Here is a 106,305-nt window from a genome sequence, read left to right as displayed (position 1 = left end):
CTGTCAACAAGTTTATTCAAAGACTATATGTGTGTTTTATATGTATAACTTTTAAAACATTATTACTCGTTTCTAAAGTTTACAAAAATTTACATTGAACAAATCTTGAAACTTAGCACTGAACTATTCTTCAGATAAACAATATATCAATTTTGACTTCCAAACATGAATTTGTTTAAAAAAAAATCTTAAGAAAAAATTCTTTCATTTTTAGAAAATATGTAATAAAATCATTCACAATAGGAACCTGTCCATACAATACTATTATAAAAACATCCAATATTCAAAAGATACAAAAAAAAGCCATATATTGTACACCATACTGGGTATCAATAATAAAAGAGTCCCAGAGGGCCTGTATTGCTCACATGGATATAGCAGTGATTATGGCAAACACTCTTTAGTTTTACAGAAGAACAATTTCAAAGAAGTTGTTGTATTTCCCATCTTGGAACCCCCCCCCCCCATGTAGTGTGACATGTAGGGTGCCACACTAACCTTATATACAAAATTGGTTCCCCTTAATCCAAGGATACTTTTGACGAACTTTAAATCAAATTCTTTCATTCCCACAGAAAGAAGGATTTTAAAGAATCTGCTTTATTTCCCTATATTGGGACCGTCCTTCAAGTCCTAAGGGGGTCAAAATGGTTAAAATCCATTTATTTAAAGAAAATGTTGACAGACGAACATAGGACAACAGACCCTACGCCATGACATAAGTTCACTGGTTTTTGGACCAGGTGAGCTAATGATATTGCACTTATTTACAATTGTGTCTTTTTACCTTCATGGCACTGACTTCCTCCCACCCCCTCCAAACTCTATCCTGGAGTTTCACTATTCAATAATGCTGCATTGTGACCCTGCATATAAGTCAAGGTCATTCATTTGAACAAATCTGGTAGGTCTTCATCCCTGCAAAGTACATGCTCAAATTAAGGTCTCTGGTAGCTATTGGAGAAGACATTTGAAGATTTTAGCACATTTGGCCTCTGTGGCCTTGAATGTAGGTCAAGGTCATTTGATCAAACTAGGTCATCCTTCATCCCAGCATGTTATGGGTCTAATATATGTTCTCTGGGCCTCATGGTTACTGAGAAGATGTTTAGCAAATTTGACCCAAGTGACTTTGAATGCAAGTCAAGGTCATTCATTTGAACAAACTTGGCAGGTATCCCTTTACTTCAGTATACATGTACTACATGCCTAATACCAGGTTTCAGGGCCTATCGGTTCTTGAGAAGAAGTTGTTTGAATAGAAAGTTGATTAATGACGAAGGACAGACAACAGTTGTCACACCATTGAGGGCACAAAAACATATACACTGTATTTTTGCCAAAAATATAAAAAATGCAGCTATAAATGAACAGTTTAAGTCTGAAAATAGTAGTGTAGCATGATCAAAGAGGACAGGGCAGTAACTCAATACGAGATTCTTGTAGTTTCAGAAATTAAGGCGATCCTTACTTATGCTACTGAAAACTCTGATAGCAGCCACTAGGTCAACCGTGTTCCATTTAACACATATACCTTAACATGTCAGAGCACACATCTCTTATCTCAAATCTACAATATCATTAATAAGACTTTTAATCAAATGATTAATCTGATAAGGTTTGAATTATTGATTTTTAAATGAAATTAGGATGAGATATAGTTTGTGGGGATGACAATTGGATTAACACGACAAGGTGACAGGGGTCCCTATTACTTATTTAAGATTTCTATTGTCTTTGAAGGACATGGCAAACATAGAATTTTATAATTGTTTTGTTTCTCTCAAGACCATGACCGGAGATAACACTTACACTGGTCAGTAGTAAACAGTATCATGTCCGTGCCCTAACATTGTTTAATAAACACAGGATACATATATGGCCTTACCGACAATGTTCATAGCAATTTGTTTGTTTGTTTTTGTTTAATGTCCTATTAACAGCCAGGGTCATTTAAGGACGTGCCAGGTTTGGAGGTGGAGGAAAGCCGGAGTACCCGGAGAAAAATCACCCGCCTACGGTCAGTACCTGGCAACTGCCCCACGTAGGTTTCGAACTTGCAACCCAGTGGTGGAGGGCTAGTGATAAAGTGTTGGTACACCTTAACCACTCGGCCACCGCGGCCCCATAGCAACACAACCATGTACTTATACAGATCTCATATTGTTCAATGGAAGCTTTTTATGGAAAACAACCAGATCTGTGTTCATAAAATCATAGTTCCATGGCAACTATCTACAGCACCCATCACCAACCAACCAAGGTAACTGCCCAAAGAACTACAACCATGATATCACCACTGAATGATGGGTTTCTATGGCAACCATCCCCAAACATATATTTGGTAACTTTCAACAGAACTACAACCTTAAACTCACTGTTGAATGACAGGTTTCTATGGCAACCATCACCAAAAACACAAATGTATATTTGGTAACTTTCAACAGAACTACAACCTTAAACTCACCGCTGAATGATGGGTTTCTATGGCAACCATCACCAAACATATATTTGGTAACTTTCAACAGAACTACAACCTTAAACTCGCTGCTGAATGGTGGGTTTCTATGGCAACGATCACCAAACATATATTTGGTAACTTTTAACAGATCTACAAACTTAAACTCACTGCTGAATGGTGGGTTTCTATGGCAACCATCACCAAACATATATTTGGTAACTTTCAACAGAACTACAACCTTAAACTCACCACTGAATGATGGGTTTCTATGGCAACCATCACCAAACATATATTTGGTAACTTTAAACAGATCTACAACCTTAAACTCACTGCTGAATGATGGGTATCTATGGCGACTATCGCCAACTATACATGTATTCCCTTAATGAAAAACTTCAGAAAAACCCTCTGTACACTATTTACATATTACCTCAGCCCCAAAGGATGATAACCATACCAATATCTAGACAAAATGTCAGTAAGATATTCATACTGACTCACTCTGTCCTTGACTGCCTTGAAATGATGACATCTGTGATGACCAAATTGAGCACTATTTAATGTGAACTCACTTTCAGTGATATTATGGTTACTTTAAAATGTGTTACAGATCCTCACAAACATGATGACCATAATTCTAGAAATTCCAGCAGTCGTGGTCATTTACAGCCTACTTAATTAAACAAGTCATTGATAAGCTGGCTATGATATTAATTAATGACTAATGCACACATGTTGACCACTACACAACAGATTCTCGAGAAGTGACCACAGCTTCTGGGTTGATAGGTCCATTCAGATTCTCCAGTTCCTCCTGATCGATCTCGTCCAGCTGTTCATCAGGCTGAGGCTGTCTGATGAAGGTGAGGTCACGACCTCGACAAAGCTTCGGGAGGAACAATGACCAGATGTAGACCACCACACACACCCAACTTGATGTCATCTTCACCCACACGGCAGCCCAGTTCAGGCCAAACATGTCCACGTTTGACTCCGCTGGTCTGGAAATCAACAACATTAGTACATGTGAAACTTATATGGATGTTTAATATTCAGACAAGAACCTTTATATTTCATACTTAATGGAATGTTTGACTTTCTCTCTCATACTCAATGGAATGTAGAACTAACTCTCTCATACTTAATGGAATGTTTGACTTTCTCTCTCATACTTAATGGAATGTTGGACTAACTCTCATACTCAATGGAATGTTGGACTAACTCTCTCATACTCAATGGAATGTTGGACTAACTCTCTCATACTCAAAGGAATGTTGGACTAACTCTCATACTCAATGGAATGTTTGACTTTCTCTCTCATACTTAATGGAATGTAGGACTAACTCTCTCATACTTAATGGAATGTTAGACTAACTCTCATACTCTCTCATACTCAATGGAATGTTGGACTAACTCTCTCATACTTAATGGAATGTTGGACTAACTCTCATACTCAATGGAATGTTGGACTAACTCTCATACTCAATGGAATGTTGGACTAACTCTCTCATACTCAAAGGAATGTTGGACTAACTCTCATACTCAATGGAATGTTTGACTTTCTCTCTCATACTTAATGGAATGTAGGACTAACTCTCTCATACTTAATGGAATGTTAGACTAACTCTCATACTCTCTCATACTCAATGGAATGTTGGACTAACTCTCTCATACTTAATGGAATGTTGGACTAACTCTCATACTCAATGGAATGTTGGACTAACTCTCATACTCAATGGAATGTTGGACTAACTCTCATACTCAATGGAATGTTGGGACTAACTCTCATACTCAATGGAATGTAGGACTAACTCTCTCATACTCAATGGAATGTTGGACTAACTCTCTCATACTCAATGGAATGTTTGACTATCTCTCTCATACTTAATGGAATGTTGGACTAACTCTCTCATACTCAATGGAATGTTGGACCAACTCTCTCATACTCAATGGAATGTTGGACTAACTCTCTCATACTCAATGGAATGTTGGACTAACTCTCTCATACTCAATGGAATGTTGGACTAACTCTCTCATACTCAATGGAATGTTGGACTAACTCTCATACTCAATGGAATGTAGAACTAACTCTCTCATACTCAATGGAATGTAGAACTAACTCTCATACTCAATGGAATGTAGAACTAACTCTCTCATACTCAATGGAATGTTGGACTAAATCTCATACTCAATGGAATGTAGAACTAACTCTCTCTCATACTCAATGGAATGTAGAACTAACTCTCTCATACTCAATGGAATGTAGAACTAACTCTCTCATACTCAATGGAATGTTGGACTAACTCTCTCATACTCGATGGAATGTAGAACTAACTCTCTCATACTCATTGGAATGTTGGACCAACTCTCTCATACTCAATGGAATGTAGAACTAACTCTCTCATACTCAATGGAATGTTGGACTAACTCTCTCATACTCAATGGAATGTTGGACCAACTCTCATACTCAATGGAATGTTGGACTAACTCTCATACTCAATGGAATGTTGGACTAACTCTCATACTCAATGGAATGTTGGACTAACTCTCATACTCAATGGAATGTAGGACTAACTCTCTCATACTCAATGGAATGTTGGACTAACTCTCTCATACTCAATGGAATGTTGGACTAACTCTCTCATACTCAATGGAATGTTGGACTAACTCTCTCATACTCAATGGAATGTTGGACTAACTCTCTCTCATACTCAATGGAATGTTGGACTAACTCTCTCATACTCAATGGAATGTTGGACTAACTCTCTCATACTCAATGGAATGTTGGACTAACTCTCTCATACTCAATGGAATGTTGGACTAACTCTCTCATACTCAATGGAATGTTGGACTAACTCTCTCATACTCAATGGAATGTTGGACTAACTCTCTCTCATACTCAATGGAATGTTGGACTAACTCTCTCATACTCAATGGAATGTTGGACTAACTCTCTCATACTCAATGGAATGTTGGACTAACTCTCATACTCAATGGAATGTAGAACTAACTCTCTCATACTCAATGGAATGTAGAACTAACTCTCATACTCAATGGAATGTAGAACTAACTCTCTCATACTCAATGGAATGTTGGACTAAATCTCATACTCAATGGAATGTAGAACTAACTCTCTCTCATACTCAATGGAATGTAGAACTAACTCTCTCATACTCAATGGAATGTAGAACTAACTCTCTCATACTCAATGGAATGTTGGACTAACTCTCTCATACTCGATGGAATGTAGAACTAACTCTCTCATACTCATTGGAATGTTGGACCAACTCTCTCATACTCAATGGAATGTAGAACTAACTCTCTCATACTCAATGGAATGTTGGACTAACTCTCATACTCAATGGAATGTTGGACTAACTCTCTCATACTCAATGGAATGTTGGACTATCTCTCTCATACTCATTGGAATGTTGGACTAACTCTCTCATACTCAATGGAATGTTGGACCAACTCTCTCATACTCAATGGAATGTTGGACTAACTCTCTCATACTCAATGGAATGTTGGACTAACTCTCATACTCAATGGAATGTTGGACTAACTCTCTCATACTCAATGGAATGTTGGACTAAATCTCTCCTACTCAATGGAATGTTGGACTAACTCTCTCATACTCAATGGAATGTAGGACTTACTCTCTCATACTCAATGGAATGTAGGACTAACTCTCATACTCAATGGAATGTTGGACTAACTCTAAGAAGTGTATGTGCCTTATCAGGAGTATACAGATATGTTAAAACAATAAACAAGACCATTCCATGGCCTTTTGAAGCACATTTTGAAATTTTTCCTTGTTTTTTATCAATAAACAGTTTACATTAATGTCATAAATCATGTTTGCAATCTTGATTTTTAACACTTTTCATACATAAGTTAACACTTTTCATACATAAGTTAAGTGCTAAATTTTGCATTTTAGCTGCATACTTGGCTCTCTGTGTAATTGCTCAAGGAATATCAAAGGCCCCAGACTAAGATTCAAGACTTTCCAAGATTGAACACACCCTGAGAATAATATTCCCAGTCCATCCAAACTGAAATATATGTCCGGATATCTAATATACTGGTGTAATTTTTCAGATCATCAGTACAATTTTGTCCTGATCTGTTAATTGTCTTACCTGTACCAGTTAGTGAGCTGCATCATGATATACAGACTGGCCAGACAGAAAATAAAATGGAAAAAGGCATAGTTGTACTTCGTGCCATCAGACTCATTGTATTTGACCTTTTGACCTCCACGTTCTGTTGGGTTTCTTCCTGAAATATACCAATAATGTATTTTATATGTTTAATCTTATATAAGTCATTGTTTGTTAACTGACACTAAGTATGGACACTGAGTATGGACACTATGTATGGACACTAAGTATGGACACTGAGTATGGACACTAAGTATGGACACTGAGTACGGACACTGAGTATGGACACTAAGTATGGACACTATGTATGGACACTAAGTATGGACACTAAGTATGGACACTGAGTATGGACACTATGTATGGACACTGAGTATGGACACTATGTATGGACACTAAGTATGGACACTTACTTGGCTTGACAGGACAGCAGCAACAACATTCATAGTGCTTTACATCCTGTTGAAAAAAAAAAATCAAATGTGGAATAAACAAATGTTTCTAGCTATCATATTGTAAAATTGTACATATCAAAAGAACCATTAATATTTTTTGATGATTAAATCTAATTTTTATAAATAAAGAAACTCGAGCTGAATTTAATACTGATTTTCTTTCTTCATTTTGAAGCATGTCACACAAATAATCTAATAGTGTCAACATTCTCGTCACACAGTTTACACGGAATTAAATATGTATGGATATTTACCAATTGTATTGTACATAACATTTCTTGTAGCAATAAGCATCGGTGCTCCAATTCAGTAATACATTACAAATGTATATAAAACAGAGTAGATACCAGAGAGACTCTGGAATTAAAACTTTTATCACCCTCACATCTTGCTGACTATAATATGCAAACTTAAGACTTAGAATTTGAAACTTAAATCTAGGGAAATTTTCCATAGATAATCATTACTGTTATTTAGGGAAATTTTTCACAGTAATTTTCCATAGAAAATCGTTACTGTTATTCAGGGAAATTTTCCATAGATAATCATTACTGTTATTTAGGGAAATTTTTCACAGTAATTTTCCATAGAAAATCATTACTGTTATTTAGGGTAATTTTCCATAGATAATCATTACTGTTATTTAGGGAAATTTTCCATAGATAATCATTACTGTTATTTAGAGTAATTTTCCATAGACAATCATTACTGTTATTTAGGGTAATTTTCCATAGATAATCATTACTGTTATTTAGGGTAATTTTCCATAGATAATCATTACTGTTATTTAGGGTAATTTTCCATACATAAAAACTACTTTTTTTAGATTAAAGGTGTTGTTAAACTGACCTGGTCTGCGTGACGAGGCACTCCCAACTTGTGAGAATCTGCTGAGGTGGCAAGGCTGCAAATATGACCATCACACAATCACTAAATCCATACTAACTTCCAATTAATATGAATGTACAATTGAATAGATTTTAGATACGTAACTAGATCAAAGGACATTACTGTATCTAATATATGGCAAAAAAGATTTTACCCAACACAGACAGATGCATGTGAACAATGTTGTGTATTTCCTTAAAAGTGTATGTCAGGATAAAAAAGAACGTCATGTCAAAACATTCATTGCCCAGAGTAAATGGCCATAGAAAATGTTGATAACAGTCCAATACAGACGATTTTTGTAAAAAAAAAACAACACTCAACCCAGAGTATATTGCCCTGACAATCATCTGATATAAAACAAAAAACAAAACAAAAACATTTTACCTGGAGTATATTGCTATGACAAAAGACACTTTACCTGGAGTATATTGCCATTACAAAAGACACTTTACCTGGAGTATATTGCCATTACAAAAGACACTTTACCTGGAGTATATTGCCATGACAATAGACATTTTACCTGGAGTATATTGCCGTGACAATAGACACTTTACCTGGTGAATATCGCCATTACAAAAGACATTTTACCCGGAGTATATTGCCATGACAATAGACATTTTACCTGGAGTATATTGCCATGACAATAGATATTTTACCTGGAGTATATTGCCATGACAATAGACATTTTACCTGGAGTATATTGCCAGGACAATAGACATTTTACCTGGAGTATATTGCCATGATAATAGACATTTTACCTGGAGTATATTGCCAGGACAAAAGACATTTTACCTGGAGTATATTGCCGTGAAAAAGGACATTTTACCTGGAGCATATTGCCATGACAAAAGACATTTTACCTGGAGTATATTGCCATGACAAAAGACATTTTACCTGGAGTATATTGCCATGACAAAAGACACTTTACCTGGAGTATATTGCCGTGACAATAGACATTTTACCTGGAGTATATTGCCGTGACAAAAGACACTTTACCTGGTGTATATTGCCATTACAAAAGACACTTTACCTGGAGTATATTGCCATGACAATAGACATTTTACCTGGAGTATATTGCCATGACAATAGACATTTTACCTGGAGTATATTGCCGTGACAAAAGACACTTTACCTGGAGTACATCGCCATGACAAACATCAGAAATAGTCCAGCATAGGCTGATATCATGTCCATATCCTGGAAGGCTGGTTTAGGTCGACACATCTGTGTGGTGGTGTTCGCCATCACATGGAAACTCTCACTGGGGTCAGCCACATACTCCATCCTCAAGTGAGGTGTAGCTGTTGTCTGAAGACTGGTCTCATCTGATGATGTCATACTGGCAAGAATCAGAGTTCTTACCGTCTCCAGGATATGGACTGAAACATCATAAAATTGAAATTTAGCAAGAAATAATAAGAGATGAAATAATGAAATAATTAGAGGAGATTAAATAATTAGAGGAGATGAAATAATGCTGGGTATAAACAAACTGTACATTTTAACTGTGATATAAACCTTTAACAGGGACATGACTGAATGACGACATGACACTTACTCTCCTCAGGTGGTTCACTAGACAGGGCTGACCAGGTGAGATACTTACTCTCCTCAGGTGGTTCACTAGACAGGGCTGACCAGGTGAGATACTTACTCAGGTGGTTCACTAGACAGGGCTGACCAGGTGAGATACTTACTCTCCTCAGGTGGTTCACTAGACAGGGCTGACCAGGTGATATACTTACTCAGGTGGTTCACTAGACAGGGCTGACCAGGTGAGATACTTACTCTCCTCAGGTGGTTCACTAGACAGGGCTGACCAGGTGAGATACTTACTCTCCTCAGGTGGTTCACTAGACAGGGCTGACCAGGTAAGATACTTACTCTCCTCAGGTGGTTCACTAGACATGGCTGACCAGGTGATATACTTACTCTCCTCAGGTGGTTCACTAGACAGGGCTGACCAGGTGACATACTTACTCAGGTGGTTCACTAGACAGGGCTGACCAGGTGAGATACTTACTCTCCTCAGGTGGTTCACTAGACAGGGCTGACCAGGTGATATACTTACTCTCCTCAGGTGGTTCACTAGACAGGGCTGACCAGGTGACATACTTACTCAGATGGTTCACTAGACAGGGCTGACCAGGTGACATACTTACTCAGGTGGTTCACTAGACAGGGCTGACCAGGTGAGATACTTACTCTCCTCAGGTGGTTCACTAGACAGGGCTGACCAGGTGAGATACTTACTCTCCTCAGGTGGTTCTCTAGACAGGGCTGACCAGGTGAGATACTTACTCTCCTCAGGTGGTTCACTAGACAGGGCTGACCAGGTGAGATACTTACTCTCCTCAGGTGGTTCACTAGACATGGCTGACCAGGTGATATACTTACTCAGGTGGTTCTCTAGACAGGGCTGACCAGGTGAGATACTTACTCTCCTCAGGTGGTTCACTAGACAGGGCTGACCAGGTAAGTTACTTACTCAGGTGGTTCACTAGACAGGGCTGACCAGGTGACATACTTACTCAGGTGGTTCACTAGACAGGGCTGACCAGGTGACATACTTACTCAGGTGGTTCACTAGACAGGGCTGACCAGGTGATATACTTACTCTCCTCAGGTGGTTCACTAGACAGGGCTGACCAGGTGACATACTTACTCAGGTGGTTCACTAGACAAGGCTGACCAGGTGAGATACTTACTCTCCTCAGGTGGTTCACTAGACAGGGCTGACCAGGTGACATACTTACTCAGGTGGTTCACTAGACAGGGCTGACCAGGTGAGATACTTACTCTCCTCAGGTGGTTCACTAGACAGGGCTGACCAGGTGAGATACTTACTCTCCTCAGGTGGTTCACTAGACAGGGCTGACCAGGTGACATACTTACTCAGGTGGTTCACTAGACAGGGCTGACCAGGTGAGATACTTACTCTCCTCAGGTGGTTCACTAGACAGGGCTGATCAGGTGAGATACTTACTCTCCTCAGGTGGTTCACTAGACAGGGCTGACCAGGTGAGATACTTACTCAGGTGGTTCACTAGACAGGGCTGACCAGGTGAGATACTTACTCTCCTCAGGTGGTTCACTAGACAGGGCTGACCAGGTGAGATACTTACTCAGGTGGTTCACTAGACAGGGCTGACCAGGTGATATACTTACTCAGGTGGTTCACTACACAGGGCTGACCAGGTGAGATACTTACTCTCCTCAGGTGGTTCACTAGACAGGGCTGACCAGGTGAGATACTTACTCAGGTGGTTCACTAGACAGGGCTGACCAGGTGAGATACTTACTCTCCTCAGGTGGTTCACTAGACAGGGCTGACCAGGTGAGATACTTACTCAGGTGGTTCACTAGACAGGGCTGACCAGGTGAGATACTTACTCAGGTGGTTCACTAGACAGGGCTGACCAGGTGACATACTTACTCTCCTCAGGTGGTTCACTAGACAGGGCTGACCAGGTGATATACTTACTCAGGTGGTTCACTAGACAGGGCTGACCAGGTGACATACTTACTCTCCTCAGGTGGTTCACTAGACAGGGCTGACCAGGTGAGATACTTACTCTCCTCAGGTGGTTCACTAGACAGGGCTGACCAGGTGATATACTTACTCAGGTGGTTCACTAGACAGGGCTGACCAGGTGACATACTTACTCTCCTCAGGTGGTTCACTAGACAGGGCTGACCAGGTGACATACTTACTCAGGTGGTTCACTAGACAGGGCGGACCAGGTGAGATACTTACTCTCCTCAGGTGGTTCACTAGACAGGGCTGACCAGCTGACATACTTACTCAGGTGGTTCACTAGACAGGGCGGACCAGGTGAGATACTTACTCTCCTCAGGTGGTTCACTAGACAGGGCGGACCAGGTGAGATACTTACTCTCCTCAGGTGGTTCACTAGACAGGGCGGACCAGGTGAGATACTTACTCTCCTCAGGTGGTTCACTAGACAGGGCTGACCAGGTGAGATACTTACTCTCCTCAGGTGGTTCACTAGACAGGGCTGACCAGGTGATATACTTACTCTCCTCAGGTGGTTCACTAGACAGGGCGGACCAGGTGAGATACTTACTCTCCTCAGGTGGTTCACTAGACAGGGCTGACCAGGTGAGATACTTACTCAGGTGGTTCACTAGACAGGGCTGACCAGGTGACATACTTACTCTCCTCAGGTGGTTCACTAGACAGGGCGGACCAGGTGAGATACTTACTCTCCTCAGGTGGTTCACTAGACAGGGCGGACCAGGTGAGATACTTACTCTCCTCAGGTGGTTCACTAGACAGGGCTGACCAGGTGAGATACTTACTCTCCTCAGGTGGTTCACTAGACAGGGCTGACCAGGTGATATACTTACTCTCCTCAGGTGGTTCACTAGACAGGGCGGACCAGGTGAGATACTTACTCTCCTCAGGTGGTTCACTAGACAGGGCTGACCAGGTGATATACTTACTCTCCTCAGGTGGTTCACTAGACAGGGCTGACCAGGTGATATACTTACTCAGGTGGTTCACTAGACAGGGCTGACCAGGTGACATACTTACTCTCCTCAGGTGGTTCACTAGACAGGGCTGACCAGGTGAGATACTTACTCTCCTCAGGTGGTTCACTAGACAGGGCTGACCAGGTGATATACTTACTCAGGTGGTTCACTAGACAGGGCTGACCAGGTGACATACTTACTCTCCTCAGGTGGTTCACTAGACAGGGCTGACCAGGTGACATACTTACTCAGGTGGTTCACTAGACAGGGCGGACCAGGTGAGATACTTACTCTCCTCAGGTGGTTCACTAGACAGGGCTGACCAGCTGACATACTTACTCAGGTGGTTCACTAGACAGGGCGGACCAGGTGAGATACTTACTCTCCTCAGGTGGTTCACTAGACAGGGCGGACCAGGTGAGATACTTACTCTCCTCAGGTGGTTCACTAGACAGGGCGGACCAGGTGAGATACTTACTCTCCTCAGGTGGTTCACTAGACAGGGCTGACCAGGTGAGATACTTACTCTCCTCAGGTGGTTCACTAGACAGGGCTGACCAGGTGATATACTTACTCTCCTCAGGTGGTTCACTAGACAGGGCGGACCAGGTGAGATACTTACTCTCCTCAGGTGGTTCACTAGACAGGGCTGACCAGGTGAGATACTTACTCAGGTGGTTCACTAGACAGGGCTGACCAGGTGACATACTTACTCTCCTCAGGTGGTTCACTAGACAGGGCGGACCAGGTGAGATACTTACTCTCCTCAGGTGGTTCACTAGACAGGGCGGACCAGGTGAGATACTTACTCTCCTCAGGTGGTTCACTAGACAGGGCTGACCAGGTGAGATACTTACTCTCCTCAGGTGGTTCACTAGACAGGGCTGACCAGGTGATATACTTACTCTCCTCAGGTGGTTCACTAGACAGGGCGGACCAGGTGAGATACTTACTCTCCTCAGGTGGTTCACTAGACAGGGCTGACCAGGTGATATACTTACTCTCCTCAGGTGGTTCACTAGACAGGGCGGACCAGGTGAGATACTTACTCTCCTCAGGTGGTTCACTAGACAGGGCTGACCAGGTGAGATACTTACTCTCCTCAGGTGGTTCACTAGACAGGGCTGACCAGGTGAGATAAACTACATAGAGACTGATCACAGAGGACTGCAGTGTTCCCGAGTTAGGGTTGACTGTAAAAACACAAATCGCTCACATGTATACACAAAAGTTGAGTATTCTATTTCTCTGGTCATGATTAAGACAGATATTTTAATCAGGGTAATACAATATACATAAATAATCCTTGCCTTTGATAACACTTAAAGATGATTTGTCATTTAATATGACACAATTTTATAATGAAAATTATACTGACAAAATATTTTTTGATATCAGTAAATGTTTAAATATATAAAATGATATTGTTATAAGCAACATACACTTGGATACGACCGGGAGAAGGGTGATGATGGAGAGGATGATACAGAGGCCGGCGTTGACTCCGATGAAAACCTTGTTGTGTAAACAGCCTTTGAGACTTGTGTAATTAAAATACAGCATGAACAGGCCCACCACTGTCACCATGTAGAAGATGGTCGCACACATCAGGGTCCCTACAGACAGGAATTGATACTGACGTTCAAAATCAGCACAGGAAGGTTTTACAGCAGAATTACTTCAAAGTTACTTTTGATTCAAAACATAAAAGGAACTAGATAGAACAAGTTTCGTTTCTAAAATAGATTATTACACTAATGACTTTGGCCTTACTTTCGAGAATTCAGTGAAATCATTTAGGCCAAGAACAAATAGTAATCAAAGTTTACAGATAAAAGCAGCACTCAAGATGTATCCACATGTAATATTCGATGTCTGGTGAACATTTAGTAAGTATTTCAGATTGTTATAATCAAGTTGTATCAGAGCATTTCAGAATAGGAAGATTATTATAAGCCAGTAGTATTTGAACATTTAATGTATGAATGAAAAAGGTATACACAATTATCCCCCCCCCCCCCCTCCCCCCCCAAAAAAAAATAAAAAGATAATGTGCGATATATCACATTAAATGGCAATCTTATCTAGAGTTAGTTCCCTTGGTTCACAAAGTTTATTACACAACTTCCATTGTTAAAGTCATGTTATGATATCTTAGACGTAAAACTTACCAACATAACCACAGGTGCTTCTCTTCCCTGCCTTAACATTCAACCTGTAAAAATAACCATTATCGACATCAGACAAACATCACGGTACCATTAACATCACAGCTATGTCACTAGTTTAAAATCATGGATATCTCCTGTTGAATACCATATTTCAAGAGTAAGAAAGAATACCAGTATACTTTCATACTCCTGAAATAGATATTTGAATATTGATATTCTACCAGAAACCACAATTGTTTTTATTTTGTAATTTTTTTAGAATTCATTTCATTTCTTGTTTATTTATTTCATCAATACAAACTATGCTGATATAAATTTTTTATCAATTCTTGTAAAAAGAGGGATTAATGGCAAGGGTTGAAATTCAAAATTAGCTTTTTAGAAGTAGGTCAAAGGTCACCAAGGTCAATGTAACAAGGTGTGCACATGAAGTACCAATGTAAAGGCCTGGTCACAAGGTACACACAAATAGCCAAGCCGTATCCTCGTTAGTACTGAAATAACACTGTTTTATAAAATCTTTAACCCAGCTGTCCATGGATGTCGTGCTGGTACTGTGATGTCGATGCCGAGGATACAGCAATAGTTCCCGTGTTGTACACCACCATGACAATTAATATATTTTCAGATAAAGACAAATGAGCATCATCATTTTTTTCCTCAGTTGGATTTTTTTTCAAAGAAATATTTCATATTTATGTAAACATGACAATTCAGTGTATCACATTCACACAACCATTGTAAAATTATAACCCAAGAATTCAATTATGATAAGATAAAAAGTATAGGTTACAGTGACCTACATTTGCTACAATGTACTAACCACCTCAATCATCATCACTACGGTGAACCCATGCAGGCCCTTAGTATTGAGTTCAAGTGACCAGTAGTGTAGGAGAGAGAGCCAGCCAAACCTTTTCCTTGATGTAGGTCAAAGTTCAAAATGCTAGTCAGAGTGAACTACTTTTGATAAATGACACACTGCCTCACCCAGATTAACCCAAATATGAAGTTCTAGTGACATGCTGTATAGGAGACAGAACCCAGGCAAAATAGTCTGAAAGGACAGACAGATGGACACAATGCAAAATTAAATAAGAGGCCAATGGGTCTGAACTGTCCCCTGAGTTTTGATATATTTTGGCAGATTTGGTTCTTGTGACCTTGAATTTGAGGTCAATGTCATTCACCCCAGCATGCTAAAGGCCTATTAGCAGATCTCTGGGACTCTTGCCAGGTGAGAAAAAATCATTTAAAGATTTTAGCATACTTGACCCCTGTGACCTTGAATGAAAGTCAAGGTCATTCATTTCAACCATCATTATAGCACTTCACCCCAGCATGCTATAGCTCCAATATCAGGTCTCGGGGTCTCTAGCTAAATAATTTTTTTTTTTAAGAAGTCTTTAAAAGAATTTAGTTTATCTGACACCTGTGACTTAAATGAAGGTTAAGGTCATTTTCACTTCAATAATCTTGATAGCTCTTAACTCCAGGATGCTACAGGCCCAATATCAGGTCTCTGGACATCTTGCTTAATGAGAAGAAGTCATTTAAAAATTCAAGGATATTGGTCTCCTGTGACCTTGAATGAAGGTCAAGGTCATTTATTTAAATAACCTTGATAGGCCTACACCCTAGCATGATATAGACCCAATATCAGGTCTCTGGGTTTCTTGCGTAAAGAGAAGAAGTTGTTAAAAGATTTTAGCATATTTGACCCAGTGACCTTGAATGAAGATCAACGACATTCATTTAACAATCTTTGATAGCCCTTCAGCCCAGCATGCAATAGGCCCAATATCAGGTATCTATGCCTCTTGGTTATTGAGAAGAAATTGAAAACACAAACTATTAACAAAGGTATGATACACAAAGGAAGTCGATGGACAAAAGGCAATTAGAATATAATTGACAGATACTATATTTTAATTCTTAAAATTATTTGTTTTATCTCAACCTTAAATACCTCTCCAACTAACATGTATTTCAGACAAGTCCTAACTAGGTTAGCATTCTGTCACTTGGTATCTCACACAAGGCATAACTAGGTTAGTATTCTGTCACTTGGTATCTCAGTCAAGGCCTAACTAGGTTAGCGTTCTGTCACTTGGTATCTCAGACAAGGCCTAACTAGGTTAGCGTTCTGTCACTTGGTATCTCAGACAAGGCCTAACTAGGTTAGCATTCTGTCACTTGGTATCTCACACAAGGCCTAACTAGGTTAGCGTTCTGTCACTTGGTATCTCAGACAAGGCCTAACTAGGTTAGCATTCTGTCACTTGGTATCTCAGACAAGGCCTAACTAGGTTAGCATTCTGTCACTTGGTATCTCAGACAAGGCCTAACTAGGTTAGCATTCTGTCACTTGGTATCTCACACAAGGCCTAACTAGGTTAGCGTTCTGTCACTTGGTATCTCAGACAAGGCCTAACTAGGTTAGCATTCTGTCACTTGGTATCTCACACAAGGCCTAACTAGGTTAGCGTTCTGTCACTTGGTATCTCAGACAAGGCCTAACTAGGTTAGCGTTCTGTCACTTGGTATCTCAGACAAGGCCTAACTAGGTTAGCATTCTGTCACTTGGTATCTCACACAAGGCCTAACTAGGTTAGCGTTCTGTCACTTGGTATCTCAGACAAGGCCTAACTAGGTTAGCATTCTGTCACTTGGTATCTCACACAAGGCCTAACTAGGTTAGCATTCTGTCACTTGGTATCTCAGACAAGGCCTAACTAGGTTAGCATTCTGTCACTTGGTATCTCAGACAAGGCCTAACTAGGTTAGCATTCTGTCACTTGGTATCTCAGACAAGGCCTAACTAGGTTAGCATTCTGTCACTTGGTATCTCAGACAAGGCTTACAATTGTCTTCTCACAAAGCAGCTTACCACTTAGCATTCCAGGAATGTGTTAAATCAACCAAAAGGATCAGTTGAAACAAAATGAAAATGAAGCCGCCCACCATTCCTACATACAGCCAGTCTGAAAGAAGAGGAAACATATTTTGTTAATTGATTTGAAAGCTACAAAAGAATTGTTGACACAATTGAGGCAGCATCTATTCTCTACCCTTTCAATATTCAACACATTGTCACAGCAGAATTCAAACAGTGCCTTCAACTAGAATAAACAAGTGCAATCAATGATTGCGAAGCTCAACTGGCAGCAGCAATCACAGAACTATGCACTAATGTTTTAATGTATTTATAAGCATGTCATTTTGAAGTTGTACATCACATAATATCACTCCTAGACCTCCAATGGATGTATAAACCAAATTAGAAGGGTGTGAGGTGTATACTATTACCCCAAAAACTTTTAAGTCTTTGGGTGGGACACGGATGCCGGGGATACAGCATTAACCCACCGTTACTCATAACTGGTGAGCTAAAAACGTTTGTGAATTAAATTAGTTAAAGCTAGCCCAAAGCATGTAAAACACTGTACCCCAAAAAATTCAAAGTAAAAAAGACTTGATGAACTTCCATGTAAAATATATCAGCATGTTCTCACTATCAATGTGTTTATGACAAACTCTACACAGGTTTTCGAGACAGTGACTGACGAAAGATAGTCTTCAACTTGTACATGGCAGGAAAAATGATATAAAATGTTATGATTATACCGAATACTCACATCTACTGTATTGGTATGGAACGAAGAACGAGCCAACACAGCAGCCAATTAACAGTATCAGTTTCAGCAGCCAAAACCTGTGTGAGGAAGCAGATTCCTGGAGTTAGTATCCCCAGTAGTGTGGACAAAACACTTTATCAGGATGGTATATGAATGTTAGGATTACTCAGGCATTAGACGTGTGGTGAAGTCAAATATCTGCTTTGGATGGCAGAAAGAATGTTGACTATGAAATCTATCTTTTTTTTTTTTTACTTATAATGACCCTAGCCTATAACTTTTTACCTTTATGACTCTAACCTTTCCTTTTGTCTTAATTAAGCCTGAACTTTTATGTAAACACTCAAAATAATTCAAACTTTTTATTCTCTATACCAAATTTACAATCAAAATAATTTAAACTTTTTATTCTCTACATCAAATTTACACTCAAAATAATTTAAACTTTTTATTTTCTACACCAAATTTACACTCAAAATAATTTAAACTTTTTATTCTCTACACCAAATTTACACTCAAAATAATTTAAACTTTTTATTCTCTACACCAAATTTACACTCAAAATAATTTAAACTTTTTATTCTCTACACCAAATTTACACTCAAAATTATTTAAACTTTTTATTCTAGATCTCTACACCAAATTAATCAGTTGTGGGTTTAACTAATGATAGTATTTCAGTTTTACAGAATTTCTGAGATGGCCTTAGACTTAGGTGCTGTGGTGGTCATGCATGATCAGTTCCAATTGTGGATATTAGGCTACCTTATAAACAGTTCAGAGATTCTAGTACAATCACTTGCCCATTGTGGATGTTGCCTGCCCACTGGTCACTGCTGCGAGTACACAGGGTAAGGATCATGAGGATGAAGCTGAATGCCACCATACCCATACACAGTCTGTATACGGCCTTGTACCCTGTCAGCATTCCACAGTTCTCTCCCAGACTCAGGTCTAAACAGGTCTCATTGAACTGGGGTATCTGGAAGTATATGTATACAAAATGACAGGTAAGTTACAGGTAAATTCACAAGTGATGTAAGTACAGGTAAAATCACAGGTAAGTTATAGGTAAATTTACAGAGATGTAAGTACAGGTAAAATTACAGGTTGTTACAGGTAAATCTCCAGTGATGTAAGAACAGGTAAAATGACAGGTAAGTTACAGGTTAATCTCCAGTGATGTAAGTACAGGTAAAATGACAGGTAAATTAAAGGTAAATTTACGGTGATGTAAGTATAAGTAAAATGACAGGTAAGCTACAGGTAAATCTCCAGTGATGTAAGTACATTTACAGGTAAAATGACAGTTATGTAAGTACAGGTAAAATGACAGGTAAGTTACAGGTAAATTCAAAGTCATGTAAGCACAGGTAAGTTACAGGTGAATTTACAGTGATGTAAGTACAGGTAAAATTACAGGTAAGTCACAGGTAAATTTAAAGTGATGTAAGTACAGGTAAAATGAGAGGCAGGTTACAGATAAATATACAGTGAAGTAATTATAAGTACGGGTAAAATGACAGGCAAGTTACAGGTTAATATACAGTGATGTAAGTACAAGTAAAATGACAGGCAAGCTACAGGTAAATTTAAAGTTATGTAAGCACAGGTAAAACTAGATTACTGACATGTCAGTGAGGGCCTGTGATGTGTCTGCCTCTATACCTGAACATAACTTGAGTGATACACTGACATATCAAATCACTAATTATGTGGTGCAAATGTACAAATTACACTTTAACCTTAACCTCAACAAAATCAACTCTTTAAATTCCTATTGTACATCTGTATTTCACAGAGTATCATCATGCATGTGATCTGTCTGAACATTTTGCCTTCTGTAAGGGCCTTATATTACTTGATGTACTTTAAGGTATATTCCTAGTTATATTTTTAGTAACAGTGACCTTGACCTTGATCTTGACATTAAGGAGGTTTTTAAACCTATAATGTACATCAGCATTTCCTAGTGCATTATCAAGTGAAATTTCAGAAAGTTTGAACTTTTGAACAGTGCCTTAGATAATTATATTTTTAGTTGTATTTTTAGTAACCTTGACATTTGGTTCTTTTAAACCCTATTGCACATCTGCACATCAGTGTAAAACAAGGTTTTAGAGCTCGAGGTTTCAATGAAAAGCAGCATGCATGTAAAACATTTAAGTCGAAAGTCGGTCGGTCAGACTGACAGATTACTGGAAAATGTCAAGTACACTCTGCCATAAAAGCCACAACAACACATAATAACTAATACACTTTTGACAGTAGAATATGAAGCTCATACACTTGATTTCTATCTAAAGTAAGTATGACCTTGACCTTTCTATCTAAAGTAAGTGTGACCTTGACCTCTAACCTTCAAAGCTGAAGAGCATTCGCAAGCAAGCACTTTAAGAAAGGAGCCTTGCATGAAGTATTAGTGTGATTAGCAAAAGCAACTCAAGTTATTGCTTGGAAACTTCTTTCTATATCTAGCAACAATGACCTTGACCTTGACACTGAAAAGCAATCCAAAGCAGGCACTTTCAATAACAAGAGATCCCAGAGGGATCTTGGCGCCCACCATTGAATGATCTTTATAGGTTCCATGTCAGATTGATCTTTTCCCTACTTTTCCCTTCCTCTAAGTCTTACTGATCTGTGTAAATTCAGAAACAGCCCTCTAGTACTTTTCAAACAAGGGGAACCTATATACAGAATTTAAGATTTAGCTATAATGGCTGTCTGTCGGCCATGTTGTTTTCGTATTGGTCCCAATATTCAAAACTAGGCACTGAGGGGAACCTACATATGAAATTTGAGAAAGATCCCTTCTGTTCTTTCACAGAAAAAGCGATAACAAATTTCAATTGTCAAAATCCAAGATGGCTGCCTGTCAGCCATGTTGTTTTCCGATTGGTCTCAAAATGCAATATGCATAACTAGGCACTGAGGGGAACCTGCATATGAAATTTCAGAAAGATCCCTTCATTACTTTCACAGAAATAGCGATAACAAACTTTAATTGTCAGAATCCAAGATGGCTGCCTGTCGGCCATTTTGTTTTCCGATTGGTCCCAAAATGCAATATGAATAACTAGGCACCAAAGGGAACCTACATATAAAATTTGAGAAAGATCCCTTCAGTACTTCCTCAGAAATAGCGTTAACAAACTCCAATTGTCAAAATCCAAGAGGGCTGCCTGTCGGCCATGTTGTTTTCCGATTGGTCCCAAAATGAAATATGCATAACTAGGCACTGAGGGGAACCTGCATATGAAATTTCAGAAAGATCCCTTCATTACTTTCACAGAAATAGCGATAACAAACTTTAATTGTCAGAATCCAAGATGGCTGCCTGTCGGCCATTTTGTTTTCCGATTGGTCCCAAAATGCAATATGAATAACTAGGCACCAAAGGGAACCTACATATAAATTTGAGAAAGATCCCTTCAGTACTTCCTCAGAAATAGCGTTAACAAACTCCAATTGTCAAAATCCAAGAGGGCTGCCTGTCGGCCATGTTGTTTTCCGATTGGTCCCAAAATGAAATATGCATAACTAGGCATCAAAGGGAACCTACATACGAAATTTGAGAAAGATCCCTTCAGTACTTCCTCAGAAATAGCGATAACAAACTCCAATTGTCAAAATCCAAGATGACTGCCTGTCGGCCATGTTGTTTTCTGATCGGTCCCAAAATGCAATATGCATATCTAGGCACCAAGAGGAACCTACATATGAAATTTGAGAAAGATCCCTTCAATACTTTCTCAGAAATAGAGATAACAAACTTCAATTGTCAAAATCCAAGATGGCTGCCTGTCGGCCATGTTGTTTTCTGATTGGTCCCAAAATGAAATATGCATAACTAGGCACCAAAGGGAACCTACATATGAAATCTGAGAAAGATCCCTTCAGTACTTCCTCAGAAATAGCGATAACAAACTCCAATTGTCAAAATCCAAGATGGCTGCCTGTCGGCCATGTTGTTTTCTGATCGGTCCCAAAATGCAATATGCATATCTAGGCACCAAGAGGAACCTACATATGAAATTTGAGAAAGATCCCTTCAACACTTTCTGAGAAATAGAGATAACAAACTTCAATTGACAAAATCCAAGATGGCTACCTTTCGGCCATGTTGTTTTCCGATTGGTCCCAAAATGCAATATGCACAACTAGGCACCAAGGGGAACCTACATATGAAATTTGAGAAAGATCCCTTCAATACTTTCTGAGAAATAGAGATAACAAACTTCAATTGTCAAAATCCAAGATGGCTGCCTGTCGGCCATGTTGTTTTCCGATCGGTCCCAAAATGCAATATGCACAACTAGGCACCAAGGGGAACCTACATATGAAATTTGAGAAAGATCCCATCAGCACTTTCTCAGAAATAGCGATAACAAGAATTGTTTACGGACGGAGGGACGGACGGACGGACGGACGGACGGACGGACGGACGGACGGAGGGACGGACGGACGGACGACGGACCACGGACGCAGGGCGATTTGAATAGCCCACCATCTGATGATGGTGGGCTAAAAAAGCACTGTATGAGTTTGAGTTTGATAAGCCCAAGGAAACTCAAGCTATTGCATGGAAATAAAAGTGTTGACAGATTGACTAACAGACAGATATATGGACACCATGATTTCTATATGGCAGCCGCACTTCGTGAGGGCCCAAATGACAGATAAGTTACAGGTAGTTCTACAATGTAGTAAGAAAAACAAGTCAAGCATGATACAGGTGCTGTAAAACAGGTCAAGTCAAATTTACAGGTATATTTTAAACACAAGTTATCACTTTTAAGCTACCCCCATTCCCAGACAAAAGGGAGAGAACTCCTTAATCTCAAATGTAAAACTACCTGATGTACCAAACAAGTTTCATAATAGATAAACCAAAGTTGTAAGCCCAGACAAATTCTGGTGGTTGAACAGGATGGACTATCAGACAGAGTACAGCGGTCCCCCTATTTACGACAAAACTCCGTGGTTGAACAGGATGAACTATCAGACAGAGTACAGCAGTCCCCCTATTTACGACAACTCTCAAGAACGACCACTCCTTGCAAGCAACCAAGTTTCTTGTTCACCGAAGTTTTCCAAGCTGCCAAACTGATCAACGACCGCTTAATCAGGTCCCAAAAATAATGAAATGTAGGGTGAGGGGTCAGAAAGAGCCCCAGTCTGTGTTTGTCTGTCCCATATAACAGTATACCATCAGAACAGTGAGAGGGTCAGAAAGAGTCCCAAGTCTGTGTTTGTCTGTCCCATATAACAGTACACCAACACAGAACAGTGAGGGGTCAGAAAGAGCCCCAGTCTGTGTTTGTCTGTCCCATATAACAGTATACCATCAGAACAGTGAGGGGTCAGAAAGAGCCCCAGTCTGTGTTTGTCTGTCCCATATAACAGTATACCATCAGATCAGTGAGGGGTGATCAGAAAGAGCCCCAGTCTGTGTTTGTCTGTCCCATATAACAGTATACCATCAGAACAATGAGGAGTCAGAAAGAGCCCCAGTCTGTGTTTGTCTGTCCCATATAACAGTATACCATCAGAACAGTGAGGGGTCAGAAAGAGCCCCAGTCTGTGTTTGTCTGTCCCATATAACAGTATACCATCAGAACAGTGAGGGGTCAGAAAGAGCCCCAGTCTGTGTTTGTCTGTCCCATATAACAGTATATACCATCAGAACAGTGAGGGGTCAGAAAGAGCCCCAGTCTGTGTTTGTCTGTCCCATATAACAGTATACCATCAGAACAGTGAGGGGTCAGAAAGAGCCCCAGTCTGTGTTTGTCTGTCCCATATAACAGTATACCATCAGAACAGTGAGGGGTCAGAAAGAGCCCCAGTCTGTGTTTGTCTGTCCCATATAACAGTACACCAACATAGAACAGTGAGGGGTCAGAAAGAGCCCCAGTCTGTGTTTGTCTGTCCCATATAACAGTACACCATCAGAACAGTGAGGGGTCAGAAAGAGCCCCAGTCTGTGTTTGTCTGTCCCATATAACAGTATATACCATCAGAACAGTGAGGGGTCAGAAAGAGCCCCAGTCTGTGTTTGTCTGTCCCATATAACAGTATACCATCAGAAGAGTGAGGGGTCAGAAAGAGCCCCAGTCTGTGTTTGTCTGTCCCATATAACAGTATACCATCAGAACAGTGAGGGGTCAGAAAGAGCCCCAGTCTGTGTTTGTCTGTCCCATATAACAGTATACCATCAGAAGAGTGAGGGGTCAGAAAGAGTCCCAATCTGTGTTTGTCTGTCCCATATAACAGTATACCATGTTCATAAAATCTTTTACCTTTAAAGAACATAAACAACAAACTGTATTTGCTGAAAATTGACCTCAGAATAGATACTGAAATTACAAGCATTAAATAGATTTTCACATCAAATAACTTCAAAGAAAACACGGAGAGACAGACGACCAGGCCATTCTCAGAGGGCCCCAGTATATACAGGTACATTACAGGTTTAAGGCAGGGCTCAGTATTCTTTGACCACTTTTTTAAACAGCTATAGGTGTATGTAGGTGACTGTATGTACAGATTACAGGTAGTTAAACACATATGTATTCTGATCACCAACAGATTGTTGATGGATGGAGTAGAACAAGTGTTATCCATCAAAAGCACAGGTTTCTATAGAGATAAATTTTCTCTCATCTTTATAATTTCTACAAGCTGTATAATATACACCAGCTAGTATATATGTTTTGATCATTTTCGGAAGAAGTTATAAAATTACTACTGAAAATTTTTTGCATGTTTTATCAATTGAATATTTGGAAACTTTTAAAGAGTACAGTGTATATGTATTTAGAGGTAGCATAGTATCCTTGGAATACTGTAAACGTCGAAATTTACACAAGGGGAAATTTACGCTTATTACGCGGATCCCTTTTGATTGAGAAAATTTCCCCCACGTGTACGTATCATTTTGATATTAATTCGAGTATACTCAAACTACAAACGAAGGTGGTCGATCACGAAAATTAACCCCACACGTATAGTTTACGTATCAAAATCGCAAATTAACCAAGCGAGAAAATAACCACGTTTACAGTAAATCAATTTGATAGTACTGATACTTAATGATCTTTGTTGTAATATAATATCATTAGTCTGCCCCCATTGGATGATCGTAAGAGGCGACTGAATTTGGGATCTTATCTTTTCTTTTCTTTCTTACAAACTGTCTTCTTCCTAATGTCTCCCTTGACAATGCCTCACTTTTGGCAGTGACAGTGGTAGTAAAACCACTCAAATTATAGTAAACTATAATGTCAGGAAAATATAGGTCACAGTGACCCACCTTTCACACAGTGGTGTATCACACCTGAAGACGAGTTTACATATAACATTTGATGACTGTAGGCTATATAACAATGTACAGTTTTCAGACTGATAATTCACATGCCCTAGCCCGTGTAACCATGGTGTGCCAGTGGGCAAGTGTGCCAATCTTTTACACAATTACATGTACATATGTACATATAACACATCCTACCTTTCATTGAAATATTTATAGACAATGAATGCCCTCTGACTCCCACACAAATAATTATCATTGTTTGACCATTTTCTGCTAGAGGCCCAGAGGGCCTGCATCACTCACCTTGATATTTCAGTTAATGGCAAAATATTTTCCATTGTTTTTAGCTACCACTCCAAACAATTAGTTCAAACCAAATCTAGACTGAATTGGGCCTTGAAGAAGTATTTTAAGGAATTTGCTATTCCCCTAAATGCCCCCAACTCTCTGGCCCCAGCATATATATATATATATATCACACTCCTCATTTATCAAAACACTCCTTTGCCCAATAATGCTTCAGAACAAATTTCATCAATATCCATTCAGTCGGTCAAGACTTAAATTTGCTACAAGAATTTTACCTTTTATATCCCTTCTTGGGCCCCATCCCTTCAGCCCCAGGGGAGCTATATCCTCACAGACCCTAGTACAACGTAAGATATCCTTTGTCAAATTATGCTTCAGACCAAACATCAAATTCCATTTAGTCTCTCAGGACTAGTAGCGTTTTTAAGGACTTGACTGTATTTCCCTTATTGGGGCCCTGCCCCTCCAGTCCCTGGGGTGTCACACCTTCCATTAATGAAACATTGGCTTTCTAATACCCAAAAATGCTCCAGACTAAATGTCATCAAAATCCATTCAAGCAGCGATTTGTGGTTTGGTTTTGTACTGTTTTTAAACATCCTATCAACAGCTGTATGCTAATTTAAGGATGGCAGCCCCTGTCTGCGAGATTCATGGGTGTGGTGAATGTGTGTTTTGGGAGGCTGTATGGTATGTTTTGTTTTGTCTCCTTGTGATAAAGCAGAACTAATGTTGACTTTATAGTGCTATCTCACTGAAGCATACTGCTGTAGATACCCCATCCCTCACATTATACTGACGATGGGCAAACCAGTCATTCCACTCCCAAAAATGCTGAGCACTCATCAGGAGTACTAGTAGCAAATAGAACTGTCGCCAGGATGGCTGACTAATACCCCCGCAATCTGCACGAGTCAATGGTGAATTGAACTGTTAATTAGAGGCTAACTAAGATAACCCGTGCATACCGATATTTCTGAAATTCAGAATGTCTGAAATATGTGTTGTTCACAATAAAGAGAATTCAGTGTTCAGTTGCCATAGCAACCATAATTTTGAGAAAAAGAAAGTGGCATGCACATCTACACATGGTCCTCTATATTTGTGTGAAGTTTCATTGAAATTGGCCCCAAAATGTGTCTAAGAGACAGACGGACGGACGGACAGACAACCTGATTCCAGTATACCCCACTTACTTCATTGCGGGGGTATAGTTATATAATTACCAGTTTTATAGACTCTTGTATAGCTTGACCAGAGCACCCAAAGCCTTCCTCACAGGGGTGAATGCTCAACTAAAGGCCAAAAGTGAGGCAGTGTCAAGGGAGACATAAGGATTGGTTTATTGCATTAGATTATTTTGTTTAACGTCCTATTAACAGCCAGGGTCATTTATATGGACTTGCCAAGTTTTGGAGGTGGAGGAAAGCCGGAGTACCTGGAGAAAAACCACCGGCCTACGGTCACCAGTACCTAGCAACTGCCCCACGTAGGTTTCGAACTCACAACCCAGAGGTGGAGGGCTAGTGATAAAGTGTCGAGATACCTTAACTTCTCTGCGACCGCACCCCCTAGACATTAGGAAGAATGAAGTTGCTAGAATTGAAAGAAGAGAGAAAAGATAGATCCCAACTTTAGTTTGCTTCTTAATCTTATTATCATGCAATGGGGCAGCAGTTACACTTCTTACGCCTTACCTGTAGGGTTCAGATGGACAACGGATGATGCACCATGGCATATAAGCTGACAAGACAAAGGCACAATACTCTACTGATATTTATACATATTAGCCCTTTGGGCCAGCTGAGGTAAAAAAATTATTGATTTTTGTCTTGTTGTTTAAGGCATGGTAGCTGTTCTGACCTTTCCACTCACCAACGATTAGGGAAACAGACTTCTAATGTTCACAGTTTTGCTGTGTGGTGTTTTATGATGATTGGGCAGGGGAAATACAATCAAGTTATAAATCCATTTACAATCACAACAACCTTGATCGCTTGGCACAGAGTAATTACAGGAGGAAACGGCCACTCTGAGCCTTAGACAGAGATGTTCTCAAAATCTAATGATTTGTGAATGATGCCAAATATGTGAGAGTTTGGTCAATATCAACACAACTGATGATGACCATAATACAGAATAATACGATTGTTTAGAGGAACAAGGACGTATCTCCAACATGGCGTGCTTAGAAGTAAAGGGCCGTATCTCAAATTTATCCATTTTTAGATTTTGATCAATTATAATTCCGACTGAGCTTTTATTATAGAATATGTACTTGATATCAATGAAATTGTCGAATTCTTTTAAATCACACAGTATTTTAACAGAATTAGACCATTTCAATTGATATAATGTACAGATTCTATAAGAAAATCTCACTCGTAGTTGTAATTTATCAAAATCTAAAAATAGATAAATTTGAGATATGGCCCTTTACTTCCAAGCACTCAATGTTAGAGATATAGCCTTGTTCCTCTAAACAATTGAATAGTACTGGGGACTAGGCCTCTACATTTGTCATTGACATCTAGTATATCAAGAACAGGAACACTTTCCATTTCAATGGGCCTGTATCACTCACCTGCTTCTAAAGCAAGTCAATTTGGTTATTTACATGTATACAGATACTTAGCTGATTAATTTTTTATTTGATTTAAAGAGGCTTGCACGCAGAGAGATCAGAAAAATTGGCTAATAGAAAAAGATTTTTTACACATGACAGATTGTTGGAATTGTTGAGTTTTTCATTTTATTTTCCTTATAAAACGCTGAAAAGTGATATTAAAACCTCATTTTTAAATATTATTTATTTAATCGCAACCCACAATAAGTCCCCGCTATAAAGTGGAGTCTAATTTGATTGACACATCAAAGAAACAAGCACGTGCACAGTGCCGCACAGTGATAACTTCAAAGGCAGTGGCGATTTACAAAGAAGATTTGCCGTTATATTCCATACATTTCCCTCTCAGGTTGAGTTTTAAAACGTCTTTTAAATACATATTCTGTAATTGTTTTCAAGAAATAAAGTCGGAAAGCCTCTAATTTTGTCACATAGAAACGTGTACTGAAGTTTATTTAGTGATCGGAGATTTGCCGTTTACCGGTCCATCTGCGGGTAAGCCTCGATCTTTAAACAATTTTGAAGCTAATTATGACTGGCCCAATATCAGGTCCCTGCATGATGGGACTCTTGGTTATTGATAAGAAGTTGATCAGAGATTTTAGCTTATTTGACTTCTGTAACTTTGAATGTAAATCAAGGTCATTCATTTGAACAAACTTAGTAACCCTTCATCCAAGCATACTACAGGTCTAATGTCAGGTATCTGGGCCTCTTGTTTATTGAAAAGAAGTTGTTTAAAAGATTTTTTGCATAGTTAACCCAAGGTATGACCTTGAATGTATGTTAAGGTCATTGATTTGAACAAACTCTGTAGCCCTTCATCCTAGCATGATAAGGTCCAAAATCATGACCCCGAAAGACGATCCAAATAGGTCACTTCACTTTGTCCCAGATCAGATGACCTAAAATGACTAAAACCTCACAAATTCTGTGTCTGAAAATCACCAGCTTGAATTTGAAGTCCAATTAAAAGATAATTACTGATTCCTTGTGTGTGTAGAATAAACAAACAAGTATAACCTAGGAAGCCTTCATTGATGTATCAAGTACGATGGCCAATAGTTATGACGATCAAGTCTCTGCAAATTTCTACTTTCACTTTAATATCTTTACAAATTTATGTCAAGTTGAAACTATTGTAATAAAACATTCAGTTGAACTTTATTAATGGTCATCTGACTCTAAAGTCGTCAACTGGTGGAAGTTGACAAGAAGTTTGAAATAGGTGTTGTTCAGGAAAACCATGATTTTGCAATCATGTTACAATGTAAAAAATGACTGCTATAGCTGCCATGTCAAAGTTTTTACCAGGCTGAAAAAACAACACTTGTTGGCTTCCCTTCCTTAACTTCCTGACGGATTTCCAGTTCAATGGCACCAATGGAACTGGAGAAGAAGTTTAAGATGTGTTTTTTCAGGATGGCTGACATGGGGGGTGGGGACCATATAATTCACAATTTAAGTTTACCTCTTTGGCCATGGAAGGTTTCTGCAAAACTTTGAAATTGGTTCAGGGGTTTCTGAGAAGTCCAAAATGTAAATTGTTTAGAGACGGACAATGCACGATGCACAATGGACAATGGATGACGATGGACAAAACTCTATTAGAATAGATCACTTAGTATCAGATGACCTAAGAAAAATGCATAAATTACCTGGGTTTTTACTGTTTTTGATTTCTTATTTCAGATGGAAGCATGCAGTGGTCTTAAATTAACTGTGGGAGGAAACCAGATCTAGAGAGTACTGACAGAGAAAACCCATGAGGTCGGGCAAGTGACCCCATAAATTTTCACATACAAACAGGGAATCGAACACCAGCCAGCTAGGTGAAAGACAACATAACTGGTGATCACTGAGTCATGCATGTGACAACCCAGTTATGTAGTATGTATATGTACTCAATACTAACAATGCTAAATATATAGTCGATGATACCAAGCATTGAATGCAACTCACTGGAGGAATATACAACTTTATTACATTTTTACCAGTGAAATATCAAAAATTATTCATTCTATAAAAGTGATATTTTTCACTAGTGAAGAATATCATATTTTTCACTAGTGAAAATATCACTTTTGCTGATTTGACCAATCAAATTAATTATAAGAAAATAACAAAATAATTGACCAATCAGAAAGCCCGACATCTAGCACCTGGACAGGGGAAACTACTTTTTTTGTTTACAAATTGTCGCTGTAGTCCTAGTTAGCATACTGGGTAGGGTTTTCGTTAATAAAAAATGTAATAAACAGAATATCTAACAGTGTCTTCAGTAAAACCAAATATATTTCACTCGTGCGGCTAATATTTTGATATTTTTCACTCGTGCTGCGCACTCGTGAAAAATATCAAAGTATTAGCCCCACTCGTGAAATATATTTGGTATTACTGAAGACACTGTTAGATATCCTCTATACATTGCATGTGTGTGGGAGTTGTAGCATGCATGTCTGCCGCAGACAGACATTACACGATTACCTGGTATATTATCTTAATAACCTGAAAGCACCAGAGTTATTGTATTAGAAATCCATAATACAGACAAAAGAACACACATCTGTACAATTAGGTATACAGGTAATCGGGTGTTACATTACATAGACAGGCCTATATTCTCAGCTTCTGCAAATTAAGTGGCCTCAAAACTGCAGTCATTAATTAACTATCAATTAATATCAATTCATCTGCTCCAACATTGAGCTGAACTTGAGTGGCAATTCAAAGTAAAAAAATTGTTTTAACATGCAGTATATGTAATTGTCGCAAGTGTATTGTACAATGCATGGTGCGGCTACAAAATCAGGCAGCTGCAATATATAAACAGTGAGGAAGATTGGAAATATGATAATTCATAAAATATTGCCAGCATTTTCTTCATTATCCTGGTTCTTTGATGTAAATTATATTTACAGGAAAACAAAAATGGATCTAAAATCAAATTACAGACAGAGCAGCCAAGTTGTGTGAGGGGTAAATGTTGTATAGGGCTCATCACATCTCAATGGTTTGAGTCCTCTAGATCCGTTCACTGGATGTTTCCATTACAAAACAAACTTGTACTTCACTTAAAGTTCTGTACTGAGTTTTATTAAGCATCTAAGTTAAGATTTGTATTGTAACCTTAAGTTGCGTTAAATCTCCGTTCTACTAAACCTCGTATCTTAAGTTACGCATAAAATAACGTCGTAACTTACGACAGCTTAGGGTTTCCCTTAAGTTACGACGTTTTCTTTATTTATCCATCTTAACCTACACAAAACAGGAAAATACTCACGTGTACATGTTTTTTTATGTATTAGTAAGAGAAAGAAAACTTACGAAGGCTTTAGTAAAACGGGCCAATTGTAACTTAAGATTGTACTTAAGAAAATCGTAAGTTGGATTTTTTTTGCGTAACTTAAGATGTTTAGTAAAACTCAGCCCAGATGTATTTTGGCTGAGACAACCAGTCATTGACTTGTAATGAGACTAAGAAGAGTTAGAAAACTAGTTATCAACTATTTCTTATAAATGGCACTATCTGCAGTTGTACAGGAAGATTGAGCCTTATCTTTTGTTGGTATACGTACATGGTTCCCTATTTTTATCACTAATTCTTGCCAAATGAGGCCTGAAGATTGTAATAGTTGACATTAAATCTGTTGATAATGATTTAATAAGTATACTGTCATTAAAAGTATTTTAACATTAACTTGAGTCTATACAATAGGTCAAAAACTAATGAAATCAATAAATACATGCCTCATTGATTTGTATAATCATGTTGAGTCATAATTTTTTTTCTGAAAATAAACACTAACCCGATTGTACAATTCAGCAAGGCTTTTTACTCAGTGATCTACTTGAAAACAGCATCGAGACATGTTCATTTGTTCATTTTGGTTTGTTTATTAGGGTTTTTGTTTTGTTTTTATTTTTTGTTGGGAGGACAGAGTTCAGGAGGGTATTACACTCTTGATACTCTGTCAGACATCAGAATTGGAATCCTACAACAGTTACCTGTCGGACATCAGAATTAGAATCCTACAACAGTTACCTGTCGGACATCAGAATTAGAATCCTACAACAGTTACCTGTCAGACATCAGAATTAGAATCCTACAACAGTTACCTGTCGGACATCAGAATTAGAATCCTACAACAGTTACCTGTCAGACATCAGAATTAGAAGCCTACAACAGTTACCTGTTGGACATCAGAATTAGAATCCTACAACAGTTACCTGTCGGACATCAGAATTAGAATCCTACAACAGTTACCTGTCAGACATCAGAATTAGAAGTCTACAACAGTTACCTGTCCGACATCAGAATTAGAATCCTACAACAGTTACCTGTCAGACATCAGAATTAGAAGCCTACAATAGTTACCTGTCGACATCAGAATTAGAAGCCTACAACAGTTACCTGTCAGACATCATAATTATAATCCTACAACAGTTACCTGTCGGACATCACAATTAGAAGTCTACAACAGTTACCTGTCGGACATCAGAATTAGAAGCCTACAACAGTTACCTGTCGGACATCAGAATTAGAAGCCTACAACAGTTACCTGTTGGACATCAGAATTAGAAGCCTACAACAGTTACCTGTCGGACATCAGAATTAGAAGTCTACAACAGTTACCTGTCAGACATCATAATTATAATCCTACAACAGTTACCTGTCGGACATCAGAATTAGAAGCCTACAACAGTTACCTGTTGGACATCAGAATTATAATCCTACAACAGTTACCAGTGTCAGACATCAGAATTAGAAGTCTACAACAGTTACATGTCAGACATCAGAATTAGAATCCTACAACAGTTACCTGTCGGACATCAGAATTAGAAGTCTACAACAGTTACCTGTTGGACATCAGAATTATAATCCTACAACAGTTACCTGTCAGACATCAGAATTAGAAGTCTACAACAGTTACCTGTTAGACATCAGAATTAGAAGTCTACAACAGTTACCTGTCAGACATCAGAATTAGAAGCCTACAACAGTTACCTGTTAGTCATCAGAATTAGAATCCTACAACAGTTACCTGTCGGACATCAGAATTTAGAAGTCTACAACAGTTACCTGTCGGACATCACAATTAGAAGTCTACAACAGTTACCTGTCCGACATCAGAATTAGAATCCTACAACAGTTACCTGTCAGACATCAGAATTAGAAGTCTACAACAGTTACCTGTTAGACATCACAATTAGAAGTCTACAACAGTTACCTGTCAGACATCAGAATTAGAATCCTACAACAGTTACCTGTCAGACATCAGAATTAGAATCCTACAACAGTTACCTGTCGGACATCAGAATTAGAAGTCTACAACAGTTACCTGTTGGACATCAGAATTAGAAGTCTACAACAGTTACCTGTCGGACATCAGAATTAGAAGTCTACAACAGTTACCTGTCGGACATCAGAATTAGAATCCTACAACAGTTACCTGTCAGACATCAGAATTAGAATCCTACAACAGTTACCTGTCTGACATCAGAATTAGAATCCTACAACAGTTACCTACAATTTGCCCAGCATCCAGAATTCCTGTGTTGTTTTGATTTATTCAATTTTCAAATTTTCCCAATGGACTATTAAAAGTGAAAATACTATTGTTGTTTCCCCAATTTTCAGTAATTCCTGATTTAATTTTAGCACAGCTAGCTTATAATGGTCCCATTCCTTGTAACCTATTAAAATCCCCACCACCTTGAATCTTCAATCTAAGCTTGGGCTATTTAATGTTTACCAAGGTTTATGCTATAAGAGGCCCAAAGGGCCTGACATATCGCTCACCTGGATATTTCGGTGTTGATGGCAATGCATAGCTCATTTAAATTTATATAAAAAAAGGACTTTTCTTGGTTTGGGATCTGCTACTCAGTACTGATATTATAATAACAATGTGTATTATGAGTAGATTAATCACTAGTACGTATACTTAACTTAAGATATATGTATACATACCATATATGGCATCATAGGATACTTATTCCTAAATGGTTTTAATTGTTGATGGGGCAACAAAAAAAACAAACACAAATATATGACATATCTATATTTCATAAAGATACAAAACTAGCATGCTTGGTATTGCTAAAGCAATACTCGCCCCCTACTGGCTCCCGCTAAAAATAGTAACAGTGACCTTGACCTTGACCCAAAAACCCTGAAACCTGATCTGTAGCTATACGCATACTGAAGTTACATTCCGACTTTCACCAATTGCAACATAACTTGCAGCATGATGGAGATAAGTGAGAAAAACTGAGAGGGCGGACGGACAGACAGGCGGACAGTTGTACAGAAAGAAAACCTATATTTCCATCAGATTCATGGATAGGGGATTAATAATGACTATGTATATTGCTTGCATATTAGGGGATTAATAATGACAATGTATATTGCTTGCATATTGATCACTAGTACTCTATATATTTACAACATACCATATATGGTATTGTATGATACTTAATCCTATTTTAATTGTTGATGGGACAATCCACAAATATATGACATACCTTGGTATTCATACATCATAAAAATACATAATAACTGTATCCTAAGTCTATATATTTTGTACAATATAAAATAACAATTCTTTTCAAAAGAATCTCAACTCAAGTTCATGATTAATGGATTAAAATTAAATCCCAAATCCTTACATGTACAGAGTCACAAGCAATGTTATCAGTGTTGATACCAACTGTATAAATATAGTTTAAAAATTAAACATGTTTGTATTAAAAACAATTAGAGAGATAAGCTGATAGCAGTTACCCATCAGAGGCAGCCTAATCGGGCCTGATGTGTATGGGTCTGGTTGTATATAATACTAGTACATGGCCCCATACCTCGGATATCTTACATCAATAATATAAAACAGATGGTTCTTCGTTAATCAACCTCAATATTGACACAGACAATTCTTTTTCATACAAACACACATCAGTGAGAAGCAGACAGGATTTGTAGTCTGTAGAGTATAACATATTATCCCACTCAAATTACATTGTCTGATGTCGGTGATCCAGTGACATATGTCCCACATATGTACATATCCAGACCATGGCAGTGTGAGATATAATGTCATCATGTCTCTGTTAACTGCTGTCCACTTATCATAATCCACCATCCTGTTCAAATCACCACTAGACTGCAATATCTAGATCTCCTTCAAATCACCTGTAGACTGCAAAATCTCCTTCAAATCACCTGTAGACTGCAATATCTCCTTCAAATCACCTGTAGACTGTAAGATCTCCTTCAAATTATCTGTAGACTGCAATATCTCCTTCAAATTATCTGTAGACTGTAAGATCTCCTTCAAATTATCTGTAGACTGCAAGATCTCCTTCAAATCACCTGTACACTGCAAGATCTTCAAATCACCTGTAGACTGTAAGATCTCCTTCAAATTATCTGTAGACTGCAATATCTCCTTCAAATCACCTGTAGACTGCAAGATCTCCTTCAAATCACCTGTAGACTGTAAGATCTCCTTCAAATTATCTATAGACAGCAATATCTCCTTCAAATCCCCTGTAGACTGCAATATTTAGATCTCCTTCAAATCATGATCACCTGTACACTTCAAGATCAAGATCTCCTTCAAATCACCTGTACACTGCAAGATCTTCAAATCACCTGTAGACTGTAAGATCTCCTTCAAATCACCTGTAGACTGCAAGATCTCCTTCAAATCACCTGTAGACTGTAAGATCTCCTTCAAATCACCTGTAGACTGTAAGATCTCCTTCAAATTATCTGTAGACTGCAATATCTCCTTCAAATCACCTGTAGACTGCAAGATCTTCAAATCACCTGTAGACTGCAATATCTCCTTGAAATCACCTGTACACTGCAAGATCTCCTTCAAATCCCCTGTAGACTGCAATATTTAGATCTCCTTCAAATCATGATCACCTGTACACTTCAAGATCAAGATCTCCTTCAAATCACCTGTACTCTGCAAGATCTTCAAATCGCATGTAGACTGTAAGATCTTCTTTAAATCACTTGTAGATTGCAAAATCTCCTTCAAATCACAAGATATAGAAGATTGCAAGATATACATCAAATCATCTGTAGACTGCAAGATCTCCTTCAAATCACCTGTACACTATGTGTTAAGATCTCCTTCAAATCACCTGTAAACTGCAAGATGTTCTTCAAATCACATGTACACTGCAAGATGTTCTTCAAATCACCTGTACACTGCAAGATCTCCTTCATTCATGAGGCCGTGCAACTTTGCTTAAATGTGTTTTAGTCCTGTGTGTTAGTCTGGGAACTAAAACACACCTGAGTGTTTCTGCGGAGCCAACCAGGCTTCACCTTGGGAAATAGACCTGGTCTCCGGAAACTGAAATCTTCCTATAAAAAATATACCTCAAGGTGATAGTCTTTAATTGTATTGCTATAACTATTACTTCAAAGTTATGAAAGGATCATGTAATCAAACATATCATACCTGGGTAGAAATGTGTATGATACCTGGGTAGCGATATGTGTATGATACCTGGGTAGCGATGTGTATGATATCTGGGTAGCGATGTGGATGATACCTTGGTAGCGATGTGTATGATACCTGGGTAGCAATGTGTATGATATCTGGGTAGCGATGTGTATGATACCTGGGTAGCGATATGTGTATGATACCTGGGTAGCGATATGTGTATGATACCTGGGTAGCGATGTGGATGATACCTTGGTAGCGATGTGTATGATACCTGGGTAGAAATGTGTATGATATCTGGGTAGTGATGTGTATGATACCTGGGTAGCGATGTGTATGATACCTGGGTGGCAATGTGGATGATACCTGGGTGGCGATGTGTATGATACCTGGGTAGAAATGTGTATGATACCTGGGTGGCGATGTGTATGATACCTGGGTAGAAATGTGTATGATACCTGGGTAGCAATGTGTATGATACCTGGGTAGAAATGTGTATGATACCTGGGTAGCGATGTGTATGATACCTGGGTAGAAATGTGTATGATACCTGGGTAGAAATGTGTATGATACCTGGGTATAGCAATGTGTATGATACCTGGGTAGCGATGTGTATGATACCTGGGTAGCGATGTGTATGATACCTGGGTAGCGATGTGTATGATACCTGGGTAGAAATGTGTATGATACCTGGGTAACGATGTGTATATGATACCTGGGTAGCGATGTGTATGATACCTGGGTAGCGATGTGTATGATACCTGGGTAGCGATGTGTATGATACCTGGGTAGAAATGTGTATGATACCTGGGTAGCGATGTGTATGATACCTGGGTAGCGATGTGTATGATACCTGGGTAGCGATGTGTATGATACCTGGGTAGCGATGTGTATGATACCTGGGTAGAAATGTGTATGATACCTGGGTAGAAATGTGTATGATACCTGGGTAGAAATGTGTATGATACCTGGGTAGAAATGTGTATGATACCTGGGTAGCGATGTGTATGATACCTGGGTAGAAATGTGTATGATACTTGGGTAGCAATGTGTATGATACCTGGGTAGAAATGTGTATGATACCTGGGTAGCGATGTGTATGATTCCCTTGGATGTTTAATTTATATCCTTATAAGTTAGAATTCGTAAAAACGCTAGTATTTCCTTTAATATCCATCAGAAAACGAACACCTTGTTGTCAAACATTACAAAATTGACAACACTTAGCCTGGTAATCACTTTGCATGTGTTTACCTTATAATTAACAGACACTTATGTGAGACACTAGAGGGGTTAGCCTTAGCATTAGATTCTCAAAACTTTTAACATTTTTACCTCTGTGACTTTGAAAATAGGTCAAGGTCATTTATATGAGCAAACTTTAATATACTTTTTCTCATTACTATAGCTTCTGACCAAATCTCAGTTCTCAGTTGCTTATAGTTTTCTTGAAGAAGACAGAAGTTGACGGACGGATGGACGGATAGACGGACGGACAGACGCATGCATGGGCAAACGACCAACGGACGATGGACCATACCACAATAATCTTCCTGGCACTTCTTACCATGTGAGCTAAAAACACTGCTAAGAACACTTGACTGATGGGTGTAGAAAATTTTGTAAAGCTATCTTGAAAGGTTTTGGAGTTTATATGCTTCAGAAACGCCACTGGACTGACGAACGAATGAGGGATTAATTATATACCTGCCTGACCTTTCGTTGTCTGGGAAATAATTAATTTGAAATATGTACAAGTAAGCTTGTTATTCTTAATCGTTAAATCGTGAAAAACCTTTATTCGATTTTATTGCCTGGTGTTACAAAATTTAATACATAAGATCACGCCAAGTTCGTATTATCCTTGAGTCAATTTACTACTATTTCCTGTTACACAAACTTCAATCGAACCAATTTCTTGGTGTACGTACGTATATATATATGTAGCGTCTATACACCTACAGTTAATATACACTATATACAAGCGTGAAATGGAAATGTAGGTTCATTTTACACTGCTGACATTAAACAAACATAATGCATCAGATTATAACACATAAGGTCAGACAGAAAATGAGGAAGCTGTGGAAGTGTTAAAGTCAGAGTGTATCACTTTCCAGAACTCAGTTGGCAGTTACTCTAATATAGGAACAGGCTATGATTGACAAGGGGATATATTACTTACAGTATTAACATAGGTAATATAGTTATGGATGTAGCTACTAAATACCAAAGGTCTGTGGCGCTGAGGATCTACATGTATCAGAAAAAAGTACAATCATGAAATTAAGAGAGTTTCAAAGAGTATCCCAGTGCTAATTGAAGAACTATAAGTATCTCGTATTAACATAGATGATATAGTTATTGATGTAGTTACTTATTATATATATATAAATACCAAAGGTCTGTGGCGCTCAAGATCTATCAGAAAAAAGTACAATCATGAAATTTAGAAAGAGAGTTTCAACGAGTATCCCAGTACTAATTGAAGAACTAAAAGTATCTCGTATTATCATAGATGATATAGTTATTGATGTAGTTACTAATTATATATATATATAAATACCAAAGGTCTGTGGCGCTCAAGATCTATCAGAAAAAAGTACAATCATGAAATTTAGAAAGAGAGTTCCAATGAGTATACCAGTACTAATTGAAGAACTAAGTGATTTATAATCAGGTTGAAAGTATCTCCTCAGTTATTAGTTGGTGATTACTCTAGAGATCTAGTTGGCTGGCCTCAGGATGGTTCTCATTACTACAAAGTTCAATCGAACAGCTGAGGGTCTCAGACCAGCCTTAAATTGGTTCTACAGTGGTATTAGCACAGCAGGGGTCTTTATTTAAGTAGATAGCAATGCCAGTGTATGTCTAAGCAAGGAATATCATATCATTCTCAGATGTCTGTACATTTTGATATCAACTATGTTTCTCCACTTCAAGCAAAACATTTATGAATGATTTAGAAGTAACACAGGTAAACTGTTTTATATCTATGTCATATTAATTTATGTTTTATATATATCCATATCATATAAATATATGTTTTTTATATCCAATGTCACATAAATATATGTTTATATACATCCAATGTCATTTAAATATGTTTTATATATATCCATATCATATAAATATAAGTTTTATATATATCCATATCATATAAATATATGTTTTATATATATATCCAATGTCATATAAATATATGTCTTATATATATCCATATCATTAAATATATGTTTTATATATATATCCATATCATATAAATATGTTTTATATATATATCCATATCATATAAATATAAGTTTTATATATATCCATATCATATAAATATATGTTTTATATACATATCCATATCATATAAATATAAGTTTTATATATATCCATATCATATAAATATATGTTTTATATATATATCCCATGTCATATAAATATATGTTTTATATATATATCCATATCATATAAATATAAGTTTTATATATATCCATATCATATAAATATATGTTTTATATATATATCCATATCATATAAATATAAGTTTTATATATATCCATATCATATAAATATATGTTTTATATATATATCCAATGTCATACAAAGATATATTTTATATATATCTATATCATATAAATATATGTTTTATATATATCCATATCATATAAATATGTTTTATATATATCTATATCATATAAATAAAATTTTCAAATTAAACCGGGTTCCAACCTATATAGTTAAGGCCGACATATTTCAGTACCACATTACGTCAAAGAACACAACATTGTTAATCCACATTTCATTTAGACAGTATTTACAATTGGTTCAACATGATTATAATTTCATGATCACAGTTTCTTAGAAATAAAGGTAAACTGTATTGTAGAGGTCTTCAACTGTAAGTTTGCAAACACAATATGTGAAAACAGTTTCCAGACTGCAAGGAACTTAACACTGTCTGTAATCAGTCCTGTGTGTCAGCATTTTCACAAATCGTTTGAGGCTTGTCATCAATATCACTGTCCCGGTTACATTGTTATTGTCAAATCCCTAAGGATTTCTCCCTATTTGTTATTGTCTCTTGTGTAGTCAAAGAAAGTCAATTTCGATGTACATACATGTACATTTTTTCAGAAGAATAATTTCAAAGAATTATCTACAATGTATTTTTTCACAATTGGGACCTCAATGAAACTGGGAAAGATTCATTGGGACCAAGGGGAACTATTGGGACCAAGGGGAACTATTGGGACCAAGGGGAACTATTGGGACCAAGGGGAACTATTGGGACCAAGGGGAATTTACAAATAAAACTGGGAAAGATCGATTGGGACCATGACAGATCCATCAGGTCCTACTTGAGAAAAGAGATCAACAGAGTATAAGGACATCAGAGAGGTTGACCATGGATGAAGCCTATTTGACCCATTTGACCTTGAATGAAGGTCAAGGTCATTTATTTGAACATACTTGGTAGCCCTTCACCCCAGCATGCTACAGGCCCAATATATAGTTCCTGTGCCTGTTTGTTATTGAGGAGAAGTCTTTTGAAAATTATAGCCTATTTGACCCATGTGACCTTGAATGAAGGGCGAGGTCATTTATTTGAATAAACTTGGTAGCCCTTCACCCCAGCATGCTACAGGCCCAATATCTAGTCCTTGGGCCTCTTGGTTATTCAGATTTAGAAGTCGTTTGAAGATTATAGCCTATTTGACCTATGAGACCTTGAATGAAGGTCAAGGTCATTTATTTGAACAAACTTGGTAGCCCTTCACCCCAGCATGCAACAGGCCCAATATCAAGTCCCTGGGCCTCTTGGTTATTCAGAAGAAGTCGTTTGAAGATTATAACCTATTTGACCCATGTGACCTTGAATGAAGGTCAAGGTCATTTATTTGAACAAACTTGGTAGCATTTCACCCCAGCATGCTACAGGCCCAATATATAGTCCCTGGGCCTCTTGGTTATTCAGAAGAAGTCGTTTGAAGATTATAACCTATTTGACCCATGTGACCTTGAATGAAGGTCAAGGCCATTTATTTGAACAAACTTGGTAGCCCTTCACCCCAGCATGCTACAGGCCCAATATCAAGTCCCTGGGCCTCTTGGTTATTGAGAAGAAGTCGTTTGAAAATTATAGTCTATTTGACCCATGTGACCTTGAATAAAGGTCAAGGCCATTTATTTGAACAAACTTGGTAGCCCTTCACCCCAGCATGCTACAGGCCCAATATCAAGTCCCTGGGCCTCTTGGTTATTGAGAAGAAGTCGTTTGAAAATTATAGTCTATTTGACCCATGTGACCTTGAATAAAGGTCAAGGTCATTTATTTGAACAAACTTGGTAGCCCTTCACCCCAGCATGCTACAGGCCCAATATCAAGTCCCTGGGCCTCTTGGTTATTCAGAAGAAGTCGTTTGAAGATTATAGCCTATTTGACCCATGTGACCTTGAATGAAGGTCAAGGTCATTTATTTGAACAAACTTGGTAGCTCTTCATCCCAGCATGCTACAGGCCCAATATCAAGTCCCTGTGCCTCTTGGTTATTCATTAGAAGTCGTTTGAAGATTATAGCCTATTTGACCTATGTGACCTTGAATGAAGGTCAAGGTCATTTATTTGAACAAACTTGGTAGCTCTTCACCCCAGCATGCTACAGGCACTTCGGGCAGGTGAGCTTATAAATAAGGGAATCAGGATTACATAATAACACTGTCAGATTTATACATCCATATCCTTTAATGGTTCCGTGTTTACTGAAATAGACCAGAACATTTTAAAACAGATGTTTTCAGTCATGCATAAAATTTATTAAAAACTTTCTGGTCAAATCTGAAACATGATACTAATCTGAATTCCACAGCTCACGAGATAAGTGATTCACTTTTTGAGACGTACAGGCAAAGTCTTCATTCAATGGCATTGATTTCTCCGAGAGATGGACAGTAAAATGGGTCTTCTGGGAAATACTATGAAGGAATGTTTAATGATTTTTATTGGTCACCACATTATATTCCTTACAAGTTGTCTGTATCTGTTACGGGCCCACTGTTCAAAATGAGTTTCATCATTATCAATATGGATCATAATAACACAATCTTAAAATACCTAGGTTTAGCCTGCAACACAAGTACTGTTATGACTGGGGTTTTGCTGATATTCAAAGATTATAATAGCATGATATAGCTTAAAAGGTTTATAATGATGGCCAAGGAGGAGAATGTGTTGTAGGCATGCAATATACTACAGGCAAATCATCCCATCTATATATATATGTACAGTATTGCTCACAGTGACCATGGTCAAGCAATCAAATGATACAAGTATTTGAACTTATAGGGTCAGTTAATGTATATATGGATGGAAAAATGTTGTCTTCATATACTTTTTTATTTTGTTCATGATAAACTTCTTGAAATACCATTGTCACAGTAACATATTTGACATATCGTCTGTCACAGATTTTTTATTCTTTTCAAGAACAGACTTTTTCATTAGTGATAACAAACTTCAATTCTCAAAATCCAAGATGGCTGTCCGTCGGCCATTTTATTTTTCTGACTAAAAATCTAAATTAAATTGGCACAACTAAGGACCAAGTGGAACATACACCTGAAGTTTGAGGAAGAAGTAGTGAAAACAAACTTCAATTCTCAAAATCCAAGGTGGCTGTCTGTTGGCCATTTTGTTTTTCTGAACAAAACTCTAAATTGAATTGGCACAACTTTGATGAAGTGGAACTCTCCAGTACATTCTCAAAATCAAACAAAAAAATAACATTGATACTTTTTGAGAAATATGAGCAAAACACAATTAGCCCAGATTCCCAGCATGCCTAATTTCCAGAGTCACTGGACCATGATTTCTGGACGATATTCTGTAAATGAAGAGTGTGTTGAGATGTCTAATATATGATCGAACTTTACATCAATTTGGTTCAAGTTAGGATCACACTTTTTGAGCAACATATCTAAACGCAAAACTTTAAAAGTGGAATATGAAGATGATGCGATCACCGTTAGGAAAGTGTTGTAGGCAACACAAAATGGATACCAAAACTGACATCATGGCATACCTGGGCATATACCTCAGCATTATAAATTACGACTGAAACAAGAGGCCCATGGGCCTTAACAGTCATCTGACTTGAACCAGACCTTTTATTTTGGTATACATATACTCAGTAGCACTATAATGGTATCAACAACAACTGGGATTGTATAAAACTGCATGTCGGCCATTTTGAATTACCAAGCAACCCGAAAAGTAACAACCATCTCTCAGAATAATTTCAGGCAAGTTTGAATTGAGACCAACTGGCATGGTGGAACTTGAGAAGAAGTTTAATTGAAATGTGTTTTTCAAAATTACGGCCATTTCAGCCATCTTGTATATCAGATTGAACAACAATATAACAACACTTAAAGCTTGGTCACAATCATCTCAGAATCATTTCAAGCAAGTTTGAGTTGAAACCAACTGGTAGAACTTGAGATGAATTTTCATATGTGAAAAGTCTATGGATGGAAGGATGGACTGGACGGATGGACAAAACAATGATGACTTTAGGTCATCCTGACCCTTCAAGTCAGGTGATGACCTATATAGCTAACAAGAGATCCCAGAGGGATCTTGGCGCCCACCATTGAATGATCTTTATAGGTTCTATGTCAGATTGATCTTTTCTCTACTTTTCCCTTCCTCTAAGTCTTACTAATCTGTGTAAATTCAGAAACAGCCCTCTGGTACTTTTCAAACAAGGGGAACCTATATATAAAATTTAAGATTTAGCGATAATGGCTGTCTGTTGTTTACGGATTGGTCCCAAAATGCAACACCAGGGACCAAGGGGAACCTACATATGAAATTTCAGAAAGATCCCTTCAGTACCTTCTGTAAAATAGCGATAACAAACTTCAATTGTCAAAATAAAAGATGGCTGCCTGTCGGGCAGGTTGTTTTCTGACTGGTCTCAAAATCCAATATGCAAAACTAGGCACAGAGGGCAACCTACAAATGAAATTTCAGAAAGATCCCTTCAGTACCTTCTGTAAAATAGCGATAACAAACTTCAATTGTCAAAAAAAAAGATGGCTGCCTGTCGGGCAGGTTGTTTTCTGACTGGTCTCAAAATCCAATATGCATAACTAGGCACAGAGGGCAACCTACAAATGAAATTTCAGAAATATCCCTTCAGCAATTTCTGATAAATAGCGATAACTTCAATTGTCAAAATCCAAGATGGCTGCCTGTCGGCCATGTTGTTTTCCTATTGGTCCCAAGATGCAATATGCAGAACTACAGACCAAGGGGAACTTACAAAAATGTTCGAGAAAGATCCCTTCAGTACTTTCTGAAAAATAGCGATAACAAACTTCAATTGTCAAAATCGAAGATGGCTGCCTGTCGGCCATGTTATTTTCCGATTGGTCTCAAAATGCAATATGCATAACTAGGCACCGAGGGGAACCTACATATGAAATTTGAGAAAGATCCCTTCAGCACTTTCTTAGAAATAGCAATAACAAGTTTCAACTGTCAAAATCTTAGATGGCTGCCTGTCGGCCATGTTGTTTTACGATTAGTCTCAAAATGCAATATGCATAACTAGGCACCGAGGGGAACCTACATATGAAAATTTGAGAAAGATCCCTTCATTACTTTCTCAGAAATAGCGATAACAAACTTCAATTATCAAAATCTAAGATGGCTGCCTGTCGGCCATGTTGTTTTCCGATAGGTCTCAAAATGTAATATGCATAACTAGGCACCAAGGGGAACCTATATATGAAATTTGAGAAAGATCCCTTCAGTACTTTCTGAGAAATAGCGATAACAAACTTCAATTGTCAAAATCCAAGATGGCTGCCTGTCGGCCATGTTGTTTTCCGATAGGTCTCAAAATGCAATATGCATAACTAGGCACCAAGGGGAGCCTACATATAAAATTTGAGAAAGATCCCTTCAATACTTTCTCAGAAATAGCGATAACAAACTTCAATTGTCAAAATCCAAGATGGCTGCCTGTCGGCCATGTTGTTTTCCGATTGGTCTCAAAATACAATATGCATAACTAGGCACCAAGGGGAACCTACATATAAAATTTGAGAAAGATCTCTTCAGTACTTTCTCAGAAATAGCGATAACAAACTTCAATTATCAAAATCCAAGATGGCTGCCTGTCGGCCATGTTGTTTTCCGATTGGTCTCAAAATGCAATATGCATAACTAGGCACCAAGGGGAGCCTATATATGAAATTTGAGAAAGATCCCTTCAGTACTTTCTCAGAAATAGCGATAACAAACTTCAATTATCAAAATTCAAGATGGCTGCCTGTCGGCCATGTTGTTTTCCGATTGGTCTCAAAATGCAATATGCATAACTAAGCACCAAGGGAAGCCAACATATGAAATTTGAGAAAGATCCCTTCAGTACTTTCTCAGAAATAGCGATAACAAACTTCAATTGTCAAAATCTAAGATGGCTGCCTGTCGGCCATGTTGTTTTCCGATAGGTCTCAAAATGTAATATGCATAACTAGGCACCAAGGGGAACCTATATATGAAATTTGAGAAAGATCCCTTCAGTACTTTCTGAGAAATAGCGATAACAAACTTAAATTGTCAAAATCCAAGATGGCTGCCTGTCGGCCATGTTGTTTTCCGATAGGTCTCAAAATGCAATATGCATAACTAGGCACCAAGGGGAGCCTACATATAAAATTTGAGAAAGATCCCTTCAAGACTTTCTCAGATATAGCGATAACAAACTTCAATTGTCAAAATCCAAGATGGCTGCCTGTCGCCATGTTGTTTTCCGATTGGTCTCAAAATGCAATCTGCATAACTAGGCACCAAGGGGAACCTACATATAAAATTTGAGAAAGATCTCTTCAGTACTATCTCAGAAATAGCGATAACAAACTTCAATTATCAAAATCCAAGATGGCTGCCTGTCGGCCATGTTGTTTTCCGATTGGTCTCAAAATGCAATATGCATAACTAGGCACCAAGGGGAGCCTACATATGAAATATGAGAAAGATCCCTTCAGTACTTTCTCAGAAATAGCGATAACAAACTTCAATTATCAAAATTCAAGATGGCTGCCTGTCGGCCATGTTGTTTTCCGATTGGTCTCAAAATGCAATATGCATAACTAGGCACCAAGGGGAGCCTACATATGAAATTTGAGAAAGATCCCTTCAGTACTTTCTCAGAAATAGCGATAACAAACTTCAATTGTCAAAATCCAAGATGGCTGCCTGTCGGCCATGTTGTTTTCCGATTGGTCTCAAAATGCAATATGCATAACTAGGCACCAAGGGGAGCCTACATATGAAATTTGAGAAAGATCCCTTCAGTACTTTCTCAGAAATAGCGATAACAAACTTCAATTGTCAAAATCCAAGATGGCTGCCTGTCAGCCATGTTGTTTTCCAATTGGTCTCAAAATGCAATATGCATAACTAGGCACCAAGGGGAACTCACATATGAAATTTGAGAACGATCCCTTCAGTACTTTCTGAGGATTAGCGATAACAAGAATTGTTTACGGACGGACGGAGGGACGGAGGGACGGACGGACGGACGGACGGACGGACCACGGACCACGGACGCAGGGCGATTTGAATAGCCCACCATCTGATGATGGTGGGCTAATAAAATGTACATGAGTGTGATGATATATGTTTGATATACACATGTATTTAAAGTATGCAGCATTATTTTGTCTGTGAAGATGTGTCATTTATCTTCATGCCATGCCATATCATGGCAGTTAAAAAGATTATATTTAAATGCATATGTCTAACAATGACTGCTGTCTTCTGTTGATATATAACATACATCATACTACTGCTGTACGTGTAGTACTTGTACCTTGTAAAGATCGGTATGATGAATATCTAACTGGATCGAACCTTATTAAACATTTATATTAGGGAACAGCCATGCACATGTAAATTTATATCATTCACAACATTTATAACATTAACCTAAATAACCATGTGTTCTCTTAATCATGATACAACAATAAACTTATATTTATCATCAAAGACGATCTATGGAGTATAATAATTTATCACCCATTTAGAGGTGACCTTTCTACCACAATACGCCGCGGTATTCCACTCTCAAGCCATTTTATAAATGTGCCAACTGTTGGATAAATATATGTTATACTCCACTAGTGGTATATGACCTTCCGGTCTTTTGATTGGTAAATAATTCAAACTTTGACCCAAGATGCAATTGTTATTGATGTCATCAATAATCGAATGACGTCACATCACCGCATCCCGGACGGCACCGGTACACTTTATTTGCATACGCAAAATTATACTTGGCTACGTTTCCCTTTGATTCAAACCGATATTATTGTGGTAGAAACATGTCACACGACGCATGATTGTTGGATATGGAATTCGTCGAAGCTTGTGTCTTTTGTAACTTTTGAAAAATAACTTACTCGTGTGAAATAATCTGACTGAAAATCTAAATTAAATTGGCACAACTAAGGACCAAGTGGGTCATGCACCTGAAGTTTGAGGAAGAAATAGCGAAAACAAACTTCAATTCTCAAAATCCAAGATGGCTGTAAGTCGGCCATTTTGTTTTTCTGATCAAAACTCTAAATTGAATTGGCACAACTTTGATGAAGTGGAACCCTTCAGTACTTTCTTGAAATCTAACAAAAAAAAAAACCATTAATACTTTTTGAGAAATAAGAGCTCAACGCAATAGTCCAGATTCCGAGCATGACTAATTTTCAGAGTCACTGGACCATGATTTCTGGATGATATTCTGTAAATGAAGAATGTGTTGAGATGTCCAATATGTGATCGAACTTTACACCAATTTGGTTCAAGTTGGGCTGACACTTTTTGAGCAACATATCTAAACACAAAACTTTAAAGTGGAATATGAAGATGATGTGATTACCGTAACATCATTGTCCCCAAACTTTGTTGTAGGCAACACAAAATGGACACTTAAACTGATATCATGCATGTACATTGTGTATAAAAACCATAACATAACATTTCATTTCTTCCCTGGTAATTATAAGTTTGTATCTTCAATTGATCATGGCACACCTGGGTATTATACCTCTGCAATATATATACAGTGTATATTAAAACTGAAACAAGAGGCCCATGGGCCTTAACAGTCATATGACTTGAACCAGACCTTTTATTATAGTATATACTTATAATTATTATATAATTATGATCAGTAGCAGTATAGTGGTATCAAAAACTGGGATTGTATAAAACTGCATGTTGGCCATTTTGAATTACCAAGCAACCCAAAAAATAACAACACTCAGTCAAAACCATCTCTAAGAATATAAATTTCAAGCAAGTTTGAATTGAGACCAACAGGTGGAACTTCAGTAGAATTTTGAAATGTGTTTTTCAAAATGGTGGCCATTTCAGCCATCTTGTATATCAGATCGAACTAAAATATAACAACACGTCAAAGACCATCTCAGGATCATTTGCATTAACTTTGACTTGAATCCCAGAGGTGGAGCTTGAGAAAAAAGTTCAAAATGTGTTTTTCAAGATGGCAGCAATTTTGAATTTTGGACTGACCCAAAAAATAACAACACTTAAAGCTTGATCACAACCACTCAGAATCATTTCAAGCAAATTTGAGTTGAGACCAACAGGTAGATGAAAAGTCTATGGATGGAAGCATGGACAAAACAATGATGACTTTAGGTCATCCTGACCCTTCAAGTCAGGTGACCTATATATATATATATAGCTAATAAAATGTACATGTGTGATGATATGTGTTTGATATACACATGTATAAATTTAAGTATGCAGCATTATTTTGTCTGTGAAGATGTGTCATTTATCTTCTTGCCATGCCATATCATCGCAATTAAAAAGATCATATTTAAATGCATATGTCTAACAATGACTGCTGTCTTCTGTTGATATATAACATACATCATACTACTGCTGTACGTGTAGTACTTGTACCTTGTAAAGATCGGTATGATGAATATCTAACTGGATCGAACCTTATTAAACATTTATATTAGGGAACTGCCATGCACATGTAAATTTATATCATTCACAACATTTATAACATTAACCTAAATAACCATGTGTTCTCTTAATCTTGATACAACAATAAACTTATATTTATCATCAAAAACGATCTATGGAGTATAATATTATCACCCATTTAGAGGTGACCTTTCTACCACAATATGCCGCGGTATTCCACTCTCAAGCCATTTTATAAATGTGCCAACTGTTGGATATATATATGTTATATTCCACTAGTGGTATATGACCTTCCGGTCTTTTGATTGGTCAATAATTCAAACTTTGACCCAAGATGCAATTGTTATTGATGTCATCAATAATCGAATGACGTTACATCACCACGTCCCTGGACGGCACCGGTACACTTTATTTGCATACGCAAAATTATACTTGGCTACGTTTCCCTTTGATTCAAACCGATATTATTGTGGTAGAAACATGTCACACGACGCATGATTGTTGGATATGGAATTCGTCGAAGCTTGTGTCTTTTGTAACTTTTGAAAAATAACTTACTCGTGTGAAATAAATTCCATAACCAACAACACTCGTTGTGTAACCTCTATTTATATATTTTACAGAGTGTATGTACTGTACCTACAGTGGAGGACCAGATAAGTGAGAGTTTATATCCTGGAGGGTCACACCAGGGCACATTATCCTAACAATATGACACTGGGTCATTCATCACACCTGTCTCACAATACACCAGCTGTCTTCTTACCTGGCCGTGTTCATTTCTATAATCTGTATCAAGAAAACATTGATGCAAAGCATCAAATTGCTGGCCAGATTTCCTCATATAGTTATACATATATATGTAAACCATGAAGTTATTTATCAAAAGGATTGAACAATACATGTACCTATAGTAGTATTCTGTAAAATATGGACATGGTCGATTAAGTGTTAATTTAATGTAAACCAATGCAAGCAAGTCCTTATTCCACCCTAGAATATATTACCCCTAACTGAATCTCTCTTACCTCCATCATTAATGGGTGGAAGTCTTAATTTATTCCACCCTAGAATTTTACCACTGACTGAATCTCTCTTAGTGCTCTCATTAATGGGTGCAAGTCTTTATTCCACCCCTGACTGAATCTCCCTTACCTCTCTCATTAATGGGTCCAAGTCCTTATATATTCTGCCCTAGAACTTTCTTCTGACTATATATATCTCTCACCTTTCTCATTAATAGGTGCATAGTCCTTTTAAAATCTTTTTAAAAAAGGTGTTTTGTAATAACAAAAGAAATCAAACAATTATGAAGTGGTCATAACTCCACCTCATCCTATCTACAGCATTCGACAGTCTAAGTTTTGTAGCTACAGTGTATATATACAATCTTTTACAGCTATGTATATAGGTAACAATGGGAAAAAGACGTATATTATTCTGGCATTGTTGCAATATTTAACAAACGATTACACCTTACAATGTACTATTTTAGATAAATCAATTAACAGTGTTGGTTTACACCCTAATTTCATCCTAATGATAACAAACATTCCTGTTGCTCTATCAAACCTGACTTTACCGACACACTGTGGGACAAGGTCAATGTGTCAGATACAGTGAAACCTGACTTTACGACACGCTGTAGGACAGAGTCAATGTGTCAGATACAGTGAAACCTGACTTTACCGACACACTGTGGGACAAGGTCAATGTGTCAGATACAGTGAAACCTGACTTTACCGACACACTGAGGGACAGAGTCAATGTGTAGGATACAGTAAAACCTGACTTTACCGACACACTGTGGGACAGAGTCAATGTGTCAGATACGGTAAAACCTGACTTTACCGACACACTGTGGGACCAGGTCAATGTGTCAGATACAGTGAAACCTGACTTTACCGACACACTGTGGGACTGGGTCAATGTGTCGGAGAGGACACTGTCAATCAAGTCAGTGTCGGCAAGACTGAAGAAAATCAAAATTATTTCATAAAGAACACGTAAATATAGACAGAACTGTCTGTCAACAGGTCAAAAAGTTCACAAACAACCTTGTCAAGGGAAACACTGACTTTGGTTTCAGAATCATTTGTAAACTGGCACACATATATATAAGATTCCAATATTTGTCATTTCATTCAGTTTTAGCTAAAATGGAGCATAGTCATAACTAGATCCTGGTCATTGAAAAGTTAGGTTTCACTGTACTGAGTTCTGATCACTATCCTAAGTATATATATATATATATAGTTAATAAATTGTTTTTATCCTTACGGACGAATTATAAAAGTAAAATAAAGAAAAACAACTCTCTGTTAGCGCTTTCGTCGCGTCATGGCGACTCTTCATGGATTCTGAAGAGTCGCCATGACGCGACGGAAAGCGCTAACGGAGAGATGGTTTTTTTTATTTTACTTATATATATATATATTATATGGGACAAAGAAGCTATTCCAACAGTGTGGACAATGAAAGATGCCAAATGTTTGAGATGATCCGCCTCTTCATCAACGCACTAAGAACACAAACACAATCAAATGATATACAAACAGTACTAGAAATATAATAAATTGCAGCAAGAGTAATCAATATAGCAGTTGAAAACAAAAACAAAAACAACCATGCATGAACCCTTCAGCTTTCGTTATATATACCAAACATTTTAGGAGCAAAAAATTACTTTTATTTGGTCCTACTTAGTGTAAAAAGGGATACATTTCTATAGTCATACAATTCCAAGGATGACGTCTAGTTCACAGGTCAGTAAATATTTGATTGATATCATTACTGACCAGTCTTATTACACTAACAAAGTTCTACAAAATTTACATATCAAAATACACTGACCATTATCTATTGAATGGTCAGTTAATTTTATATCAGATAGCAATGAGAGGCTTTATCACATACAAATTTAGTCTATAATGGCTGTTCTAGCTTAATTTGTACTAACTTAAAGTCACAAAGTTACGTATGGCAAAACAGTTAATAATTGGGCATTTATTTCTATATTCAAATGGAAAAGTAGACATCAAGAAATCTCATTATAATTAGGTATCAGCAGACTTGTCAAACAGAGACAATTGGCCAAGCAGAGCAACAAGTTCATATCCTTACAAAACTATTAGGGGAATTGAACATACTAGTATATATTCTAATTAACAATTTTCATACAATATGACCCTGGCTATTAATAGGATGTTAAACAAAACAAACCAAACCAAACCAATTTCATACGATATATGTTTATATATTATTTTGATCTTATAATAATTAAATGGTTTCTTTTTTAAATGATATAAGTGAGCTATAAATTAAAGGCAAATCAGCTGGTCCATCAGCAGAACAAAAGGTTTTGTTCAGAGAAAGTGTGTGGGAGAGTATAGGTCATGTTGTACTTCTGGTAAACACTTAACCCATAAAGGATTCCTAATACTTGTGGGCGCAGACTGTTACACAAATTAACACAATGGCAGCAATTATTTCTCCTTGATTGTGAGGAGTTTGTGTTATAATTAGCTCACATTTCCTGTTCAAGGAGCTTTTTAGTTCAGTGTTTGCTTCATGTCTGAGGATAAACTGTTACTTATACTCATAATGTATACCTGATATATATATATATACACAATTAAACATGTACGTTCAACTGTACACTATTAATATACATGTTTTATAAATATGAAAATGACTCACATTATCAGTGATAAATGTCTGGATTTTAGGGGAGAGCATGAGGCAGGCGATGATAAATCCGGTCACTAGATATATGGAGTACATGATGCGGGTTCCTGTTGACTCGGTGACAGGGGGACATTTTCGACAACACAGCCCACAAGAAGCTGGTCCACACCAACATTTTAGCTGCAATTAATTTAAACAATCAAAGTCAAAAGGTTACAAAATTCAACACGAAATGTTTGATCAGCATATTAAAAGTATATCTTATGAATTACAGACAGTTTATGAGAGCTACCCTGACAGATTAAAGTGTCAGGAAATACTATGGTTAATTTTTAAATTGATGCCAACCCTATAATTGCTTGATTGTAATGAAAGTTAAAACTTCAACATCAGTACTCTAGACTGAAACCATTCTGTCTGCTATATATATATATATATATGGTAGCTCATATAACTATGATTAATCCCTTCTTCTAAGACAACAGTAAAATGTTTAACATGATGAACACTTTGAAAATTAAAGCCATACTCATTAATAGGTTACATAAATTTAACTTAATTTAGTCTGAACACTGACATTCCTTAAGATGTTATAAGAGATATATTAAAGTAATTCAGTGTTTTCATGCCCATATACAAATGTATACAGGTTACATAAGTTAACTAACTTAGTCTAAACACTGACATTCTTTTAAGATGTTATAAGAGATATATTAAAGTAATTCACAGTTTTTCATATCATTTTACAAAATCTTCCATAAACCTACCATCTAGTAGTCCTTTTAAACAATTCATATTGATGTATACTGACAATACACAGAATCACAGGTCTTACTTCTGGACACTCATCCTCACAAAATATTTTAGAAAATGCCTCAATCATATTAGCATTAATTACTTAACGAGTGATTGATTTCCCTTTAAACCTACATGTACTGATATCATAATTTATGCACATGTAGAGAACTGAATTGAACTCAATTGCAAGTGGCCAGGTAGCTTGTATGTTTAGAGTGTCTGTATATAGAGTTTGGGGGTCCTGGGTTACATATGTTTAGAGTGTCTGTATACATAGTTTGGGGGTCCTGGGTTACATATGTTTAGAGTGTCTGTATATAGAGTTTGGGGGTCCTGGGTTACATATGTTTAGAGTGTCTGTATACATAGTTTGGGGGTCCTGGGTTACATATGTTTAGAGTGTCTATATATAGAGTTTGGGGGTCCTGGGTTACATATGTTTAGAGTGTCTGTATACATAGTTTGGGGGTCCTGGGTTACATATGTTTAGAGTGTCTATATATAGAGTTTGGGGGTCCTGGCATGGGTTATATATGTTTAGAGTGTTTGTATATAGAGTTTGGGGGTCCTGGGTTACATATGTTTAGAGTGTCTGTATATAGAGTTTGGGGGTCCTGAGTTACATATGTTTAGAGTGTCTATATATAGAGTTTGGGGGTCCTGAGTTACATATGTATAGAGTGTCTGTATAGAGTTTGGGGGTCCTGGGTTACATATGTTTAGAGTGTCTGTATATAGAGTTTGGGGTCCTGGGTTATATATGTTTAGACTGTCTGTATATAGAGTTGTGGGGTCCTGGGTTATATATGTTTAGAGTGTCTATATATAGAGTTTGGGGGTCCTGGGTTACATATGTTTAGAGTGTCTATATATAGAGTTTGGGGGTCCTGGCATGGGTTATATATGTTTAGAGTGTTTGTATATAGAGTTTGGGGGTCCTGGGTTACATATGTTTAGAGTGTCTGTATATAGAGTTTGGGGGTCCTGAGTTACATATGTTTAGAGTGTCTATATATAGAGTTTGGGGGTCCTGAGTTACATATGTATAGAGTGTCTGTATAGAGTTTGGGGGTCCTGGGTTACATATGTTTAGAGTGTCTGTATATAGAGTTTGGGGTCCTGGGTTATATATGTTTAGACTGTCTGTATATAGAGTTGTGGGGTCCTGGGTTATATATGTTTAGAGTGTCTATATATAGAGTTTGGGGGTCCTGGGTTACATATGTTTAGAGTGTCTATATATAGAGTTTGGGGGTCCTGAGTTACATATGTTTAGAGTGTCTATATATAGAGTTTGGGGGTCCTGGGTTACATATGTTTAGAGTGTCTGTATATAGAGTTTTGGGGTCCTGAGTTACATATGTTTAGAGTGTCTGTATAAAGAGTTTGGGGTCCTGAGTTACATATGTTTAGAGTGTCTGTATATAGAGTTTGGGGGTCCTGGGTTACATATGTTTAGAGTGTCTGTATATAGAGTTTGGGGGTCCTGGGTTACATATGTTTAGAGTGTCTGTATATAGAGTTTGGGGGTCCTGAGTTACATATGTTTAGAGTGTCTGTATATAGAGTTTGGGGGTCCTGAGTTACATATGTTTAGAGTGTCTGTATAGAGTTTGGGGGTCCTGGGTTACATATGTTTAGAGTGTCTGTATATAGAGTTTGGGGGTCCTGGGTTACATATGTTTAGAGTGTCTGTATATAGAGTTTGGGGTCCTGAGTTACATATGTTTAGAGTGTCTGTATATAGAGTTTGGGGTCCTGAGTTACATATGTTTAGAGTGTCTGTATATAGAGTTTGGGGTCCTGAGTTACATATGTTTAGAGTGTCTGTATAAAGAGTTTGGGGTCCTGAGTTACATATGTTTAGAGTGTCTGTATATAGAGTTTGGGGGTCCTGGGTTACATATGTTTAGAGTGTCTGTATATAGAGTTTGGGGGTCCAGAGTTACATATGTTTAGAGTGTCTGTATATAGAGTTTGGGGGTCCTGGGTTACATATGTTTAGAGTGTCTGTATATATAGTTTGGGGGTCCTGGGTTACATATGTTTAGAGTGTCTGTATATAGAGTTTGGGGGTCCAGAGTTACATATGTTTAGAGTGTCTGTATATAGAGTTTGGGGGTCCTGGGTTACATATGTTTAGAGTGTCTATATATATAGTTTGGGGGTCCTGGGTTATATATGTTTAGAGTGTCTGTATATATAGTTTGGGGGTCCTGGGTTACATATGTTTAGAGTGTCTGTATATAGAGTTTGGGGGTCCAGAGTTACATATGTTTAGAGTGTCTGTATATAGAGTTTGGGGGTCCTGGGTTACATATGTTTAGAGTGTCTGTATATAGAGTTTGGGGGTCCTGGGTTACATATGTATAGAGTGTCTGTATATATAGTTTGGGGGTCCTGGGTTACATATGTTTAGAGTGTCTTTATAGAGTTTGGGGGTCCTGGGTTACATATGTTTATAATTAGAGTGTCTGTATATAGAGTTTGGGGGTCCTGGGTTACATATGTTTAGAGTGTCTGTATATATAGTTTGGGGGTCCTGAGTTACATATGTTTAGAGTGTCTGTATATAGAGTTTGGGGGTCCTGGGTTACATATGTTTAGAGTATCTATATATAGAGTTTGGGGGTCCTGGGTTACATATGTTTAGAGTGTCTGTATATAGAGTTTGGGGGTCCTGGGTTACATATGTTTAGAATGTCTATATATAGAGTTTGGGGGTCCTGGGTTACATATGTTTAGAGTGTCTGTATATAGAGTTTGGGGGTCCTGGGTTACATATGTATAGAGTGTCTGTATATATAGTTTGGGGGTCCTGGGTTACATATGTTTAGAGTGTCTGTATATATAGTTTGGGGGTCCTGGCCATGGGTTACATATATATGTTTAGAGTGTCTGTATATAGAGTTTGGGGGTCCTGGGTTACAAAATGTCTTTTTTGTCGGGATGTTGCATTTTCCCCTCCTGATAGAATTATATTTTGCACCCAACTATGTAGATTTACACACAGGTTCTCATGCATCATATATAAAGTTATATGTGTGTGTCTAAATTATACAATTTTCTAGCTGTAGATTCAAATAATTTGTAGGAAGGTCTGTAGAACAGTCCAAACTAGTGATCATGATGCAGCCTACCAGTAGCAGGTACCAGTAGCTCATGTCATGATCGAAGGGTTTATAGCATTATATACACATCAACCTATAGAGTTTGAGGTCCAGGCAGGTTTGAGTTTTTGTCAAATTGTTATTTTCCTCTCCTATATAAACTCTATCACAACCTTTGTGTTCACTGATTTATTCACCTGTATAGTGATGTATTCACATAAAAACCTTACTTAATTTTCTCACTTAAAATTAAATCACTAATTAAACATTTTCTCACACAAGATTTTGATTGTGTTCGAAACAATTATTATAATCCTTCATACTTCACAAACATACTGTAGTTTTGTATCAGTAAAACCAAACCTGTTCAATGTAATATCATATACATGCACTGGGACACTTTTGGACCTGAATGCTTATATAATTTTTATATATTCAAGATGTAGTTGATGCTCACTGGCAATCACCATGTACATGTGTACATGTTTATGGCTACAAGATATTTTATTATAATATTATCAACTGAAGTAATTTATTTAGAAATTGAAACCAATACCAGTTGGCTGAATTGTCTGCTCCCTTCACTGTAAAATCTGGGTAGCGAATCTTTCAGTAAACTGTTTGGATGTGGTGAACTCTACTTCATATTGGCCAATTTATCTATGTACATGTACAACTTCTATAAGTTACAGTTATTTAGATTAATGAAACAAAAAGTAAAAGATTTTTTTTTCAAATTCATGTCAAAATGTCACAAAAAATGAAGTAAAACCAAACAATATCCCTAGAATGGGAATTTAAGTTAAAGATTGTTAATTACACTAAGACAAACAACATATGAACCAATAACTGATAATCAAGTAGATCTAGACTGATTTAAATGTACTTTCAGTTATGCCATCAGTTATGTTCATCAAAATACGTAATTACATTTGACTAAGCTGTTATAGAGAAGATAGTGAAGTATCACTTAACAGCAAGAACATATAGGCATACAAGGCTGTATGTTTGTGTAGTCTACATGTGTGTAACAGCATTAAAGCATGATGCCAAATTTGATGGAATCGGCCACACCTTGGAACAACTTTTCAAATGGCGCGGCAATCGAACATAAACATAAACAAACGACGACTATCCAAATAAAAGAAAGGAGTTTACCTGAGCAGAACAACAACCTCCCATTTTGCTTAAGTCCGTCTACTATTCTAAGTAATTCATCCGACATACATCGTGAGACCGACTCGTCGAAGGCGAACGCATCAGCTGTCAAACGATCATAACAAGAGATGTGTGTGTGACCTTTCACCCGGCCTGTTTTTTTTTCAAAAAGGGTTTCAAATAGTCAAATAGGGAATCATGGATTTCAATAGCATCATTTTGTGAAATATTCGAATGTATTGTAAGAAAGAGTACTTATAGATGAAAATAAAAAATTAGAACAACAAAATGTATAAAGATTTATCGTGTAGTTTTGCCTTTTTTACGAAACGGTGGACGAAGCGGAAATCCGTGCGAGTCACATATCTTTTTTAACAACAGACGAGAGTTTCCGAATAAAAATCCCACGTGAAGTTGGAAGTTAGGCCTAGTCTACACCACAAAATGGGGAAACTAAACGTTTCTATTTTGAGATATTTAACGAAAGAAGACTTCAGAGTTTTAACTTCTGTAAGTATTAACAGTTAATTTTGATACTATTGTAACAGTCTTTCACAACCTTATTCGACTGAACCTGTAATAGACTTCCGACGAACAGATCTATCCGGATATAAACTGGAGTTATGTCAGCTGTATAGATATTTGCAAATGATAATATAGATCGTTTTAGGGTTTTAAATCTTGATCAAGACTTTATTAAATTCCACACACCTTGATTGTCTGTGGTAATTATTGAGATCGGATTTTTTTTTATAGAGGGTCTATAAACGGGAAAAAGTTATTTCATAATGTTATGACATGTACATGGATGTCCATGTACTCTGTCACACTGATTATAATACATACTCTGTCACACTGATTATAATACAGTATTGAAAAGATTGGCAACTTGCAAGAAAGTACCCCGTTGACTGAAAAACAATTTTGTAAATTTAATGCAGTGCCTAGCCGGAGCCTGACACCATATCTTGTGTAGGGCCAGACCACACTACTATATGAAATGTGACATTCTCCGACACCATTTTGTGTTGATAAGATTTTGATGTAGATAAAATAATATCGGATATGACATAACACCTACCTTATATAAATCTATAACAAGATATTTATATTTACTCCATATCACCCATTTAGTCCCAGATGGGTGTACTATTCGTCAGTATAGACGCTCTCTTTACACTAATCAATATTTCACACTTGACTCAATGCCAAATTGCGAACTATGAAGGTCGTGGTCAGACTATATAATCGCCCTATAAGAGCAAGATGGAGCGAAAAGAAAAAAAATACAACATCTAAGAATAGTCTACTGATTATAATTTGTAAATAATGTATTCTTGAATTAATATTAAAAAGAACAGGTTTTGGAAGATAATAAAGCTTTGTTTTCTAGATTTAAACAATGAAAGAAGAAAAACACAAGAATGATATTTGGTCTCTTCAGTCCATTGCATTCAAATTCAATTGGTTAATAATTGCACTGTCACTCACAAAATGCTGGATCAACAGTGTGAAATATTGACCAGCGCAAAGCGAGCGTCTATATGGTTGGAAAAGAACACCAAAATAATATGGGACTAAATGAGTGTTTTGGGGTAAACACATATCTCGTTTTATCCATACAGTGTATATATATATATGTAAGGTAGGCCATAATCAATCCTTATGCACAGCACCTATGAGTGGCCTTGGCACTTTAATTTATTAAATATAGGTAGTAATGATTGAATGCATTGTTTTATAATATCAAATGCTAAATTTCAAAAGGTTGTAAAAATAACAATTTATGGAGATGTGGGAGGGGTCTAGATCTCATTATAGGAGGAAACATAGAAAATCCACATGGATTGTCTGCTAGCTAAAGGTGACAGGTGCATAAAGACTGACTCATCTGACCAGTGACCACCCTGTGCATGATACAATATATGGCATGGTAACAAGCAAACAATACATCAGACGTAATATTACACATTAATTATAATATAAGAGTATTAGGGATACTTCAACACTTCCGAAAAGGAAGACAAAACTAAAATGGAAGTATCAATTTAAGTTTCATATACAAATGTTGAGCTATCAGTAATGCTGTCACCTTTTACCAGAAGGTAATTATTATATAAACAATCTCATAAGCTACTTAAGTGGACTTTAATGAATTTTTGTTTACAACATTTCAGGTTGAAATGGGTATGAAAAATCACGAGATTGTCCCTTCTCCTCTTGTGGCGTCCATTGCACATTTACATGCTGGTGGGTGTCACAAAGTGCTGAAGGAGCTGGCCAAACACAAGTTGGTGTGCTACGAACATGCAGGCAAAAAAGGTTTGTATTCAAAAGTAGACAGAAATATATAAAGGCATTTCCATCAATACCTGTGTAGCGGAACTGGACTGGGTCGATCATCGGTGACCTGGTAGCTCAGTGGTAGAGTGTCCATCTAGAGTTCGGAGGGATCCCGGGTTCGAACCCCGGTCTGGCTTCTACATTTTCTCCTCTCCTGTTACATAGTTAACATAGTTGGCGAGCTTGCCTACCCTTGTTTAAAGCTTTAGGAGTATGCTTAGCAAGGGGATATCCGAACTTGTGGTCTTCGGGGGCGAAGACTTGAAAAAAAGGAGGGAGGAATGTAGCGGAACTGGACTGGGTCGATCATCGGCGACCAGGTAGCTCAGTGGTAGAGTGTCCGTCTAGAGTTCGGAGGGTCCCAGGTTCAAACCCAGGTCTGGCTGCTACATTCTCTCCTCTCCTGTTACACCTGTCCTTATATTTAATTGCACAATGCAATTTATGATAATCTATATAAAAGTTTGATTTCCAAAATGATTATATAACATTTAAATATTACCTACAGATATACATGAATATTAGTGTTAACTGTTTAAATGTTCTGTCATAAAAATCCAAATTGTCACATTTTATGTCTTGACCAAGATAATTTACTTAAAATGCACAGTTTACAGGTTAAAATGACACGTCATCAAAGTGCCAGTAGGTTTTTAGATCACATGTCCGAAGGACCACTGACCTTATGCCATAGCATGTCATCCATCTTACGTCAACTTTGCCTTTAAAATCACTAAATCTTTTTAAAGCTTCTTCTGAAGAACCATGAAGCTTTATTGCAATAAGCTTTTTAGGGCGAATAGTCAACCTACTGTACGATCGTCAAATTATCTGTCATCCATCTTCTGTTTGTCTTTGTCTTCTTAGTGTCCCTAAATAATTCCTGTTATTGTTATTTTAAAGGAAGTTCTGACGGACAATTTGGATCTTTCCTAAATTTATTTCTAATTTGAGATTCTTTCTTGTCTCTGGTTGTGTTTGTTCAATTTTGAGAATGATCAGAATAACTTAAAAAAATAAGGCAATATTTTGTGATTACCTGTATTTTATGTCTTATGTAGAGAAAAGATCAAACTTGGTTGGTGCCAAGATACCACTGAAATCTCTTGTTCAAACCATAGATAATGTATAAACAATTAAAGTCTGAACTTTTCTATTTGCAGAGAATGGCTACAGATTAACAAATAGTGGCTATGACTATCTGGCTCTGAAGGCTTTGACCAGTCGGGGCGTCATCCATTCTGTTGGAAACCAGATAGGTGTTGGCAAGGAGTCTGGTAATTGAATTTTTGTTGTATTTCATTCTTTGTTAGCAGGTTGACCTACATAGATCTGTTCATCTGAAATCCGTAGAAATAATTTAGTCAGAATTTGTCACCTTTGAATATTTTGTGTCGGTTTTGTTTTGGAATGCTTTTCATGGCTATTGAATTACTAGGTACACAGAAATACCATATAATATAATACTACATGCATGTGTGTGTGTATATATATATATATCATCTTATATATAGACGACTTCCACTATGATCATGTCAGGGTATCGGGCCGACCATCACTGCACCATTGAAACGTTCTTTTTAAGAACGTCGATGTGGCGCAGCGGTATAAGCTGCGGGTATTTCTGGCAAGGCGTAGATCGTGAGTTCGAGGCCCGGTCAGGGCACGAGTCAAAAAGTTGTCTTCCTTAGAAAAATTCCATAAATAGTTAAGAATGTAATGGTATTAGGTCACTTGTAACTAAGAGCACAAACATCAGCTTTCTGGTGGTGAATTTTACTGAATTTGAATGATATGAAATCTACACATCGTATAATTGTACTTGACACATATTCAGTATAAGTTGTCTTTATGTTTCAGATCTTTACATTGTAGCTGATGAAGAGGATCACCAATATGCTATGAAGTTACATAGGTAATTTTATATAGACTTATACATGATTGCAGAATTTCTTAGGCTTACTCATAGAACAACCACAAGCTATACAAATGTGAACCTCAGAGTCCAGGTCGCTGTATATCACTGTGTTCTTCCATTTCCACCTTTATCAGCATATCTTATGATGATGAATTCATGATGTGAAGAATTTAGCATACACTTTACCAAACATAGTGCTCAATTTCTTGTACATGTGAAAAATAAAAACTGTGCAGGAATTTTTCTGATGGCTCTAGGGATCGACAATGACCACCATTCCCAGTTGAAATTATTAAATTCAATTTACGTAAGTTTTCTGATTTGCTTTTAAAGGTTTCCTTTCCAATCCTTTCCAATTCACCAGTTTTCTTCCCAAAAGGGCACATTTTCAGGAACACAGTGCTTTAACAACCAGTTCTCATAGAGGCTGTAGAAAGATGGTAAGAGCAGAAAAACCTGTTTTGTAGTATCTAATTCTTGTTTACTTTAATAAGGTAGATAATTATATGATGATAATTTACTGATATTAACTCTGTTGTTAGGTTGGGTCGCACATCATTCCGACAGTTGAAAAACAAGAGAGATTATCACAAACACAGGAAGAATGCGTCCTGGCTGTATCTGTCCAGGTTGGCCGCTATGAAGGAGTTTGCCTACATGAAGGTATTTAATAATTTGATTTGTATTCTTATATTAAATATTGGCCTGGGAAGTGGGTCTTATTGTGTGAGAAAAAGATTTGTAGGTTGAGCAAGTTACATTTTCTTTTCAAATCAGAAAGATTCAATTGGACCCTTGAAGAAAATCTAGCACTATGTTCAGTTTACCCCCCTACATTATATAAATGTCAACAAACATTTGTCTCCCCTTCAATTAAAGGGAGACATCTTGTATTAGAATTGGTTCTACTAATAATGTCTTGTCGGCACCGTAACTTCTAAACTGGTACTATATCTAGCTGACGTACAGTGCACTGCCATTAAGTCACTGTGACCTTGACCCCAAGGTTAAAGGTCAAGTAAGTTCAAAGGTTTCCAGTAGTTCTTGTCCGGGCAATAACTTTAAACCATTAAAGATATCTGAACGAAAGTTAAAGTATATCTTTATCTTTATTTGACAAAGTGCAGATGTCTGTCATTGAATAATTGTGACCTTGACCTCAAGGGCAAAGGTCAAATAAGAGTAAATATTTCCTGTAATTTGCTGTAAGAGTGATAATTTTTAATACATTGTGGCAGTAAAGATACCTCAAGGAAAATTGTTCTATACCTTTGTCATACACTTACAAAGCGCAGTTTATTAATCAAACAATCAAAATGTTTTTATTAATTTTACAAGAGTGCGACAGTTATTTTACCATAAAATTCTTATTTTTTTCATCGTCATCCTTTTCAGGCTCTGTATGATAGAAAGTTTCCTGTTCCTAAGCCAGAAGACTTTAACCGCCACACTGTCATCATGGAGCTGCTGAGTGGACACCCATTGTAAGATTTGTAATGATAGTACTTGTTTATATTTTAAGTTTCCTTCATAACTGAAGTGTATTTGTACTAAATTCTTTCAAGCATCTTTCTTAGCTCACCTGGTCAGAAGGACTGTTGAGTGAGCTTATACAATGGTCCGTTGTCATGGGTCATCTTTTCTTTTGAATTGCTATGAGTCATGAATGAGTGAATGGATTTTGACCAGATTTGAGCAGCAGCATTCTTTGGGGAAGGGGAACAAAATTTTGCATTACTACCAACTCGGACCCCCCCCCCCCCCCCCCCCTGGGTCTGGAGGGACAGGGCCCAATAGGGGAGACAGGTCAACAGGTCACTTCTTTAAATCACTTCACTGACAGTAAGGAAAGACAACATATTTTGGTCTATTTTAGGTTCAACATCCTCGTAGAAAGTGGAACAAATTTTGTTAAATGATGATGTGAGTTGTCTGACTTGTGTATACTGTCTGCAGCCGCGGTGGCCAAGTGGTTCAGGTGTCCTGACACTTTATCACTAGCCCTCCACCTCTGGGTTTCAAGTTCGAAACCTACATGGAGCAGTTGCCAGGTACTGACTGTAGGCCGGTGTTTTTTCTCTGGGTACTCCGGCTTCCTTCCACCTCCAAAACCTGGCACGTCCTTAAATGATCCTGGCTGTTAATAGGACGTTAAACAAAAACAAACCAAACCAAATATATTGTCTCTTTAGGTGTCAGGTATGTGAGTTGTCTGACCTATATATACTGTGTCTCCAGGTGTCAGGTATGTGAGTTGTCTGACCTATATATACTGTGTCTCCAGGTGTCGGGTATGTGAGTTGTCTGACCTATATATACTGTGTCTCCAGGTGTCAGGTATGTGGGTTGTCTGACCTATATATACTGTGTCTTTAGGTGTCAGGTATGTGAGTTGTCTGACCTATATATACTCTATCTTTAGGTGTCAGGTATGTGAGTTGTCTGACCTATATATACTGTGTCTTAGGTGTCAGGTACGTGAGTTGTCTGACCTATATATACTCTATCTTTAGGTGTCAGGTATGTGAGTTGTCTGACCTATATATACTCTATCTTTAGGTGTCAGGTATGTGAGTTGTCTGACCTATATATACTGTGTCTCCAGGTGTCAGGTATGTGAGTTGTCTGACCTATATATACTGTGTCTTAGGTGTCAGGTACGCGAGTTGTCCGACCCTGCCCAGGTGTACAATGACTGTATGGAGCTGATAGTCAGACTGGGAAACTGTGGCGTTATCCATGGTGACTTCAATGAGTTCAATCTGATGGTGGACAACGATGGAACCGTGACCATGTACGACTTTCCTCAGATGATCTCCACATCACACTACAACGCAGAATGGTGAGTACTGTTATATGATTTAAACTACAGAATAACAAAGGATGTGGATCCCTTCTGACCAGGGCTTAATAGGGGAGCAATAGCTCAAAAAGTAGGGAAATATTTGTAATAATTTTAAACATAATCCCCTTCATTATCTATACGCTTTTGCAAGCAGTGTTTAAATGAGAGTATTTTGAAATGATTACTGATATATCAAGGTGAGCAATGCAGGCCCTCTGGCCTTTTGTTCACTGTCAGATGAACAGTATGTGGTGATGTGATGAAGCGAAGTTGGTCAGAATTATACAATAAGTCATCTGAACAATGAGCCAAAAGTCAAGTTCAAATTTTTATCTTTTTACTGATGAACATTTTGTTATGACATTATGAAACAAAGTTGGTTAGAATTAAACATAGTGTCAACTGAACGCAGTTCAAGGTCACTGTGTCAAAGGTCAAAGTCAAATAAAGATTATTTTCACTGATCATTTTGTCAGTCTGATTAAAATCAGCTGTTATATGGCTTAGATTACTATGTACTCAATGCCTTACAGGCTTATAGTCGTGATAAGATCTAAGAGTAATCCAACAGAGATCAGCAGATCTCCACTTTGAGCCCTGTGATTCATCTATGTAACTAAAAATGTTGATCTTTAAGCATTTATGATTACACACCATCAACAAGGGAAATAACTCCAAACCTGCAAGTTGAAACTCTATATCTGCTCAAAATTTAAACTGTTCCTGGTTTAGTGTTATTTTGATGTCAACACTAGTGCTTTTGTTCTTGATGAAATTCTTTCCTGAGATGATCTAAATGTGTGGATAGGACAGTAAATAGTCCTACCAACCAACGATCCTGAGAAAGTTAAATACAAGATGACAGTATTGGGAAGTACATAATGGTAACAAAAATGTAAGAATATCTGTTTTTTGTCTTTTTTCATAGGTACTTCGACAGAGATGTACGTTGCATACGTGAATTCTTTGCCAGGCGGTTTCATTATGAAAGTGAACTTTTCCCCAAGTTTTCAGATATAAGGTATGCATAAAATTACTGCTTTTTACTGTATGTACAACCACCTATCTGTATGTATAACCACCCATCTGTATGTCAAACCACCTATCTGTATGTACAACCACCTATCTGTATGTACAACCACCTATCTGTATGTACAACCACCTATCTGTATGTCCAACCACCTATCTGTATGTACAACCACCTATCTGTATGTACAACCATCTATCTATATGTACAACCACCTATCTGTATGTACAACCACCTATCTGTATGTACAACCACCTATCTGTATGTACAACCATCTACCTGTATATACAACCACCCATCTGTATGTACAACCACCTATCTGTATGTACAACCACCTATCTGTATATACAACCACCCATCTGTATGTACAACCACCTATCTGTATGTACAACCACCTATCTGTATGTACAACCACCTATCTGTATGTACAACCACCTATCTGTATGTACAACCACCTATCTGTATATACAACCACCCATCTGTATGTACAACCACCTATCTGTATGTACAACCACCCATCTGTATGTACAACCACCTATCTGTATGTACAACCACCTATCTGTATGTACAACCACATATCTGTATGTACAACCACGCATCTGTATGTACAACCACGCATCTGTATGTACAACCACCTATCTGTATGTACAACCACCTATCTGTATGTACAACCACCCATCTGTATGTACAACCACCTATCTGTACATGTATGTACAACCACCTATCTGTATGTACAACCATCAATCTGTATGTACAACCACCTATCTGTATGTACAACCACCAATCTGTATGTACAACCACCAATCTGTATGTACAACCACCAATCTGTATGTACAACCACCTATCTGTATGTACAACCACCTATCTGTATGTACAACCATCTACCTGTATGTACAACCACCAATCTGTATGTACAACCACCAATCTGTATGTACAACCACCTATCTGTATGTACAACCATCTACCTGTATGTACAACCACCAATCTGTATGTACTACCACCCTATCTGTATGTACAACCACCTATCTGTATGTACAACCACATGTCTGTATGTACAACCACGCATCTGTATGTACAACCACCTATCTGTATGTACAACCACCTATCTGTATGTACAACCACGCATCTGTATGTACAACCACGCATCTGTATGTACAACCACGCATCTGTATGTACAACCACCTATCTGTATGTACAACCACCTATCTGTATGTACAACCACGCATCTGTATGTACAACCATCTATCTGTATGTACAACCACCTGTCTGTATGTACAACCACCTATCTGTATGTACAACCACCTGTCTGTATGTACTACCACCCTATCTGTATGTACAACTGTCTATCTATTTAAAAATTACAGCTAAATTCTTTTTGATTTTCCATTTATCCTTCACACAACCTGCCACTAAGAACCAGGGGCCACAGCATAAGCTTGTTGGCCTTACCCATCGACCTAAAAACTCAGTGTTACAAATATGAATAGGTACGCACTAATGGTAATGTTTTAATCACTCGTGTCATTTTTGTGTTGTAGACGAGATGATAACCTAGATGTTGAGGTGTCGGCTAGCGGATTTACAAAGGAAATGGCCAGTACATTTGACGAGGTAAATATTACTCATCCTACAATGTAGAACCATATGAGAGCAGTGTAAAATATGAACAGGACAACAGGGTGTGAAGTCGCTATGTGGCTTCGTAAAGCCTCGAATGGTGGCCATTGGTGTTAAATTACTCAGATATGGATATGGAGAAATGTACTTTAAATCCATTTGATGAGTGACATTTTGTTTAAATCTAATGGTTTTTTTTTCATTTTTCTGATTAGCTTTCATGTCAAGGAAAATATAACTATCAGTATAACTGAGGTAATTTGATACTCATTAAGTTTTGTTTATATTTTATAAATAAGATATGCTCATCACACTCTGATCAGTAACTGCTCCGCTGTGCCATATGTTTGGGAGATATTTATCTGTTTCACCATAAGTAATGTACAGTTTCTAATTTCTAACATTTCTATTTAGGCTGCTGACGAACTGAACATCCTTAAAGGACCCGAGTCTTCAGAGATTGCAGCAGATGAAGATGACGATGATGAAAATGAAATCGATGATGAAGATGAAGATGTGGATGAAGATGAAGATATGGAAACGGAAGCTGTACAAGCTAACACAACAACATGTAGTGACAATGTAACAGACTCCTCATGTGTGAAGTGTGAGGAAGAATGTCCAACAGATAATGTGTCGGAAACAAACGAGGCATCAGCTGACCGTGAGGTAGACGACAGACTCGAGAATTCAGCTGACCGTGAGGTAGACGACAGACTTGAGAATTCAGCTGACTGCGAGGTAGACGACAGACTCGAGAATTCAGCTGACCGTGAGGTAGACGACAGACTCGAGAATTCAGCTGACCGTGAGGTAGACGACAGACTTGAGAATTCAGCTGACCGTGAGGTAAACAATAGGCTTTCTGATGAGGAGTTAAGTGAGGATGAACTGTTAGAGGATTTAAGTGGTTTTAACAGAGCATACAAACCTTTCAGAAATGAGGAAAGTATGGAGAAAACCAACACTCACTTGACACGACAGCACAGCTCTCTCAGTATGTCCAGCAGTGCCTCCTCCCTGGATCCTCAATTGGTCAAAGAGAAGATGAAGAGACAACTCAAACAGAAGCATGAGAAATTACACGCCCGCCGTATCAGGAAGAAAGGGGAGGCCTCCATTGTCACGCGATCAAAGCGAGACACAAAACATGACATCAAAGACAGTCTCTCTGCTCAGTGGTATTAAATATCGTGTAAGAAAAGCTAAATATCATGTTAGAAAATTATAATACATCTATATTGAAATTATTGTACAACATGTTTGTAAATTGATTGAAAATGTTTTAAAATAAACCCAATTATTACCAGATTTTGACTTCATGTTATAACAAGAGGCCCAATGGGCCTGCATTGCTGTTGATTCACTACCTTTCAGTTCAATCAAAAGATTCAATCATTCCAGGTTTTTTAGCCCACCATCATCAGATGGTAGGCTATTCAAATCGCCCTGTATCTGTGGTCTGTCCTCCTTCCGTCCGTCTGTCCTGCCATCTGTAAACAATTTTTGTTAGTGCTATTTCTCAGTACTAAAGGGATCTTTCTCAAATTTCATATGTAGGTTCCCCTTGGTCCCTTGTTATGCATATTGCATTTTGAGACCAACTGGAAAACAACATGGCCGACAGGCAGCCATCCTGGATTTTGACAATTGAAGTTTGTTATCGCTATTTCTCGGAAAGTACCAAAGGGATCTTTCTCAAATTTCAGATGTAGGTTGCCCTTGGTCCCTAGTTATGCATATTGCATTTTGAGACCAATCGGAAAACAACATGGCCGACAGGCAGCCATCTTAGATTTTGACAAATGAAGTTTGTTATCGCTATTTCTCAGAAAGTGCTGAAGGGATCTTTCTCAAATTGCATATGTAGGTTGCCCTTGGCCTCTCGTATTGCATTTTGGAACCAATCGTAAAACAACATGGCCAACAGACAGTCATTATCGATAAATTTCAAATTTCATATACATGTATAGGTTCCCCTTGTTTGAAAAGTACTGCAGGGATGTTTTTCAAATATACAGATTAGTAAGAGGAAGGGACAAATAGAGAGAAGATCAATCCGACATGGAACCTATAGAGATCATTCAATGGTGGGCGCCAAGATCCCTCTGGGATCTCTTGTCATGTAATCTGAAGAAGTTCTTCATATGTTTAAACAATTTGACTTCTGTGACCTTGAATATAGTTTAAGGTTATTTGGTTATGTAATCTTTGTGGGGCTTCATCATAGAACCTACCAACTAAATATTGTGATTGCTTGGCTTTTTGTTCTTAACCAGAAGAAGTCATTTGAATGTCATTTATCGGTTATATAGTTGTATGTCGGCTTTATGCAATGTCAATGTCATCTCTTTTCGCAGTCTTTGTGTCGCTCCATTCCAGGATCCTACCAGCCAATTATGATTCGAGGAATTTTCGTTTTGTGAAAAGAAGTGGTTTGAAAACCCCTTTGACCTTGAAGATAGGCCAATGTCATTTCTTTTCTCAAACTCTGTGCGGCTCCATCACAGGAACTTGTCAGCAAAATATGATTCTTAAGAATTATTCATATTGTTAGAACTCATTTAAAAAATTTATCCTTATGACCTGAATATGGGTCAAGGTCATTTCTGTTCAGAAACTTTCTGAATCTATAAATATCATGTTCTGGGAGTCTTTATAAGTGAAAAGAAGTCATTTGAAGTTTTTTTTACCATAATGCATTTTTCAAAATTTCTGATTGGTTGAGGCTTGTCCGGATTTTAACGAAACTTGGTATTAATGATAGGTATTGCCATGTAGTTATGCATAAGAAAAAAAATTACCATGATGTATAATCCAAAATGGTCGCCGGCTTTGTGATAGATACAATCCACAATTCCTATTAAAGTACTTTCCCAATTTTAACGGAAATTGTAATTGGTACCTTTTTGTTTACAATGTAACAACTGACTTGCATAGACATGGTTACACTCACCTATAGCCAGCTACGCAGCTTTATTTTGCGCTGGGGGTAATAGTTATCCCTCGGGATACAAATCTAGTTTTTTATGCCCCCTCGATGAAATGGGGGTAGCATATAGTGTTACCCATGTTCGTCCCGTCCCGATACAAAGTACATGTAACTAGTTATTCTCAGGATCCTCACCAAACTGTTTTGGGGTGTCAAGTGGCAGCGGGACATTTGTGTCAATACAGACCTTTACTGGTCTTGATCAAATAACAGGTTTCATCTGTTGTCCCTCAGTTTCTTCACTCATGAATTTGGTAGTTGTGCACGTCCAAATTATTGGAAGTCTAGGAGTTGAATATCCCACCGGCGTCTTTACTTATCTCGTACATACATACATACCGGTCTACGCTTACGTTTCAAGATAACAGTTTACTGATCATCAAAACTGAAGGACAAATTATTTGAAACCAGACCCTCATTTGATAATCAAGCTTAAAGAAATCACAATATTGTTCCTTTTTTCTAAAATCCAGAAATGAAAGTTATTGCTGTATTTTAGTATAAAGAATCCCCAACAAAACAAATCTCATCAAAATCAGACAATATCTACATTTTTAGCCTACCATCATCAGATGGTGGAAAACAACATAGCTAACAGGCGGCCATCTTAGATCTTGGCAATTGTAGATTGATCTAGCTCAGTGATTTTTAGCTCACCTGGACCGAAAGTCCGGTGAGCTTATGTCATGGCGCAGCGTCCGTCGTCCGTCCGTCCGTCGTCCGTCCGTCGTCCGTCAACATTTGCTTCAAATCGCTACTAGTCAAAAAGTTCTTATTGGATTTTGACCAAATTCGGCCAGAAACATCCTTGGCAGAAGGGGAACAGATTTTGCATAAATGGTGACTCTGACCCCCGAAGGGCCAAAGGGGCGGGGCCCAATAGGGGAAATAGAGGTAATTCCTTTAAATCGCTACTTGTCATAAAGTTATGAATGGATTTGAACCCAATTTGGTCAGAAACATCCTTGGGGGAAGGGGAACAGATTTTGCATAAATGGTGACTCTGACCCCCGAGGGGCCAAAGGGGCGGGGCCCAATAGGGGAAATAGAGGTAATTCCTTTGAATCACTACTAGTCATAAAGTTATGAATGGATTTGAACCCAATTTGGTCAGAAACATCCTTGGGGGAAGAAGAACAGATTTTGCATAAATGGTGACTCTGACCGCAAAGGGGCCAAAGGGGCGGGGCCCAATAGGGGAAATAGAGGTAATTCCTTTAAATCGCTACTAGTCATAAAGATTTGAATGGATTTGAACCCAAGTTGGTCAGAAGCATCCTTTGGGGAAGGGGAACAGATTTTGCATAAATGGTAGCTCTGACCCCAGAGGGGCCAAAGGGGCGGGGCCCAATAGGGGAAATAGAGGTAATTCCTTTAAATCGCTACTTGTCATAAAATTATGAATGGATTTGAACCCAATTTGGTCAGAAACATCCTTGGTGGAAGGGGAACAGATTGTGCATAAATGGTGACTCTGACCCCCGAGGGGCCAAAAGGGCGGGGCCCAATAGGTGAAATAGAGGTAATTCCTTTGAATCGCTACTAGTCATAAAGTTATGAATGGATTTGAACCCAATTTGGTCAGAAACATCCTTGGGGGAAGAAGAACAGATTTTGCATAAATGGTGACTCTGACCCCAAAGGGGCCAAAGGGGCGGGGCCCAATAGGGGAAATAGAGGTAATTCCTTTAAATCGCTACAAGTTATTAAGTTATGAATGGATTTGAACCCAATTTGGTCAGAAACATCCTTGGGGGAAGGGGAAGAGATATTGCATAAATGGTGACTCTGACCCGAAAGGGGCGGGGCCCAATAGGGGAAATAGGGGTAATTATTTTAAATCGCTACTTATCATAAAGTTATGAATGGATTTGAACCCAATTTAATTAGAAACATCCTTGGGGGAAGAAGAACAGATTTTGCATAAATGGTGACTCTGACCCCTGAGGGGCCAAAGGGGCGGGGCCCAATAGGTGAAATAGAGGTAATTCCTTTGAATCACTACTAGTCATAAAGTGAGGAATGCATGTTCTAAAAGCAATTCTTGAGGTCTTTCAGACCTTAGAGAGTCAGGACTTCATTAATCTTTAAAGCAGTTTGGATTCCCACACTATAACCATATATAGCATTGTTAGAGATTAACAAATAAAACAAATTGAATATGAACATTATTTTGACATTTGGCCTAATCCAACCAGGTGAGCGATGCAGGCCCCATGGGCCTCTTGTTTTGGCATGGATTTGGGGCCGAATACAGGCCCCTTCCCCTAAAGAAAATTTGCTGTATTTTCCCAATTTTTAGTTCATATTTTCTCTTGTTTGTTAATAAATATGAAGAAATGTTGATCATATAACATTTCACATAATGTTTACACAAGCCAATGCTATAATTGATTGATCATAGCTATATTATGCTTATTCAAAATGGCATTAAACCATTGACTTGATGATTATTTTTGAGCTTGGAAGAAAGTACATTTTTGCCGAAATTAAAAAGATATGGCTATATTTTCCCAATGGAAAAGGTACAGGCCCTGTATAATTAGGGTAAGAAAATCACTGTAGTGTTATAGAGTTATTAAATGTTTTGAAGGAAGAGTGAAAGAAGGGAAAAGAGAAAGGATCAGTCTTTCATATGACTGATATGCATCATTCAATGGTCAGCACCAAGATCCCTTTGGGATCTCTTATTGACCAATCAGTTTTCTATTTTAATTACCACGGCAACCATACTTTTTAGCCCACCATCATCAGATGGTGGGCTATTCAAATCGCCCTGCGTCCGTGGCCCTCCGTCCGTCCGTAAACAATTCTTGTTATCGCTAATCCTCAGAAAGTACTGAAGGGATCTTTCTCAAATTTCATATGTAGGTTCCCCTTGGTGTCTAGTTATGCATATTGCATTTTGAGACCAATCGGAAAACAACATGGCCGACAGGCAGCCATCTTGGATTTTGACAATTGAAGTTTGTTATTGCTATTTCTCAGAAAGGAATGAAGGGATCTTTCTGAAATTCCATATGCAGGTTCCCCTCGGTGCCTAGTTATGCATATTGCATTTTGAAACTAATCAGAAAACAACATGGCCGACAGGCAGCCATCTTGGATTTTGACAATTGAAGATTGTTATCGCTATTTCTCAGAAAGGAATGAAGGGATCTTTCTGAAATTCCATATGCAGGTTCCCCTTGGTGCCTAGGTATGCATATTGCATTTTGAGACTAATCAGAAAACAACATGGCCGACAGGCAGCCATCTTGGATTTTGACAATTGAAGTTTGTTATCGCTATTTCTCAGAAAGCACTGAAGGGATCTTTCTGAAATTTCATATGCAGGTTCCCCTCGGTGCCTAGTTATGCATATTGCATTTTGAGACCAATCGGAAAACAATATGGCCGACAGGCAGCCATCTTGGATTTTGACCATTGAAGTTTGTTATCGCTATTTCTGAGAAAGAGCTAAAGGGATCTTTCTCAAATTTTATATGTTGGTTTCCCTTGGTGCCTAGTTATGCATATTGCATTTTGGGACCGATCGGAAAACAACATGGCCGACAGGCAGCCATCTTGGATTTTGACAATTGAAGTTTGTTATCGCTATTTCTAAGAAAGTACTGAAGGGATCTTTCTCAAATTTGATATGTGGGTTTCCCTTGGTGCCTAGTTATGCATATTGCATTTTGGGACCGATCGGAAAACAACATGGCCGACGGGCAGCCATCTTGGATTTTGACCATTGAAGTTTGTTATCGCTATTTCTGAGAAAGTACTGAAGGGATCTTTCTCAAATTTTATATGTTGGTTTACCTTGGTGCCTAGTTATGCATATTGCATTTTGGGACCGATCGGAAAACAACATGGCCGACAGGCAGCCATCTTGGATTTTGACAATTGAAGTTTGTTATCGCTATTTCTAAGAAAGTACTGAAGGGATCTTTCTCAAATTTGATATGTGGGTTTCCCTTGGTGCCTAGTTATGCATATTGCATTTTGGGACCGATCGGAAAACAACATGGCCGACGGGCAGCCATCTTGGATTTTGACCATTGAAGTTTGTTATCGCTATTTCTGAGAAAGTACTGAAGGGATCTTTCTCAAATTTTATATGTAGGTTTCCCTTGGTGCCTAGTTATGCATATTGCATTTTGGGACCGATCGGAAAACAACATGGCCGACGGGCAGCCATCTTGGATTTTGACCATTGAAGTTTGTTATCGCTATTTCTAAGAAAGTACTGAAGGGATCTTTCTCAAATTTCATATGTAGGTTCCCCTTGGTGCCTAGTTATGCATATTGCATTTTGAGACCAATCGGAAAACAACATGGCCGACAGGCAGCCATCTTGGATTTTGACAATTGAAGATTGTTATCGCTATTTCTCAAAAAGCACAGAAGGGATCTTTCTCAAATTTCATATGATAGGTTCCCCTTAGTGCCTAGTTATGCATATTGCATTTTGAGACCGATCTGAAAACAACATGGCCGACAGGCAGCCATCTTGGATTTTGACAATTGAAGTTTGTTATCGCTATTTCTGTGAAAGTACTAAAGGGATCTTTTTCATATTTGTTATGTAGGTTCCCCTTGGTGCTTAGTTATGCATATAGCATTTTGAGACCAATCGGAAAACAACATGGCCGACAGGCAGCCATCTTGGATTTTGACCATTAAAGTTTGTTATTGCCATTTCTGAGAAAGTACTGAAGGGATCTTTCTCAAATTTCATATGTAGGTTCCCCTTGGCGCCTAGTAATGCATATCGCATTTTGGGACTGATCGGAAAACAACATGGCCGACAGGCAGCCATCTTGGATTTTGACCATAGAAGTTTGTTATCGCTATTTCTGAGAAGTTCTGATTGGATCTTTCTCCAATTTCATATGTAGGTTCCCCTTGGTGCCTAGTTATGCATATTGCATTTTGAGACCAATCAGAAAACAACATGGCCGACAGGCAGCCATCTTGGATTTCGAAAATTGAAACTGGTTATCACTATTACTAAGAAACTAATGAAGGGATCTTCCTGAAATTTCATATGTAGGTTCCCCCAGGTGCCTTGTTATGCATATTGCATTTTGAGACCAATCGGAAAACAACATGGCCGACAAGCAGCCATCTTGGATTTTGACAATTGAAGTTTGTTATCACTATTTCTCAGAAAGCACTGAAGGAATCTTTCTCAAATTCCATATATATAGGTTCCCCTTGGTGCCTAAATCTTAAATTTTATATATAGGTTTCCCTTGTTTGAAAAGTACTAGAGGTTTCTTCTGAGTTTACACAGATTAGTAAGACTTAGAAGAAGAGAAAAGTAGAGAAAAGATCAATCTGACATGGAACCTATAAAGAACATTCAATGGTGGGCGCCAAGATCCCTCTGGGATCTCTTGTTCATATTGGGACCAATCCGAAAACAACATGGCCGACAGACAGCCATTATCGCTAAATCTTAAATTTTATTTATAGGTTCCCCTTGTTTGAAAAGTAGTAGAGGGCTGTTTCTGAATTTACACAGATTAGTAAGACTTAGAGGAAGGGAAAAGTAGAGAAAAGATCAATCTGACATGGAACCTATAAAGATCATTCAATGGTGGGCGCCAAGATCCCTCTGGGATCTCTTGTTCATATTGGGACCAATCCGAAAACAACATGGCCGACAGACAGCCATTATCGCTAAATCTTAAATTTTATTTATAGGTTCCCCTTGTTTGAAAAGTAGTAGAGGGCTGTTTCTGAATTTACACAGATTAGTAAGACTTAGAGGAAGGGAAAAGTAGAGAAAAGATCAATCTGACATGGAACCTATAAAGATCATTCAATGGTGGGCGCCAAGATCCCTCTGGGACCTCTTGTTGAAACTGTTGCCATCATGTTCAGCATCCCTTAAAACTCTGCATGTTTGCACCAATTTTTGGCAAAACCTTGCATCATATGAATTTTGACCAATCAGAGGCCTTCATTTTATTTGCACACCTAGAAGCTATTAGTTATAATCCCTCGAAGTTCGTTGGTGACACGACATATATACTTTTCAAAAAGTGTCGGAATCCTTTAAGGCAGAAAGCAGAAGAAAGAATTCTAATAAGTTAACCTTTTGGGAAACTTATTTCAGTTTTTGAATCTTTGATATTGTTTGTAAATCCTCTCCCTAAGTTTTCAACCAATTTCTTGTCAAACGTACTTTATACTGTTTATGACATATAAATTGACATTCTCAATGTCATTTCGATTCGACAATTAATGTTCATTTTCAAATTGATAGAATACTATAGTAATGCATTTGACTTTGGCACGGGACGAGTGCATGTTGTTTCAACCTGCATCACCCATTATATTAGAGTTTGAGGAAGTGTCTGTAAATGTATAGATCCAGACCTACTTAGGAATATCACACAAACTATTTTATATAAAATCTAGCCTTTTGTGCAAGTACATCTTTGGAAGACAGTGGGCAAAATCCAGATATAGGTAATTGTGACCTAATTATTACCGCTGCAATTGTAACTTCATATGGTGAAGATTACTTCTGGACATTTTCCTTACTATATTTCTTGTGTTATGGTACATCTTTGTGATTAAGGGTTGCTTTGTAATGGAATTAGGTCGCCTACCTGTGATTTGTAATGGAATTAGGTCGCCTACCTGTGATTTTTAATGGAATTAGGTCACCTACCTTTGTTTTGTAATGGAATTAGGTCGCCTACCTGTGATTTGTAATGGAATTAGGTCGCCTACCTGTGATTTGTAACTGAATAAGGTCACCTACCTATGATTTGTAATGGAATAAGGTCACCTACCTATGCTTTCTTTTCTTTTAACCTACCTGGTAGATTATATAGCAAATATGGTTTCCATGACAATATTGCTATTCTATTTATATATTGGTAACTACCACCTCGCAAAGTGAAAGTTCACTGCAGTCTGTACAATTAGTTACTGTAAAAAACGCCATATATACTATACACACCTTGAATAATTTATTCTGAAAACAAATAATATACAACATGTTCAATTGACTGTACAACAAAGTATTTCACAATTACAATGTCAGGGTGACTCGAACCAAACAGGTGACTCGACGTCACAAACATCATCCAGCTCCTGTATGATTATGATGAATTGTGGGATATTACACATTTCCACTCAGAAAGTTTTTGTAAAGCATTCTTTCACCGATTTACCTCTCCCTAATATGAAACTTCAATCAAAACTTGTTTCCCCATAATGACACCATATGGTTCATTTTCCAAACCAATGGACATATGTTTTGTATGTGTATAATACAGACTTGTGTCATACAGTGTCATTATGGGGGAAAGATTGTTATCAATTGAGATCAGGTTCTAGAATCAGACATACCTCCTGTATTGAAAAGATCGAAAATATCAATTTTATTTTCATCATTCTAAATTCAAGATTTTATAGGGATTGACTGACATCAGTAAAAGCACAACAATTCTCTTTTAAATCAGAGATATTTTGGTTGTACATTATATTTTTTCACTTTTCCCCGCTGCCCATCTTAACATACAGCGTTACATTAACCTGCTTTCTGTACATAGAGGTGACCGAGAGCTGGGATCATTTATAGGATGAGCCGATATACTGATCTGGTTCTGAGAAGTGATGGATGGCATCATGTGACCACAAGCCCGAGGCTGAATAATTCAGGGGTGCAGCATCCTAGATCTTCCCTATTTTTAACTAACAAGACCCTGTTCAAAGTGTAGTGATATCTTGAGTAAAAGAACCCAATCTCATAATTCTACACATTTTTTAATATATCTATTAACCAAATTAATAATATAAAACAACAACAAAAAAAATCACAAATAATCAGATCATCATAAAATGTTAGTACACATGTACTTATATTACATCACAGGATCAGTTTCATCAAGAATCCCAAATAAAATATGTGTACAATGTAAAATGGGACAATATGTTAATATGACTTTACATATGAAAATGTATGTTCATGCAAACTTTTTTGTTTTTTATTTGAAATGAAGTACCCATTCACGTTAATTATGTTTTCAATTATTATGATATCCCCTATTAGCCAATTTTTTTTTTTTTAATTTAACAGTATGAAATACATAGATTTTTAGTGTCTGTTTGCCATACTCTACATTTTGTCGGAAATACCTTTTTTGAAATCTTTAAAAATAGTTCACAAAATACAAACATTGTACAGCTACCTTGTCAATTTTTTAAGTCAAAACAACGAAGTGCACAACTGGAAATTACTGATGTTAAAAGGCTATGTCAGACGTTTTCCAATTCATAAATATCCGTCAGTAGTCCAATCTTGATACATTTTTTATTGATGATTGTTAAATAAAAATGTTAGTACTGCTGCAGGCTCCATTGTTTATATTCCGGCCGAGTATAGATGATATTAATGTTCATTCCATCTTGATTCAGCAAATTATTGAAGTTTACATTGTTGTAAATCCCAAGATGAAGAAAGACTTGTATCTTTGTCCATTAATTGTCCTTTTTACTTCCTCCGCCTACTTCTGTGGTGACTGGATGTCCATTTGGTATATCAGTCTTTTCGCTTGAAAACATTTTTGCAAATTTGCATGTTCCGTTTGACACCTGTGAAAGTAAAAACCAATGACAAGTTTTAAAATTGAGGTATATATTAACCTCTACATCTGTACAGCAATGAATTCAACAATATTTCTTAAAGTTTATGACAAGCATACAACGATCGTCGTAGATTTTAACAATAATTCCAACAACTCGGTCAACTGATCACGACACACTATCGATCGAACTTACTGTTTCATCAGACTTTGTGGAATCGCTCTCCGTGTTAGTACTGGTCGAAGCCGGTGATTCTTTAAACCATGGCAGGAATTTTGCTGCGTATGGTCGTATAAATTTATTGAAGAACCACAAAACAAATGGTATCACGATGCACGAAACACAAACCATTTTGTCCCCACAAGAGTTCCTAATGACATAGGCCAGTCAGCTGACAGGAAGTACACGTAACACCTTTTTTCGTCTACAGAAAATGACAAAGCAGTCGATAAATACCACCTCGACTGTTAAGATTAGTAGCCCAGATCTATCTTCCGATCACCGCACATAAATTGTTTCCCATTTCTTACGTTCTATAACACCCGACAATTTGTGGACCAGCCAATTCGTCCTTACAATATCAACGTACAACTTTGGACATACCGAGGCCGTTTTCGTTTTTGCGGTCCAAACGGACGGACCGGTCTGATCGCGAAAACGCAAACGTCCAGAACTCCTAAAGTCATGATGGCAGGAAAGGAGGTTGTAGCTGCCGGCTTTATTGTTTTTCGGTCACTGTCGTCTGAAATACAATACCTTTTGCTTCAGACATCGTATGGGCAACACCACTGGACACCACCAAAAGGTCATTTTTCTCATAAGTTACTTGTTAATGAAGATATGATTAGAAGGGAAGTAACTCTTACTGAAATGGTCAAGCAAATGCAACATAATCCTAGTGTTAAAGATAGGAGAAATATCGTCACAAGCATACACAATTTAAGTAATCAATTTTTTTATTAGCATACGAGTAATTATCAGAAATTTTCCATTTTCAGATCTAGAACTATTGCAAAATTAACTTGATGGACATATTAAAAAATCTCAAACTTCACATGAAGGATTCCCTTGGTCCCTAGATGTGTCCATATAGATTTGAGTCTTTAATTCACTCAGAGGTGAAAAATCATTGTCAAAGGTCAAGGTCATAAGATCAAAGTTCAAGGTCAAATTAAGTCTTTTCTTAGACTCTAATAAAAATTGTGTTAGTAGTACATGTGATGTATGGGGCGCCGTTTTACTATTTATTCCCATTTGGTGATATCACCTATTCAAATGAGTGATATCACCTATTCGAATAGGTGATATCACCTCGAATAGGTGATATCACCTATTCAAATGAGTGATATCACCTATTCGAATAAGTGATATCACCTATTCGTTTCATTAAGTGATATCACCCATTTGAATAGGTGATATCACTCATTCGAATAGGTGATATCACTTATTGAAACGAATAGGTGATATCACCAATTCGAATAGGGGATATCACTCATTTGAATAGGTGATATCACTTAATGAAACGAATAGGTGATATTACCTATTCGAATGGGTGATATCACCAAATGGGAATAAATAGTAAAACAGCGGCCCATAGTGATATCACTCATTCGAATAGTTGATATCACTTATAAAATTTCATAAGTGATATCACCTATTCAAATGAGTGATATCACCTATTCGAATAAGTGATATCACTTAAGAATTTTATAAGTGATATCACCTATTCGAATAGGTGATATCACTTTAGAATATTTTAAAGTGATATCACCTATTCGAATTGGTGATATCACATATTCGAATGAGTGATATCACCAAATGGGAATAAATAGTAAAACGGCGGCCCATAGTGATATCACTCATTCGAATAGTTGATATCACTTATAAAATTTCATAAGTGATATCACCTATTCAAATGAGTGATATCACCTATTCGAATAAGTGATATCACTTAAGAATTTTATAAGTGATATCACCTATTCGAATAGGTGATATCACTTTAGAATATTTTAAAGTGATATCACCTATTCGAATTGGTGATATCACATATTCGAATGAGTGATATCACCTATTCGAATAAGTGATATCACCTATTCGAATAAGTGATATCACCTATTCGTTTCATTAAGTGATATCACCTATTCAAATAGGTGATATCACTTATTTGAAAAATGAATTGGTGATATCACCTATTCGAATAGGTGATATCACGGATTGAATAGGTGATATCACCTATTCGAATAGGTGATATCACCTATTCGAATAGGTGATATCACCAAATGGGAATAAATAGTAAAACGGCGCCCCATAGTGATGAGGCCTAAAAAATAATATGGGCAATTTTTCATTTTCAAACTAGTTTTTACTAAGACTCTATAGACAAGGAATTTTGACTTTAATAGTCCTTCCTTGAAAATGACCAAACAAACTTCAGGATAGGCTGAAAAATATAGGGTAAGCAGAAACACAGGTAATCTTTTTTGAGGCCTGAAGCAAAATTGGTTGAGATTAAAAATGGAGTCAACTGAACAAAGATCAAGGTCACTGGGTCAAAAGTCAAGGTCATAATTATCTTTGCAGTAATTTACATTTTGTTATAACACTATCAAGCTAAGTTGTTTAGAATTAAACAACGAGTTGATTGACTAAAGGTCAAAGTGTCTGATCAGTCAGAGGCAAAGTTCACAATTTGTATCTAAACAAGTAGTCCTCTTGCTAAATGTCAAGGTCATGGAGTCAAAGGTCAAAATCAAATTTGTTTCTTTATTGATGATTATTTTGATAAGACTTTAAGAAGCAATGTTGGTCAGCTGACTAAAGATCAAAGTCATGGTGTCAAAGTCAAATTTTGTAATTTTTTATTGATGAATATTTTGTTAAGACATGATGAAGCAAAGATGTTCATGATTAAACAAAGAGTTAACTGACCTTCCTTCAGATATGGAGGATGATGTGTATGATGATGTATATTTTACTCCCTTGCCACATGATGGGGTAATTGCTGACCTATCGGTTTCTAACTTTATTATGAGTCTGATCCAGAAAACAAAATGGCTGACAATTAAAGTTTAATATTATGATTTTTAATACACAAAAAGCAGGGATTATTTTGGGTTACCAAATGGATGGGTCATTTTCAAGAGAAAGGCCTATCTGTAATATAATTTATGGGATCTCTTGCATGAATTGTTACTCACCATATATAATGTCACACTGCTGTCCATCAGTACATGTATAGCCTGAGAGACACAGGTACTTGGGGTAAGAAATTATATATGGTATATATATATACTATATAGCCTCGTATTACTATAAAATAATATATATTTAACGTTGTTAAAATATATAGCGTTGTTTCAACTTTACAAAATGAGGAGAAATATAATTTGGCTAATTTAAACGCTGCTTAACTGGTAATTAGATGGAACGAGACGTGGAAATAGTGTTGCACGATCAGGATTTCAATCCATGAGTTGGGATATATGGGCTGTTTTGAAGGCGAGTGTTCCTGGTGTCTAAAAAATTTGCGATATCTTCAGGCAGTGGCGGTAGTCATACCTAGAAGCTAGGCACCTTCTCCATTTTATTAGCCCACCATCATCAGATGGTGGGCTATTCAAATCGCCCTGCGTCCGTGGTCCGTCGTCCGTCCGTCCCTCCGTCCGTAAACAATTCTTGTTATCGCTATTTCTCAGAAAGTACTGAATGGATCTTTCTCAAATTTCATATGTAGGTTCCCCTTGGTGCCTAGTTATGCATATTGCGTTTTGAGACCAATCGGAAAACAACATGGCCGACAGGCAGCCATCTTGGATTTTGACAATTAAAGTTTGTTATCGCTATTTCTGAGAAAGTACTGAAGGGATCTTTCTCAAATTTCATATGAAGGTTCCCCTTGGTGCCTAGTTATGCATATTGCGTTTTGAGACCAATCGGAAAACAACATGGCCGACAGGCAGCCATCTTGGATTTTGACAATTGAAGTTTGTTATCGCTATTTCTGAAAAAGTACCGAAGGGATCTTTCTCAAATTTCATATGTAGGTTCCCCTTGGTGCCTAGTTATGCATATTGCATTTTGAGACCAATCCAAAAACAACATGGCCGACAGGCAGCCATCTTGGATTTTGGCAATTGGAAGTTTGTTATCGCTATTTCTGAGAAAGTACTGAAGGGATCTTTCTCAAATTTCATATGAAGGTTCCCCTTGGTGCCTAGTTATGCATATTGCGTTTTGAGACCAATCGGAAAACAACATGGCCGACAGGCAGCCATCTTGGATTTTGACAATTGAAGTTTGTTATCGCTATTTCTGAGAAAGTACTGAAGGGATCTTTCTCAAATTTCATATGAAGGTTCCCCTTGGTGCCTAGTTATGCATATTGCGTTTTGAGACCAATCCGAAAACAACATGGCCGACAGGCAGCCATCTTGGATTTTGACAATTGAAGTTTGTTATCGCTATTTCTGAGAAAGTACTGAAGGGATCTTTCTCAAATTTCATATGTAGGTTCCCCTTGGTGCCTAGTTATGCATATTGCGATTTGAGACCAATCGGAAAACAACATGGCCGACAGGCAGCCATCTTGGATTTTGACAATTGAAGTTTGTTATCACTATTTCTGAGAAAGTACTGAATGGATCTTTCTGAAATTTCTGATGTAGGTTTCCCTTGGTGCTTAGTTATGCATATTGCGTTTTGAGACCAATCTGAAAACAACATGGCCGACAGGCAGCCATCTTGGATTTTGACAATTGAAGTTTGTTATCGCTATTTCTGAGAATGTACTGAATGGATCTTTCTGAAATTTCATAAGTAGGTTTCCCTTGGTGCCTAGTTATGCATATTGCGTTTTGAGACCAATCTGAAAACAACATGGCCGACAGGCAGCCATCTTGGATTTTGACAATTGAAGTTTGTTATCACTATTTCTGAGAAAGGATTTAAGGGATCTTTCTCAAATTTCATATGTAAGTTTCCCTTGGTGCCTAGTTATGCATATTGCGTTTTGAGACCAATCTGAAAACAACATGGCCGACAGGCAGCCATCTTGGATTTTGACAATTGAAGTTTGTTATCACTATTTCTGAGAAAGGATTTAAGGGATCTTTCTCAAATTTCATATGTAAGTTTCCCTTGGTGCCTAGTTATGCATATTGCGTTTTGAGACCAATCTGAAAATAACATGGCCGACAGGCAGCCATCTTGGATTTTGACAATTGAAGTTTGTTATCACTATTTCTGAGAAAGGATTTAAGGGATCTTTCTCAAATTTCATATGTAAGTTTCCCTTGGTGCCTAGTTATGCATATTGCGTTTTGAGACCAATCTGAAAATAACATGGCCGACAGGCAGCCATCTTGGATTTTGACAATTGAAATTTGTTATCACTATTTCTGAGAAAGTATTTAAGGGATCTTTCTCAAATTTCATATGTAAGTTTCCCTTGGTGCCTAGTTATGCATATTGCATTTTGAGACCAATCTGAAAATAACATGGCCGACAGGCAGCCATCTTGGATTTTGACAATTGAAATTTGTTATCGCTATTTCTGAGAAAGTACTGAAGGGATCTTTCTCAAATTTCATAAGTAGGTTCCCCTTGGTCCCTTGTATTGCATTTTTGGACCAGTCTGTCCTGAAAACAACCTGGCAAACAAACAGCCATTATCGTTTAATCTCAAATTTCTTATATAGCTAGGATTCCCTTGTTTGAAAAGTACTGGAGGGATGTCTCAATTTGCACAGATTAGTAAAATGAAGGGAAAAGTAGAGAAAAGATCAATCTGACATGGAACCTATGAAGATCATTCAATGGTGGGCGCCAAGATCCCTCTGGGATCTCTTGTATAGTAATACGAGGCTATATAGTATATATATATATATACAATACATAATCTCTTACCCAAAGTACCTGTGCTGAGAGATAGTAATTTTGTCACAAACAAAAAGAATCTTAATTGTAATAGTTTATCTCTTATGATTCACGTTTCAAACAAAAAGAATCTTAATTGTAATAGTTTATCTCTTATGATTCACGTTACAAACAAAAAGAATCCTAATTGTAATAGTTTATCTCTTATGATTCACGTTTCAAACAAAAAGAATCTTAATTGTAATAGTTTATCTCTTATGATTCACGTTTCAAACAAAAAGAATCTTAATTGTAATAGTTTATCTCTTATGATTCACATTTCAAACAAAAAGAATCCTTATTGTAATAGTTTATCTCTTATGATTCACATTTCAAACAAAAAGAATCCTAATTGTAATAGTTTATCTCTTATGATTCATGTTTCAAACAAAAAGAATCCTAATTGTAATAGTTTATCTCTTATGATTCACATTTCAAACAAAAAGAATCTTAATTGTAATAGTTTATCTCTTATGATTCACGTTACAAACAAAAAGAATCCTAATTGTAATAGTTTATCTCTTAGGATTCATTTATTCCAATGAAATCTACTCAATGATCAAACACAAAATATTTGTGTGGTTGAGGACATTAAACTGTTTTCTTTCTTGCATTGTTAGGTCATGTTGATCCTGGAGAGTCTGAATTTGAAACAGCACTGAGAGAAACGGCAGAAGAGGCAGGTTTGAACAAGTCACACCTGGAGATCGTAGATAATTTCAAAAAAACATTACACTATCCTGTGAATGGACGACCAAAGAGAGTTGTGTATTGGTTGGCAAAAATGAAAGATCCTGAAATGCCTGTTACTCTGTCTGATGAACACATTGACTTTAAGTGGTTGAAACTGGAGGAAGCAAATAAACTCATTTCCCAATATAAAGACATGCAAACAGTTTTTAATGAAACAGATGAATTCCTTAAAACTAAAGGCAACAATTTGTGATAATACTTGTGAGTTTTGTTTTGTGTGTTTTTTTGGGGTTTTTTTTCATTTATTTCAAATACACGTTTCCTCACAATATGTCACCTAAGAGAACTGTGGATGACAATTTAAAAAAAAAATGTGACAGTTTAGTAAAGCTAGGCTTGTTTGACTTTGTATACCGGTACTCGTTAATATTGAATAATGTCAGCCTGTGTGACATTTTGCAATTTGAAAGGCCAGTTCAAACTATTCAAATTATATGCTTCACCTCATATTGATGATAACAACTATTTTTTTTCAATTGATTCAATATTTGAATTTTTTAATGAAATAGTATTCTGGTCTTTTGTATTCAAATGCTTATAGCTTGAAATTAAAGTCTGTAACATGCCCTTGATTGAAACTGTGCCTTTGAACAGGGTTAAATCATATAATCTTTTGCATGCATGTAAATATTGAAAACAATTGTAGTAAATTTTCAAATTCTTTGCCACAAATACCCTACAACATATATAAACCTTTCGCTTACTTGTGCCGAAGAAAACAATTTGTGACAAACCTGTTCTGATAAATTTATGCTAAAATATTGTCAATTATTATGTCGCATTAAGTTAAATTAACATATTTAAGAACCATGTTGGATTCTTTTTATATTTTGAAATCAAATCAGTATCAACATATTAAAAAATGTATTAAAGAAAATTACTGAACATATATAAGATACTTTTTCTTCAAAATGTCATCTCCACACAGGTAGAAATTAGTAAATTTTCAAATGTCTTTACCTAAAATACTATATCAACATATTTCAACATTTCTTTACATGTGCCAAAGAAAACAATGTGTGGACAACATGTTCTAACAAAATTAAATATTGTCGGTTATTAATTAATTCATTGCGTTCGCAATTGATAAGGATTGCGAGCAACCTGGTGTAACAAATTTATACTAAAACAACTTAATTATTATGTCACAGTTAAATTCAGTAATTTCATGTTTAAAATCATGTTGTCAATTTAACATAATTTGTTTTGATATTTTGATTTTAAAGTAATTTCATCTTCATACCAAAGGTATGTTAGAAAACAACCATATTAAAGTATTAATAGAAGTTACCTAGTAATCATAAGTTTACAAAATATTCTCCCTGGAAATGTCATATGCGCACAGGTAAAAATCAGTACATTTTGAAATATCTTTGCCTCAAATACCATATTTCCTGTAACATATTTTATTAAACATTTCTCTCACATACAACAAAGGAAAGAAGGTGCGAGAAACCAATTCTGACAAATTTAAACTAAAAAAAATGACATTGAACTAATATGTACCATATCTAATATATTTATTAAATCAATTAATATTTGGATTTATTTTAACTTACTACAAAAGGTATTATAGAGATTATTTGACAATATCAAAGAATTAGATAACTGGATTTAAGTAGCAAAATTTTTCAGAATAGTCTTAAAAATGCCATCTGCACACAGGTATAATACTGTGACTTGCACAGGGACTTGTGTAAACAGTTCGCAATGTATGTTTCTGTTTTAAGGCCCACACTGTCATGGAAAATATATTTACATCAGGAGACACATTCTACTTTGTAGGCCTCTGACTGCAATCAACTTCCCTCTTTGTTCTAATAATTGAAATATTCTGAAATTTTGCCAGAAATCTGGTTTTAGTTTCATATTGTAGAATTATTCTCCCAATTTCAAGCTATTTAGATATTGAGAATTCCAATTCACTTGGAACAATTCAAAACTTGCTAATTACCTAATTTTTATCAGGGAAGATAAAGGGAATTAACTCGCTCATCTGGTCATAATAATAATATCAATTTATTATGAATTATAATGTAACAGTTATTGATATTTCTCTTTCTATTCATGATCGATCAATAACTGATCATGGATTGTTTAAGAATTGATGATGATCGATCGATCAAGAACTTTATAGGGATTCAAAACACTATAAGAATTAAAGTTGCAAAATGTTTAGATAAAAAAAATGTAATAGACATTTCCTGATTTGCTTGATATGGACCACTGACACTGATCATGACTTTGAACTTCAGGGATATTCTCAAAAAAGCATTTTAAAAAAATGGTTTAGGGAAAAAAAAAAAAACAATTTTCCTTCTCTCATTTGTATTTTGGTTCCAATGGCTAACATCAAAAATTGGGATTTCCCTCACGCAAGTATGAATTATCAACTTTTCCTCCAAGATCGATATTGTGGTGAGGTAATTTCAACTTTTCCGCCAAGATCAATATTGTGGTGAGGTAATTCCCTTAAAATCATGAAGATTTACATCTTCTTGAGTAAATCCCTATATTTCTAGGAAATTGGTCCAAATTCAGATATCCTCTGATTTTGAAGAAATTTGGTATGTAGGTACATAATGGGACAGCAGCGGTCATGGGACACTGGTCCATCTTGTTACCTCAATTTCAAGTTTAAACAAAATGGCCGCCAATTCTTGGCATCTGATTGGTCCGGATTCAGATATCATCCAATTTTGATGAAATTTGGTATGTAGGTACATCATGGGACACCGGTCCCTCCTGTTGCCTCAATTTCACAATTAAACAAAATGGCCGCCAATTCTTGGCCTCTGATTGGTCCGGATTCAGATATCATCTGATTTTGATGAAATTTGGTATGTAGCTACATCATGGGACACTGGTCCCTCTTGTTGCCTCAATTTCACATCTAGACAAAAAGGGATGCCAATTCCTGGCCTCTGATTGGTCGAAATGTAGATATTTTTTTCAGTTAAATTTGATAAATTGAGGGTATAAGGGACTGCAAATTCACCTTTATTGGTTTTGTTGCCCTAGCGCGTACAGTCAACAATGTTTTTATTGGTCAAAACTTAGATATTGAGCGATTTTGAAAAAACGTGCTCACACAGAGTTATTGCTCCTTACTACACTTCATTCCATCTGTGACATCCTTCAGGTGTCACCCTCTAGTATAAAGAATGAAGTGTAGTGAGGGGCGATAACTCATATGGAATGAAGTGCAGTAAGGAGGCGATAACGGAGTTATCGTTCCTTACGGAACGTACGGAACGTAATGTATACACGGTTACTTCTGCCTAATTTACCGCAGATAACTGGGATTTGAGGGCAAAGAAAACTGTCCGTAACTTCGTGATGAAACTTTCTACACTTGTAAAACTAGAGGTGATCTATGTCCTGGCATGTCCCGTATATCTGGGAAAAATCTAGTTATGGAGATATTTTGGGTCAAACACGCCAAAATCGTCATTTTGACTAAGAGGTTCTGTTAAAACCGCCCTCAAAATTCGAAAAAAAAATCCAGAAGCATATACAATGCACATATAAGTAGCTAAATGTCTCCTGAAGAAAACCGTCTGTTTAGTTTTTCGATATCTTTATCAGAACGGTCACAATATTGTATTGAAAATGGCCTATTTTTTCGACCCTCTCAGTATTTTTCCACTCGACAGGGGTATTTTGATAGCAGACGACCGCATGTTTTGATGACGTAACGCCCATCCTGAACTCGTCACGAAAGTTTGTGTAAGTCGCCTGTTGATTGAACTGCTCGATGAGCTGGGTTCAGTTGTATTTTACTGTCACTGCCAGTATATATTGCTATTTTTCAATATCAGAGGCAATGTTCCAGGATATAGATACTTTGTCACGATCATTGTATGTCGCTTTTCACAAACATGCATGCGAAAAATCAACCCAGCGTTCAGAATGTCAAGCAAATTCCCGAAGCCTGGTAGGCCTAACGCTGACGGTAAGTAAACTTGTTTGTTAGGTCCTAACGTTGATGTAAACAGACGACGGTAGATATGCACGAAGAATAGTTCCTGTTTATTTGATATTTACTGTAGTAATAGCCCTGCTTTGTCTCCAAATTTAATTGATTGATATTTGGATAGTCTGTGTATTTGTTTGTGACTAGGTTCGACTCTGCGATTGTTTACGTCTAAAAATAACGGGAATCTCCAGATTAAGGTGACAAATGTACACAGAACCGTGTTCTCTCGGACACTATCTCGTGAACGAACACACGCACAAGACTACTACTTTTCAACTTCTCTGATATATGAGTTACCTTGTGAAAGGAGAAATGAAATAAATTTTAATTTTTACCGATCATATTCTGATATAGACTTACTAGAGTCCCGCGGTGAAGGGATGCCTTACTCGGGCATGTTTGTCTTGCTACCTACTCGCACGAGAAAGTCTTGCATTAATATTATCGATGGACATTATAAAAATCATTACAAGCATATGTAGAACGCAGACGACTTAAATACGACTAACATTTAATTTAATTTTGTAGAGCTATTTAAATCAAATTTTAAAATGCGGGCTGGAAACTTCCTCACTACACTACAGTAGACCTACATCATATCAATTGATTAAAAGTGAAAATTTCAAGATTTGAAATAGATTTCTGCATGAAATATTGAATAACATCAGCCTGTGTGACATTTTGCAATTTGAAAGGCCAGTTCAAACTATTCAAATTATTTGCTTCACCTTGCATTATCAACAACTTTTTTTGCAATTAATTTTTTGAAAATTTATTATATTCAAATGCTTATTATAACTTGAAATTAAAGTCTGTAACATGCCCTTGATTGAGACTGTGCCTTTGTACAGGGTTAAATCAATTCGTCTTTTGCATGAATGTAAATAAACAAAATTAATGTAGTAAATTTTCAAATTCTTTGTTTCAAATACCATACATGGCATACAACATATTTAAATCTTTCGCTTGCGTACACCGAAGAGAAGTAAAATGCAAGAAAGCTGTTCTTACAATTTTCTGCTAAGATATTGTCAATTATTATGTTGCATTAAACTTGATTAAGTTAAATTAAGTTAATTTTGGGTGTGAAAACATGTTATGTACAGTAGCTTTTTTTAATATCTTGACTGAAAGTTCATTTCAACTTATTAGAAAAGGCATTATAGAAAATTATTTGACAATATCAGAGTTACCAGAATTCAGCTATCACAGTTTTACAAAATATTCTTGGAAATGTCATCTGCACACACGAAAATTAGTGGATTTTCAAATATCTTTGCCTCAAATACCATACCAATATATTTAAACCTTTCGCTCGCAAACACCGAAAAAAACAATGTGCGAGAAAGCTGTTCTGACAAATTTATGCTAAAATATTGTCAATTATTATGTCGAATTAAGTTAAATTAAGTTCATTATGGTGTGAAAACATGTTATGTTATTTTTTTTGTAATATTTTGATTTAAAATTAATTTCAACTTATTATAAATGGTATTATAGAAAATTATTTGACAAAATCAAAGTAACCAGAATTCAACCATTACAATTTTACAAAATAGTCTTTGAAATGTCATCTGCACACAGCAAAATTATTGGATTTTCAAATATCTTTGCCTCAAATACCATACCTACATATTTAAACCTTTCGCTCGCATGCACCGAAGAAAACAATGTGCGAGAAAGGTGTTCTGACAAATTCATGGTAAAATTTTGTGAATTATTATGTTGCATTAAGTTGAACTCAATTACTTTGGATGTGGAAACATGAAGTGTAATTTTTTTTTATCTTTTGAAAAAAACTTATTGCAAAAGATATTATAGAATATTACTCGACAAACTTAAAGAATTACCAATATTTAATTATCACTATTTTACAAAATATTCTGATTCAAGATGTCATCTACAAACAGGTAAACATGAGTAAATTTTCAAATATTTTTACCTCAAATACTGTACCATACCAACATATTTCAACTTTTTATTTACATGTGAAAACAATATGCGCTTGATGGCATGTGAAGGGCCTCCTATACTGTATGTTGTTAAGTGAGGTAGTCACCAGCTACTACAAGGAGACCCTACCTCAAAATGACTCTGGCTGTTCACGGGTTGATAATCCCATCAAACATAACAACACAAACATAGTTAAGAGTAAGACATGTCATTTATTTTCAGTGCTGTTTTGGTTGTGTCCTGGATGACATGCAACAAGCCTCCTGCATATTTTTCAGTGAGGTAGTCACCAACTACTAGCCAGCCTAAACTAAGAGATACCACTTATTTTTGCAGAAACCTGCCAAACTGGTGTACACTGCTGCCTCATAAGAGGTTGAAAAAATTTATTTAAAAGAAAACATGATTTTTTTACGCTTGATTAAGCTTCATTTACATAAATTTTAGCTCAAATTCATTTAAAACTTGCTAATTACCTTATTTGTGATCTGGCAAAGATATTTAAGGGAGATAACTTGCTTATCTGGTCTCATATATCAAATTAATTATCAGTTATAATGAAATGATTACTGAATAATTATTCAATGTTTTTATAACAAACTCAAAATGACTGATTGGGTATTTTATAATCCATATAGGCTGAATACTGGTTGATTTTGGCCGCTTTGTGAACCCGTAAATTTTGGACACAGGAATTTGACATATATATGACATTTTTAAATCTTAGATGGCATGTAACTATTTTATTGATTAGAATACTGTGAGTGTATAACAGAGCGCATGATGAATAAGGTTTAAATCACTGTCTCCGCTAGGGATCGAACCCAGGACCTCTGGCTTTCAAGTCTTACGCTCAACCAATCGAGCTATAGAGAAGATCTCTCTAGCCGAGCGGTATATTGCATACATACTTGCAGTCTCAATTTCACATTATTACCGACTACTTCAGGTTTCCCATTTTTTTCTGCTGAAAATGTTGGGACTGGATCGTTATCTGTTGGAGCGAGCAGACACGGTGATGTGGTCTTTGTCTTGTAGTCTTTCCTCATTACTATTTTCTTTAAACTCCCGGAAACAGAAAAAGCTAAACATTTTGCATAACGGCATATGGACTAACTTTTCTCCTATCCGCGCGTCCTGATACAATGCACCAACGCTTGGTGAAGGCATAATGCCTAAATCAGCCGATTTCTGTTCGGTTGTTACCGACGCCCGAGGTCTGCAAACTCGCAACTCGGAACATTCAAAGATTTGTTTTTGTTATGCTGCCATCAGGCTCTTCATCAGAGAAAAATTATCCTTGTCTGACCGGAGGATATGACGGATAAATATCCCGGTTTGATATTGTTGATTGTCTAACCGTTGGCAGATCCATCGGTTACACGACTAAGAATATTGGGTTGGAGATATCTCTGTCATATCCTCAAGATAAAGATAGATTATATGAGTCCCCAACGACTGATATATATCTATAAAAGCAATTTTTGTTATAGTGTCCATATCCTTACTGAATATCTACAAGTGATAAGCGTCATTTTTATGCGAGGAAATACATCGAGCAGCCGGTAATCGGTCCAGGAAGAGGACAATTAGAAATTTGTCGAGTACAAAGTGTTCATCTTAAACTTCCTTGTCGTAGTGTCTGCTTATTATGGAAAGCTGTATGGGACCCCTGCCCCTGTTGAAGATTTTGCCGTTTAAGTTTTTATCCGTTAAAGATTTGTACCATGTGATATTTACCGTTGAAGATTGAAGATTTTTGCCGTGACCATCACAACAAAGGGAAATGATGACATGTATAATCTCATGAACTCATAAACTGATTTAATGTTATGCTAGATTCATAGTTACCTAAATCAAAGAAGCGTGTTTGATAAATCACTTTTGATATTATTATCAGAGACCTATAATAGGCAGTTAAAAACATGCAGGTCTGTTATTTTGTATTCTTATCTAAGTAATTAATACAAGGTTATCGCGCATGCGCATTATACGTACCTTCTGCGTGAACTGATTCTTCAACGGTAAATCTCTTAAAATATCTTGAATGAAGTCGGGGGTCCCATACGGCTTGCCATAGGTTATGGAGAAACAGATGATAAAGATACATTTAGAGGGCCCTGACATTGTACTACTGCGGGAAATAAAGGAAAAAACAACAATAAAATAATTCACGACTCAGTAGTCTAATCACCGAGATTGTATCAAGTTCTATATGTTCTGAAGCAGGAGAATTCAAAACTGAACTGTATTTCGAGCTCAAGATATGTTAGTCTAGAGAAAATATACATGAAGGAATGATGTGGCATCGAGACTGTTGAACAATGGAGATGTTTACTTCAGATTCTCCAGCAGGAAGGTGTTACACGCTTTATCCGGAAATGCCCGTCAAGTCTAAGTCAAATCAAGTAAAAACACTACCTCAAATTGAGAACTATGTATAGTTACAACGAAACTACGGGGTACTTTATTATGTTGCAGTATTTACAATATGGAATTAAGAATCTGACCAATCATGTTTGTGACCTTGACACTAACCATCAGCCTTCATCGAAAAGCATATCGATCTTGACATATGTATTATACCATTTGTACGTCAATCAAGCAGCGAAATGACAGCATTAGGTGGTGGGAAGAAGGTGTGCTACTATGAAGAAAGGGAAGACTACAGTTGGAAATATATAGCTTTTTTTTATTATTCAATGTAAAATGAAGATTTGGATTCATGATAAACGATTTATGCAAAACTAATTTTAGCGTATTTCATTTCAATTTAATGGGTTATATACCATTTTTTTAAGTTCACCGTCAGTGTGGCAGAAAGTGAAAAAGAGATATTCTACAAAATCTCTAAATCAAGTAAAAAAAGTAAAATTTACTTATTTGACGAAAACTGCGAAGCAAATTATATCAACTAAGTGTGTTGGTTCGGTTGGATGGGTCTTAGTGTGGGAGGATACTGGAGTACCCGAAGAAAACACACGTGGTCGGGCAGGTTATCCAGAACCTTTTCACGTCTGGTCGGGGATGTATGTGAAAGGTAAGTGTATTATCATTGTGCCACACGACCACCCAGGTTCTTGGCTATCAGTCCCGATAAACTTTTTAATGAGAGGCCAATTCAACGTGAATTTGTTGAGGACAGCAGACATACATGTTAAAATTTTCACCGACGACAGAATAGTTCCCTATCTTTCTATTACACCGTTATTAATTTCTATAACATATTTTAATTTACCGTAGACTGGAAATATATAATTGCGTCACGTTTTTCTTTCTGTGTAAATGTTCAAAAACAAACGTAACATGTCAGTTTGTAGCTACACGTTTACACACAAAACTCACCATTTTGAAACCACACGTACACACACAAACAACACCAGTTTGTAACTACAAGTACACACACAAACCACACCAGTTTATAAATACATTGTACACACACAAACCACATCAGTGTGTCACTACACGTACACACACAAACCACACCAGTTTATAACCACACGTACACACAAACCACACCAGTTTATAACTACACGTACACACAAACCACACCAGTTTATAACTACACGTACACACACAAACCACACCAGTTTATAACTACACGTACACACACACCACATCAGTTTATAACTACACGTACACACACAAACTACACCAGTTTATAACTACACGTACACAAACAAACCACACCAGTTTATAACTACACGTACACACACAAACCACACCAGTTTATAACTACACGTACACACAAACCACACCAGTTTATAACTACACGTACACACAAACCACACCAGTTTATAACTACACGTACACACAAACCACACCAGTTTATAACTACACGTACACACACAAACCACACCAGTTTATAACTACACGTACACACACAACCCACACCAGTTTATAACTACACGTACACACAACCACACCAGTTTATAACTACACGTACACACACAAACCACACCAGTTTATAACCACACGTACACACACAAACCACACCAGTTTATAACTACACGTACACACAAACCACACCAGTTTATAACTACACGTACACACAAACCACACCAGTTTATAACTACACGTACACACAAACCACACCAGTTTTATAACTACAACGTACACACAAACCACACCAGTTTATAACCACACGTACACCACAAACCACACCAGTTTATAACTACACGTACACACAAACCACAACCAGTTTATAACTACACGTACACACACAAACCACACCAGTTTATAACTACACGTACACACACAAACCACACCAGTTTATAACTACACGTACACACAAACCACACCAGTTTATAACTACACGTACACACAAACCACACCAGTTTATAACTACACGTACACACAAACCACACCAGTTTATAACTACACGTACACACACAAACCACACCAGTTTATAACCACACGTACACACAAACCACACCAGTTTATAACTACACGTACACACAAACCACACCAGTTTATAACCACACGTACACACAAACCACACCAGTTTATAACCACACGTACACACAAACCACACCAGTTTATAACTACACGTACACACAAACCACACCAGTTTATAACTACACGTACACACACAAACCACACCAGTTTATAACTACACGTACACACACAAACCACACCAGTTTATAACCACACGTACACACACAAACCACACCAGTTTATAACTACACGTACACACACAAACCACACCAGTTTATAACTACACGTACACACAAACCACACCAGTTTATAACTACATTGTACACACACAAACCACATCCAGTTTATAACCACACGTACACACAAACCACACCAGTTTATAACTACACGTACACACACAAACCACACCAGTTTATAACTACACGTACACACACAAACCACACCAGTTTATAACCACACGTACACACACAAACCACACCAGTTTATAACTACACGTACACACACAAACTACACCAGTTTATAACTACACGTACACACACAAACTACACCAGTTTATAACTACACGTACACACAAACCACACCAGTTTATAACTACACGTACACACACAAACCACACCAGTTTATAACTACACGTACACACACAAACTACACCAGTTTATAACCACACGTACACACACAAACTACACCAGTTTATAACCACACGTACACACACAAACTACACCAGTTTATAACTACACGTACACACACAAACTACACCAGTTTATAACTTCACGTACACACACAAACCACACCAGTTTATAACTTCACGTACACACACACAAACCACACCAGTTTATAACCACACGTACACACACAAACCACACCAGTTTATAACCACACGTACACACACAAACCACACCAGTTTATAACTACACGTACACACACAAACCACACCAGGTTATAACTTCACGTACACACACAAACCAAACCAGGTTATAACTTCACGTACACACACAAACCACATCAGTGTGTCACTAAACGTACACACACAAACAACACCAGTTTATAACTACACGTACACACAAACAACACCAGTTTATAACTACACGTACACACACAAACCACACCAGTTTATAACCACACGTACACACACAAACCACACCAGTTTATAAGTACACATACAAACAAACAACACCAGTTTATAACTACACGTACACACAAACCACACCAGTTTATAACCACACATACACACAAACCACACCAGTTTATAACCACACATACACACAAACAACACCAGTTTATAACTACACGTACACACACAAACCACACCAGTTTATAACCACACGTACACACACAAACTACACCAGTTTATAACTACACGTACACACACAAACTACACCAGTTTATAACTTCACGTACACACACAAACCACACCAGTTTATAACTTCACGTACACACACACAAACCACACCAGTTTATAACCACACGTACACACACAAACCACACCAGTTTATAACCACACGTACACACACAAACCACACCAGTTTATAACTACACGTACACACACAAACCACACCAGGTTATAACTTCACGTACACACACAAACCAAACCAGGTTATAACTTCACGTACACACACAAACCACATCAGTGTGTCACTAAACGTACACACACAAACAACACCAGTTTATAACTACACGTACACACAAACAACACCAGTTTATAACTACACGTACACACACAAACCACACCAGTTTATAACCACACGTACACACACAAACCACACCAGTTTATAAGTACACATACAAACAAACAACACCAGTTTATAACTACACGTACACACAAACCACACCAGTTTATAACCACACATACACACAAACCACACCAGTTTATAACCACACATACACACAAACCACACCAGTTTATAACTACACATACACACAAACAACACCAGTTTATAACTACACGTACACACAAACCACACCAGTTTATAACTACACGTACACACACAAACCACACCAGTTTATAACCACACGTACACACAAACCACACCAGTTTATAACCACACGTACACACAAACTACACCAGTTTGTAACTACACGTACACACAAACCACACCAGTTTATAACTACACGTACACACAAACCACATCAGTGTGTCACTAAACGTACACACAAACCACATCAGTGTGTCACTAAACGTACACACAAACCACACCAGTTTATAACTACACGTACACACAAACCACATCAGTGTGTCACTAAACGTACACACAAACCACATCAGTGTGTCACTAAACGTACACACACAAACCACACCAGTTTATAACTACACGTACACACAAACCACACCAGTTTATAACTACACGTACACACACAAACCACACCAGTTTATAACTACACGTACACACAAACCACACCAGTTTATAACCACACGTACACACAAACCACACCAGTTTATAACTACACGTACACACACACCACACCATTATATAACCACACGTACACACAAACTACACCAGTTTGTAACTACACGTACACACAAACCACACCAGTTTATAACTACACGTACACACAAACCACATCAGTGTGTCACTAAACGTACACACAAACCACATCAGTGTGTCACTAAACGTACACACAAACCACACCAGTTTATAACTACACGTACACACAAACCACATCAGTGTGTCACTAAACGTACACACAAACCACATCAGTGTGTCACTAAACGTACACACACAAACCACACCAGTTTATAACTACACGTACACACAAACCACACCAGTTTATAACCACACGTACACACACAAATCACACCAGTTTATAACTACACGTACACACAAACCACATCAGTGTGTCACTACACGTACACACACAAACCACACCAGTTGATAACTACACGTACACACAAACCACACCAGTTTATAACCACACGTACACACACAAACCACACCAGTTTATAACTACACGTACACACACAAACCACACCAGTTTATAACTACACGTACACACAAACTACACCAGTTTATAACTACACGTACACACAAACCACACCAGTTTATAACTACACGTACACACAAACCACACCAGTTTATAACTACACGTACACACAAACCACACCAGTTTATAACTACACGTACACACAAACCACACCAGTTTATAACCACACGTACACACAAACCACACCAGTTTATAACTACACGTACACACACAAACCACACCAGTTTATAACTACACGTACACACAAACTACACCAGTTTATAACTACACGTACACACAAACCACACCAGTTTATAACTACACGTACACACACAAACCACACCAGTTTATAACTACACGTACACACAAACCACACCAGTTTATAACTACACGTACACACAAACCACACCAGTTTATAACTACACGTACACACACAAACCACACCAGTTTATAACTACACGTACACACAAACCACACCAGTTTATAACTACACGTACACACACAAACAACACCAGTTTATAACTACACGTACACACACAAACCACACCAGTTTGTAACTACACGTACACACACAAACCACACCAGTTTGTAACTTCACGTACACACACAAACCACATCAGTGTGTCACTACACGTACACACACAAACCACACCAGTTTATAACTACACGTACACACACAAACCACATCAATTTGTAACCACACGTACACATACAAATTACCACACCAGTTGATAACCACACGTACACACAAACCACACCAGTTTATAACTACACGTACACACACACCACACCATTATATAACCACACGTACACACAAACTACACCAGTTTGTAACTACACGTACACACAAACCACACCAGTTTATAACTACACGTACACACAAACCACATCAGTGTGTCACTAAACGTACACACAAACCACATCAGTGTGTCACTAAACGTACACACAAACCACACCAGTTTATAACTACACGTACACACAAACCACATCAGTGTGTCACTAAACGTACACACAAACCACATCAGTGTGTCACTAAACGTACACACACAAACCACATCAGTTTATAACTACACGTACACACAAACCACACCAGTTTATAACCACACGTACACACACAAACCACACCAGTTTATAACTACACGTACACACAAACCACATCAGTGTGTCACTACACGTACACACACAAACCACACCAGTTGATAACTACACGTACACACAAACCACACCAGTTTATAACCACACGTACACACACAAACCACACCAGTTTATAACTACACGTACACACACAAACCACACCAGTTTATAACTACACGTACACACAAACCACACCAGTTTATAACTACACGTACACACAAACCACACCAGTTTATAACTACACGTACACACAAACCACACCAGTTTATAACTACACGTACACACAAACCACACCAGTTTATAACTACACGTACACACAAACCACACCAGTTTATAACCACACGTACACACAAACCACACCAGTTTATAACTACACGTACACACACAAACCACACCAGTTTATAACTACACGTACACACAAACTACACCAGTTTATAACTACACGTACACACAAACCACACCAGTTTATAACTACACGTACACACACAAACCACACCAGTTTATAACTACACGTACACACAAACCACACCAGTTTATAACTACACGTACACACAAACCACACCAGTTTATAACTACACGTACACACACAAACCACACCAGTTTATAACTACACGTACACACAAACCACACCAGTTTATAACTACACGTACACACGCAAACAACACCAGTTTATAACTACACGTACACACACAAACCACACCAGTTTATAACTACACGTACACACACAAACCACACCAGTTTGTAACTTCACGTACACACACAAACCACATCAGTGTGTCACTACACGTACACACACAAACCACACCAGTTTATAACTACACGTACACACACAAACCACATCAATTTGTAACCACACGTACACATACAAATTACCACACCAGTTGATAACTACACGATCACAAACAAACCACTACCGTTTGTAACTACACGTACACACACAAATTAAACCACACCAGTTTATAACTACACTACACACACAAACCACACCAGTTTGTAACTAAACGTACACAAAAACTACACCAGTTTGACTATTTTGTAACCGCACGTGCAATCAAACATTAGTGTAACTATACGTATACACATACCGCATCAGTTTGAAACTACATGTACATACACACGTGGAGTAGTATTACACACAACGATGTATAACATATTTCGCGGAAATATTTTCAAAACAATATCTATTAGAGCACGTATCATCACAATTGACATATATCCTGTTTAAGTAAAAAGGACGTACACTGTAAAGGAGTTCTCGTTAACTCCGAGGCCTAGCCGTCGTCTGGACATATTTGTTTCCTTCTGAATAAAATGATTATTTACTAGGTTAAATATTTGTCAACACCGGTGCTCTGATGAAGAAAGACAAAGGAAAAGGTATGATGTACTTTTTTGTACTAGTTTGTTTTACTTGCTGTCTTATTGTCTATCTGAAGATGATTCATTGATCAAATCGAGTATCCATAGTAAATAAAATCTTAAGTACATGCTTCAAACATCCACTGTATTTATGTGTGTGTGTCTATTCATGTCATGGGATTTGCTTATTTCCTAAATTTCCATTCATAAATATATTTTGATTTAGCATCTATATCTTACTGGGTTAAGTGAAGCATGTACTTATTGGAGGAAGATGAAGACCTACAAAGGACAATTGTTTGTAACTTGTGCGTGTTACCAAAGTATGTTATCATAACACTAGAACATTAGGTAAGTTCACGTTTAATAATTTATTATCCTCGATTTTTTTTTTTTTTTTTTTAATTTTTTTTTTCAATTAATTTATTATCTCAGACTTGTCCAATATATGCATATGTATCTATATCAAAGATAAAGTTGTCGTGTTGATTCTATTTTTAAATTATTTAAACATAATATTTTAGCAATGTCTTCAGTAATACAAAAGAATTATAAGTTATAAAATATTACAAATTATAAAATATTACAAATTATAACAAAATCTACTAAGGCAGCTTTAGAGTTCTCCCATTATCGTTTGTGAGCAGTGTTTTGATTGGTCAAATCAGAAAAAAGTGATATTTTGTCATTAGTGAAATTATTTACATAATTTACAAGTTTATGGATTACCAGGGTTGAGAGGCCCAGCTGAGTTCAGTAAATTTCATCAAACAAGAGAGGACTTTCATAATCCACTTGTCTTTCATTAAGATTTTATAAAATCATATTGCATTAATGGTTATATGTACTGTATCTCAGTATCTCATATTCGTTAAAATAAAACAATTATTACTAGTTTTTGGCCCATACTGCTCAAGTTACTGAATGCTTATCCGGCTGTTATTACTGGCTTCTATTTCTGGATTTGGTAATCATCATCATATTTTTCCTACGTAAGGAGGACGGACATCTATCGCATCTGACTTCTTAGAGTACCGATAGTTCGGTCATAGCTACTATTAAAATTTCGCATTATTATTTCTCTTGATTCTTGATTTATTATTTGTTTCATGCTCCATGTCTGTTATCAGACCGTAATGTATTCAATATATCCTAAAAGATTTGGATGTGATGCAGTGGTATAAGCTGCAGGTATTTCTGGCCAGACGATTAACTGCCATATAGATCGTGAGATTGACACCGGTCAAGCCATGGATTGTCTTTCCTAGTCATTTTGTGTTACTATGTCGTATCTAAATTGGGACACAATGTATCATATGCACTATGTGATGTTGATCCGGAGATTAGATATTTTAATATCCAAAAATGTAACTAAATGTACATATACAAATCAAAAGTAGATTGCAATTATTTAGATAAACCTTTTTTATTTATTAATTTATTATACTTACTTTTAGAAACCTAAAAATCACTCGCCAATATCTATCAGTGAACCTTTTTGTTTTTAATTGATGTTTATAGGGATTGAAGAGGCATTCGATGTATGAGTTATCTACCCCCGGTTCAATGAGATAACATGGAAGAGGTAAGCAATCACCGTGGAACCCTGACAATGTTCCAACTACACCGAGTATTTATTTAGAACATACCAGTACTTAGTCAATATGTTTACATTCGTATTTAATACTTTTTCACTGGTTTATCGCCTACACGACTCCACCTATTGCTATGTTTCATCTTACCGACTAACGTTGTGTCCTGTCGGTGTTTCGTCTGATCTCCCTAGTCCGGGCAACAGATACTCGTCTGTTAATACAACAAATAACATAACCAAGGTTAGCAACTCCATCGGTCTAGTGAAATGACCTTATTTTGTGGCAATTATAATTGCCGACAAATCGTTTAGTATATGTGAATGGAATAGTCTCAATTGACACACAGATTTTTTTCTTAATTTGGTTCATGATTTAATTAATGTATTTAATGCCGGAGAACTGTCGGTAGGCTTTATGAAAATGATCAGATTTCAATTAGCCGGAATAATAAATAATTCTCTAGTGGGTAGCTCCAAAATTAAGAATGTCATCATTTCAGCTTCGTAACGATGAAAGTTAGGTAAGAAACAAACTTACCGGTAAAATAATTCAAGTATATGAATTATCATATTGCAAATCCCTTGCCATCGCCTCCGCTGACTGAACAGCGCTGATTTGATCGTTTACTCTATATATAACCAATCAGCAATGCGATTACAAATATGTAATTGCAATATGTAACAGAAGTTATGCGTAGTGTATCATTGGATTTTCTGTAGTAGAAATATTTTGAATCGTGAGAAATTTGATAGAAGAGATAGATATGTTTTTTTTTTGTTTTTTTTTTTGTTTTTTTTTTTTTTGAAGGACTTAATTTGTATTTTCTATTCTGACATTTATTTTTTTAGATAAAGCAGACAAAGAAAACGATTACCAGCATCTTTGAAACCAACGACAAAGTGTTCAAAATTATTCAAGAATTGTAAGAAAGCTATTGAATGGAAGAATATATATTAAGAATATAAAGGACAGTTTATCATGTCGAAGAGTAATAAAAAATGTATGAACACATAGCCAAGTCAGAAAAAAAAGAAATATATAAAATATAAATAGTTGACATTTCTCGAATGTTCAGAGACAAATCTATAAGTAATAAATATTTATTTTCATAATGAAAATCGGAACAAAACGTGTACTTTTGAATTATTGAGATGCATATAAACGTTAACATGCTTTGCAGAAAAGCCGCACATGAAGAACAAGGACGTCGAATCCACGGTATGTCTCGTTTGTTATAATTACTGTCTGCTTTATTTCCGATTAACACATTTGGTATTGTTTAGTTTTCTCTATGAAGGTTCCATCTATAAATTTAAACAATTTGCTTCATATTTTACACCATTTTAAATACAGCAGTTCTTTCGAAACGTTGTTGAATATTAGTAAGTTTTGTCTATTTCAGGGCCTAAAAGGTTGGTATTTTACTTTTAAATGAAACATATCTAACAATAATCAATTTGCGTGCAACAAGTAGGTTACCCTTACACAAAATAATTGTGAATAATTGCAAATACAATGAAATTCTCCCGGTGTAAGTTATGCCAACAAGCTGCTTTGAAGATACTTTCTATTTTTCATGAATCTTGAAGGTTTAGAAGGCTCCTTCCAAGGACTAGAGAAACGTATTCGGGAAGGCGACAAAGAGATTCGGGAATTAGAGAGTATGGTCCTTGACCTTGGGCCTAACTTAAAGCAGGCGGCTAAAACAATAGAAATTAATACAGGGCCTCTTGTCGAAGAACGGCGCCGATCGCAATATCTAGGTATTGTAGAAGGAGGAAGAGAATCGGATCTACAGCCTGCTGATGGATGTTCTAATATTCCTCTCAGACTAGACGGAAATATGACAGAGTCTACAAACATAACTCCTGAGTATAAGGAACAAGTGACATGTATAGTACCTTATATCAGTCATAACAGAACAAACAGGCAACCGGTAACCTATACTGAAAATTCCGATGTTAACAGTGTAGATTCTCAGATCTCTTACCAAAACAGGAAAGTAGAACCGTTTGGTAACCATGGAAAATCGGAGCGTTGTGATAGTCAGAACTTGTACCCATTAACAGAAAAACCTGTAAATGACGCCAGTTTTAAAGGAAAACTGACGAAAATTTAACAA

General features: G+C 37.2%; 4 protein-coding genes and 1 long non-coding RNA gene across 10 annotated transcripts; 3 read left to right on the top strand and 2 right to left on the bottom strand.

Moving 5' to 3' along the window:
- Nucleotides 1–2,046: 2,046 nt before the first annotated feature.
- Nucleotides 2,047–59,029, bottom strand: LOC117334838. The gene is made up of 18 exons (XM_033894656.1): nucleotides 58,766–59,029; nucleotides 53,712–53,879; nucleotides 19,080–19,258; nucleotides 18,277–18,353; nucleotides 17,529–17,622; nucleotides 14,639–14,682; nucleotides 13,910–14,083; nucleotides 13,181–13,660; nucleotides 12,850–13,116; nucleotides 12,198–12,464; nucleotides 11,819–12,085; nucleotides 10,133–10,346; nucleotides 9,529–9,710; nucleotides 9,103–9,349; nucleotides 7,929–7,983; nucleotides 7,038–7,083; nucleotides 6,607–6,745; nucleotides 2,047–3,462 (listed from the first exon to the last, which is right to left on the bottom strand). Exons 1-18 carry the CDS (start codon nucleotides 58,787–58,789, stop codon nucleotides 3,204–3,206), a joined length of 3,183 nt encoding a protein of 1,060 aa, XP_033750547.1. The 5' UTR covers nucleotides 58,790–59,029; the 3' UTR covers nucleotides 2,047–3,203.
- A 104-nt stretch (nucleotides 59,030–59,133) lies between these two features.
- LOC117334182 (serine/threonine-protein kinase RIO2-like) lies at nucleotides 59,134–69,826 on the top strand. 6 transcript variants are annotated; one of them, XM_033893659.1, is made up of 11 exons: nucleotides 59,134–59,275; nucleotides 60,943–61,087; nucleotides 62,272–62,385; nucleotides 62,969–63,023; nucleotides 63,569–63,689; nucleotides 64,422–64,510; nucleotides 65,677–65,868; nucleotides 66,800–66,892; nucleotides 68,437–68,509; nucleotides 68,930–69,184; nucleotides 69,293–69,826. In XM_033893659.1, exons 1-11 carry the CDS (start codon nucleotides 59,210–59,212, stop codon nucleotides 69,701–69,703), a joined length of 1,614 nt encoding a protein of 537 aa, XP_033749550.1. In that variant the 5' UTR covers nucleotides 59,134–59,209; the 3' UTR covers nucleotides 69,704–69,826. The 6 variants fall into 6 exon arrangements, with proteins under 6 accessions (XP_033749550.1, XP_033749547.1, XP_033749551.1 ...); XM_033893656.1 differs by having other exon boundaries at nucleotides 69,257–69,826; XM_033893660.1 differs by having other exon boundaries at nucleotides 68,930–69,220; nucleotides 69,365–69,826.
- An 8,636-nt stretch (nucleotides 69,827–78,462) lies between these two features.
- LOC117334181 lies at nucleotides 78,463–80,500 on the bottom strand. The gene is made up of 2 exons (XR_004534057.1): nucleotides 80,298–80,500; nucleotides 78,463–80,111 (listed from the first exon to the last, which is right to left on the bottom strand). It is a non-coding gene; the product is annotated as an uncharacterized LOC117334181 (long non-coding RNA).
- Nucleotides 80,501–80,540: 40 nt separating this feature from the next.
- Nucleotides 80,541–87,340, top strand: LOC117334180 (bis(5'-nucleosyl)-tetraphosphatase [asymmetrical]-like). Its single transcript, XM_033893654.1, has 2 exons — nucleotides 80,541–80,907; nucleotides 86,636–87,340. Exons 1-2 carry the CDS (start codon nucleotides 80,787–80,789, stop codon nucleotides 86,959–86,961), a joined length of 447 nt encoding a protein of 148 aa, XP_033749545.1. The 5' UTR covers nucleotides 80,541–80,786; the 3' UTR covers nucleotides 86,962–87,340.
- A 7,554-nt stretch (nucleotides 87,341–94,894) lies between these two features.
- Nucleotides 94,895–106,298, top strand: LOC117334179 (the record flags this gene model as incomplete). The annotated part of the gene is given in 7 exon segments (XM_033893653.1): nucleotides 94,895–95,740; nucleotides 102,556–102,606; nucleotides 102,815–102,939; nucleotides 104,110–104,173; nucleotides 105,032–105,105; nucleotides 105,364–105,401; nucleotides 105,773–106,298. Coding segments are annotated over 4 exon segments (647 nt in total), but the record flags the coding sequence as incomplete, so codon positions are not given.
- Nucleotides 106,299–106,305: the final 7 nt, after the last annotated feature.

This window comes from Pecten maximus, chromosome 9, assembly GCF_902652985.1.
Source record: "Pecten maximus chromosome 9, xPecMax1.1, whole genome shotgun sequence".
NCBI classification, from domain to species: domain Eukaryota; kingdom Metazoa; phylum Mollusca; class Bivalvia; order Pectinida; family Pectinidae; genus Pecten; species Pecten maximus.
Note: the sequence above shows the minus strand (reverse complement) of the source record. Positions and strands in the feature narration are given on the sequence as shown.

Bases quoted from the DNA above. Each gene is read 5' to 3' on its own strand.
- LOC117334838 (XM_033894656.1), bottom strand. From the start codon at position 58,789: ATGGGAGGTTGTTGTTCTGCTCAG. The intron at 14,683-17,528 runs GTAAGCTGCTTT...TTATTTTTACAG, and splicing joins CATTCCTGGAATGCTAAGTG to GTTGAATGTTAAGGCAGGGA. The intron at 3,463-6,606 runs GTAAGACAATTA...GTTGATTTCCAG, and splicing joins CAGCTCACTAACTGGTACAG to ACCAGCGGAGTCAAACGTGG.
- LOC117334182 (XM_033893655.1), top strand. From the start codon at position 59,210: ATGGGGAAACTAAACGTTTCTATTTTGAGATATTTAACGAAAGAAGAC. The intron at 59,276-60,942 runs GTAAGTATTAAC...ACAACATTTCAG, and splicing joins ACTTCAGAGTTTTAACTTCT to GTTGAAATGGGTATGAAAAA. The intron at 68,510-68,929 runs GTAAATATTACT...ATTTCTATTTAG, and splicing joins TGGCCAGTACATTTGACGAG to GCTGCTGACGAACTGAACAT.
- LOC117334180 (XM_033893654.1), top strand. From the start codon at position 80,787: ATGATGGCAGGAAAGGAGGTTGTAGCTGCCGGCTTTATTGTTTTTCGG. The intron at 80,908-86,635 runs GTCATTTTTCTC...TTGCATTGTTAG, and splicing joins CCACTGGACACCACCAAAAG to GTCATGTTGATCCTGGAGAG.